Source organism: Thunnus thynnus, chromosome 21, assembly GCF_963924715.1.
Source record: "Thunnus thynnus chromosome 21, fThuThy2.1, whole genome shotgun sequence".
Classification (NCBI taxonomy): Eukaryota; Metazoa; Chordata; class Actinopteri; order Scombriformes; family Scombridae; genus Thunnus; species Thunnus thynnus.
Window position 1 is genome coordinate 22,529,123 of NC_089537.1, and position 107,415 is coordinate 22,636,537.

At 40.3% G+C, this 107,415-nt stretch overlaps 2 protein-coding genes across 8 annotated transcripts; both read right to left on the reverse strand.

The window, feature by feature from the left end:
- Positions 1 to 6,183: 6,183 nt before the first annotated feature.
- On the reverse strand, positions 6,184 to 38,695 carry gfod1 (glucose-fructose oxidoreductase domain containing 1). Its single transcript, XM_067577431.1, has 3 exons — positions 37,861 to 38,695; positions 10,346 to 10,539; positions 6,184 to 10,240 (listed from the first exon to the last, which is right to left on the reverse strand). Exons 1-3 carry the CDS (start codon positions 38,111 to 38,113, stop codon positions 9,500 to 9,502), a joined length of 1,188 nt encoding a protein of 395 aa, XP_067433532.1. The 5' UTR covers positions 38,114 to 38,695; the 3' UTR covers positions 6,184 to 9,499.
- Positions 38,696 to 44,658: 5,963 nt separating this feature from the next.
- Positions 44,659 to 106,993, reverse strand: slc12a7b (solute carrier family 12 member 7b). 7 transcript variants are annotated; one of them, XM_067578657.1, is made up of 26 exons: positions 106,648 to 106,993; positions 69,686 to 69,780; positions 68,645 to 68,776; positions 66,821 to 66,967; positions 62,649 to 62,703; positions 62,092 to 62,222; positions 61,710 to 61,951; positions 61,348 to 61,559; positions 59,739 to 59,906; positions 59,473 to 59,571; positions 59,076 to 59,133; positions 58,584 to 58,758; positions 58,376 to 58,494; positions 58,100 to 58,198; positions 57,531 to 57,650; positions 56,918 to 57,022; positions 55,853 to 56,021; positions 55,024 to 55,219; positions 54,586 to 54,755; positions 54,086 to 54,217; positions 53,745 to 53,852; positions 53,266 to 53,382; positions 50,298 to 50,473; positions 49,467 to 49,481; positions 47,940 to 48,073; positions 44,659 to 47,796 (listed from the first exon to the last, which is right to left on the reverse strand). In XM_067578657.1, the coding sequence occupies exons 1-26, from the start codon at positions 106,862 to 106,864 to the stop codon at positions 47,705 to 47,707; spliced, it is 3,483 nt and encodes a 1,160-aa protein (XP_067434758.1). In that variant the 5' UTR covers positions 106,865 to 106,993; the 3' UTR covers positions 44,659 to 47,704. The 7 variants fall into 7 exon arrangements, with proteins under 7 accessions (XP_067434758.1, XP_067434765.1, XP_067434760.1 ...); XM_067578664.1 differs by lacking the exon at positions 106,648 to 106,993 and adding an exon at positions 102,171 to 102,194; XM_067578659.1 differs by lacking the exon at positions 106,648 to 106,993 and adding an exon at positions 90,701 to 91,101.
- Between the last annotated feature and the right edge of the window lie 422 nt (positions 106,994 to 107,415).

Here is a 107,415-nt window from a genome sequence, read left to right on the forward strand (position 1 = left end):
TTTGTGTGTGTGTGTGTGTGTGTGTGTGTGTGTGTGTGTGTCACTCCTGTCCTGGCTCCACCAATTATAAGCATCATAAACCAATTACTGTCGCCACAGCCCTAAAGGTCACCAGATTATCAATCAGTTTAAAATATTTATGTTCTACCCTAAACTGTGCATGCTCAGGACATGTGTCCACCCTTGCCCCTCATCTTTTTTTGAGGTTTCCAATCAGCCAGTTAAGCAGCTCCTGATAGAAAATTCACAGAAAACTTAAACCAATCTCTTCCTGACTGTATTTCAGGATAAATATGCAACAGAGAAGACTCTCCCTGCCAGAGAGCATAGCTGTTTGACATTTTAATGCAGCTTTACAGCTGTTGGTTCCAGTAAAGCTGAACTACCCAAGTTCTAGTACTGCAGGAAAGCACTATCTCCTCGTCCTCCTGCTACTCTCTAGTAGTAGGACTGACCACATAATCCTGTGTTTAATTTACACAGTATCTGCATCTACAAGGCTGAACATGATCACTGCTTCCAGATCACCTTCACACTAACACACCAAACCCATCCCTGAAATCTAATTCTGAATCTAACTCGTTATCTGTTGACAGCCGAGACTGACCACCGTTAAATCTCTGTTGTGCTCCCTCCTGGTTTCTGTGATCATATAAAGTCTATTCTGTTTTAATGAGGCTGAACTCACAATAGTTGTTATCATTTGCATTTGCAGTTTATATTTGTTCATACTACATCTGACAATATCCTCATTCGACCAATCATGACTGCTAACACTGTTACCGCTCCCTGAATCTGTATGACAGTTATTATGTAGAATCGCTGTCTGAGCCAGTCTAACTAAGGTTCAGAGAGCATCCAGACACAAGCTCTCACCCATGGAAATGCTTTCAGAATACATAAACTCTGTAGTCATCCTGCTTGTCTCCATTTCTGGAGTTTTACATAATGAATGCTGTATTAATGCTGTATTTATAGTAAGTGCACTACATAAAAAGTCCCTCATCAGGCAGCACTGACAGCACTGTATTTTCTTTTTGGTTTTGACTTTTTGTTGCATTTTATTCTAACAGGTCTGAGTGGATTCATTCTGTCTGTGCCACATTAAGAGTGTCTTTTTTTGAGTCCAGTCTGACTAACTGTTTCTAAAACAATGGGATGCAAAGATTCAAAGATAGATAGATAGATAGATAGATAGATGGATTTCAAAGATTTGAAAGATTTCACAGAATTCAGATGCCTCTGCCACATAAATTATGATTTTTTTTGAAAAATATTTCACACTATCCTTTTGGAAGGTCAAGGTTTTCCGATAATGTATCAGTCAAAACATTGAGACTCAACTTTAGACCCTTAAATATCCCCGTGTCTAAATCATCAGCCAGGATCGTCATTTTACATCATAATACAACTCCATCATTGAGCATAGTATTTCTCAATTATGTTTCAATGCAACGTTGTGCAGCCTAACTGCCTAACTTTTTCCCAAAAAGTTATCTTAATTTAAAGGTGTTGGTCAAATAACGTTATCCTTTTCTGGCACTGTGGCACAAGGCGGTGGTGCTTCCTGAAAAGGTGTCCCCACCACAAAATGCAACTTTATACCCACGTCAGCTCCTCATTTGATTTATCAGAAATATGTCGTCAGATATTACAATTTGTTAAACTTAAAATATTCATAAATGTGTGGGTGTGCAGGTGAAAAAGACTTTCTGTTGCCTTAGGGCTACAGTATGCTGCAGAGGGATGTTATGTGCAGCATCTAATGCAGCCAGCAGGGGTCAGCACAAACTTTCAAATGCTGTGTGCAGTCATGGAGGAGATTAAGCACTCCTGCCCTTTTGTATCAAAAAATATTATGATCATAACATAACACTGAGCAATAGGTGTATTTTGTATTGGTTACATTTGTTTCACCTTACATACTTGGAATACAGGCAAAACCAGATCAACGCAGAGAAGATTAGACGTTTAAATTGTTTCCCTCGTGATGTGAATTCTGTAGCCTTTCACCAACAGATAACTAATTATTTAAAAAAATGAAATTAGAGTCATCATGGATGTACACAGTTTTTTATTCCATAGAAACTGCAGCATTAGACAAGTGCTGAAGCCGTAAACCATGTTGCAGACACACACACACACACACACGCACGCACACACACACACACACACACACGCTCACACACACAAAATCACACTTTCACTCACACCCTCACCCACACACATTCAATCAGTGCTGGGCACTGATGCAGGGGAGATGCGATTGTAAAACACTGACACAGGCTTCACACAGTCAATCAAATAAGAAAACGGGGAGGGGAGAAGGAGTAATTCAACAGAAGTGCACCATCACGCTTTACGGCACGGAGAGAACTCAGAGGAGCTTTTATTTCTGTGACACCAACTGACCTCCTAAAAATGGCATATTGTCCTTAACGGATAGAAAATATAAATTATTCCTACAGTAAGTACATTCTCTAGATTAAGACCCATAAATATGCGTTTGAGAGCTCAAATTACAGTATGCACAGAGGTCCATGCATCAACGATATACATACATAATAAATATTGGATATAGTCACAATACAGCATCAAGATGGATATTTGTTTTTCTTTGAGCAGGTGAAGGGCACAGCAAGACACAGCAGAGTCAGCATTCACAAAGCAGCTCAGGAGAGGCATTCGGGACCTGTATCTGTCTCCTATTAAAGTTTTTAATAAAGGGGTTGCCTTGGTAACTTAAGTCCTGGATCCAAAAACATGTAAGATGACCTCAAAAAGGAGAGGACAGGAGAGGAAAGGAGAGATGAGGAGAAGAGAGGAGAGGAGAGAAAAGAAAAGAGGAGAAGAGAAGAGAAGAGAAGAGAAGAGAAGAGAAGAGAAGAGAAGAGAAGAGAAGAGAAGAGAAGAGAAGAGAAGAGAAGAGGAAATAGTAATAGGGGGAAGATCTGCAGAAGCACCAGTGAGCTTGTCCTCCAGGCCTCAACCTGACTCACAATAGATAGATAGAGAGAGAGAGAGAGAGAGAGAGAGAGAGGGGAAAAAAGAGGACAGAGATTCACTCTGTGAAAAATGTGAAACGACAGATCAATGAAAAGCAGATCAAAAACCATTACCTTTCTGAAAACTGTAAAACCCCTGTTGGGAGTTCAGTCAGTTAGAGAAAGAGGGGGAGAGATGGAAGAAAAATGTGTGAATGTGAAAAAGAAGGGTGGGTAGACAAACAAGAAGTGAGGGTGGTGTGTTACCCTGTGAGTGAAAATAAAAGAGAGAGAGAGAAAAAAAAAATCCAAGACAGGACCTAGTTTTGGCAACGTGGCATCCGGTTGCTAAGTAACGGTCTCAGAGGGCTGAAGAAGCACCTCTTTGAGGTTGTTCATCTCCAAAATGAACAATTTTCACCCCATCCCACCTCCTCCACCTCAACCTTTCTCTGAACAACCTCTCCTCTGAACAGTTTGCGAATGCTGGCAAAGCAGGAACAAGCAATTCATAGTCACGACTGTCAGCAAACAAAGCAGTCAAAGTGCAGACGCAAAGTTGGAATTCCTCTCTCATTTTTCTGCAATGTCTTTTTCTGCTTATTCTGTCCTTAATGGGACACAAGCAGCGAGCTATATGACAAAAAAACAACAACAATAAAAAAACAAAACAAAACAAAAAACATTTCTTGGCAACAAAAATTCAAACCAGCAAGTATCTAAAGAACATTTGCATTATGGGAAACATGAGTCCTCTTTTGCAGTACTGTATTTCAATGGTCATCATTTCAACATCAACTTGATGTGTTTTGAACACCAGCAAAGGTTGTAACATAGCCGCCATGTTACAACCTTTCAATAAGCATAAAAAAATAAAATATTCAGTGATTCAACATAAAAAAAACATTGAAAAATCAGTCAAGAAATATTAAAACCAAAAAGTGAACATCTTTCAAATGCATGACATCCTCGCACTGTATCAGCTCATTAAAATTCCACTCATTAAATATTCAAGCAGCCAACCCAGATATTGCCTCATCTGTTTCAAACCGCTGCCCATTGCAACCCCATGCAGAGAGGAGTGTGTCTGTGCATAGCTGGGTCACTAAAAACTCTTTGCAGATGCTTCACTCATGAGCAGTAAAAGGTTATAAGTATGATGTGAGATGTGATGTGAGAATACTTTCCCCCCTGCATCACCATCACCAGCAGCATCATAATGACACCACAGAAAAAGCAGGGTAAATGCATCTCCTGCTCTATTGTCTGTTTTAGCATTTTTGAAGCATCTGCGCTGAGTGAAATGAAAGGCCTTGATGACATGTGATGCTCTAAATTTGTAGCCGATGTTAACAACACTTTTGCCACAGAGCATGGCAGCTGGGAATAAATATATTTTTCAAACACTTAAGAAGGTCTGATTAAGCTAATGTTAGGAATCACTGTGGGCTCTTAAACACCTTTTCACTCCAGGGACACTAAATATAGTTGATTTAATCTCAGCATGAGACCTGAGCTGATTTGAACATACTGGGTCTATTGTGTGTGGATCCTGAAAGACAGACAAGTCCTGGGTAACCTAACAATGTCAGCCAAGATACTATGGTCCAAAAACAGATGATAAAGGGACAAAGAGAAAGAAATAGAAGCAGGTAATGTATGAATGCAAACTGTTTCTTTGTGGGATGAGTTTCTGCAGTTTAGTGAGCAGTAATAGTTCTATCACTGGAAAACCATTTGAGACCATAAATTTTGAATTTACCCTGCAGAATTTTCCAAATAATTCCTTGAGGAACATGATAGCAGCATTGATGTGAGTGTGCAGAATAGGGACTTGTGTCATTGCTGCATCTCTCAAAAATTTCTAATAGTTTCCAACTGTCTAAGAAGTTTCCTGGAAATGCAACTGGAAGAAAGATGAGCCTGAACATGCAAAAATGTCAAATTTGTCCGCAGACAAACTTACATACGTAAATTTCAACATATATGAAGAATACAAATCTTCCAATTGAATGATATATATAACTAAATAATATATTTACTTGAACAGACGTAATTTGTTTTAAGGACATTTTTCTGAAAACCCATAATAAACTCAACACAGCTTATTATGAATAACCAAAATACCAATCTCAGAATTTATTGTCTGTATTTTAACTGTATTTTGTACCAAATCACATGCTTCCTTCCAGGAAACTTTCAGGAAATTATTAGGACATAACAGACCTGCAAATTAAATGTTACCAATAACTACAGCATGAAATAGATCCTGGTGGTGAAGCTGCAGAAAACAAATGATTAAATTTCAATTTGTGTAACCTTGTAAATCACAATGGTATGACCTTTCTTTTGTGGAAAGCAAGGTACGAGACAACTGGACCAAACTATTTGAAGGATTTGAGGGGGGTACAGAACACAGGCTTTATCTCCCTATCTAGGATTCCTGCCATCACTGGTATCTATTCACTTTCATCTCAGAACATACAGCAATATACTCACTAATGATGTCAGCAAGTTAATTCATTTAAAATTTTTGAAGCAAGCCCACTTTCACATTAGATTGCATTAAAAGTGAGCAGAAGTCATCACCTGTATTTGCCTGTCTGACTTTTGATACAGGTCTAGACTCACCTCAAATTCCCTGTACACATTTATCAGTTCACCAACGAGAAAGGGAAATCATTCATATTCAAATCAGACTCAATAGGGCTTAACAAGGCCAAGGCTACTATAGTGCACAGCCATAAATCAGAAAGTAATAAATCACGTTTACAGGATTGATGGGACAATTACAAATGACAATAAAAACACAGGAGATTAGGAATGTGGACCTTTTCTTTGTCTTTCATTTTTTCTATAAATACCTGCCTATCCAGTGTCTTCTATAACTGAGCAAAAATTCAAGTTTATGTCGCAAAATCTAGGCCTCCTGATTATGCATCTTATCAAGAAATAAGAAAAGTAATGAACTAAACATTGTACTTCAAAACACAAATTCAACCCTGAACAGAGAATTCCACATCATGTCCACATTTTTATATTTTGAGAACTCTTATCTGACAAAAGGGGAAAGTCTATATGCATATTTGATAAGGCGCTTGTGACACAAGGGGCAATATATATGACATGAGTAATCTGAAAGAGTGATAGCTTATCAGTGTTGGACTCAGAGCTTTTTATGGCAGACTGGTTAGCAGGCTTGTTTTTTTTTTTCCTAAAATTTGTAACTACACTTCTGGTTAGCTGATCACACTGCAGCATGGGTTTTGTGTCCTGACCTCTCAGAAAAGCATGGTGACACATTAAATCAAAACACTAGACAATAAAAGGGGCCAGACATTACACTATAAACAGTATTTATGAGCTGTTAAAACAGGTGACTTTCCTGTCAGAGTTTGTACTGGATGATGTGTTTAATAACGCCAGATTATGATTGAGGTCTTAAGAGAAATAATAACAGTTCATAATATGTGTGTGATTTATGATGCATCCATAAGAGCAAACATAAAGCTTTCCACAACAGCATGTTTAAAAGAAGACTATTTTGGTCAATATTTCATAGATGGGAACTATAAGAATGCTCCGAGGCCTCAGCCTGCTGTTAATCTCTCAAATACACTGCAGGTGAGTCCACAAAGCTTCAACAACAAAAACAAATAATAAATACCTTAACACTCATCGAAACATGTTCCAGTTCCTTGGTTTTTACAAATAAAATACATACAGTACTTGTTTATTTCTTTAGACAAACACATACTGTTGTTTTATAATATTTCCATATGTACATTTTCAGTAGTCGTTACATAGATAGTATTTCAGCACAGTTTCAGAACTTGAAACCACACAGGGGGAACAGAGATGCATAAAAAATCAATCTTTTGGCTTGTGGGTCAGTGTTGTTCTTTCACCTGTCAGAACAAACCTGGGTCAAATCGTATTTGCAAACACTTTCTGATGGTTTGTTTTAGCTTCCTTAGTGCTGGACAGGTGGTAAAATACAATGAGTGGTTAATGTTTCTGCAACTTCAAAAACAACTTCACTTTTCTCACTTGTCACACTCAATGTCACAATGAGGCAGAAAGGATATCAAAAAACTGTGAGACTCAGGCGGGATTTTGCATCACAGATGAGCTTCTCCTCAGTATATTTATGCTACACATCCCTTCGATCACAGTTTGGTTTAAAACCTCACTCTCTCTCTTGTTCTTCAATGGCTCTCTTTATTAATATACTCTTTTGCACTGAAGTTCTTAATAACAGCTGCACTCATGATGCGTGTAGTCGATGCCTTAAAGGATAAGTCTGGTGCCATTCTATATTTTTCTTATTCTAGTCAAATCAAATGAAAATACTAAAATCAACAATGAACTGAACTATTGTCTGATATATCTTACTCTGTGCCATAGAGCTCCAATGTTTTAGTCAACCATTAATCACTCACCATCTGGAAATAATGCACAATAAATGTGCAATTTATTCTTATTTGGGTAATGTTTGCTAAAAACTACAGTGCCCAGCTGTTCTAAGATAATACTAACATTTTTTTTTTTTTTAAAAGAAAAGAAATTATACATTTGTGAGCTAAACCAGTAATAACTGATTTTTTGGGGCCATTTGGTGGCAGTAAAACAAGCTGTAAACAAAACATCGACATAAAACAGTTAAAAAAACAGGTGTCTATTTACACATCAAGCAGATATGGAGCAAAATTTGCATTTGTTTGGAGTTGTGTTTTTGCCCATTTGATGAATAAAAAATAATTCCTATATTCACTCTCCTTCTAGCTCTGTTTTAATGTCCATCAACTCCTACTGGGCATGTAGTGAATTCATCAGACCTTTTTCAATGAAAACCGCTGCCTACTGCAGCTGAAATCAAGGTTGATGAGACTGAACCAAAACATTAAAAATGCAGGCTGTAAAACCAAAACAACAAGCTGAAAGATGCTAAAATACACTGTTGAGCTGAGAACTGCTGAGTAAAGTGATAATTCTCTGTGTTTATCACTATGGGTGTCCCTTTCACATTTCACATAATCTGACCCATTGTTCATAAAAAATGGATTGGTGCAGCTTTAAGATTTAAGTTTTTAAGGAACCAGTGGGCTTGGAGCTAAGTGCCACAGACAGGCTAGGTAAGTTGTAAAGTACTGAGAGACAGACAAATTCATTGTTGATTTTTTGTTTTCATGGATTTGTTGACAAGTAAAATATAGATTAACACCACACTTGTCATGTAACACCTCTGACAGAAGCTGAAAGAAATGCTAATACTCCACAATCTACCCTACTATGCTCCACAGTTACTTGAGTGCAACTGTGTGCCATTGGTTTCAAGTCTTACTGTAGGTCAAACTGAATTCTCATGCAATGCTTACTGACAAGCCTCCATTTCATTGTGCATGTTAAAGGGGCTTTATAAAACATGCTAAATGCTAAATAACTTGCAGCAGGGATGGCCCACTGCATTACAAAATGAGGATAAAACCCCCATATAGCTTAGCATTCATTTGCAACTTAGCGCAAGACTATATTAATATCCACTCTTAAGGCTCAGTACAGATGTGCACTAACACACCACAAGGAATTCAGTGTATTTCATGCCTCTGTTTCATGTTGACAGAAAAAGCATGAGATAAATAAGAACATCAAAGTATGGCTAGATTGCCCAGTCATACAGTCTACAGAATATGACTTGCAGGACTCACAAACTGATGCACAGGCTACTGTAACTGATACGGCGTATCTTAACCCTTCACTCCAGACTAGAATAAGAGACAGCCTGGATATATTGCATACATAAAGCAGAAGGTAAACCCCTCTGAAAAACCCACCAGCCAAACTATTGAGTTTTTTCTCTTGTTTCAAACATACAGATGAAGCATACAGAGCCGACAGAGACTGAAACTATCAAGCACACTGATTTTTGAAACATTCACTTGGTAAAACTAGCAAGTACTTCAGATTATAGCAACAATACAGCGGCACAGTTTTAACTGAGAGGACTATCGTTCTTCCTTGGCTGTCCTCATTCGGACCCACAGTGTAAGGTGTTATCTTCCAGACCCAGTCATATGGAAGAGGAGCAGAGATGAGAGGTGCAATACCCTTACGGTCAAGCAGAAAACAGTAGCATTTGTTTTACTCCCTGATCTCCCTCCACTGTAGGACTGCATCTTGTCTTTCTGTTGCATGAATCAGTTTGATTTAGAAGTGCATCTCCCTGGAAGGGCTCAAGTCCTCTCTCAAATGGGAAAAAACAGGAAATGATTCCTTATAAATAAATGTTTAATTATTAATCACATTGCTTTTCCTTTACTGCTGAGGCAGGGTGTCAGGAAACCATATCTTTATCATAGTGGTATAACCTGTCTGTAACAGCAACAATGCAGATTTTTAAAACAAACCAGTGACAAATTTAAGAACTGAAACTGGTAGTTGTATCAAAACTATGTTCCAACAATACCAAGGCCAATCCGCTGCTACCCCCAGTCTTTATGGTAACCGGTAGGAGGCTAACAGTAGAGTGACATCCGACTCCGTCGCATGGCCTCACTGATCAGGTAGGCTGGGCTGATCTCCGGTTCTTCTGTCATAACCACAATGTTCTGCCACTCTCCACACTGGTTGGATTTCTTGATAGTATCCACCACACAAAGCGCATAAAGACAATCCTCAAAGGTGGCAGCCATCGTCAGAGGCCTCCCGTCCCACGTCCGCCGGTCGTCCTGGTCCTGAAAGGCCTGCCGAACGGCCTGGATCATGCGGATCGTCCCGGTAAGATATGGGGACGGAATGTCACTAAAGGCCTTCTCCGGTAACGAAGCCTTCTCAAGAGGCGTGGTGTCTTTGAGCAGGAGTTCAGGGCCGCCACCGCTTCCTCCACCGCCACTGTTCTTTTGTCCGTACAGGTCTGTTCCTGTGACTGTTAACCTCCCAACGGTCCCCACGACGATCACCTCCTGCCGAAACTCTCCGGGCACGTTGAAGTTGAGCGTGACGGTGCAGCAGGCGCCTCCCTCCAGTACCATCTGGAACGTGCAGAAGTCGTCGCTGGTGATCTGACGGATGCCCCGGATGTGGTCTGTCTGTTTGACGAAGGTCTTGAGAAAGCCATGGACTTTTGCTGCACGCTGGCCCGTCAGAAAAGTAAGAAGGTCAATGATGTAACTGCCTACAGAGTGCAGGCCCCCTCCTCCCATCAGATCATCACAACTCCAGTTGTACTTCTTCCCCAGTAGACTGCCACTGTGGACCTTTAGGGCAAAAAGGAGACAATGTGACAAGATCTTTTTGATTAACACTAACATCATTGTCATTCTCATCAATGGTCAGAAAGCAAATGAAAGACTTTGTCATACCTGAGCCTCACAGACCAGAAGCTCCCCTATGTATCCTTCCTCTAACAGCTCCTTCATTCGAACAAAAGCCGGCAAGAACCGTAGCACATTTCCCATGATGCTCAGCAACTTGGGGTAGTACTGGGCTGCTGACATCATTCGGAAGGCATCCAGAGGTGTGGCTGTCCGATCACAGATCACGTTCTTGCCAATACCTTAAAAAGGAGGAAAGACAGTTGGGAATGAGCATTTTTTGTTTTGCTGAGGAATCCTGAATCTACTGTTTTCCTCTACAGTTGCAACGTCAAGATGAAGAGAGGAGGTAGGGAACAAGCAAAGAAGAGAGTGATGTAATGTGGTCAACACTAACAACACTCGCAAACATAATATCCTCTTGAGCATAAAAACATCCCCCAAAGAAACAATGCATTGCTGCAAAATGTGGCAACTCCCAGAATAGCTGACTCAAGAATTCCTAAACTTTCGGGGCTTTCTGCTCTGAGTCATGGGAACTTTATAGTATAACAGGATTCTCTCAAAAAGACTTGCCATTGACATTGTTGCCTCTGCTACTGCTACTATAAGGAGATTAATGTTGACATTCAAATCCATTTCCACAATTAAAATAAAATGGTAAAAAATAACCAGGATGCTAAATCTTGCTAAATCTGAATCTTAAATGCAATTTAGAAGGGTTTAGTGTTGGCAGGCATGCAAGTTGTTGCAAGTCATAACTGTCTGGCTGTGAGTTAAGACTGCACAGCTCAGAGATTTTCAGACAGGCTTCGCTGGTATTACTGGAGGCCTGATGGAAGGTTGATAAAAACAACAGTGTAGAAGTGAAGCAGAGGGGAGGAAAGAATGAGCCTACAGGCAATGCATGAAGACTAATTAAAATCACTTTCAGCACATCAAAATGCCCACTGGTGCCAACAACACCCAAACACAGCACAGAGAAAAGGTTGGGTAGCTATGTGAAGAGAGACAGACAGAAACCTTTCTGTTATGGCGTCTCCTTTTTTACTGGACAGTCAACTGGAGAGAGACAGACTGGAGCCAACGAATGAATGACATGCAGAATAGATCGTTAACTGGATATGAAGCTGACCTTCCAATGTCATGTCACAGGTACACAGTCTGTTCCTTAGGATTAGGTCTGCAACTCATGATCATTGTCATTATCTGTTGATCATGTTTTTAACCCTTCATTAACCGCTCAGTCTCTACATTGCCAGAAAATACAGAAAAATGCCCTTTATAATTTCCCAGAGTCCAATTTGACTCCTTCAGATGCTTGTTTTGCCTGTCAAACATCCATATAAATTCAAATTTACAATGATATGAAACTGAGAAGCAAATTCTTGCATTTTAGCTGGAACCAATTAATCTTTGCCATTTCTACATGATAATTGGCTTAAAGTTCAGCATTTAGAATCCTCACAGGGAAGGAATATAATATGCAAATACATGTTGGTTGGTTGGTTCACATGGATGTAAAAACTGGATTTTAATCTGAAAAGAAAAAAACTGGTTGGATAAACCTTACAGCTTTGACGGGCTATTACTACATCTAGGATTTATTTTGACCAATGTGACATCTAGATGTTCTTGTGGCTTGTTTTGCTGTTGTGCAGAAAGCCGACAACGTCCTCTCAATGCCACAGTCACACATGGTCAGCAGGTACTATAGTACAAGGTGTAGTGGCACTACTTTACACACACATTTGTGGAGCCCCTGCAGTGTGAACAGTAACATGCCGCTGCGCTTCCAGTCCTGGTTGAGGGTTGTGGGTGGAGGGCTGTTATGGAAGTGAAACTTCCCATGCTAATCTGCCATTAGCTCCAGTAGGCCAGGCAAGGAAATTAATCCCTCTGACCCAGTTCTAAAGGAGCGCTGTGGGAGCCCCCACCCACTACCCAACCTCTGTAGACACACAAAGCCAAGCAACAACAGTGCACCCCCGTCTCCTTCTTTTTGGCATCAATACACACAAACAGATACTGGAACGATGCATTGCCCTGGGTGAGGGCCTTCTGGGTAAATGCTAAATGCCCTTGACTGATTTTTTTGGCACTGATATTGAGCTCAGCATTTACAGAACAATAGCTTGGCCTGCTACTAAAATGCCTAAAGGCAGATTTCCCTCTTCCACAACTATTCTCTTCACAATTTGGCCAAATTACATCTAAAGCTTTTCAGCAAGGTCAAAATTATTAAAGCTACATAAACATTTAAGCCAAAGATAATTAAACTCGATGCTTTTTATGCAGTGTCATTCCAACTCATGACTATAATTAGGTGTCATCTCAGGCTTTGAGTGTGACCTTTACAGAGATAAAAACAGCTTCACTTCAGATCAACAATGACCTTTCACTCCCCTCCCAACGCTCTGAAAGGTCAAGGCTGGCTTAGACAGGTCAGCTTGTTGAGTCATCAAAGCTACTCAGCCACAGCCTCCTTCAGTTTTGAGTGAGAGGTTGTGTTGTGCGTCCAATAGAAGATGGATGGGCACGATGGAAAATCACAGTAGCTACTGCAGTAAACCAACAGCTGAGAGATGAAATAACATTGGACCAAAGTGACATTTGGTAGAGCACAGCAGAGAACAGAGGTACAGAACAAGAAGAGGTGAGCACTGCAGAGGAGCATGAACAGAGAGAAAAGAGAAAAAGAGTGGAGATCATGAAAGGAAAAGAAAAACATGAAAAAATGAGGATGTGAAAGGTAGCAGGAGCATATGCCAATCTAAAAATGGCGTGGCATCAGCAGCAATATGGCTGTAGTACTGGACTGTTCGGTGAAAAAGGACCAGTCAGTCTACAGTATGTTCCAACCTTCACCTGTCATCATGAGTTTTGGTGACATGAGAATGAGACTGTTGATATGAACGGCTGAAATGAGTTTCCTTTGCAGGGTGGCTGAGCTCACACTAAAGGCATTAGTATCCTTCAAGTGCTTGTTGGTTGGTTAAACAGTTCATAAAATCCCCTCCCCCAACACTGTTCTGATGTCAGAATTGGGGGCTACATCTGACATCTTTCAACTAACTTTCCGAAACCAACATTTACACCTACTTCATGCCGTGATCGGCAAGGCAACTATTTCATTTTCCATGTGTACAACCATGTGCAACACTGTCTGAAAATGTGTGCCGTTATCTCTGTATTTAAATGATATCATGTCTCTATGATGGACGGCTTTTCACTCCCCCTTCAAGTGTGCAGAGCAGCTATAAACGGTTTCATTGAGAGATCAGACAACTCGTTGTAAAAACTACTTCTTTGTCCTAACTCTGTGATAGCCGGGGTGAAGTGGAGCTCAACTCACAGGTAAAGCTTGTGGCCCAGTGGGAGAGCAGTAATGGAGCAGAAAAAACCTCCAGCACTGTAGCTCAGTCCCTCAACATCAATAATTCATGTACAGGACAAATCTAACCAAGAGAGTTGAAAGACGGAGAGAGAGAGCTTGAGAGACCTTGCAGAAAAAGTAAAAAGAACATCTGCAATCCTATAGATATTATGCTTTTATTACAGAAAAACTATGATGGTCACACAATTATGAACTAAAAAATAAATCAGGTCACTCTAAGCTTAGCATAGTCTGGTATGTAGTAGTTACAAAAAGGTCACAATAAACTCATTATTGAAGCAGGGATATTGTGGAAATATTGTCCTATGTTATTAGAAAAGGGTTGTTTTTTTAGGGGAAATTCAAGAAAAAAGGCAGCATAAGCCTCTAAAAGTAGAAGTAGTGTTTCCCTCAGCAGCGGTGAATGGTGACAGTCTGCTCGCCATGCCTTAAGGTGCCTTCAGGTGCCCTTGACGTGTCGAGCACCGACATCCCATCAGAGAGAATCAGCTAACCTCACAGACAGAAATCACATCCTGTCGTCTCACAGACCTGAGGACCGAAACTCCTCAAACAAATCCAGGTCCAAGTGGTTAACACAGAAAAGTGTTGTCACCATCAGTAAAGCCGTTTCCTTACTCTAGATGAAGTGTGGAAGAGGGATAGAGAAGCAGATACACACACATTCAACAGCAGGAGAACAATTGTTTTCTCATTAAACATGACTACTGTTTGATCACTTGCCAACACATATTCTGCTCATGATCACCTACTGAGAAACAAAAATTAATTCTTTAATCTCATTAAAGGGAGAGGAAAACGAGAGGCAGAGAGGCATTATAATTAATTGGATGGAACAGATGATGACTCACTGACTCTTCATTGAATTTGCCATGTGCAGAATCTGAACATGATTGCAGCCATTGTATAATAACTTTAAACAAATGAGGCCGCTGCCAACATTAGCAGATTGTACTGGTACAACAAGGTTGGGAATCTGCAGGATGGTTTACAGCACAAAGAAACCATTTCATATCTACTCAGTGGCCCGGTGGTAACTATCAATATAGATAGTTAAAATGACAAGGATCCTGTCTAGAAATACAAATAGCTATTTAATTTTTAATGTAATCATTCAATTTTGAAAGCATCGTAAATGAAATCCGAACACTTATGCGTAGATCTGATGAAAAGAATGGACATGCACATTTCAGTCTATGTGCAGAGTTTTAGTCGTGAACATAATGCCTCCAGAGCGTCGGAGACTGTCAGCAAAGTGCCCCAAAACAACATGTGTTTCCGTTTAAATGACAAAGCCCTCTGGTGGTAATAGGAATTTTGACGAGAGCAAAGGAAGAAATCAGCTGACAAAACATCAAACTTTAACACGGGAGACAGCTGTTTGTTTCAATGAGTCCACATTGGTTTTTTAAAAAAAACCATGACCACGATCATCCCCTAACCTTAACCACATGATTATTAATATAATCATGACCTTCAGGAAATACAGATTTTAACCAAAACCACATTGTTTCCCTAAACTGGACCAAGTGGTTTTTGTGCCTAAACTTAACAAAACCTAAACCATAGTGTTGTCACATCATAAAACATATTATTTTTTCAATAATTTTGGAAGGCACAGACAAATGTTGAAAATGAAAATGCTAGTATGTGTCGTTCTGGAGTGCATGAATATTTTGTTGTTTGATTTGGAGGACTTGGAGATCCAGAACTGATGATAGCGTGACATAGACACTAGTATGTGTCTTCACCATCCTTTAGCTACAGTGTATTTTTACTGATATATATATATATATATATATATATATATATATATATATATATATATATATTGTGAACTGAACTTAAATGAACAACCAATACGTTACCTATAATAGACACGTGCGAAAAAAAAATTACCTTCTTCCTTAGTCAACAGCAGGAAGAACTGGTTACACTTCTTTTTGGGCAACCAGAGACAGTTACAGAGAAAAGAACAGAGACAGGGAGAGCCAGAGACACGCAGAGACAAAGAAAGGCCAAGAGAGAGAGCAGCTGCATCATTACGAGTGAAGGCCAGCTCTCTCCAGTCCAACGCTCCTCTCGGCTCGCTGCCACACGCATCATCTGGGCCTCGCTGCACGGCTCCAGTATATTCTTCTGAACACCATTATTCACTGCACCAAACACACAGGGCACAACCTTGAAAGGAGCGAGTTAAGGCTCTAAGCGCCGATGTATTGAAATGTTGATGACTAACACATAAACGCCGTCATTGCACGAGATCTGGCGCACTCACACCTCCAGTGATTGTGCAAAGGAGCGGTAATGCTGAGGAAGGAAAGGCTGGACGTGGTAGCTGTGCAGGAAGGTCAGGTTGGGTGTAAGTGAGGGAGCAGCTAAGTTATGTAGCATGTCATTACTAATTGTTTGCTGTTGTATGTTTTTATTTTGGCAGGATGGTGGCAACAGTGATGCAATTCACCTATGATTCATAGATTGAGGAAACAATGTTTCTGATGACCTTAAAACAAAGAATCTTCAATTGTTCACAGGAAATTACACTCAAACGCCTCTCCGGTTCTTTTTTCTTTGGGAAATAAAAATCAAATGTTTACAGCTGCTTAGAAAAATGAAGTGAAATCCATATTTAATGCAGCCCAGTGGCAACAGCTGGAAATCACCACAGAGGAAAAACCAGGTGGATTAAGAAGGATGCTGAATGCTTTACCATGACAGCCTACACAATAGGCCCTCTGCATGAGGATGCCAGAAATAGAAAAGCCAGGGGAACCGGTCGGGAGTGATAGCCATCTGCCACGCTGTGCCGTGCACGTGCTCCTGCAGGGCAAGGGTCAGGAGGAGGAGACACGTCAGGGAGGAGCTTTTTAGATTCCTACATACTGATGACAATGATTCATATTACATCATGTTGTCGCTGTCAACACATCATACATGGTTTACATGCCGTATGTTAATTCAACAGTATCATGTTGCGTTTAAGTACACGTGTCAATATCAGGGTGTCTACAGATTTAGTTTTTTATGCTCACGGCATTATTAAATTTTATGCTATCAGAAAGTACCATTGTGGAATCTAGAGCTAAAAATATAGTTAATTAATTAATTGATTAACATATAATTATTCAGACAGCTTTGATACGCCAAGTTTAATATGTGTGGGGAGCAGGGGCTGCAGCGTTCAAGAGATTTACTTTAAAGCTGAACTAATTAAATATGTTTATATTAACAATGGATCGAATGAGTAATGTGAAAGGTGTCGCATACAGTCTGCAGCTCCTCTCTGCTCTGCAGCTTGTTTTACTGTCTCTCAGCTCACTGTTGGTTTTCTGGCCGGCAGCTTTTGGTTGCTGTGAAACGGAACCATTTTGGTTCTCGTTGTTTAGAAAGACACAACACTTTATACATTTGTATAGGGTGTCAATGTGTATATATACAGTAAAGTATACAAGTAAATGTGTATACATGTATGTGTATTTTCAGATAAGCCATCATTTTGTTGTCATTATGACTCTTGGCTACTATATGTATACAATAAATCTGGACACAAAGGTTTAAAGTATGATGGTCAGTGAATAGACAGGAAGAGCAAAACAGTGCATTCAGTAGCTTGACAGTCTGCTTTGGAAAATATTCTGCTGCTCTCTTGTGAGTATGTTTGTATGCTGAGATGTGTGAATGATTACTCAAGTGTGTGTGTGTGTGTGTGTGTGGCAGTGTTGTAACCAGACAAAGGGAAGCGAGTGGGCCTGAAAGATCACAAAGCACCCTCCACCACTGAAGCACTGGAAAAGCAATTAGTTTTGTCTATTAAGCCTGTAGTGTTGGAAAAGCTCTGAAAATCACACAGACACACACGCAGTAATCAAGTGAGGCATTCACAAACGTTCAAAGAAAGACTACTGACTCATCCCTGCTTCGTGTGGTCTGCCTGATAACAAAAACTATAACTGAAGATAAAATATTCTAAAGGCTTGACCAACTGAAAAACCCTTTAAGCAACAAACAGAATTTAAAATTGGGATGGATTATATGTTCTATTTTTCAAGTGGTTTTAACATAGTTTATCATGAATGAAGTCTTACAGTAGCAAACATGGTTTATAATAATGTAAAAAAAAAAAAAAAAAAGCGGTGCTTGCATTGGCTTCAATACAGACTAGACTGTCAGAGACAGACCAGGCTCATCTTTCTGCTGATTACCCCAAATTAAATTTAGCTTAAAGCAATTACAAAGAGAGGTGGGGGTGGAACAGAAAGACAGACATGGAGAACTATATGTGCTTGTCAGGGTATAGCTCCCTTGCTAGATGTAAATCAAGAGAAAACAAGCTTCCTGCTGACTAATTTGCCCTTATTGTGTGACTGCCGTGCGTTCCCAGTCTGAAATTAGCATTTCAAAAGAAACCTTAATAGCACTGATCGATGACCACAGTGATTTTTGTGTTTTTCCTGCAGCTGAAGAAAAAGCCAAACCCTCTGCTGTTATGCAGGAACACACACTCAGTGTACAAGACTGGAGTTTGTCATCTAAGATTTATCAGGATTTAATGGGGCTTTTATTTGAGATTTAATGGATGGGTGGACAGTCGGTCTGGTCAGTCTGTCATACAGATACAAGTTGGTGACAGTAGTGTGGAAAGGCCAAGAGCAGGATATCAATAATTCATTAAGACAGATAAATTAAGCCATTGACCCGCCTGTTTTTACTAGACTGTAGTGAATGATAGAAGGAGCCATTTGACTCAAACACACTACAATACAAACAAACAGCAGGACTGACTGATTAATCGTTTTTATACAAAGATCATGATTTGAAAGAGTTCAATTTTCTATTCGCAAGATCCACAATCCACTTACATAATTAACAGTGTTTTAAGCTGTAGCAAGTAAAGATTAGCTGGTTGATATGCTCTCTGGATGCCAATGTACTATTTTCACTCAGCAAAAGATGTATTTTGTCAAAGAGGAAACACAACTCTGTATAATGTTGATGTTTGAAAGTGGTGTTCTTGCTGTTCAAAAAAGTTTGATCTAGGTGATCGCCTCATGTCAAGTAGCAGTTAGCATGTTGAGTGTAAATGACAGCTGGTGAACAGAATTGTTGGAATCTCCCAATTAAACTTTTAGGCATCATTATCATAGTTTATACTTATCACTGTGAAAGCTCTCAGTGTGGACCATCCAGGATTGGGGTGTAGTCAAGCAGTCAGCTAATATCTTGAGAAATGTGGGACAAACTGGTCAGTTAGGTTTACATAGAAGCTAACTTCTCTTTGACTAGTTTAACAAAATCCTGGTGGACCCAAAGAGATTCTATTCATGTGGAAACAATTGCAATGTTGGTCAAAACTAGCAGTTACATATTTTCCTCAAGTCATTTGACCCCACTAAGCTTGAGAGTTTCCTTCAGTTGAACTATAGCATTAATCATACATTAATCAGACTGAGTAAAAGAGCAGTGGATGAACTACATCTATTGATACGTATGATAAAAACAACAGCAGGTTGCATTTAGGGTCTATATTGTCTGTTTAGCAGCTCCAGGTCCATTAGTGCACAGTAGAACTAGCATGTATGAATGATGAAGGGCATTAGTCTTACTCAGCCGGCTTTCCCCTGCTGCTAATGTCCTGTCCAGCGAGTTGCGAGGAGTTTAACATTCCTGAAAGTGCTGCCATTAACCCCTGCACCAGAGCTGCTCACTGGCTACTATGGAGATGAATAGTAACCAAATGAGTAGCTTCTGGCCGCATGGTTCCTAATGCATGCACTAAAAGCACATGTTAATGATGTCCGTGCACTCAGCAGGCTGCTACGTCAGCACTTTCACGATGCAATTACAGCATTACATTACATTCAGACTGTCAGAATATTCATCTATGATTTCTCACAGATCCCCTCTCACCACAAACTGGTGTTAGATTTTAGTAAATGATTATTTACTACAATGAGTATTTTAAAGGATCAGTTCACCAAAATTACAAAGAATTGTGTAGCCCAGGTAGTAAACCATCCAGATCCTGAATGTTCATGTCTGAATATTACAGCCACACAGATATAATGGCTTCTGATATGTGGAAATGTGCTTCTACTCTTTTCTGTTATGCTTATGTTTAGATTATGTTTCATAAAAATGTCCTTCTGTGAGAGCAGAAGTGTTTTAGACGAGGCATCCCACTTCTGCTCTGTTTTGAGATATCTGTCTGCATCAAGCACCCTAAATTGTAAAAGAAAAAAAAAACAGAGACTACGATAGCTTTTTGTGTTTGAGCAAGAATTGACCTGCTGCTGCTCAGTAAACACACCTCATGCAAAGGCAAATGTGTGTGTGTAATCCAGGCTTCCACCTGCACCCTCTGTGGTCCTCCAGGGTCTAATTAACTGCTGAGTTGAACTGCTACCCCTCCTTTCTAATCACTCTGACACACACACACACACACATACGCACACAGCATTCTAATCAGCACACTTCCCCTCACAGCCCTTATGGTAACACACACAACTGAGACAAATAAAACATGGCAGCTAAAGAATGAGCTGTCTGCCTCCTCACAAAGAATCATCTCAGACCCTCCCTGTGCCATTTGCATTTTACTATCAGGACAGCCTCTGCGTGCCTTTGTCAGGTATAGGTCGAGCTGAAAAGACTGTCCATAAAAGCTTCTCATTTTTGTTTCTGTAATTGGCAAATTAAGGCGAATCAATGAGCAATTCGGCTCGTTTACATACTAACGAATGGTTAGAATGGGCACATATTGCTTTGCAAATGTGTCCCAATTCATTAATTAGGACGGCAGACTAAATGTCAGACTATTATAGGCTAGAAAGCAATGTGTGAGCAATTCACCACAATACTGCTGGCATGTCTGAGGAAACTACAGTGAACAACACTAAGTGAGACTGCCAGCTGTCATCAATAATACATGTGTAAGTGATTCTTTGTCCCATAGAAGCAGTGCCGAGACTGCTCCTAATGTTCTGGTGACAGAGTTTGGCCACAGTGCACTGTACTGTATATCATTAGGGACGGGAATGATAGATGAAAGAATACTGTACTGATAATGAATATGAGAGTTGGTTTGATGACTATACATTTAGAGGAAAGCAGCATTTTTGGGCAGTTTTGCAGATTTAAAGCTCCAAAACTGACCTGGCAGGTGTGTAAAGGACTCACTAAGTGCTGTTCAGGAGACAGTTTTGATTTTTTATTGCGATCCTTATTAATTGACCACACATGGTCCTATATGTAATTTATACAGGGAATATATGTTGTTATTTTGTCACTTGAAGTGTGACTGTTCCTTAACAGCTGCCACTGGGGCCTCAAGTAGCAGTTACAGGATATTAGCGCATTGAATTGCCCTTCATTTCGAAAGATTCTTTTGAGTCAGTTGTTTTGTCGTTATCATCATAACGCAACCTGACTGAGTGAGAGGAGTAAATAGGTAATGTCTTCTGGTGAGATGCACTGTGTTTGCTTGTGTTACTGTTCTGCTGTACTAAAAAATGATGTAACAGTAGCCGCAGTAGAGACAGTCATAAAGTCATATAGTCATACAGTCATACAACAAGATGACTCAGTCATGTCAGTTAACTTGTGGGATCTAGAGTTTGCTTACACTTGCCACCATAAGCTACTGATCACACAACACCAAGTTATGTTGTAGCAGCAAAACTTTTGAGTGGATTGGACTGAGCTGAACTTTTCATTTGTAAGTGGAAGAATACAATATGTCTTTTTCAAAAGTTACATGTTAAGCTGAACAGTGTGTCTGTCTGAAATAAGGAAAGATGACTGTCCAATCCAAAATTTATTCTGTTTTATTTTCAGTTGTCATTCTTACTGGGAACGCTGCAATATTTTGTTCAGTGAGATAAAAATAGAAACATAGACAATGCATAAAGAATATTCATAACATTTAAGTTAACCACCTTCATTTTCCATCATCTTCCCCATAATCCTTTGTGGATCAGAACAAACTAAACAAGAATGCAGAGGCAATAAAGGAAAACAGGCCCCTGTTTAGCCGTAGTAGATCTTAGTAAGAGGGGAGGTTTTTAGAGAGGCCAGTTGGGAAAAGTCAGTTTGAGGAACATGAGGTGAGCTCGACCCCTCTTTTCTGGCGGCTTCTGTCAGGGCCATAAAGGGCATCTTTGTGTCAGACGAGGCTGCTGAGGGGTGAAAGAAGGAGGTGACGGGAGGAAGCTCAGAATGCTAATGAGCAGCAGAGAGCAAATAGTTACTGATCACTTAAAGCTACTTCAGTTATTCCATACACACAGCCACGAGCACTTTACATCTATACACACAAACAGGTCTTGTAAGGAGCACATGACTCACCGCACGTGGCAGTTATTCAGTTGACTCTTAAGCTTATTACCTCTGTTCTCTGACAGAAAGCACAAGGAAAAGAATAAAGAGGGATTCCGCCTTTTGAATTTTAATTTAACAATGTCAAGGGCAACATTTAAAAACCTGCAGCCAGAAGATTTAGCATGCTGAGAGGATACATAACACTGACATGATACAAGGGAGGAAAAAACACTTGTACCATGAGCTGACGCTGTATTAAAAGACAGCAAGAGCACATTAATAACCATTAATGTCCTGAGGCGCACGGGCGGCCGAGTGACTTGAGGCACAAACTAATGGATGGAGACATCTTCACTGAGTCGCAATCACCACGGGGAGAAGACGCTCCTCCTGAACAGCTGTGTGCCAGTGAGGCTCCACTATTATCTGCCTCACTGTCAGGGCCGCTGTGGATCTAAACAGCGACAGATGAACTTCCCTCTTTAATTCAGTGAAAAGACAAGAGGAGGAGGGGAGGAGAGAAAACACACTGATGCTTGGTTGAATCTGGATTGTTGTCATGGTGATGACGCCCCCTGACACCCCCCCCCGCCCCCCCCTCTCTCTCTCTCTCTCTCTCTCTCTCTCTGTCTGCCACTGGGGTCAAGAGAGGAAAAGAGGAGCAAACGGAAAGGAGAACAGGGAAATGGAGAACAGATTGAATTTGGGGACAGAGTAGTTTGCAATATTATCAGGATGGAGGAGGAAAGCACACATACTGAAGACTTCTGGATAAGGTTGCGCCAGTTATTTGTAACTATATTCAAACCGGTGAACGGGTTGCACCATTACAATGTCTTGGAATGTCTTAGCAAGAAAAATAGTAGCATATAAGTATAAAGCAGTAACGCATAAATTGGTTGCTATGAAACATCTGTAATACCGTTCTATCAAAAGCAAGCTGTAACATAACACGGGGGGAAAACAATATTTTAAACTTAACAACCAATACTTTTGCTATTCTCATGAAATGTAATAAAAAATCTTCCAGTTTTACATCATAAAACATTTTGATCAAATGTCAGGTCAGATATGTTGAGCATATAATGGTCTAAACAGGCCATATACAGTATTAGCAGGCTAAGTTTTGTTAGTTGGTTCAGTCAGCTATGTACAGTTACACCTGGCAGCTACTGGGGTTCACTAAATATTTAGTAACGGTTAATTTCTACATAAGAAGTAGTTTGTGTGGTTCACTTCCAGTCATAACTAAGCGTAACTAGGTAAGTTGTGCTAAGCTAAGTGAACTTATGAAGATGTAGTGCAATCAGCTCCAGGTTATTTTACAGAAATACACACATGATTCTAACAAGAATATCATATAACATGTCAAATGTACTCTCTGGGGTCAGTTATATCATAGCTAAGGGGAAGCAGTGTTTCCTGTGATCATAAACAATCTTTGCTGGACACGCCGCACAATTACAATGTGACTACTGAGACATGACACATAATAGTCTGAAAGTCTGCAGTCCGAGGCTCTGAATCACTAACATGAGCCTGAGATCAACAATGATGTTACATAAATCAACTGAGATGACCTCTTAACTACTGACACATTCCTACCCTTTGAGATGACGTGACGAGTTGAAATACTGCCTTTCATACCTTTTTTTTTGGCCATTTGTTTCTGCCACAATTGGATTTGGCCGGCTGTCTCCTAACTGCTTTGGAGGATATAACTCACTTTGGCTGGGTAACAGCAGACAGGGCAGCGATACAATGATTCATTTATGTGAGGCTCCTCTGGGGTGTGAGATAAACACAGTGAAAAATGCAAAGCACTTCTGCAAAGACTGTGCAGAGAACAAACAAACAAATGTACCAGAAAAATATATCTACACTCCCGGTAGACAGCAGAGTGTCAGTGTCATGGTTTCCTCTGCAGAACTCAAACAAATGAACATTTGGTAGAACAATATTGGTGGAGTACCACCACTAATACTCCCCAGAGATCCAGGTATGTAGTCATTACTGCCGCATACAGTCATGACACATCTGTCATTCTAAGAAATCCACTCAGGTTTATAGCGGCACGTGTGGATTTGAATAGCAGATAAACCTCTACTGTATGCAAAGTCACAAGTTTGCATGTTTCCATGATAGCCTGATCTGGATGCTCATTATCATACTGTGACAGTGGACAGCAGATCCCTGCCATATGGACTAATATCAGCTTTATAACTAGGCTTCTGACTGTAACTTATGCACTGCTTATTTATGGGGAGTCATTTTAGATTCACATTTTAGGCTCACATTGTCGTCCTGAGGTTGTATATTGTGTTTCCTTGAAGCACATGTTCTCATGCTCCCTGCAGGATTGTAATGAGACTGAAGAGGCTGAGCAGGCCAGATACATGTAGACTTACACACTAGTTGGCTGGCTTAATGACTTAAAGGAATAGTTTAATATTTTGGGAAATAATACTTTTTCTCTGAGAGTGAAATGAGAAGATGGATACCACTCTCATGTCTAAAGCTGTAGTCAGGATGGTAGTTACCATAAATTAGCATTAAACACAGCTAGCCTGGCCCTCCCCAAAGCTAAAGATCAGCATGTTGTGTCTTGTTTCTTGAATCAAACAGAAATGTAACAACAGTTTGTGGCTTTAGGTTGCGTTACTTTGTTGGAACTATTTCTTAACAAATAACTGTTTATTATTTGCACAGTCACTGCAACCAGCTGTTGTTTGTCAAGATATATAGCAGCCCACTAAATCCATAAATTGACATTTTTACATTTCTTTCTGTGTATGGATTAAACAAACGAGATACATGTTACTTAGTGAGCTTAGTGAGAGGTGTTGCTAGGCGTTTTCCCCTACCTCCTGTCTTTATGCTCAACTAGGTTAACCACTCCAGCTCTGTACTTAAAGCTGCATTAATCAATATCTTTATTATAACAATTGATCAGATAGCTGTGTAAAATGTGAGAGAGGTCAATGGTGGTGTTGAATCCAGAGAGAACTCTGCAGTTCCACTCAACTCTATGGAGTGTTTTAGTGTATTTCAGCTCCTGATTTTACAGTTCAAACCTGTATTGTTTTTGGTTCGGGTACATCTCTCTCTCTCTGCAGACTCATCTCATTCTTGTAAAGAAAGTGAGTAAGCGTATATCCCAAAATGTTGAAATATGCACCTAAAGAAATGTCTCTTCTTTTCCAGGATATCAGTTCTATTTAAAACAAGCATCGGTTATTTCTACTGGGAGATACGCCCGTGTTCCTGATAATATCTCTGTGGCTGACTAACTGACCGGCTAGTTGAGTCAGTGGAGGAATATACTTAGCCCTATGCTTCAGTATGACTGAGTCATGCATGAAGACAAGCTGGCAGCTCTTTGTGTCAAAAATAAGGAGGATGGAAAGAGATATGAACCGTTCAGTAACATGAACCTGAAACCAAGCGGACATTTTAGAAATGGAGCGATAGCGAGAAGGGTGGGTTTATTTTTCTTTAGAGACAAAACCTGCTCAGCATTTCATTCATCTTTCTCTTGGAGAGCAGATTATATTCCATGTCTCTCTTGCACATGAGAAGAAGTAATGGTAGAGGGTTACATTTCTGCATGTCTTTAGCAGGAAGTGATTGAGAAGACTCCTCAATTGCACACAAAAACATACTGTTTTCCTCTGCACACACAACAGGAAGCCAGACACACTTCACTGCGGTTTACCAAAATATCACTTCCTGTTGCAGCTGCAGCTTCGACTGTAAAGCTGTATTACCCTTTACCCTGCAGTTTAAAACTTAAATTCACTCAGTTGATGTCAGATCATTGACATCTAACCTGAAAAAGCCCCAACACATAGAAACTGTGCTCCAAACACATTGGAGTAACAGTGTCAGTCCCAGAGGAAGAACAGGGGCACACGCCTCTCGATCAGAAGCCCTGACCGACAGTACCGCCGCCTCCCTGCTCTCATATCTGCTGCTGCCTCTTGTCCTCAGTCCCTGATGGCCAATTAAGAAACACAGACAGGCCTATTCCTGAACACTGGCACATAAAGGACATCTGAGCAACCCTATTATGGAACAGTTTCACCTTGGGAATACACAATATAAGCTGGGGACAGAAAATAAAGAGCCAGTTAAAGTTCGTGACACAATGCACCAGTCAGCAACACATTATAGAAAATGATTCGAGGTGTGCGACAGCAGTGGAAAATACATGACATGTTGGTAGACGCACGCTACTTGATGTGTTTGTGCAGGATGAAAATATTGCACAAGTGATTTCCCAATACCCTAGCTGATCACACAGGTACTATATCTCTGTTTTGCTTTCATGTTAGCTCAGCTGTGGGCGTGTTTCAATAGTCTCATCAGTGAAATATTTCAGGGTGGAAAACCATCAAGTGAATGCTCTGCACGTCATAACATGATACTCTATAATAACTACACTGATGAAGAGCAGTACAAGCAGTAATTCATCCATAAAATATGAGAGTAAGTTGCTGGTACTGGTAGGGCTGGCAGCGGGCATTCACTGAATATTTCATTTATAATTTACCTTGGAAATAGCTGTTTGACAAAAAAAAAGCCCAAGGTCACTTACTGGAAATTTTCCTTAGCGTTCAGCCACAGGTTACCATGGTGATGCTTCAGTTGTTATCATGTGACCTAAGTATGAAATTTTAGTGATATGTGATAACAAGTGGTCATCTATCACCAAGTTTTTACGGCCAGACTTAGGTCACATGATAACTGAATCACCGCCATGACAACTTGGCAAACTCCATCTGCTGATGTAGGACACATGATGTGGCTGAAAGCAGTGGAAAATTTCCTTGTGCTAAGAATTTATCTTTTTTTGAACAAATTTTGAGCTTTAATGATTTTCAGCTGAATCATATCATTATAGTGTGATTTTATGTTATTGTCACACACATTTCTATTCTACATATACAGCATGAAGAGTTGGTCTCATGTAAAACACAAGAGTGGAGCACAGTCCATCGCTTTAAACATCAAACTTTTTATGTGTTTTGCATACATTGAACATGTCATGATGTATAGATGGGTGACAAATTAGGGGAGTGAACTGAATAAGTGATTGGATTGATTGGAGAAACATAATAATACAGACACTTGTTGACTGGTTTGATGAATTTGAGAACAATGCCAGTCGTATTCTATGGCCGTCACAGTAAGATCTCAACCCAACTGAACACCTGCAGTATGGGAGATTTTACAGCGACTTGTTATAACTGGATCAAACTGTGTGATATTTCTGCTTTTGACATGTCCCAGACAGTAGAAAGAGTGTGAGTGTGCAGGTGAACAGCAGGTGAACTCACTTAATTTGGTTAAATGCTCCTGACTGAGGGTGATAGTCAAATGATTACAGGTTCACTGAAATTAAAACATAATTCCTCTTTCTCTTCACCATATGTACACTTTGGGTTCAGAGCAGCACTCTACTGGTATTTTTGTCAGGACACATCCCAAATACTGTGTTGGTTGTCCTCTTTTATGAAAAAAACTAATTTTCTGACGCCCCACGTCTGTTGGGTTGGGCCATTATTGGGCTAATATTGTGTTGCTTGAATTCACAATTAGCTCTATACACAACCATCCAAACAGCAGATGAATGTTTTGAAGGCTCTGAGACATATGTTGGTTTTTCCCTTCATTTGTCACCTATCTGTATATCGACATTGGAAAATATCCACATTGATATGATGATTCTGATCTCAACCATATCAGTCAGCTCTAGTAGCTGGCCATAACTGCAGTCTCAGTTGGTTAAAATGTCACACTCATCATTACAAACCATTTTTTGTCATGAGGTTCAGAAGTTGTGGAAATTTTCTAAATAAATTCTTGTCAGCTTAAAGCCCTTCACAAAAAGCAGATAATTGCTGAAAGCCTTTCCTTCATTCCACTGCTAAAATTTAATAATAGATAAAAAATCTTCATGAAGACTCCAGTTTTAATAATGCAGAATTATTCAATATTCAAAGCTCGCCTCAAATCCATCCTTTGAATTTAATGGAAATAATTCCATATCAAAAGCTTGCCCTCTCTCTCACCCTTGGATTTATTAACACAATGTGATTCCTCAACCAAAGCCTGCACCCAAAGTACACCACACAACAGTTCCTTATGGATCCATGCAGAAGAAAAGCAGGACTTGGAGGGGGCGGGGATGGAGAAATCTTCTACTTTCCCATTTTCTTCAGGAATGTTCACTTGTCGGCGCAGCGTGGCGACGGCCTGAAAGAGCTTCCCCCATTCCACCATTCATCTGACACACAAAGGCAATTTCACAGGAAGACAAGCTTTCTCTGCCCTATTCTTCCTCAGCGCTCCTCGTCGTCTCTTCCTCTCTCTCGCACGCTCATTCACACACACGCTCTCAGGCCGTCATTAGCATGTTAATGGACATCCAGGAGAACATGAACGTGAACCAGTGGGAAACTCATGGTGAAAAGAAAAACAAGCGCTGACATTGAGGCAGAAAGCCTGGGAATGGCAGCGTACCTCTCTATCTGTGACATTCTACTGGTTGACTCTGTCTAAGGGGGTTGTTAATTCATCTGGACCAAAACTGCTTGGAAACACAGCTCGACCCAAAGGCCCCAATTCCTTCACACTACTGAATGCAAGCGGAGTCACACTGAAGAAAATGGAGGTGATGCAGCCTTTGTGGCTTCCTGAAAAGTCAAGCTTGGTTACATTAAGTTGGGTGAGTCATAGTTAACTTGTGGTTAGTGTTTAGGGCTTGAAGAAAATGTCTGATAATGAGAGCTGACTGAACACAGTTGCTTTTAGCAATAGTGTGTGCTTGATAAGTGGACAAAGACGTTGCTTTTCTAAAAGTTTAAAGTAGTTTCTTGCTTCATCTCGCTAATCTAATGTCATAGGAAAATGCTGCCATGTGTGTATTCCTTATTAAATTCATTTTTGCCAAGAAAACAGTATCCTTGGTGTTTTGAATTGTGTACTAATTTAGTCAAAATTGTAATTACAAAAAAGAACAAATTTAAAGGTGCAGTGTGTAGAATTTAGTGGCATCTAATGGAACAGACTTGGCAGAAATGGAATATGATATTCATAAATAAGAATCGTTGTGGTTTTGTTACCTTAGAATGAACCCTTTATGTCTACATAGGGAGTGGCGCCTCTTCCACGGAGCCCACCATGTTGAACCGCCATGTTTCTACAGTAGCCCAGAATGGACAAACCACACACTGGTTCAAGAGAGGGCCTTTTGTGTTTTTTGTGGCCTCTATAGGTTCTCCTACATTCTTGGAGGGGGATGGGGAGGGGATGGGTATTCAGTTGATGCCACTAAATCCTACACACTGCACCTTTAAGTTTCATTTGTGTAATATCTGTGTGGGCTGGCACTTAACAGCTGATGATATTAGCCATTGCTTAGTCAAATCAGTGATTTGGTCAGTCGCTACGTTACTCTGTTGTGATTTGAATCACAGAGTAATGTACACATTGCTCAGGTTACAGAGATACCTGGTGCTGTGAGTTAGACAGTCAACATCCCCACAACTGGACCCATGAAAGAGAGACAACCAACACTAGCCCTCTTTTCCATAATGCAGGACAAACACAGCACTGAGCATGCACAAGCTGCCAATGAGTCAATAGGTGTTGAAAGAAAATGAAGCAAAAAGAAAGAATCAGTGCAAATGTTAGCAAGCGATTCTTAAATCACTTGCTAATGCTGTTTCCACTAATATGTCCAAAAACATTTTTATCCTATTTGGAAAAATATTTCCTTGCACAAAAAGTAAGGAGAATTCAAATTTCAGTTCAACTTGAATTTCACTTAAATGTCATGTCCACTGTATTACATTTCAATCTTCTGAAAAACATACTGTAAATGATGACTGTCCTATGTCAGAATACAGATGGCTACAGTATCACTTTCTAATCCTTCTAGGGATACTGTCAAACAGTTTGCACGTTTTGGGATCACTAGCCCTTTAAAAAAGTTCAGTGGGCTGCCAAAGAGCTCATCACCCGTCGGAAGTGCAGTTGCATAACAGCATCAGTGGTGGGAACATGCATTTATGATGACGCCTGCTTGCCCTTTTCAGTCAGGTTATAAATAGCCCTTTGCCTTTGGGTAGCCCTTCAGAGCAGGTGTCTGAGAACTCATCAGAGTGCTCATGTACATTTACCACAATTCAATACACGTCAACAAAAAAGAACTCATGCAGATGTCATGCCGTTTCCTCTATCCCAGATAAGCTCTCATCTTGATTATGAGACACCTAAATAAATCGAAATACTTGGTATATATACTTACTAATCAGGTTACTAAATCATTCAAAACACCTTATTCTGCTCACTGCTGGGTTTTAAAGTCTGCATGGTGTCAGTTTTCTCTCAGTTTATTCACGTATGCATGGTTGCTGGTGAATGACATGTAAAAGACTTATAAATAACACCTAAACTAAGGTAGAATCCGCTGTGAACCTTCTGCACTTTTAAAAAAATATTCATCTAATGACTGCCAACAGGTCTTGAATCAGTGTGCCAGGGCTGTCGCCCTATGTGGACATGTGACTGTTCATTACAGGAGGTTTCCATTAGGATAGTGATAAAATACTGAGTTTCATAACCTAATTTAAAGTTTCCATGACGGCCGGGCTGTCAAGATAAACTCATCCTGAGGAAGCCAGCTTCATATTCCAACCAAGCCGAGCTAATTAAAACTGCCATTTAATTTCATTCTCCGATATCATCTTTAACATGAAATAACCAAGTTAATAACAATGTAGGCCAGGCAACATCATAGTCATCGTCCTGAGGCAACTTAAAGACACCCTTTCTGATTTTGTTACAGCTCCCAACAGTATTCAAGCTGAGTTTCAAAACACCAACAGTGAGCTGGTGAGGAATTTTGGGGCACTACACTGTAACAAAATTAGGTAGTATATTTTTACCTTGTGAGGCAGCTGGATTCGTGAGATCACGAGATCACGCAAGAATCCATCTTGTCAGGCTTCAAGTTACACGCTCGTGTCCAAACTAACAGTGGTTCAGACCAACCAACATCCCATGAGGAACTACTGGCAGCTACAGGTGTGATGATAGCGAGAATAGATGGTGGTAGACAGATGGTTCATCCAATCACCCGCCAAGTATTTTTTGAAAGTGCCTGTCCTTTTCCAAACAGTTTCCAAGGGCGACTTCTCAGATGGTTCTCTGTAACAAACCATCTGGCGCATCAGGTTAAGTGTCTGTAAACCTTCATTAAATGATTCTTTTGGCCACTTAGGGGAAGCACAACAAGCTGAAAACAACATACTATCACCTTATGAAGTTGTTATAGTGAGGGTCTTGCTTATTTACACATACAGCAGACATGGAGCAACATTCATTTGAAGTCATGTTTCTGGCCACCTGGTGAATGTGGCCAGAAGTCCAATATTCACTCTCCTTTTTTGGTTTCCACCAAATATCTGGCTCCTAAACTGCTAAATGCTCCACTATGTTCACCAGCTAACCACTAACTTTGATTGCTGTTTGGTGCTAGACAGGTAATGTCAGTTTATCAGAACTTTTCGATGAAAACAGCTGCGTGGTACGTCTAGAAATTAGGTTGATTAGCGATGAGAGCAGTGAGACTGAATCAAAACAGTAAACAGTTGCTGGCTGTGATGCCAAACCAAAAAATGCTAAAAACACTGAAAAGAACAGCAGAGTTGGTGATAATTCTCTGAGGGTTTCTCACATCTTGCCAACTCCTTTGGCATTACACATAGTCATTTGACTCTTTGTTCTTATAAATATATCCCTTAGTGAAGCTTTGAGGTTACAAAAGTCTATGAAGCAAGGGGGGTTGGGTAATGACCCAAACGCCTACTGTGCTTCAAAATATTATTGGAGTATGATGAGCATTAGATGCTATTCTTAGATTGCACAGTCTGGTCCAATCAGCGGGGATGAGCAAGCGTCTGGCTGTGCGGCTCTGTTCACACTGACCTGATACCTGATAGCCTCTATCACCAACATGAGAGATCAGATTCATTCTGGATATACTTTAAAAAGGTTTGAGGAAGCCTTTCAATGTCTCTTTGATTTCTGTGTGACACACACACACAGAAATGTGTCTGGTTTAAATAGCATGAACTGACCCTGACACACTAATAGACTCATTATGAGTAATCAGATTGATATCATTTTTTGCTGAAAAACACTCGATTGTAGTCAGTTTCCTCAGTAGTCATGTGGGCTCAGTCATTATTGCAGTATGCAGTGCTACTTGACCTTTTTAACTCCCTTATGGTTTTGGTGTATGTTCCAGCATTACATTACAGCATTTGTTTAATTTCACAATTGTATATATTTTGTAACAAAAAAGGGGATTTTACACAAACGTCATAAAGAACAATTCACTGCTACATTCACTGCTACCACTTCTATTGTAGGTCATACAGGGCTGAGCTGAAGGGCTTCTCTCTCACTACTTCCTCACCACACCGTCAGAACAAAACTACATAAAGGGACAGTAAGTGCACCTGAAACTCTTGCTGGTATTACATTTCAGTTCAGCTCTCAGTTCAGCCCTCCCAGCATCTACCCACATACACCCAACACAGCAGGAAGAATATAGTGAAAGTTTATCAAGAGATTTTAAAACCTTATGTAACATATGTAACAAAAATAGAGTTGAAATGTTTAGTTTGGCTGCTCAGCACAAAAATAACCTGCAAATATTTTGATCATATATTATATTATACATGTTATGGATTCTCAGTTGTGAGAATTTACTACCTTTCTTTTTCTTATGTGATACTAAACTGAAACTTTTGGTTTGGGAGTGTTGTTTGACGTCATAATCTAGTGTTTTGAGGAAATTGCAGTGAGAATCTTGTATTATTTAGGAAATTTTATATATCAAAAGTTTAAGTGATTACTTGAGAAACTTATCAGCAGATTAATCGATTTAAACTGTACATCCAGCAAGAGCATCCAGCATCATTTATAAACATCCAAATTACACTTTATGTTAATTTTCTAACATATTCTTTACCAATATTCACTTCATAGGTTTTTCTGGAGCTTTCAACCACATCTCAAAGTCTTCTTCAGCTCAGTTGTCATGGAGATAGCTCATGACAACTGAGTTAGTAACTTCCATAGTTAATCTCCATGACAACTAAGCAAACTCTATCTGCTAAGGATGACTGTGAGAAGTATTTGGAAGTTCCGGAAAAAGCTAGTAAGTGGATCTTGAGGTAATATTTTTTCTTTTGTCAAGTTACTGTTTCCAAGACCAGGAACAAACTGTTAAGCTATTGTTAAACCTGCATTAATTGACTTTGTGGTCACCTGAAGGCAAGACAATGAGCTGTTAACAAGCTAATATGATGAATGTGTTAGCAAACAGCCTATTTACACACACACAGCAGACAAAGAGCAACATTAGCATTCATTTAGAGTTTCTGGCCACATGGTGAATATAAGTCCAACTGTTACTCTGCTTTTAGCTCTGTTTTGGTTCCCACCAACTATTAAAACAGTAAATTTGCAAGCTGTAAAACTAAAACAATGAGTTAAAAGATGCTGAAAAGCTCCAGAGAGCTGAGGGAAACTGCAGAATTAGGTGATAATTTGCTGTGGGTTCATCACCATGAGCGACCCTTATCACATTACACACAGTCATTTGATCCATCGTTACTATAAAAATATTGATTAGAGCAGCTTTAATTATATTTTCTGGATAGGGAGAGATGTCATTGACTGTCAACCACATTGGAGCTGGATACAGTTTTTAATTTTTATAAGGTGACGCTTGAGAAGTTGAAGCATTTCACATACACTTGAATGTCCATCTTCTATATTTTTTGCGTGAGCCTGCAGCTCTGAAAACATTAAAGAGACACTGCTTTAAGTCACAGTAAAAAAAAAACAGATCATAACTAATTCTACAGCAACACTTAATTACTGAGAAACTTACAATCTACCACACTAAAATGTATCTTATAAGGTTCTGACATACACAGCAGCCAGTCTGAATGCTGGAAATGCTAATGTATTCAAATGGATCTGAAAAAAATAGACCATACAGATTTAGCCTCCTCTGCTGCTTAAGAAATCGCACTTTCACAAGCTGATGGCTAAGAAATGCTTCAGGCTCAAGCATGTGTGTCTTTGAAGACTGGTGTGTGTGTGTGTGTGATTGTGGAAACAGAAAGTGCAAGATTCCCTCTGCTGCCACCAGCTTCCCAACACACCGAAAAAGCCTGAGTGACATCAGACGCCTCAGGAATGCCATAGTAGCGAGACAGAGAAAGGAGAGGAAAAAAAACTGTGAATGAAATCCCTGTGGAAGGAGAGACGCCGCTCAACAAGACTGACTGGTTTGCTGTAATGACAGAGACTTAACTGGATTGAAGGGACAAACCTACTCGGGTAAAACCTGAATCACACGTGGAGCGTGCTGCTGGCTTGCACCAGTGTTTTTCCATTTTCCTCCTCGCTCTATGTCCCTATGGTTAACATTGAATTCTGCTCGTCCAACAACATTTTTTCTTAGTGGTGCTTAGCAGGAAAAAAAAAACAATACAAACGACTACTCATTGTCTCCACAAAGGCAAAGTTCACATTCCTGTATTGAAGGAGTCTGATCACACTTATCAGCTTCACCTCATGAGTTAAGCAATAAGCCAGAATACTATCAGTTCACACACACCCTGGCACAAGAGGAAGTTAGTTTGGCTTTCTCATACCCAGTGGGCCACCATGACTGCATAAGACTTTCCTGGAGGCGTTGTGTGCTGTAGTGATGCAAGATACTGAAATTATCTGCTGATGTCTAACTTCATTTCAGCAGATGATCACACAAGATTTTTTCAAAATTACAGCAATAACACTCAGTGTCTACTTTCTACATGTGGAGTTTACTCTTTATTACACTGTAACAGAGGTTTGTAACAGATGCTGACATCTAAAAACCTTTTCTCTGGTCTCACTGTAAATATCTTTGGGTTTCGGAATGTTAGTTGGACAAAATAAGCAATTTGAAGATGTCACTTTTAGCTCTTGAGTGGGCATTTTTCACTATTTTCTGAGATTTTATGGAGTAAATTATGAATTGATTAATGGCGTATGTAATCAACAAATTAATCAATGAAAAAAATAGCTGTTAGTTGCAGCCTTACATCAGAACAACATAGTATACATGATATTGAGTCATGGATACATTAACGTATAGATTTTCATCCATTAAAATGACCCCAGCGATACTGTATATCCTACCTCACTACTCTAGCTGCGGGTCTTGTAAGCACATACTGTATTCTGACACGGTTTCATCATCGAGTCTGGGTTCTGCGCCATTTGCAAACACTGTTTTATGTTTGTTATCCAACAAAACGCTAATAGGATTGGACCCAGACTTGGCTGGGTGACGGCGGCTGAGGAAGAGAGGTGGGTGGGAAGGAACAGGCTGTGAGGAAACCAGCCCAGAGGAAAGAGAAAAAGAATGGCTGTTGACAAGTTGCTTTTGTAGCAGGTTGAGTCAAGTTCACTGGGACACAATTAGCGATTACGGCTCCTGATCAGCAGTCTTGTGCAAACTTCACACAGTTCCATCACAAACACTGTAAGATGTGGAAAGGGAATAAAGAGAAGTCCCATGAATTAGATCTTATTCACTAACCAACAGGGAAGAGATTTAATGCGTGTTAGCATGTGCACATGTTAGTCTTGCCTATGATTTAGCGTGTGCACATAGTGTATACATTGACATTAGTGTGGTCATGCTATAAACAAACACTGTCTACTGTACATCGGGCATGTCCCTCTTGTTAGCACACGCTGCCACTCCACAGAATTTACTGAAGCCAACGAGCAAACAAGGCAGCAGTGTGAGAATGAATGGAGCCACAGTGGCCTTATCTTCATGCTGGGATGCCGAGGCAGAAGTTACATGTTTACACTGGGAGTCACGTTGCTTTACGGACACTCTCAAAAACAGCAGTGTGAGGAGGCCCTTTAGAAACACACCCAATTCAACCAGGTTATAGTCTGTAGCATTATCCGACGCTTCTAATTCAAACTTAACTCGCTTATTATGTAGCATTGATGTCAATAAAAGAGCCTCGACTGTAAGTGCTGAAACACGAGGTGACGCCTGAGATCAAAAAAACACACCATGACATTCAGCTGAAGTCAAAAGCAGCTCAGTAATAACACCTATGACATTCACATCAGTCGAGTCCAGTCACAAGACATATTCCATCCATAATCCCCCACCCCACACACACACACACTGCTCTTCCCTCTATCTCTGTACCTCACACACACTCAGACTGCTAATGCAGTCGCTCCTGTTGCTGTCAGGTCGCGCTGCTCTCCAGGAGTGTGACGAGTGACGTGAAGGTGATTGACAGTCACAACAACCCCCCTCATTAGAGAAACAGCCATTCAACCCCCTCACTTGTTTGGCTGATGACCGCTGTGGTACAGAACCAGTTCATATATGATGAGAGAAAAATCACCATAAGGTTCTTTTAGTACTTTGGAGCTTTCTTTCATATGATCTTTCTCAGCAGATTTTGCCCAGATGTTTAAATTTTCATATGGACTTTTCATCCATGAATTGATGATGATCTTCTTTGGCACTGATGAAGATCATGTGATACAACTGAAAGCTTTGGAATAGCTATTGCATGGACCGTATGGTGAGTTTCTATTGTCAACAGTTTTTTCAGCAACACTCTGCATTAAGTGCCCAGAAAAACATGGACACAATTCCATGACAACTGGGCAAACTCCACCTGCTACTGAAGATCATGTGATATGATAAAAAGCTCCAGGACAACTACTGAATGGATCCTGCGGTTAGATCAGTGAATCTAATAGATCTGTTGCCAGCTGTTCTGGCAGTAAATTAAACACACAATTTGAAGACATCACCTTGGCCTCTGGGAAATTATGTTTTAAGGAACACCAAAAGATTAATAAAAAATAATGAGAATTATAATTGCAGCTTTACTGTATTCTCACTGCCAAATGTCCTGAAGCTAAGGTGCAATATAAGTTGCTCCCTGGATGTTAAGCATCTTTGGACCCATTAGTTTCTCAGTCACAAACCTGACCTATTAGAGCTTCCTGCCAGCTGAGCTCTGCTGCCAAACGCTGGGGTAAATAAAGCCTGTGTGGAGTACAGCTCAGTACCCTTGCCACTGTTCTTTCACAGCCACTCCGCAGCTCCTGAATGTGATCTCTAAAATAAGCTGCATTGCTCCAGATTTAAACTAGAACAACCTCCCTTTGTGTTGCCTCTCTGCTCCTGAGTTCAGACTTCTCTTCCTGAGTCCTGAGTCTGTCAGTTTCTCTAAGGCAGGTTAAGTTTAGTGTTTGACCAGCTGCTTTGTTAGAGAGGGAGTCCCCGTGCTCAGTATTAACACACGCCCAGCCAGAGTGAGCTTCACAACTACTGCACAGAGAAGAAAGAGAAGTCTAGTGCACAGCAGCAGCCTCGCATAGGTCAGACAAGAGGGCAGATTCATAAAGGAGGGCTGCTGTCATGAGAGATGTATGGAGTTGCTCATGGTATGAATAAGCCCTTCTCCCCAACCACACCTATAAACTCAACTCCTGCTTCACTGGACTCTATGTCTGCTCCACTGCAGCGCAACAAACCCACAAAGTTGACAAGTAAAGGTATCAGTGGCCTGTCTGTCAGCTCGCCACCCAGCAGCAGCCCCCATACCCCCATACCCCCACCCCGCCAGGGCCGCAGCATCCATCCCGCCCAGCGGCAGCAGCAGCAGCAGCAGCAGCGGCGGCGGCGGCGGCAGCAGCAGCGGCAGCGGCAGGGACTCACCCAGTGTTTTGACTGCGATCTGCCGCGTCAAAGGCGGAGGCAGGTTGATGCAGACCAGATCCACGTCCTGATGCAGCAGCACGTCGTCGATCCGGTTGGTGTAAAACGGTACGTTCATCTCCTTGGCGAGCTCCTCCGCCTCCTCCTGCGTCCGGCCCCACAGGGCTTTGACAGCGAAGCCCTCATTCTTCAACAGCGGGATGATCACCCTGGCGGTCAGGCTGGTGCCGAACACGCCGACCCCGGGAAGCATGGCTCGGTTTTATATGTCTGATTTGGTCTTTTTGTTGTTGCTGTTGTTGCTGTTGTTGTTGTTGTTGTTGTTGGTTTTCAGTTTGTTTTCAAAGCTCCGGACGAAGCCAGTGCTGCAGCTGCAGCGAAGCGGCGGCTGGGACCGTCAGGTTGGCCATCCACCTGCAGTCAAACACCCGCTGTGCTGCATTTCCCCGTCGCTCCGGTTCTGCGATCGGGCATGTAATGTCGTTATTTCCCCCCAGCAAATAATCCGAAAACAGATGTAAAACCGAGTCAGCTCCTCTGCGTTAGAAAGAGAGATTTAAATGCACCATTCCGGTCTTTACCTCGTCCACGTCTGACAGCGATCAGCGCACTCACTGCGCCAAGCAGTGAAGGGCATGTCACCTCCTTCAGGGTTTGTTTTTTCCTCGTTAAAACAGGCCCTTCCGTTCAGATAAAGCGAGGAGGAATAAATGAGAGCCAGAAATGTGCTTCATGTGACGGCAGGCTGACAGAGACACAGCCGTCACCCTCTGTCCGCTCCCCGGAGGATCCCGCAGCGGCAGCAGCGCTATTATGCTGAAGGCTGCTATTGATGTTGCAGCTCAAACCTGCGATGCCAAGTTAGACATACTGACAGGAAGCGCTACATGTTTTTCAAAATAAAGCTTTATTAACAGCTGCCATCATTATCGCGCCATTGAAAGACATTATTATATTAATCCTACCTAATAGATAGAACTATTCATTGAGTTCATGTTTGCCATGGGTCTGGCTAATTTAAAATATCACACACTATCAGGGGGGTAGGGGCACTCTGTCAGTCATTTTGAAGGCTTTGTGAAAATATTGTACTTGGGATAAAAGCAGCAATTTGTATTAAAGAAAAGTATATATTTCCATTTTACACAATATGCAAATTAACCGTAACTTTCTTAAAATAATAATAATCTGGTTTTTTCACATGACATTAATTACATAACTAATCATGTTTCGAGAGGAAATCAGTTAACATTTTGCTATGATGGTTGTTTCTTACAGTAGTTTATTCAGTCTGTAGTTCTTGTATGTTAAATACGTTGGTAGAATGAAGGTTAAAGTGTTTTTAAAAATCTCACAAAACTCAAAGATAGACAGCAGACAAGACATTGCACAAAAGTTTTTAGACTATGTTGAGACAACAGCATGTGAGGATGATGGGATAAGGTTAGTTTCATTATGTATTTCAGTATTTTTATGTTGATGATTAAGTAATTCTATATCCTTTGTACTAATCAGTGATGCCCTTGGCTTGGTGAGTCTTCACTTATGAAATGTATCGTGGTGTTTGAATCTTGTTATACTTGCTTGCAAGTCTCGTTCATTTTTATTATTATCATGATTATTATTAGTGGGGGGAGGAGAAGAAAAAAAACCCGCACGCTTTTATTTTGATGGAAATCTTGGACAACTTCCGGTCTTTTCTGTCACTTGACACAGCGCTCACGTCTCTCTCCTCCCCAGTTTAACCCTTCAGGTCCTGGACAGAATGGGGCAGGCTAGCCCAGTGAAGGGATGATAGTGTAGCAGTGGGGAGCTGTACTGCAAGTTATTCTAAAAAAAACAACAACAAAAACAAATCTCAGCTAATGTCTGGGTGTAAATGTGTTAACAGTCATATTGGAATATTCCAGGTCAACGAAGGGAGTTACAACACTAATACAAATCCATATAATATTCCTACTGGGGACTCTGGTGTGCTTGAAGTACTCACTAAAGAATTAAAAGTGATCCTCCTATATCATCATTATTTTATACAGCTACTAGTCTAAAGTTTGGACACACCTTCCCATTCCCTCGAATGAGAAAGTGTGTCCAGACTTTTGACTGCTACTGTATGTTATGTGCTGTAATGATCCAAACTGTAGAGGAAATCTGTGTTTTTGTATCCTCTTAAAAATTCTGTAATGGAACTTCTACATGAGCTGTTTTTGAGAGGTGCTACCTCAGATGGAAAAAAGGATTTTCTGCATACTTGTGAATGAAAACACCGTGTTATTTTTCTACTTATCGTGCACCATTATATCAGCAGCTGTAATACGTGCTGTGTTCTCTTTCTCATCTGGTTGTTGAATGTTGCCTGTATTTCTGCCAGAAACGGCTCATTAAGAATCCACTTTCACTTCAGCCTGCAAACATTCCACCAGCTCTACTGTGCAGCTTCACTCACTCTGCTGTACTGGGAATTGAACCTCAACCTTATACTACACCATGTATGCTTCACGGACCCATGTAACACAGTCTGACAGGACGCAACAAAACAGACACTGTCAACGGGAAAGGCTTCATTTGTCAGGTTTAAGATGTGATAGAGTTCAGCTACTTTGGATTCTGCGGCAGGGATAAAGAGTCTTTGAAGTGAAGAGAGGATTTGAATTTCATCATCGCTGAGTCTGCTGTGCTGCCGCGCTCCTCCACACATCATCTCATCCTGCACGGTTTAATAGAGCAAACACATCACACACTGTGGTCTCACTCAGGATTTTCCAAGGCAGTTGATTTTGTAAGTACTGACCTGAAACCATTGTACAGAATAATCATTTGCAAGCTATGACGGCCACCTCAAAAGCCACACTGACAAACTAAAAACTAGTAATATCACGTCCACCCACCCTCACATTGTTCTTTAATTTTACCTTTTGTCTGTTTTAGTCATTAAATTATTCATTAACGATCAGTTAAAGGCAACTTTCCTATAATTTAACAGCCAACAAATGTGAGTGATTACATGATTGGTGTTAAATGGCTACACCTGGACTGTACCAAACACCTGCCACAGCACAGGTGGGTTTGGGGAGGGAACATTTTTGTATATTGAAGTAATTCTAGTTGTTTCACTGTAATACATCATACATGAATTTAGTGAGATGAATTCATCTTTTGTCATTAACTTAATGCTGACTTCCAAGATTGCAGAGGTAGAACTCTCCAAAGGCCCTACTTTTTTGTAGTTTGAACATCCGTGATGAAAACTACAATGGTATCCATGATGAAGGTTAGTATTGAATTCATTCCCTACCCCCCTTACAACTTTAACAAAGTGACTGAAATTAGCCTTCAGTGTTGTCTTCACTAATACAGGAACCAAGTAGCTTCATCAGGGGAAGCCACAAGACAAATAATAAACTCAGTTCCTATAGCAACGATATATGTTACAGAGATAACAGCTTTTAGCAGCTGTAGGAATAATTAGTCTGTTAAAAAACATCCTAACAAGTCAACGTGTCTTTTTACTATGACCACCATTGCTCCCTACTCTTAACTACATAATTGTTATTGTAACCATGACAACAAAGGTCCCCTAACTGTAGCCAAGCAGTCATTTTAACCCAAACTATGATGTTTCATCATAAAACGTTTTCATATTTCAACAGTGATTTGTAATGGTGGAGGAAGACAAATGATGTCATCCTGTTCAGAATACACTTGTGTGTCCTGTGAAACTGTCTTACAAACACATAACAGTTATATTCAGTTTCAGTGTTTTTCACAGTGCATGGTGTGAATCTTTGAGTCCCAACAAATGTGTTGAATGATTTCCTTCCTCACAAAACATTTTTTTTACATATTTTAAATCACACATTCTTTATAACCATGTTTACTTGCTAGCAGACTTCTTCCCAGCGTAGCGCTACTCATGGGCAAAAACTCCATATTGTACCTTTAATATTGTTATTGAACTTATTTTCTCAAGTTCAGAGAACTTAACTCAGTTAGTTTTGCATTACAATAACTTAGCTGAGTTTGACACATATTCTGAAGGCAGCAGAGTGACTTACAGTGTTGTAGATATTGTTTTGTGCTCCCTTCAGGTGTCATAATGGTTCAGTATATCTATTCCCCTCTTGTGTCATTTAGTCCAGTCAGTTTGTTGAAGTCAGTTGTTCAATTTTGTCTCGGTTCAGTTTGTTTGTTTCTGTATTTTATGTTCACTTCTGTTTGTTGACTTCTTTTAGGTCCCAATTTAGTTACTTTTGCTTCCTTTTTTGCTTTGTAAGTTTTCATAAAAGCCACTTTTTTGAAAGCTAAAACCTTTTGTTCACCTGCTCATTGCCTAACACATGACATCTACAACTGACAGTGTTTTTTTTTCTCAGCAGGACCTTTGCTGACCTGCAACTGATGGGATTCATCAACAAGATTTCAATGGATGGAAAAAGCTGAACGTCATAGTTCAAATCAATACGGGCCAAGCTTACTGTAATACACTGGAGTGCACTATTCACGTAACAATTATCTATGTCCAAAGTGGTTGTGCTACTGGTGATGAGAGGTCAATGAGAAGATTTCTTTCTTTCTTACACACACACACACACATTTGTACAGTGTCAACACAAACATCAGGTCATGTTGTCAACATCCAGTCTCTCCTATCGATGTGGTCAACAATGCACAGAGCGAACAGAAGAGAGAGAGGCAGTACTTTGGACTGGAAGTGTGTGTTTGAGAAAGTGGTGAAAGGCAAACACTGGCAGTAAGAGGTCAAAGGTCAGTCAAGGCCACAGCTCAGGGGTGTTCTTGTCAGGGAGTCTTTTTGACAGGACATGAAAGATGAATTTAAACTACATGAAAAGTGCAGTTCCTCACTGAAATCAAAGAACAGTGGACTGTTGGGTAACAGGATTCAGGTTCAGGCCTTTGTTGCAACCAGCTGTACATAACTTCCTCTTTAAATTACAGTAATGCCTCTTAGAAGGAGGAAGAAGTTAATATATATTGAGTTTATATTCAAGAATATAACTAGTAAAGCAAAAGAATGTCTAACAGCTGCTCTGATTTATAAAGGAACAACTGTAAACACTGTAAACATGCAAACGATCATGTTGTACCACAGTCTCTGGTATGCTCTCCCTCTCTGTCTCTCTGTCATGGTCACGCTCTAATTGAATCAGATGTTGGTGTGGTTTGTTTGTGTGAGACAGGGATCATGTGACCAGTCCGGTCAGGCTTGTCAGTGCTGGATAGCTGATTGTCCAGTTGGAAAGGGAGGTGTAGATCTGGCAAGAGGAGGATGACACCACATCCTCTGACTGTAGTGGGAGAAATGTGGGCAGACTAGCAAAGGTCAGTGAACACATAACTTTGTTAATAGTAATGATGCATTTGGAGCTATATCTTTGGAGGTCATCTGATACAAAAATGTGCACATGCCTGATTTGGCTCAGAGATTATTTTTTCATTTCAAGGTGAGGCTGCCCTCTAGTGGAGGAATGGTGTCTCTGCAACATGTCTGCACATTCTCCACTGTCCAAAACATCTGTTACATTCTCTGTCTCTGAAAGATTTGGTGTCCGTTTTCTTTCACATGAGTTTCAGCCTGCAAATCAACAGAATTTTACATTATATGATAATCCAGCATAACTTTAAGAAACCAACTTTAAAAAAACGGTTAAAACCATAAAGTACAACTTAGCAAATTTTCGACATATTAGAAACTGTCTCTCTTTGGATGCAGCCAAGATATTTATGCAGCTGTGATTCTTTCCCATATGTCTTATTGCATCACATGTTGGGGGCAGGCTGGAGAAACAGCCATAAAACCTCTTGAGTTCTTGGTTGGTTTGGCCCCTCTTCCACTATGTGACTTTGTGTACACACGCTAAGTAAGTTCTGTTAGATCCTCCAGAATATCTTCTATACAAGATTGTACTATATCATTTTGTCGCACTGTGTTTGGACAGTCAGCTTTCTCTGTGAAAGCCACAACTCAGTGGAATGTCCTACCTGATGATATGAAGAGCTGCAGTTCAGTCAGTGCATTCAGAACCAGGTTGAAGAATCTGCTGAAGGCTGCTCAGCTCTGTGGCCACTGAGTCTGGATTTGATCTCATGGTCTTCTCAAAGAATCTTGCTTTTGGTTTGACATGCTTGCATTGTTGATTTCTGGTTGACATTGTGGGTGTATGTGATGTGCTGTTGTGTGTGGCTTTGTATTTTTCTATAATGTGTCCTGTGTGTTTTTTGCTTTGTACTGTTTGTTATTGTGCTGTTATAATCTGGTATAATCTAAATAGAGGAACTTGAAATAAACCACCTTCTTAAGTACTGTAGTTATGTAAAAGTTTGAGGTATTTATACTTTAATCATTTCCATTTTATCCTTGAAACTTCTACTCCAGTACATTTCAGAGGGAAAACCATGAATTTCTATTTATTTGTCAGATTTTACATGTTGACACAAGCATCAGTTTATAAAATATAATACACTGTAATTACAGCTAACAGTACAAAGACCCAAACTGTGGTAGTGGTTTAAATTAAATCCACCATGACATTAAAATGCTACTTACATGTTAATGTGTCACTAACAATATTCCAGTATTACATATATGATAAAAACAACTTTGCAATGTGACAGTTTGCACAATGGGTACTTTTAATACTTTTTAGTACATGTTGCTGATAATACTTCTGTACTTTTACTTGTAACACAATATTCTTTGACTATTTTGATGCTTTTACTCAAGTAAAAGATCTCAGTACTTCTTTCATCACAGCTGACCGGAATCATGACGCAGACAACTTTTTGTTTATTGTTTCAGCACTTTTAATAATTACTCAGAGAGGCACAAATACAATTTACAGGGCTACCTTCCTCTAAATGTGCTCCCACAAGTGACTTCCTGTTACAGCCTGTGAGGCCTGCCAGCTGAGCCGGACAACCGCAGAAACACAAACAGCTTCACCTCTCAATGGTACGCACAATGACATACCATGAAAACACACATACACACACTCACACACACACTATTCTGCTGGTCCTCTCGCATAGCAGAGGCTTTTTTTTTCCTTCCAGTTTTCCACATGTAACATCAGTTCTGAAAAAGAGATGTGATTGAACGAGTTTTTATTTCTTCAGCCAAGCCTCAGTGACACCTTGAGGTAGATAACATTCTCCAGTCACCTCAAACAACACAGCTGTGAAACACACATTGCTTATATCCTATTTATCTCCAGAAACATTTTTATTTAGCATCTTTTGTTCAAGGTCTTTTCTTTTATGCACTGCTACTGCTATTCAGCTCAGTAACCAAATTAAAAACAAACAGAAATTTCTTTAATAATTTACAACTTTCAATGTTTTAAACTTCTTAAAACTAGACAATTACCTTTATTTATTCTGTGCCATGTTTTTATCTGTGGTGGCTAAAAATATAACACTGAACAAGAAAAACTGAAATAGTTTGAACTTCATTTATCAAGTGACAATTATTTAAAACTATTCATTTGTACCCTGGTTGCTTCACTAAGGTTTCATAATACTCAGTCCAGGGTGTATCATGAGGGCTCTTCAGTCCTGTGTGTTGTGCATGTTGCCTTTCTGGTGGGTTGGAACAAAACAGAAACTAAAAAAAAAAAAAAAAAAAAAAAATCGGACAACTGCTGCCGTCTTCACACATACTGCCTCTCTCTGCCTCCTTCCTTCAAAATCAGACTGAAAATTAACACTTAAAGTAACAGAAGATCAATAATAATGTAACAAACACTACAGAGACCATGACTATATCATTACACAAGCATACATCAACAACTGAACGAAACACAACAAAACACAGATGTTGCATAACTGACAATCAGACTCACAAAGTTCACATTTCCCTGCAGAGAGCTGCAGGAAAACACAACTTACTGCTTTACAAAATACTGCACAGCTAATTTTTAAAAAGAAACTGTGGAGGTACACGTGAGGAATGGTTGAATGTTTTTTCCTTCTTTGCTCTGACTCGAAAGTCATTCTTTACTTGCGGCATTTAGCCTGTGTTAAATGGTCTGAAATGCCCTGGAAATTGCACTAATAGCTGCATTTCCTCTATTTACTTATATTCAGAGTTTAAAAAAAACAAAAAGGATTCTGGCAGGGATGAGGAGTTTTAGCATTTAAAAATCCTTGTGCCTTTTGTTTTTAGGGTTTCCAAAGATTAAAGATTGTCAGTGTAACAATAATGTGCTATATTTTGCATTAATAATACTTCCACAGTTTCTTTTGTAGTCATTTTGGCACTTTTTCTCCTACACATGTTCATAACAATTCACCTACTCAGTCTGGGACTCAAAGCTAAATCATTTTGTTTGGTAAAATATTATAAAAACAACATTGAAACATATTAAATATAGTATGGGATTTTGCTGTCTTGTATTCATGATCTCATGGGCTTCTAAACGGAGCACACTCTTTACGCAAAACGTATTGACCCGCACAAAGTGTCACTGTGCTACGATAGAACCGAGAGCGAGTACACAGTGACTGAAGTGCTGAGAGATCTGTAGTGCAAAGTCAACAGTGCTGTAACCACAACGATATGGGATGAAACCACATCAAAAGAAATTCCAAATTCACGAGTCAATTTTTTGCTTTTGTTTTAAAAGTACACCTTTTCAAATGCCAACAGTTCTGAAGGCAAATTATAGATTCAATATGCAAACCAGCTAGCCAATCTACAGATGAATGAACCTAGTGTGCGCTGTCAAACAGCCCATTGATTTTAAAAAAAAAATCTACAGTCAACTGAGCACTACTTCAGACACCATAAATATGTTTACATGTGCATTTCATATAAAGCTCACAAAGGGTCCTAGAATATGAACTATGGCTATTTTCCCTAATAAACAACAGCATTCATTGAACGTGGGAAATATTGACTGATTATCAAGTATCAGATTCCAGTATCTGAAAGGCTCCCACACCGCCTAACAGAAGGTGATCCAACATCTGGTGCACGTTCAACAACCTCCCAGCCAGTCCTCCACTAAATCATTGACAAGGCAAACAACCACAGAGCAACAACAACAACACTACAACCACACACGCTGCTTGAGGGGAGATCTCAGCGACCTCACTGGGATGTTGTAGCAGCTTCTAAAACACACTGTACGCCCCTTGTGCAGTTCAGACTGAAAACAAGTTACTTAAAATGAAAACATTTAAGCTAAACCGGTGATGCCGACCATACAGATCACTAAACTGTATTTGTAATAAAAAGATATGTTGTTATGAGTGACTTTCTGCAGTAGAGTTTTAAAAAAGGTGATTTTCTACTGTCAGTTCAAATCCGTTCAGTAACTCTGTGCGTGTTGTTCTCAGGTCCAGCAAACGTCTTTGCGCCTCCCAGAGTAGAGTACCACACCAGACAACATGAAAGACTACGAGGTTCATATCAACACACATTCACTTCTCTGCTTATCTTTACACAGTGAGTGTCGACAACTTGACAACATCAACACAAGAGGAAAAGAATATGAAAATGTAACATAACAACGTTTTCAGAGTTAAATGAAAAATATAAAGTGTCTCTATGCTCTATCTTCTGTTTGCAGGGGTACTGTGGCCCAGCATGGACGCACACTGTGCTCGCTCTCTCTCTCTCTCTCGCTCACTGAGCCAGATTTAACTGTCTCCCTCTTCCTGAGGTCCTCCACACCATCTGTCAATCACAAGTGGCCCCGCCTTCCAACAGTCCCCGCCCTCCATAAAAAAGACAATTAGGCTTCTTCCCCCGAAAATGCCCGGTGACTGGTATCCATGGCAATAGCCCGTGTGTGCAGGGTGGGGCGTGAGAGTTTGTTTTTTTTTAAGAGTAGATGGTGATGACTTCACGGCCACCGCCTCGGACCAGCAGCACCCGGTTCAGACCCTCGAGGAGAACCTCCAGAAACTCCATATCTGAGAAAAGGGCAGTCAAGGTACAAAACATTCACGGACAGAAAGAGAGAGCATCACAGTAACACATGACACCCCTCCCACCAATCACAGCGAGGATTCATTACACTGCACATGAGAGTTGGAATGGTGCACACTGAGGATACAGTTTTCATCTCCTCCTCTGTTCCTCGGTGGTCCGGGCATGTTGAGCAGCACCAGGTGAGCGCCCTGCGACTTGTTGACAACCACCTCGTTCAGCTTGATAGCTGTGTGCATCCGACGAACGTTAGACTGGTTCCTAGTTTGACAAGAAGCTCACAGTGAGAGAGAACCACACTAAAAACATATGAAGTACACACTAAACTAAACTAAACCTAACAGTGCAGTAGTGATAAGAGGGGGAAGAGTCATGATATTACAGTAGGTGGTTCTTTCACCTACGTTGTGTGAAAACTCAACTGTTGCTTTTATAACTGTAAAAAGTTAAATGTAAAACTAGATTTGCACTGTGCAATTTAGACATTTTCTCTCAGTGTACTGAGGGTCTATAGAGATTGTGATTATGATAATCTCTTAGCTTTATGCCTTTTCTCAAACAACAAACCTTTTTTCACAGCAGACCATTTGACTTGTCATAGCAGGAAAAGCACAGGTGTTACTAGTCACATTAACAATAACACAATAACACGCTGTTCTATTCAAGTGTCCCAGTAAGACATGCCAGTGTGATAGTGAGCCAGCATGCACAATACCAGGACCCTGAAACTCAAGCAGCTGAATGGAATTCTTCATTTATTATTTACACCTGTGCTACTGTGACATTTCAAAATGTCTTCTATGAAAAAGTATTATTCAGTATTATTATACAGTACACTGAAAAAAACTAATGTAACAGAAAGCAACAGGAAGTTTTTCTAACTTGTTTATGAATTATAAAATCACTACTACACCATCAGTACAACACATATATCAGTGACATTTTATCAACAAGTTAGCATACTGTATGTTAGCCTCAAACACAAATGAGAAAACAAAGCAGGGTTAGGGGTCTGAAGCCTTTCCAAATAAAGAGGCAGCATTTAAAGACAAAAAGAGACATGCAGTATCACACCTCAAACATGACATCATTGTATTATTGTTTAGTTTCTTGTAGCCAATTATACATGCTGTAGTCTATCAAACTGATCCTGTTAATTAATGGTCATCACTGTGTGGCATTTTCTATGTGCTGTTTCTTAAAATGTTGCCTCTTTTTTAATCACTTTTCTAACGTTAAATCACAAGGCGATGAAGCAGAAACTGCCAAAAGCAAAATTACATTAAGGCAAGTAAAACAACAATTGTGCTTTCCATTCTACTTAATAAGATAAACATATTTGATGTTATGGCCAAATTTTAGTGTCAAATCCATTTTTGAATGTATTAATCACTTTGTTGAAGGATGAATGGAAAGCACAAATTTGCTCAGGGATACAAACAATGTCATACATATTCCATGCAAATTAAATCAGTGGAGGTTAATCCACCGACATACTGTATGATGCTAGAACAGGACATCCATGCACATTAATATGAGCAAACAAACACACAAACATACATGCGCGAGCACATGAGCTGGAGGACACTGAACGAAGCTACAGTCACCACAGCAGTACACACATACAGCCTAAGGCAAAGAGAATGCAACTTACAGACTCTCCCACTCTCTAGAAGGAGGAAAATGGGACAGAACAACAGAAACAGGCTTAGATGCTTCTACACCAGCTACTCCAGCTCTCTCCACCACACAAAATATTTCCAACTGTCCCAAACGGCTCATCACGACACCTTAAAGTGACACAAATAAAACCCCCCGGAGAGCGACGGCCATGTGACACGGAGCTGTTTGATGTGTATGGTGAAGCTTTTCTTCCTGTCCTGTGAGACTCTGAGTATCTGATTTCAATCACAAACTCAATACTCCGATATACCTGCACTACATCATCATGGGACACACCTGTTAAAACTTTACACACTGATAGTATAGACAGTATGGGATGAGGAGGTGTTAGTCTAAACAGCAAAAAAAAAAGGGTGTGCATGTGGTCTGCGTGGTCTAGCCATGCATTAATACTGAAATGGCTGAAAGTGTACACACATGCGCGCACACACACCAAATGCAGCCTGAATGCACACACCATGCAGACTGTTGTCCCATTTAACCCTGTCAGACTCACTACTACTGCTGCTACAACTACACATGTCCTCCTGCGCTGAGGCTTTGGCACCATCCTGAAGTTTGGTCTCTATTAACAAATAACTCTTCTCATTCTGCTGATGTTTGAATAAAAGCTATTCAAAATGGTGCAAACGTCTCTCACAGGGTACAAGCAGTTACATCATGTTTTCACTAACTTATCCACTGTATATAGACACAATCACTGACATTTCTATAACTCAACATACTATATCTAACCCTTCCTACGTTAGCTATAAATGTACAGGTGTTGATTTGGTGGTTTTTCAGAGTTGAGTGAACTTACGGTTTCATGTTAAACAGGTCTCGTACAGCCACGTTGGCGTTGCCCTCACGGTTGCGGTTACGCTCCGTGAAAAGCTTGTCCTTGGTCCAGGTCATGTGAACCCGCTCAGGTCCAGTGTCTGCCTTGTCGTTTATTGTGGCGTGAGACGCTGTGTTTCTGTCGTGGATCAGCTGGGCCTGGAGACGAGGGGGAGAGAGACCAGTGAGAAAATCCGTACGGGGTCGGTGCAGGGTAAGAGGACCAACTAGGAGATGTTTTAAGGGATAAAATAGATTAAATAAAACTCAGGGTTGAACAGAGGGAAGAAAGAAATGAGGAAGAGATGTTCAGGAATGAGGATGACAAGATGAGATATCAGTCTAAGATAATTCAAGAGAGACAAAGGAGAGTGATACATGAGGAGAAACAGAAAGACATAATGGAAAAAGTAGAAAGTGTGTATGGAATTGAAGACAGAGATGAAATGGCCGTTGGCTGGTGAGAGAGCAAACATGACAATTCCAACTGATAACAAATAACAGGGACAATTAAAAGACAGGACAGAGGAAGGAGGGAAAACAACTTTCCTGCTACAAGTTTTCAGGTGAAACAATGCTACAGTATAATAAGAGTGATACAAACCTGTTCAACAACCACAACAATCATAACATCACACATGGACTATGATACAATATGGAGCATCACAAGATAATGTTTGTCTGAGCAGGCTGGAGGTTTGAAACACAAAATACAACACAATGGCAAAGGTGAAATGAACCAGACTGTCAGGGTAGGATCTCAACTGAGAGTTCAAAATGGAACACGTGCTGTTTGAAGCAAACAAAATATGTTACTGAAACCAATGAGAAGCAGGTCTACCAGTCTATAAAGCAGGGAAAGTGCAGGAATAACACGGCACAGCACAGCAGAGTAGGAATAATATAATATTATCAGAACAAAATATTATTTGACTTCATCACATTTGAAAACAGTTGATTTCACTTCTGTCTCTGTGTTTGTGCTACAGAGTTCAACACAAAGGATAAGTTATGTGTTTATTATCATTTGTCATCATAAAGATAAGGACAATGGGCTCTGTGTTCATTGGTACCAGTTCAAATTTGATTAATGTATGAAGTATTTTCATAATGAAGGAAGAAAAACAGCTTTGCTCATAAGTCAACAGGCTAACAATGTAGCATATTTATGGCTTCCTGATAAAAAATATTGAATTATCTAAGTAACAGGGTAGATGTTAACTGGTTTTATTGTAGAACATCTGCTACTGTTCTTACATACACATAGTGTATATAGGTGACTACAGGCTGAATGACATGCACATTATTTATTATGCTTGTTTCATGCTAGCACAGTTTCTGAAAGATATTCCTCTACCTGTTGTGCTTGTTGACTACTAGCTGTGACTATTTGTATGCACAATAATTATAAGTGCATGTAAGTGGGGGATATGGTGACTATGGTTAAGATGAAATGAAATAAAGAAGAGGACAGTATTGTCAGAATGAGGATGATAAACTAATCCTGGGTTAAAAAAAGTACACTTGAAAATCATTTCTAATGTTTATAGCCAGAATAGTGGCCCTGTAAGGCTGTCATGTGCATTACATAGCAGGAAAAAAATCCTTGGATGGACTGAAAACAGAGAGAGAACTTCACCTTTATTTTCTATACAGCAGTCATTCTTTCAGCAGCGCACAAACATGCCGGAACATTTGAAAAGTTGTGAGGACGCTAATTCTGTGCAAGAGTTACTCATAGTTTTCAGTTTGAGACAATACTGTCCACTCTTTCACCTCAGATGTTTTTGGGGGAGTGTGGATGAGGTGGGATGTAAGTAATGGGAGGTCAGGCTGCAGTATCAGGGTATGACAGGCTGGTATTCACAAAGCAGCTCTCCATGACTATACAGTAAGTAGCAGTACTGTTGGACCAGTCTGGACTTGGTTTTAATGTCAGATGTACAAGATGGATGTGATCTATAATCTTGAACCAGCTAGTCTTGCTGGCCTGTTTGGCAATGATTTTACTCTGAGCTTTACTCTGGTGCATTCTACAGTAGACCAACTGGATTTGGCTAGCAGGAGCTGCTCCCGAGCAGTGTAAGCTCTGACATAACATGGTCAACCCCTGACTGACCACTGTGTTGTACAGTACAAACATGGTAAGTCAGCCTTGTGCTAATGCTAAAGAAAAGCACACAGTGAGCTGGTATAATGGATTATCCTCTATTTACCTTGTGGTTCCACACTGACTTTAGCTGAACACTGTCACAGAACACTAAAGGCATGTTTTGGACATTTGTTTGAAGAGTATTCATGTCAAAGAGTACCTAACTTCAACAGAAAGGACTTGTTAAGAAAAGGTGGTGCCAACACACCAATAAAGCTTGGTCATAATTCAAATGAATGATTATGTTTTCATTATTCAGAGAAATACTTGAGGGACGTTGGTGAGAACCACTGATAAAAATCATTTTAAGTAAACAAGAGCATAAGAACAACAACATGATCTTTTCCTACATGATCATAAAAACAAAACTGATTGTTGATGAGCATTCTAGTCTCTGGATATATAACACTTCTTACTCATACTTTCTCTTTGTTTGATCTAATAACAGTGTCCATATTCAGATTGACAATGCATCTGCTATGACACCACTTAGTTTAATCCATACCAGTGTTACTCCTACATCCTTCCTTCCCATCTAATGTATTGATTTTTCTGTGTATGCATCATAGACTGATGCCCACACTAAAGAATAAAGGGATCTGTACAACAGACAACTTGCACATCTATTTTTAACATCTAGTACGACTAGGAGTGAAATCAGAATTTCTGAGTCCAGATCTTAAATTAAGTCATCAAAATAATTCAATAACAAGCGAGAACTGTAGCCAAAGATCCAGCTTTGTGAAGACGGGCCTGTGCGTCTAACAATGAGGGACAGTGGGTTGACAAAATCGACTACCTCATCCTCCTGAGTGTCCTCCGTCTGAGAGGATTGCCGGCTGAGGTTCGAGGTCTGGGCAGCGCCCTGGTTCTTCCTCCGGATTGAGCTACGTGATTCGTCAGTGATACTCTGAATCTGAGTGGTGTGGTCGTGGCCCAGAAAGGCGGTGGCAGATGAACAGGGAAAGGGGCCAGTTGTCATTTAGCTTAACGGTTGGCCAGTTGCTACATGACTATTATTTATGGAAACAACCTCAAAAGTTTGTTTTATACACTGTATGATCTGATCTGTATGATATTAAAGCTACTTTTAATGCAAACAACAGCATTTATTGTTACAACACCTGTAACAATAAACAGTCTTTCCAAAGATGTTTATGAGCTAATCAAAGACAGAATCATAAAAGTACAGCGTTAACTTGTGTTGAATTGAAATACTAATACAACAAAGGGGCTGTGAGTGCGGGATTGTGTTCAGGTGGATCAAGTGTACTTTACCTCTCTCTCCCTCTCGGTCCTGGAGAGTTGCATCTGTTTCAGCATCTGAGACCTCTGCTCCATCATCAGCGTCTTCTCATAGGTGAAGGCTGAGATGTCGTTATCATGCTGCACAGGAGAGGACGAAAACATCTGAATCAGTACAGTTCTAAGCTACAAGGAACTTCATAGAACCTTTAATCTGATTTATGACACGTTTTGACAGGTTTCATTTGATGGTTAGAACATATTTAAAGTGAGAAGGTTCCTCAGCTTTAATGCGACTCTCTAATTATGTTGCTGAATCATGACAAACCATTGCTTTAGAGGGCTGTCAGCCTGATTCTAATGTAGAGTCTCACCATCTCCACTACTTCTACTTCTGCATCCAGTCGCAGGTGGTAAAGGAACATCTGGAGATCTTTCTTCATTTGGATGCTGTTGTCATCCATCTGGGCCACGGTGAAGATGCGCATCTTACATTTCCTCCACACCTGGAGGAGGGAAAGACAGTTATTATGTAACTGCTAAAACTGTTAAATGGGTAGATGGATGGATCTGTGAGTAGGAGCAGGACCAAAAGGAGGGGGAGAGATAAAAAAAAGGACATCTATGGGAAAGAGGACAGCAGGATAGACGTGAGCATGAGAGGGATAAGGATATAATGAAATGCGAGTTTTTTTTAAATGTTACATCACCTCACTAAGAAACAGATGGAGACTTAACATACTGCCATACATATGATTACTAGTTAATCATCCTTAAGTTTGTTCCATCAGTCCTGTGGCTCCACATGTGTGTATTAGATAAACACGCCCCACCACATACACACATACACACACAAACCAACCAACCAACCAACCTTGTGTTGTCGCAGCAGGAAGGGCAGCAGCATGAGCATGCCACCGTCGTGAACCACCCACCACACGTCGATAGTGCCCTCCCCGAGGCGGTCCTGGTTTGTAGGGAAACTGTCCACATTCTTGGCCACAAGCAAAGCCTGATGGGCAGCCGTGGTCTCCCGTATCGTCTCTGGATCGACAGAGGGAGAGAGAGGGTCTGTTAGAGACATGGCCTGTTGTGTGTTCTCTAGGAGATACTACGTTATTGCCACCTCAATGGAAGGGTTTTATAAGCAGATATGCAAATATGCAAAATAAGATGTATTATCATGACTTCCTTTGCATTTTTAAATCAATTCTGATGTAGCTTCTTTTAACTCTGCAATTTTCTTCTGATTTTGTATTTCTGTACCACCATATGCACTGCCATTTATTTTGACTTGTCTCTTGCTCTGTACCTATGAAATTCTTCCATGACTGTGGGTCATTGGACTGCTTCCAGTTTCCAGGCCAGGCCATTAGGACGCTGTTGTGCTTCATGCCTCCCAGCCCCGCAGACTGGATGAGATGGGAGAAGCCATCTCTGAGGTTGGAAGACACTACGACATGGCAGAAACCCTTGGTACGCTCTGCTGACATGGCAGCCTTGATGTTCTGGAGAGAAATAGGATATTTAAAATGAGCAATGAAGGAAGCAGTGAAGAAAAGTGACACATTATTGGCCTTTCAGAACTGTTCTGATTAAGAAAAAAAGAGAGAAACCGACTACTCAGTGACCCACTGTATAATTATGTTCATCCGTCAACATACAGTACTCTCATTAGTATCCATCCAGGACAGTTCATAATGATGGGTCTAAACAATGCCCATGAAATCAGCAGTCTGTGTAATCTGGAATTCAGCTCAACACATGATTGCTTTTGTAGAAAAACTATTCCACTGATTAAAATGCTTTTGAGGACACAGTCAAATCAGGCTGCACAGAAGTATCAAATGCTTTACTCTAATTTGCCAATAGATGGCAGAGTTCATCTGCAGTGTGGGCGTAGAATGCTTGTCTGAGCTCTATGTATCCTGGTTGACAGATCAGACTTGCTTTAAGCAATGCTCAAAAAGAAACAAATGATTTAGTTTATTTTGGAGCTAAGAATAGACAGAAAATAAACCACAGTTTTGGTAGAACAGAATCTCATATGAGGAGAGCAAAGAGTTGTGGGCAAAATCATCATACATGACATTTTATATGTGGATGTGCTTGTGTTTGCTTCCAGTGTGTGTCCACTATACCTGCTCAGCACTCTTTGCCTCTGTCTCTTTGGTGAGATAGGTTCCCTCTAAAACATTCCCCACTATAGTCAGGCCTTTCCCCGCCTTCAGTTGAGTGGTGAACGACAGCAGACGAGGGTGTTTGACCACTTGATCTGAGTCCAGGTTCAGAAGCACCAACAACTGAGGCCTGTATACATCAAGAGAAAATAGAGAGGGAAGTCATATTTCATTGCTTTGCAGGGTGGGGAGGAACATGAGAGGTTTGTGGATCCTTACATCTCACCAGATTCAAGGACAATGTGACAAGGTTATTATGTTTTCAAATCAAAACAAATGTACTGTCACACATCATTTCTGAAAATTATATGTGGTGTCATTATTTCAGTATTATTGTTTCTCACTCAACTATGCAGTGAAACCTAAAGTGGAGTTTAATGTCTGTAAAATTAGAAACAGCAGAAAAGAGTTTCATGACTGGGCATGCCAAGGAAGTGACTGAAGCTGGACTGGTGGTTTGGTTTTTGGACAGGCAGTTTGCAAGGTCAGCCAGAGCAGGCCTCTGTGCTGTATGAAGGCTTATCAACCCTTTCCGTCAGATTAGGTAGAGGACAATGAGATTAATCAAATTCACTCGCTGTGTCTATTCTTGTCTCTCTTGTGTCCACCCCGACAGTGACAGGTGGCGCTGTGTCAACTCTAACCACATCCATATGACACACACAAATTTGCACAGCTATCCTTGTTAGGACATTGCATTGACTCTATTCATTTTGTGCAGCCTAACCCTAACCATGACCATAACCATAACCCTAACCATAACCAATTCATGCCTACCCCTAACCTTAACCTAACCTCAATTAACACCTTACCCCTAGCCTTAACCAGGACCTCAGAAATGATGTTTTGCCGCATTAGGACCAAGCTTTGGTCCCAATGAGGACTATTGGTCCCAATAAGGTCAGTGTTTATACCAGAAATGGTCCCAATAAGGATAGAAAAATGTGTACACACACACACACACACACACACACACACACACACACACACACACACACACAGACACACACACACACCATACTGTACCTCCAGTTCTTGGTGTGTGGTGGAGCCTCCTCAAGGCGAATGAGAGCATAGCGGGCTGCATTAAGAGACAAGCCACGGATGCCATCACCCCACTCCTTCTCTGCCCTGGTGACACATATGTGTGAATGAAAATAAATTGAACAGCAAAAGGGGAAAATAAAAGAGAAGACACAGAATGATAAAAGCAACGGTAGTGGATGGATTTTAAATGCTTTGCTCTGTTTTCACACCCCAACTGTTTGGTGTGGTTTAAAACTGTTTTTCTTGGTTTTCATGAGTTTACATTTTTCAGGTATTGTATTCAATGTCAAGATGCCAGATCAAATGCAAGTATCTTAGTTATTGATACATTTCCATTTATTCCCCTTTCATTCAATTTTCCTTTCCAATCCATTTTTTTCTCACTTTCTGCATATTTGGATTTTTCCTCGTTGAAGATTTACTGTATACATGAACTCATTCCTTTTTTTTCAACATTAATTTTATTGGTTTGTTTTTATTGGTTTTTGAACTTAACAAACCTTGAGCTGAATAATGCAACAATGTACAAAAATATAATAACATATCAGCCCGTCCATCCCTCCCCCCCATTCCCATACAAAGTCATTCCTACCCTCGGTATTCAATGTATTTGTAGATGCAGCCAGCGATGGCTATGGCCACAATAGCATAATACCAGGACGAGATGAACATGAGGGCGAGACACAAGCTCATCCCCAGGAAGGACAGAGCCCTGTAGGAGAAAACACACTTTACAACTCCAGTTCATTGACTATATACATTTACAGAGCAGGTGTTTCAGGTTTTCTGCACATTCATGGAAATGCTTTAATGAAATGAAACAAGTTCAGAATGGACAGCAGAGAGGCTTAGAACTGAAGTCAAATTATGAAATCCACTGCTAACAATAGTGCTGTCCTGTATTGTCCTCAGCCTTTGTTGTGGAATTAATCTCAGTAAAAGGTCATTATCACATAAACCAGACTAAACAGATGTGCCTGTGGTTTTGAAGGTGTTTTGTCTATGTATGATGTATATATGATTCTTGGCATGTGTCCTAAAATCTTATTAGGAAAGCATCAGTCATCTCAACAGAATGATCTCTGATAGGTTAAATAAGCCTGCAAACTGCATTGTTTCAAGACCCTCAGGTGAACTTTGGACTAATCATCCATCACCCACCAGTGGTAGTATTTGAAGCGTGGTCTCCAGTTGGGCGTTCGCAGCAAGGTCTGAACTGCACAGGCCAGGTTGACAAACAGGTAGCACATGAGGAAAAACCTGAGGGAGGAAGACAATAAGGCATAAAAATACTTATCATCTTACCTAAATCCCCACTTTATGACCCACTGTATGTGGTTTTAAGAAGTCAAATACTTGAGGGATCAAAGGCTTTATCTGCTCATCTCTTTTTATGGAGAGAAAGCATGTAATATTACTATGCAAACAGATACGGACATGGAGAGGATAGGAGCCACAGCGTCCAGGGAAGCGATGAGGATGCCGATCTCACAGATCCCAGCAGTCAGCAGTAGAGCCCAGGTAGGTTCTCCATTAGCTTTCCCATGACCAAACACCTAACACACACAGTCAAGTGTGAAATTGAAGATCAGCACATGAGGATGAAGACTGCTTTGACTGTATTTGTGGTGAGTGTGTGTCTAACCTGTAAGAACGGTACGATGCCATCTCGTGCGATGGCTTGCAGCAGCCGTGGGGCCCCGGTCAAACTTTGTAGCCCAGCTCCGCAGCAGGAAAAGAAAGAACCAATCACAATAACCCAAGGTGAGGGCCAAGACAGTGTGCCAATGACAAGGTTCCCTTTCACAGAGTCACCAAACCTGGAAAGCAAAAACAATCATATAATTGGACTATAAATAATAACTGGTTCATTCACATCACATGAACACAGGACCAAATCTGAAAAAAAACACTGAATCTGAGCTTCTTGTGATGAGGGCAGTGAAGAGTTTTATCCATCTACCCTCAAGGGATGATACTAAAAGAGAAAAGAGGGAACATGAGGGCCAAAACCTAAATCATACAAAAGCTGCACTGTTTTTCTTGCAGTTCCTCTTATAAAAACATTTCCATTCAGCATATTTTGTGCTACATGTGAACAATATATTAGAGTACATGCTCTGTGTAAAACTCTTACTTGTCTCGAAGCAAAATGCCCTCGATGCAGCCACCAAATAGCACCACACAGGTGACGTCTGGGAAGAACTGTTCAGGAGAATAAAATGAATCTGTAGACAAAGTCTTTTTTCATGTTGCTGTAAAGCTTTAGACACAACAAACCAGCTTTGTTGTACTGGGCCTTTCCCATGCTCTAATTCTTCTTCCAAGGCTCCAAAACCAAGAACTCTTGCCAATGACCTATAAACCTGACAACTCTGGCAACACAAAGATGACCTTGCAGTGATATCTGGCAACATTAGTTGTTCTAAACTCAGCACTAGAAGGCCTAGTTGATCAACCTGTAGGAACATTTTTAGATCAACAGTTCTAGTCACGTGACTAAATCATAATCACAGAGAAAGGTTTAAGGATACAGATGATGGAGGTGGTAGCAATAGCCAGGATGGTCCCAATGGGGATGGACTTCTGGGCATCTCGCAAGTCACCTGACCGGTTTGAACCAGCCATGATACCTGATGAGATGTCACAACAGAAAATCAAACATGAAATCTTTAGAAATGAAACAAAGCTCTATGCTGGGTAATTTTTAACCATAATGGCGGTTAAAAACTACTCACAAGAACACAAAAGAAGACCTTATAGTGTGCATGTGAGTGTGTTGCTTGTATCATAATCTCACCAGTGACAGAGGGAAAGTAGATGCCGACCAGTAGTGTGAAGAAGCTGGTGATATCGTTCATTACATAGGGCAGGTAGATATCTCGGGCGGGGTCACCTCCAGCAACAGATGGCAACTTCTTGTTTTCCACCAGCATACCCAGAGGGCCATATTCTGACCACATATTTTCTACAAGAAGATCAGAGAGACAGAAGCAGAGTAATTCTTAACTCAAAGCAACAAAGGCCATGCACTGTACAAAGCAGCTTGTTAAGCAGTATGTAATTCAATCAATCACATGCTGTCTTTAGAAAGACTGATAGATGAAGGGATCAAAGCTACATATACTGTATTGAAGATGCTGTCAGACAAACCCACAGAAAGAGATAAATAAGTGGTTTGCTGCCTCTCGGTATGTTCACAGGAGCATTGCAACAACCTCCCTTAATGCGTAGTCACTGGCTGTTAAGGCTTGAAGGGGTCCATTCATTTTCATGGAACTGGGTTAATGAAGAATACATTACCATTTAGACATGAGACAGGACTTAACAAATTTGCTGCAGAGGAGAATTTGACTATGGATTTGGAAATACTAACTGTTGGCAGTCAATGACATGTTTGTGCCTGTTTTTTTCCTTGATGCAGTGAAACAGAATGGTAAAAACTAACTGCTACACCCACTCACTGGGTGTAAAATAGAGAGAAATGGAGAGAAGAAAAAGCTAACACAGCACTAATCCTGTAGCAAAGGATACCTGTATTGTATAATATTTCTATAAACCTATAAATGATTTGAGATCAAAACCAACATGAGTTAAACACTATATAAAATCAAAGTAAATCACTTTTGTAAGTCAAACATTTTGTAACTGCAGTAGATTACTCTCAAGTCACCATCATAATCCTTGTGTCCATAGCATTGGAGCAAAGTGATCCTGCAGATGAATGGCTGGTGCTAAGTAAACACTGGTATATAAATGTAGGAGAGATGGAACAGAGAGGAAAATGGATTACAGCTGATGTTTTCACTACTAAGAGCAGAGTTCCAGAGACTTAAAAAAGAGGGGGAAAATATTTCAAAGAAAGAAGATAATGATATGGTCAAGGTGAAGTTATTTGAGGCGGACTGGCGAGGAAGGAAAGAAGAGAAAGAAAAAAGAAAAAAAAGGAGTATAAAACATATGAAATCCCTCAGCACCTGCACACTCTTGCCCCAGTTGCTTAACAAGAAATATGCACTGGCACTGAAGTTCTAGTTTGTCATGGCCAGCAGTTGCATAACACGAGGAATGTTCTGAGTTTGTACAGTATTCAATAAAACACTGCAGTTCATGACTGTGTAAATTCCCTTTGAGAAGTTGGTATTTAACAAACTTTGCCTCTGCATTTATGTTTTGTGGCAATTTCAAAGTGCATTTTGGCAGGTTCAGTATGCTGAGTGGGTGAGGTTAAGTCAAACAAAAACATATTCTGGATCATTTTGACAAGTATACAAGTGTGCTGTGCATTAGGGACGGGAAAGGTCGCAAAACTGTATATGAAACAGGAAATAAGTTGGGGGAGGCTTTTTTGATTCCACCAGATTTGCACACTGCTACTAAAACGTCCAGAGGAAACACTGTGTTCCAACCTGAAATAACTCCGCTGGTCAGTCCAGGGATGCCCTGCACCTCAGTCACATTGTTGTTGACAAAATATTCGTTGCAGGTGGCATTTAGGTCGGGTCCATCACAGAACAGCTGCCACAGCTTGGTAGTGACAGTCAAGTTGCCTATCACCTCAAACTTAGAACACTTGTCAAAGTTGTGGTTCTGCAGAGTGCGATTCCCCAGCAAACAAACACTATGCAGAACAGGAGAGGAGAGAGAGAGAGTTAGGCATCTTAAAATGACACACTAATTACTTTATATTGAGTTGCAACTGCTATTCCACTTAACTAAAATGTGAGTTTTATGGTTTCAGAAACTGGAGGTTATTGTGTACTGGACTCACGGAAAGTCAGGTGGCTCAAAGATGGTCTTGATGACTCCAGCATAGATGGCGAGGATGGAAAGAATGACACAGGCCAGGAAAACTAGAGCTAGCTTATTGACGTATTTGACCCCTACAAAGACGACCAAGGACATCAGTGCAAGGCAGCCTGTCCCATAAACACGCATGTTATTCAGCAAGGCATCCACCTCATCCTCTTTTCTCTCTGCCACAAAGATGGCTATCTTAGGCACTATGTAGGTCTGAATGGGGAAAAGGAAAGACAACACATATTATTTAAAGTTGATCTCTTTAAAAATTTCAAGTTTTATTGCTTCACCTTGATAAAGTATACACATAATTACAGGAAAACAACCATTATATAGGAATAGTGTTCCCTCACCAGTAGAATCTCTATAGTACCCAGGATGTACATGGAACCAGCGAAGGTTGTGCCCAGGTAGAAACAAAGACCGACCGCTCCACCAAACTCTGGACCGAGAGATCTGGAAATCATGTAGTAGGAGCCTCCAGCTGGGGAGCAAAACACAGCGTGACTGAGCTTTATTACAAAAAGGAAACTAACTTGTAACTAATGGATTTTGGAATACATTCATGAATATACTCAACAAGAAAAAAACTCTTGTTGTTTTGGTCAATCCATGGAGCCTACAATATTATACATGCCTGAAATTCTCAGACAAATAATATGGAGGAAGGAAGGAAAAGGTGTTTCTATGTAATATAAAGATGTATAGCTGGGAAATTTATTTCATTCATCAACCAAACAAATAGTAACTTCAGCCAATGAAGTTGGATTATTTCATGTTATCATCATAAGAGAAATGTAAAACTAAAGAAAAACAACATCTCGTCTCTTCATAATTTCTTTTCCATTACTGGTAATAGTACATCCCTTGTTAAAGTTTATATCTATGTCTGAGCACCGAAGCGTCTTACCTGGCACAACTCCATTAGTAGCGATTGCACTCATGGATATGGCTGTCAGCATGGTCTGTGGAGAGAGGACAGTAAGGAACAAAACCATCACAGCTAAACAACTTAAGCAGACAGCATAACTCATATCTCTGTCATGGATAGCTATCAAACACAGATAGAAGGGTTCCTCACTTTCTGTGAAATGTGAGTTATTTATATATTTGCCAAAACACCCATATTTACTAGAAGTTCATTTTAATGTTGTATTTTTTGGATGACACCAATTATCACATTGTGGATTTCTGTACTGTAATAATGGAATTTGTGATGTAGTTATAACCATTAAAAACCAAGTAAAGTACAACAATGGAAACCTCCTTGACACTGACAATACTTTTTTTCATGCCTACATAACCATTCTATAACTGTGTAAAATTTCCCAATGATAGGATCCTTGGAGGGATTAATCTAGCATTTAGCCTTTTAAAATACTTCTTATGGGCTTATGCTCTAAATCTTTTGGATTGGTAATGGATAGGAGCTTATCCGTGAAATCAGTCATTGTGGCTGAGGATATTTACATCAGCCAGTTACCTAACAGCTTTTAGATGAAAGGAAGGACAGAGCAGGGTGAAGGGCAGAGGACACAAGATAAGAAGCACAAAGAAAACAACAGAGACAGACATGAAAGTTAAAACTTGAAGGGCAACAGAAAAAAGGGAGAGGTGAAAGCATGAAGGTGAGGGGATAGAGGACAAATGAAAGAAGAGGAGGAAGAGAGGGAGGAGCAGAGTAGGAATAGGAAGGGAGAGTCCTTGACTCTCTAGGCCCTGTTCATACCTGGCATTAAAATGCTTCTTGGATGATCCAATCACAAGTGGACAGCTCTAAGTACAGGTGTGAATGCAACCAAGACGCACTGAGGATGCATTGAGATCCGATCGCTCAGACCACATTCTGAGGTGGTCTGGGCCACATGTGGCCACATTCTTTTAGCTGTGTGAAAGACACCGAAGGACCGCCTACTCAACTGACATCTGCATAAGTGGAAGTACATACTCATTCGGGAGGGTGTGGGGGGGGGCTGAGCAAAATGCAGTAGAGACTCAGCAGCCAACGTTTCTCTGTCTGAGGCAGAGGTTGTCACTAAACGAGAATAGCTGGTCCACCTTAAGGTCTCACCATCACTCAACCGCTGACTCCCACCTTAAGGTGGACTGACCTTTAAGGTGGACCATCTATTCTCATTCAGTGACAATCTCAGCCGTCCCTAAACAGATAATGGAGAAGCGTTGGCTTCTGAGTCTCTCCCGAGTAAGCCCCAAATGATTTCAATTTGGGCTGAAGAGTCAGTACAAAAACAAACAAACAAACAAACAAACAAATGAAAAACCAACACATTTGGTCTTTGCAAACAGAAATGATGTATGTGTTTTTGCATATAGAGCGGGGAACTGAGATCCAATCACAAGTGGTCACTCGAGACGCCTGTGGAGACACATTCTAATGCCAGGTATGAACTGACGCACTTAGAGCTGTCTACTTGTGATTGGATCACTCAAGACGCATGTTAATGCCAGGTTTGAACAGGGCCAAGTTGACCAAGATAAACCTTCTGCTCTCTGCTTGGCGTCCGGTTTAAAGTGACAAGCTGGAGTAAAGCCAATTAGCTGACAATTTTACCCCTCACTTCCAATGAAACGCTAAACAGCTACGCACTAGCTTGGTCTTCACCACTAATGAATTTACGGCAAAGGAAAGTAGTAGAGGCATGTCCTCACATATGAACCTCACAATTCCAAAAAGTCATGAGGACCTATTTGTTACAATATAGCCACCTGCCCAACCAGAGCCAGAGGTCCAGTCAGGAACAACAAGATTTAACATTTGCTGCAGATCTGCATTAACTGTATTGGGCTGATACATCACTAACCAATACATCACTGACAGTATAACATCATCAAAAACACAACATTTATTTTAATACGACTGGTGTGGCTAGCTACTCCCTCAAAGTCACATTTGATTGGATGAACTTTTGTAAATGCTCCTGAGTGCAGGATGAGACAAATGAAACATTTAAAACAGCTTTACAGGAAGAGAAAAGACTTTGATTGGATTTTGATGTAAAAATACTCTGATACTGATTTTTTTGACGTATATTTGGCACATGATAAGAGATAAATGAACAATTAACACAGTATTTTCATTTCACTGGTTCAAATTCAGATTGCTTGACATTTCTAACAAAATATCAATATCAATTACATGAATATATTAAATATTCACACTCTATTGTGGGGGTGATATAGAAAAGTGTTTTTTTTTAAAATAAAATTGTATCACTAAAAATAATGCAGCTTTTAAAACTGAAATCCTATTTAATCAATTTTAAATTAAATCATGACCTCAAGAATCAAAAACAAATAATCTGATCCCTACCCCTAGTAATTTAAAGCATGTCTTATGTGTGTGTTACACAGTGAATATAGCACTGATGTGGATGCATTGTAGAAAACCAGGTGCTGCAGTGACCTATAAACACAATGCACAGAGCAAACACACAGCCCAAAGAACAGACAAATCATGACATGATGGAAAATATTCTGCATGCTGTGCTGTGTATGGGGCTAATGAAAGAGTGAGTGACTCACCGAATGCATGTGTTTATAAGTGTGTGTACGTGTGTGTGTGTGTGTGTGTATATGAGTGTTTCAAAGTCTTTGCATGTTGTTTGCTTGTGTACTTGTATTCTCAATAAGTTCGCGTGAGACCTAGTTTCATTTGGGTCATTCTGACTGACTGAGCCTCTTTGTTTTCATCTTAAAAAACAAATCTGTGTCTTTCCATCTGTAGTTCTGCAGGATGCAATAAAACAGAAAAAACTTTTTGCAACAGCTTTCAATTTTATAAAGAGCGAAAGAAGGAAAATAATTGAATCATGAGTAATAAATCATAAAAGAAAAGAAAACTATTATCATAAACTGTTTTAACCGTTTTCATGAACAGAGTAAATCCCAGCTGTTCTAAACTGAAGTTAAATGAATTCCCTTTAGGTTATTTTTAGATATTTGCAGGGGTAGGTTTGACTAGCACACACAAAATGTGACCTATGGGCAGGTGGCTGATGTGGAACCATCAGTGCAAAGTCAGATGTAGTCTAACCAGTGAAAATGAACATTAATCTGTTTGACTAAGCTGGTCTCTCTTATTACGTAACAGCAGTGATGCAGTGGCGGGTAAACCCTCCAAACGCACTTAAGCTAGATTGTAATATATGAAATGGAGTTCTCACCTTTCTAGGCAAACATAGTATAACTATTAAAATCTGACATTAATTCATAGCATTACAGACATAATTTTTTGTCCTCTGATCATTCTCAGTACCTATATAAAATTGAGAAATTCCAAGAATTTAAAATATAAATAGATGTTCATGGCTTTGCTTGCTTCTTTCGGTTACAAGGGAATAACAATGAATTTGTAGTTTGTTTCTTGACTTTGCATGACATGTGGTCACTTTACCACTCTTGGCCATTGTAAGTACAACTGATCATGTTAGGCCATTAGAGCGTTCCATTATGAGGCAAAAAGCATTCTGCTGAGATTGTACATGAGGTTTTTGTTTGTACTTTCCCTGATTAAGCTGAAGTAATCCATTGTCTGCTGTGGGATTGGCAAATATAGCCACTGTGTGGGTGTGCATGTCGCTATGTTTCTGACACTTTGCAGATGGAGGGATTACACGTCAAGCTGCCAGGTACCATTAGATGCTGGTTCTGTATGGGAAATGGAGAGTCACTGTGGCTAAATATAGGAGGGATCAGTGGCCACCGAGTCAACTTGTTGGTCATTCAGTACTGCTGTTAAGCCAACATTAAAAGTTGTAGCAGCATCAGCCCCCAGTGTCATCAAACCACTCAAGCATACACACACACACACCACATGTATTCACTCTCATGTGCTAATGTATTCATAACACATTAAGGGGCTGGATATGTACATTATGTTCAATCTTACATAATCTTGCACATCATTGCTTTAATGACTTCAACTCTAAGTCCCTTGATAAAAGGACAAATAATATCCAAGTCAGCAGCTCCTTTCAGTTTGTACTTTTCTGTAATTTAACAAGCATAAACATGCTTTTCATTTGAAATAGTTAGTGGGGTAGTGTAGGGTTGAGTACTCACACAAGAGCAGCACAAGCCGACAATAGCCAGGGACTCCAAGATGCCGGCGGTACCGACGATCCAGGTAAGGCGAAGAAACAGGATGACCCCCAGAATATTCTGGAGGCAGGGGAGGTAGACACCCATGAAGGTCCCCATCTGAGGGCTCTATATATAGGGATAGGGTGAATAGATGGAAGGGGAGAGAAAAGACAAAGCACATGAGAGGTTAAAATGTGTGTGTGTGTGTGTGTGTTTGCTTGAGGGGTGATTATGGACAGAAAGGGGAACACATGGTAAGAATTAGCGTACAGCGATGAACTATGAGCAACAAAAAATAAAGGGCAGATTTAAACTATAGGAGAAGGCAAAGGGAGGGGACATAAAGGTATGGTAGGAGTCAATTCAGTCAAAACTATTCCTATAAAATCATGAAACCAAAAGCTTTTTTCAGAGGTCAAAACGTGCTTATACAGTTACATTAATAAATTACAAGTGCTACAGTAGGATTTAAGGTCAAAACATCACTAAACACAACTCAGTTAATAACTTGCATCAACACTGCATCTGATCTTAACATATAGTATCTTCATCTTTGATTCAGTGATGCAGCAGATCATTTTCCTCCACTTAATAATGACTTACTAGTAGTGGTTTCACCCACAAAAATCTTTTTCAGACCATTTCTCCAATAGAGTAGCATTTGCCAAGCAAGAGCTGCCACTGTTAGCAATGTGAGGACTACACAAAATCTTTTTCAAAGCATGGATGGTTGATAAAAAATTAGCTGACTTTTGAAAGGAATTCAAGGCTTACATCTCAGTGACACAGGCATCATTTATATACACACATACATACACACCACTATATACCACGCAGTAACAACTTGAAAACGTTGAAGAAAATGCTTCCACCCCAACAGACAGAATTCGCTGCAAGACGCTATAGTTTCGCAACAGTGTGTAAAAAAGCAACAAGAAAAAACTATTCTGACAAAAAAAAAAAAAACCTAAATATTGCGTCCATCACCTCGAACTGACAAGCAGCTACCTTTTTAGCCATTTATCTTCCAATGTGCGTTACTAGTCCGAGTGATCCGAACAAAGAGGGGCGACAAGGGTGTCAGCTTCCTCCACTCAATTCTTTACCAAGATGTTCCTGCAAGCCAATGGGAGGTGCCCGGGGCCTATTTCCATGCAGGGGACAGGATGGGGCAACTGGCATGGGACTGGAGCTGTGGTTACAAAAGCATTTATGTGCCGCATGGCTGTACTGTGGCTACTTCTAATTTTTATTCTCTAAGAGAACCCAAACATGAGCATTGAAGGATCCTAAGGAAGAAACAGCTCAAATGGACGGAGGGATGACGGCAACAAAAAGGCTTGTGCTGACTCATAAGTAGGAGAGGGTAGCTGCTGGAGTGCCAGCATTATATTTGAGTTCTTATTTCATCCATGTAAGACTTTAACCTCTGTCCTATGACACGGCAACAGGGTCACAGGTCATACAGGTCTGTAAAAAAGGTCAGGTCTAAAAAAATACTGTGGTCTATACACAAGACAGCCTTTAAATTAAGATCGATGCCTTGAAGCTTACAAACATTATTATCCCAGACACTGCTGAGTCCCTGGATGAGGTGAGGTAGGATATGTGCAGACCCTCAGAGAGATTTGAGGACAAAACAAACAGCAGGGCTACATCAGTCCTGTTATGTAACGATAGTTCAACAGGTTTGAAAGAACAACTGTTAATATGCAACTGTACAGTACCTAACTGTACTGTATGTAGACAACACCACCTTAAGGCTCTCATACAGACACTGCATGGAACAAGTCTCTGCTGTACCTTGACAGCTTTCTTCTTGGGCCCCTCATCATCATCAGCCTCCTCATGCTCCTGGGCCCCCTGGGTGAGATTGGTGTAGTTTGCCAGTTTATTGAGGAGAGATGACACCATGGGGTTGCTGTCCATCTCCTCCTGCAATGCAAAAATATGATACAAGACAAATACAGATGTTTTAACAAGATGGACAAGAGTAGCATCTCACACGTTTCTTTTCCTGTTATGATTTGGTTTAATCTTCTTGTTTCTCACTCAGGATCCATTTATTCCTAAATTACAATCATGTAATGCAAATGTCTGCAAATGTCTGCAAATATTTAAAATAAATTATTAGATTTGGTTGAATATCTCTTTGAATCAAATAAACCTCCTTGTTTAAATATTGGTTTTACAATTTTAATATGGCCTTTGTGTGGTCAGCCACCGTATGTTTAGACGGACAAACTTTTCCAGGATCAAAATGAACAGTGCAAAATTTAGTTTTTAACTGTTCAAAACATCTTAGAATAGCACGGCTGGATCAGCTTCATGCAAAGTGGTGAAAGCAGAGGCCACGCTGCCTAATTGATTCTATATAAGGGCCAGTGACCACAGGGCGGCAAGATTTGCCAACTGGCAGAGTAAAGCACCTGGCAAAGGTTCAATCTGAATAGACTTGAAGGAATGCACCAGCTTTTATGACAAATAAGCTCTTTGATTGACACATTGTTGAACTAAGAGGAGATTGGTACTTTCACCTCCTTGTGTGCTATTTATTTAACTCACCACAGCTTATGCTGATGCCTTAGCATTCGGTGCATTAATGAATGGTTTGAGCTGGGCTGGGTTTGAGCTTCACGGGCTAGTTCAAATTTAAGTTGCAGACATAGTTCTGGCAGTTCATGTTTAATTAAAGAGGATATTGATGTTATGTGCTGTTCTAGGAAGGTTTAAGGTTTCCTCTTTCATGCTCTATGACATGTTTCCTTGCGCAAAAAAAAACATCACTACCCACTGTGAATTGGGCTGTTAAGTGGCTGATGATGAAAACTGTTGGACTGTTACCTCAAAAAGTGCCATATTGGTGCCATCGTAGCTGTTTCCTTTGTCATTGTCTGTGTTGTTGATGAAGGGACTGTTTTCCTTCGGGACACCATCACCTGTGGAAACACAAAACAAAAGTGTTTCTTCAGAAGAAATCACTTTAACATGTCATGCGTCCAAAGCAAAATATGGGTGGTGACTGGCAAAGAAATAGAGTGTAACTGAACTCTTACAACAAGCACAGACAGTTACTTTGTATTAGAAATGTCACAATCATATTTTTTGCATTGCATCCACATACTTTAATGCTGAGTACCATTTAATACCACATCTTATCCAATCATTTTTAAGTTATATTTTCTATTTATCATTTCCTCATTAAAGCTGCACAGTGCACATATAGCCTGAAGCATGTATTGTAGGTATGAAGTAATGAAAATACTGTCAGTGTCCTACAGTATAGTATTTTATATATCTGTGGAGACTGAGTGTCAGTGTGGATTTGCTCAGGCTAAGGTTTGTCCTCTCTTCAACCACAGCACAAACAAACAACAGGTGATCTAAACTGGATCACACTTTATAGCCAATACGTATTTGTTACCCACAAGGTTTTGCATAGAAAACAAGAAAAGCAAGAAATTCCTGCTAACAATCATAAACTGTATTAATGTGAAAGTATCTTTTGTGAAGACAGTGAAGACCGGCTGTGGAGTATCGGTCTTGCCCTCATGTGCATTGGAGTGTTTTCTTTTTAATCTTATATTCATTTTTAATGATCCAGTACTACTCCTAAAATACATTAATAATTTATACCTAAACTAAAACCAAAAAGGTACATGACCTCTCATTCTCTGTAGCTAAGATGCTTAAAACCCCCACACATTTAAAAACTTTCTGGCAAATGAATACACTTTAGAGACAATTGTTGTTTCAAGATTATCAATTCAGATAATATTAAACATACAAAACCAATTAAAACAACATAGTGCATGGAAAAAGGCTATTAATCTCAATATGTTTCAGCCTCCATCAACATTATGAGGAAGAACTTTTACAAGACACATTTACATAGAAATACAAAAACTACCAACTGTACAATTAAACTATCACCCACATTATTTGAACAACACCAACAGTATGAGCTAAGGAACAACAAATACTGTAATATAAGCTTTCTTATGTCCTGTTAATAGTAATTTAGAGAATTAAACACACTGCCTTCACGAAGTCCATCCGTGTCACACGCAGCAATCAAGTCGTCTTCAGAGAGAACATTCTAGCACCAAACTGTGAACCACGTTGTGTCTTTGCTGCTCGGGCCGGCATCCTGCACAGCAACAAACTGAGCAAATGTTTTGAATGAATAGACAGCTTAGAGTGTTGGTGCTAAGATACCCAACACGCTGCAGTCAAGTCCCAAGTGTAACCAGCAAGGGATCTTATTCCCAGACAAATATCTGTTTGAGCATGTGAGCTTCATCTTCCTCCATCATATGAAAAATACAAACGCTTCTCTTGGTTTAATTCATATCTAATCATGTCGTATTACATCAAAGGCACAACTATGGTCACACGCGCTAACCATGATGCAATTGTTGCGCATACACTATGAAATGAATTAGGTTTGTTTGAGGGAAGAAAGAAATAGCGTATGAAGCATGAGAGAGGAGGGAGGAGAGTGAGGTAAAGTGTCAGCAGTTGATGTAGATCCCAGATCTGCCATGCAACAAGGGTAATAATAAAACTCTGCTGGCGCAAGCCTTTACAAAACAAAGTCATAGAGAAAAATGTTAAATTGTGCTTTATAGACAATAAAACCCTTTAAATAAAAGCCAATAAGACAAACAATAGAACAATAAACATGGAGTGCAAAAGGAATGAAAGCGGAAAAATACATCAGGAAACAAATCAAAGGTATTGACTATAAACCTCTTGGAGGAAGAATTCACTGCTGTGAATGATGATTTCTTAAAACCAGGTTGCCTTTGTAGTAGAAATGTGCAATAATTTTGGAAATTGGTGCCCTTAGACTAAAGAAAACTGAGAGAAAGGCTGTATATTCCCTATACAGCTCTTAAAGAGGAATCCTACAACCAGAATGCTCTGTCCAATGAGTTTCCAGTGAGCTACTTGGTATGTTTGTGAGCAGCTGGTTTACAAAACGTGTTCCCTCAGAGTCTGGATATATTGTACCAGTGTTTCTAACCCTAACTGCTGTTTCTTTAACCTATTTTGGATGACAATGAGCCGGACTGGATTGTGCTCAAAGCTGGATGTGGCTGCAAGTTACAGGTAACAGTTGCTGATGTGCTGTTCTATATTCAGATTTGGCAATGTCCGATATAATATTCTGTCAGAAAACAGTCAGGTTTACCAAAGCACTTTGAAGCTTGTTGCTGTGCAGAGTTTTCAGTTTTTCTCCATTCTCCCTGATGATCATCACCAGGTGGGCACCAGTCATGCTGCAGCAGCCTCCCTAGATGTTATAGCTCCTATGGTCGCTTCCCCCTCCATACAGTATTGTCAGATTCAACAGCACAATATTCAGCCTTACAAGTTGTAATAGTGGCGCCACATCTGCTCCAACATTATATTGTAAAGCTAGTTGGGTTTTTTGTGTAAAATTCAGCTCTTCTGGATGAATCACAGAGAAACTTAGCAATTTAGGAGCTTAGCTTAGCTGTGGCTGCAATGTCGCTCCAGCTATAATATATATATATTAGCTAAATAAGGGCTACTTGCAGGGGTTTGCAAGTCTTAGCTGCATGGCAATACAATACAGTAGACTTCTCAACTCTGGCTGGCTACCTCCTGTAAGTCAGGTTTGATGGGTGTGAGTTGATCAAATTTGATTGACAGCGGTCTGGCAACATAAGCAAGCAACCCCACAGCTGTCATCACATTCTCATTCAAATATTGTTAAATCCTGATTGGTGTAATGAAGTATGTGAAGTACCACCCACTTCAAACCAGTGACGAGAGCACAGACAAAATAGCACAGACAATCTCTCTATATAAAGCAAGGAATCTCTGTCTGCATGTATGTAAGTTTTTCCTTTACATATCTCGAGAACCGTTCATCTTATCTACTTTCTACTTGGCAGGTGGATTGCTGGGGAAACGGAGAAGTGCAATGTCGATGATATAATGTCGAAAATACGTCATAAACAACATTGCTTCTACAACGTTGATTTGCTTCTTCGAGTGGAAATATGAACAGCGCCACTCTGCCATTGCAACCCACATTGTGGTCAGAGATGGGATTACATCCATAGTGATGAGAACTACCATAGAGAATGAACTGAAAAAGAGTTCTTATCTATTCCCCTTCCTCACATGTGGGAACTTTGTATGTTTGTTCAAGTCATTGTGCAGGATGTCTCAGGCACGTTTTGAACGGGTACTACAGTTCATCCGCTCAACTCAAAATTGTAGTCTCCAGATATTCTGCGTATGAGGCGTTTAGGAAACATGGGTAAATTATAGCGTCTACCAATGGCCTGCATGTGAGGTATTTAGGGAACATCAGTACATTGTAGTGTCTACCAATACCCTGCATCTCAGGTGTTTAGGGAACATCGGTAAATTGTAGCATCTACCAATGGTCTGCATGAGAGGTGTTTAGGGGACGGGCACCATTCTTTCTAGGTATTGAGAAACTGGCCTGTTCTGAACAGGCATGTTTTGAACAGGCACTGCAATACTAATCTCTAAAGTGAAATAACTAAAACAGTCTTAACTTTGGCAAAAATTGTGTGTTCATGTCGGACCCTTTTTCTCATTGTAACAAGCCTTCAGTTTTCAGGGCCGTTAGCTACTGTTTTTCTGCTATGCAGTAAAATAAATACTTACAAGTATATAACTTGTTCATTTTACATTTCTGTTTAATAAATTATTGTGATGGTGAAGCCATTCCCAACCACAGCTCTCTGCCGGGTCTTCATTCATCAGTGGAGCTGCCTACAATGAACTCTGGCTGCAGTGGGGATTTCATGGGTAACTTTTACTGCTTGATCCAGCTGCAGGGGGAATAAGAGGCTTCCAGCATGGCTTAGCCCGGTGGTAATCACAGAGAAAGTCACTATGTCCTTGTACTATGCAGCTCTTTAAAACACAGTCTGAGTGGGACAGTGTTACATATTAGGTGAAGGCACATTGTTTCAATAAGCTGAGATAACAAGGAATAAATTTAAGATAATGACCTTCTGCATTGTATTGCAAAGATGCAGCCAAGGGTGAACCAACCTGTCAGTCATCGCTTACACTGGGAGATGCTACACACCATGGGTAATCATTGTCTTAAATGACACCAGCAAATCCTCTTTGAGGCCTGGTAGCAGGCTAAAACTGGCAGTACTGTTTCCAAATCAGGTGAGGTTTCTGCTTATAGAATGAGCCCACGTGTAAGGTGGTTTAGACGTCAATCGGGGGGATGTGAATAGGGCTTTTATTTGCCCCCCAAAATATGAGGGCCTGGTAACACAGTACATACATAACTAGCACATTAAAAAATTTGAGAAAATAGTACAAACTCACGGTCCACTAACTAGCCTTTCCTGGAGCTTTCAACCACATCTCACAGTCTAACTGGACCTTGACTTGAACTATTTCCAAAGGTCAAGAATGAACTTCGAACTATGATCAACTGTGATAATGCTAATGCTAATTTTGGCTAGCGAAAAACAGGCTTAAACCAAATGCACTTACAGTTAAAATGAAATAGTCGACTCCTTAGAGGGTCTTTTAGCACAACCAAACACTGAACAAGACTTTTTTTAGGAAACCATATTGTAACAATTAACTTTCATGAACTGAAAACACACTAAAATAGCAACAGCTGTGCCTACAATCCTATTCTAATCTGGGGTTACATTACACAATGTACGCAACCAAAGCTGTGGTTGTAGTAGGGACTTGTCAATCACAAGGTAGCCACACCCTTAAGCATATCCTGCATTATAGTCTATTTTATTCTAAATGGGACCATAATTTACAAAGTGAACATGATGCTGTATCGAAGAAGACCTGAAACTTCTCTGCTTCACTATTAGGATCTCTGTGTTAATTGTTTACTTAATATGGGACAAAAATATTCACATGTCCTATGGTAATGCTCCTATAGTCTATGAAAGCTGTGATCTCATGTCCCTTTAAGATGGAAATACCCCAAATGACTGACATGTAGCAACAGATTTGTTCCACCTCCATTTCCTGAAATCTTCCAGTGACCTCAAGTTGCACTTGCACATCACTAACTAGGCAAATGTGCCACAGATCCTCCCAGTATTTGCCAATTACTGCAATTACTACAGTAATTAGGGTAGTAGTATTGTAGATTATGAACTAAGGCAAAATCGCAAAAGCAATCAACACAAGGGACTGCTGTGGAAGATGAAAAGATTACTGTATCTCTGCATGTGTCTGTCTACATATAATCATGATTGTTGGTGTGTAAATGTCAACATGTGTGTGTATGTGCCAGTGTGCTTCGGTGTGCTGTAGTGAATAGTCCTGGGGGACATGGTCCAGATTCATACACAGTGGCAGTGACAAGGTGCTGGCCTAGTTAAAAGATGTTAGCCTCTGTGCACATTACACATGTTGCCATTTACCTTGGAATAATGCACTCAGCTTCTTAGAATGTTTCATGTTTATGTGCAAACATGATCAGCTCCAGCTGGACTGCAGTTTCTCACTAAATGGACCTCAAATAATGCAGTGTATCCTAACAAACAGGGATGCACCAATCTGACTGTTTCAGTCCAGTTACAGATACCCGGGCTCTAGGTATCGACCAATACCCAGTACCGAACCAATACCAGTGTTTAATAAGCTGTATGCCTCACTGTGTGGAAGAGACTGGGATCATTCTTTCATGTGTGGATTACCAAGGAGAATGAGAGAGGAGGAGAGTATGACTGAAGATAAAAGCTGCAAAGAGTGTGTACATTAGTGAGTGTACTGATGAAACTGATTATGGATGTAAACAAATGCCAAATCTATCGCCATTATGCAGTTAATAAAACCATTAAAAACCAACAATGTGTCCAGCTAAAGGGGTCTCCATCTCATCAGACCTATGCACCATAGTGACATTTGCACTATAGTGTACATATCCTGATACAGAATCTATTTATGACACAGGCATATGGACACTTGGACATAAATAACTGAAGCTGCATTGTAAACGAGCTTCTATCCCCATCAAAGCGCTGCAAATATTGCATTTCATCAAACCAGAAACTACACAGACGCAGTGAACCTGATTGTTGAGAGTGCAGAATCACTTTACTTAAAACCAGAATCTTCTTTGAAAAACTGAATCCTTTCTTCCAGCTGGAGTGCATGCAGGATTACACTGCATCTTGTTTAATGTGTTTGGCCTCTCCTTGACCCTTCCCCTTCTTAATTCACATGTGTGTAAACATAATGGTGTCTGAATACCAAACACGCTGCCACACTTGACATCACTGTGGTCAGTAAAGTCAAGGGCAAAATTTACATTTTGGTATCAAGCACTGAAGTTGTACATTTTGCTTCACAGATGTCCCCATTTTCCTGCACCAACTTTCAACCAGTCACTGACATCCTGTGGTTTAGGCAGGACATCCCTGCACTTATCTGTGACACATTCAAGCCAATACACAAACCAGTATAGCCTAAAACACTAAACAGGAAATAAACCAAGAGTATAAGCTCTCTTCTTTACTAGGAATACATCACATTTTGACAGTAGTTCCTACAAATAGAGTAAAAATAATAACAATAATAATAATAATAATAATAATAATAATAGTAATATATTAAAATAAGGACCACACAAGACTCTGATCCCTCCACTGTAAAAGATAAAGTGGACAGTGTAACTGACTCTTGTCAGCCAAGAGAAGTTGACTGCAGCTGAATATTTGGTAGTCACTGAATTCCTGTACCTGTTATTTTTTCTATTGGTGTGTCTGCAGCTCTACAGAGCTTTTAAGGCTTTTAATGGCCTGCTAATTTACTGCAGTGTTTACCCTCACCGCTCTCATCAAACCTGTTTCCAGCTGCAGCAGGCAGCTGTTTCTAACAAACAAGCTCTGATAAACCAAACGTACACTACCTGCCCAGCACCAAACAGCAAACAAAGATAGCAACCAGCTGCTAAGGAAAGCCAAAAACCTAACCACTAATGAGCTTGCTTGAAGATTGTTTGCGCAACTTTGTCATAAATCGTTTGCCATACTGAATACAGAATCCAAGTACCATACCGGTCGGCATATAATAAGAAAGGGAGAAGGGTGATACCTCTTGTGTAATTGTTGATGAATGAATGCAGGTGTGTTTGATGATGTGTGTGTGTGTGCACATGTTCCACTTCTGCAGGTGGTGAGGAGAGTCTCCCTGCGCTATAGCGCATTAGATGACCCCTAAAAATGTGACATTGCTAGAGGGTATATGTGAGAGGCAATGAGATGACCATCATGCAAACTGACACCAATAGAATCAAGCCCTCTCTGGTAAAAACATGAACACCCTCTTCTTCATAATTCCCAGAGCTAGTGTCATAGAACACCTGCCATGAAAAATAAAACAAATATGCAAACTGCTGAGCAGATCAAATCAGTCTTATAACTTGAAAATAAGATCATTTAACTACAGAAAATTCAACAGATGTATTCATTTGATTAAACATAACTTCCACATCATTTTAATAAACAGCAAAGCATAATTCTGAGACAGAAACATGAGAAGAGATGAGCAGTTTGACAGTTTGACAGTGTGACGGGAACAAAGTATGATGTGGCCTTTCATTCAACTCATTATGTACTTTATCTGAGGACTCAACCTATAATTAACTGCACACTTAATAAGAGTTACTTAATAAAAGGGCCTGCTGCCAAAGACAGCTTCAGCTTCTGGCAGAGACAGAGTTATGCTCTGAGCATTGTCAGGAAATGAATCAAAACGGTGCACATGGCTATTCTGTTAAGTCAATGCAGGTGGAGAAATATTAGATACTTGTATTGCAATAAAGCTGTGCAGCACTATCTTAAAGTATGATTGCTTAAATGTACCAAGACATAGTTTATTACACTTGTGTTGAACCATTTTTTGAATTGTGTTACTAAAAAAAAATCACATAAGCCAGGCCTCAAATTTAAGGACCCTACTGGTGGTTTTGTGATGGCTAAAATATGACAAATCACCTATATTTTACAATACTGTTAATTATTTTACAAAGCATAAGGTACTAGGATACTACAGTAAAAACATCCACTACCATAACAGTTTGTTTTTCGGTCAAAGTCATGGTGTTGACACAGGGTAAAGCAGTTACAAGCGTGGATGGTTTTGAAAATCCTCTGTGTTGGTTCACGCTAGACCGCCCCAACATCTGAGATTTAAAGAGCATTCTTTTACATCACAGTCAGTGATGTTACATAAGGGAGTGGGATTCCCTGACCTTGCCACAGCACTGCACACTAAAATGTGGTTATTAGTCCAGACAGCTGTAGTCAGTAGTATGTCACTAGTAGGAGAGTGAATGACTATTACATAGTGTCAGCTGTGTTTTCCATCTAACCTCTTGTGCCAACAGTGCATCCCCACTCTCAGTTTTTAATCAGTGTTTTGTGTTTGTGATCACGTCCCTGGCTGAAGTAGCTGTGGAGAAGCTTGAGCTAAAGTCAGAGTAGATCAGCGCTTGTTGTTTACTGGTAAAGGTTCACCATCAGGTACAGGTATATTAAAGATGTGCTAATTGTTAGGCTCAGCCTCTCTGCTCACAGTGGTAATAAATGACCATGCAGGCTATTTATAACCACTAAGCTGCACACTGTGATGACGCTGTAAGCTGCCTAACACTGCCGGAGATAGCCCGTGGCTCATTGTACCAGGAAAAAAAAAAGGAAAGAGGGAGGGAAAAGACTGTAGAGACAGAGGAAACATTATGATTTCTAGCAGCGTGAGTCAGAAAATCAATTTCTTACACTCAAGTTTCACGTAAAAAGAAAAATACAATTACTAGCTTCAAGTTTCAGAAACAGTAGAAACAAAAACTGATTTCTTTTATATGCACTGCTGGACAGCACCATCGGTGCTCACATTTTTGCTGGGTTGAGTGAGTGAGAGTTGATTACATATGCACAGTATAAAACTGGGTTGTGATTGGCCAGTGAGCTTAGTCCTGAAACACATACGCAGCACGCTCTCACCCTGAATGACAGGCACACGGAGAGGGCCGGGAAACACACAGACGCAGCCGCTAAAAACTTTATGGATTTTTTGACGGTTCACCGGCCCACTGATGTGCAAGCTCCCTGGGATTTGTCCTGGTATTCCTGACGGCCAGTGCACCACTGAACATCCAGTGCCCTACAGAAGCACGATTCATTCAAATACCATGACTTCTGACTCCATGTGTCCTTAACAACAGAGGTAAAGCTCTTTGCTGATTAATACTCCTCCGTCACTTACACAAATCATACTAAATCTAGTACAGAAACACAACACATCTACTTTAAAGATAGATTTATCTTTGGTGGAACAATTTATCTAAAGGAGACAAACAAATTGCTCTAATCCAGGTGCACTATAAAACCCCAACTCAGTAAAACAACCGTCCTTACAAACAAATTGTAAAAAAAAAAATAGAAAGCTATAGAGGAAAGCATACACTGTACATAACTTGTTAGCTTGAATATAATGGTGCCAGTGAAGGGCACCTCTAGGAGTATTTTAGTTAAGAGAAACTTACCCTTCCGTCGAGAGCCTCCCCTGTGCTCCATTCTGAGGAGCGGGGCTGAAAAGGGGGGTGGAAGGGAGGGGAGTCCTAGCAGTGGTCCCTCGGGAACTCCAGTAATAGGGGTCCAAAGTATAGAGGTATTGCTAGTGAGGTGCAGAAGTCATGAATGCTGCCTGTGCTGTGTGGATAATGTGAGGATCAGCTATTTCTGTGACAGTGTGTGAGGGTGTGTGTGTGTGTGTGTGTGTGTGTGTGTGTGTGTGAAAAGTGGCCTGTGACGACGATGTCAGCGACATCAGCCATGCATCACAAAGCACTCTCACCCTCCCACTGACAGACCAGCATGCGCACACACACACGCACACACAAACAAACACACTTCCCTCAACCTCCCTGATCTTCTGATCCCTGCTACACACACATATACACTTGAGTGTGCATGTGTGAACGCACGAAGTGGGTGGAGCAAAGAAAGCGAGGGAAGCAGAGAGCAGTAGTAAAACAAAGACAGACAGCTTAGGGGAGAGTGGCAGGAGAGAGAGAGAGATGGATGGCTGTACACACACATGTATGACAAACAGCAGAGATGAGACAGCAGGAAGAAGCTGAAAAAACAGTGAGAAGTTAATGCAACGATGTGACTTCTTTTGCACGGGGAGCGCTTTTGTGAGCTTGTGGTGCTGTGACAGCAGAGAAAACGCTTGCCGTCCAAATTAAAAACTGTGCAGTATATCATTTAGAATCGATAATCTTTTACTATTTTAAACCGCAGGTGATGCCTGAGTGAGCAGTTTCATTTACTCTCTGACCTCTTGACTGACCTCCAGGGTGTCATACAGTAGGTAGAGATGGTCAATCGATCAGCAAAGCACAGTGAGGACGCAGGACAATACAGCAGAGAGCTACAACAACATACTGTAGCCATCTAAACACATACATGTATACAACAAAAATGTAACTTCCTGAGGCACATCATTATCCATTCATTTGTTGATTACTTTTCTGATGAATCAATTATTAGTTTAGTCTATAAAATGTAAGCAAATGGCCCAGAAGTCAAGGGTAAGTCTTCAAATTGTTTGTTCCCAAACCCAAAACAGTGAAAACTAGCAAGCACTCACATTAGTGAAGCTGGAACCTGATGATGGACATTTTTGCTTCATAAATGACTTCAAAGTTTAACTGATTATCAAAAATGTAGACGATGACTTTTTTGTCCAACAACAAAATGATGAACTTATCATTTGAGCGCTACTTACAGCCAAAATGGCGACCCCCTACCCAGAATGCAACACTTGAAGTAACAGATAACACAACAACACAGGTATTGCTTTATTCTGAATCAAATTAATGACTCAATATGTAACAGCTACCATGTTTCTCTAACATATGTGTACATGGCTGATGGCTATTTGAGAAAACATTTTTATTTGATTTTAATTCCTGCTATTATTATTCATATTATTACATTACTTATTTCAGAATTGATTATCACGGTGACAACTAAAGCATCAAAGCATTCCTGTACACCGTAATTTCTGTTGCAAAACAACATTTGTTTGATATCATCAGAAAATCAAAAAAGATGACTTATTGTCATCTTGTAAAAATGGTCCAAGTACAAAAACTCCTGTGTGAGTATCAGCTTCAGGATATCAGTGCCTTCTGTCTGCCTCATGCGCCCCTGATCTGAACTCATGTGAGACAGATGATGGCAAACCAAGCTCTTCCCCAGCCGTTACCGCAACACTTTAGTGAGCCCACTACTCCGCTGTCCAGGCCTACCTTTGTCTTGGCTGCCCATTAATCTGTCTGTCTAAGAGCATATGAAGTGAGCACTAATCACTTAACCAGATTAGGCTAATCCTGAACTTTTTATAAAACACAGAAGCCACGTCGAGGCTCCAGGGTTGAGGGAGATACGGCTTTAAAGCCAGCGACACATTGCGGCTCGATTTCTCCTGCGGTCTTCTGGCTACCTATCAGTCAGGTGGCTGTCCTTTCACCGGGCTCAGACATATCAGCTGTTGTTATTCGGGAGAGAGATGCCAAGCTGCACACCCCAGGGTCACCTATGTGGAGAAGGGCTACGACTATCAAAGCTCCCTGTGACTTACAATACAAACAGCATAACAATAATGCAGGATAATGACTTAATATTAACCAAAGAAAAAACTTGTTGATGACTTGAATTCACAAACTGCAACGTCCACCGAGGCTTCACCAGCCAACCCGAAGATAAACTGAACATCCGCTGCAGGCATCATTAAATTGACAGATGTGCCAAGGCAGAGCTTAAAGAGGGGCTATCAAATCACACAGTAAGAAGGATTTAGTAGTATCAAGCTCCACTTGGTTTGATGTCAGATGGCTGCTGTTAGTTATTTTGTGTGTGTGTGTGTGTGTCTGTGTGTGTGTGTAAGTGTCTGTGTGTTGCACTTAATGATGTCCTAAGCCTTTAAACCCTTCAGGTAAACAACACTATCTGTTATGCAACACACCGGGATGGGCGGGAGAGAAAGGACAGAGGGATGAGGGATACTGACAGTGTGTACTAGTGTCTAAGGTTTAGGCTTTATTGGACGTTAAAACGTGCATACTATGACGAAAAATAAACTGATCTGACTGACACAAGGTGAGGAACAGCTAAATGAGAAGAATGATGCATCAATTTGCTTCAGAAACAACTATTTTGATAATGCTGCCACTTTAAATTATAATTACATAACAATTGAATTGCAGATACGTATGTACAGTATATAAATAAAACAGAAAATGTACCAGGAATGGGTTAAGAAAGTGTGGGAGTGTGTCAGCCAGAAAAATAGAGAGAAAAAGAGAGTGGATAGGGGTCAGCCAAGGCAAGTGAGATCAATGTTACTTAGTGCTGCTTACACCTGAATCCTTACTGCCACGTGTAAACATTTAGCATGAAATGGGTTAGAAAAATATAACGCATTAGTGATTGCTGGCACAGATTAGGTGCTTTTAACAACTGCTACTTTTTTGTCCTGGGCTGAGTACTGAGCCTTAATACTTTGCACAAGAGGGATCGTCTTCTGCATTTCTAAAATAAATTAATCGTTTTATTCAGGACTAAAAAGGGGACATGTGAATGAATGAATGAAATGAACGTTTGTTTATCAATCAGACTTTGTTCGACTAAGACTTGATAGTTGTCTGACTGGTGCATGATACTGTCATATTACATTAGTCTGTGTCATGTGCTCTTATCATCATCCAGCAGATTCTCAGATGTTCTGTTAAATGAATGAATCTGATTAAAAAAAAGCATCCTAACAGGTCAATTTTATGCAGACAAAAAGCACTACTGTGTTGATAAAAATGCCTTAAAAGATTAACTCTTACACTCTTATTTTTCCTTTTCTGACACATTTTGATCCATAACATTAGTGTGATAAAGAGAACAGTGTGTTCTGCTCCACATATTTCAAACTTTCTTTTGACTTTTACTTAATTTTACCTTAAAATCTAAAGTGTGTGTTAATTTCTACTTTTATCTCTGCTTTTGTCTTGCATTTCTACAGCTAGTTAATAACATAGAATAGACATTTCACACTCAAAAATCAGATGCCATCACAAACACATACAGTGACACACCATTGAGTTATTTCACTCAGTCCTTGTTCTGACCGCAAGTGCGAATGAATCATGGTCATGTGAGAACAACAATGAAATCACATGACTCCCCGTATGCAGTGCAGCTGTGACTGAAGCTTTTCCCTAAAACTAAGTAGTTTCCACCCAAAGCGAGCAAAGCAATGTCATTTTTTATGATCTCTGACAGAAATCAAACAAACACACAGAAAAGTCAGTCCGCCTTTCTCCATGTGGTGTCACTATTTCACAATGTGACGGAAACAGTCTGCACATGCATGTACACCCCTGTCATCACACTTTAACTATGATTTGTAGCTGTTGTTGTAGCTAATTCTTGGATTTCATCCTGAAATACAGCAAGTGCTGTAGCCCTCTATAATAACACCCAGTCCACTTTCAATGCAGCCCAGCCAGTTTAGAAGAATATATCTGATGGGCTCCAGAAAATAGTTACACTACCAGACTCCAAATGTTTGCATTTAATGTAAGTGATGGTAGAAGAGAAGGAATATTCAGTCACTTTTTGATACTCCCAAAAAGTGCACTTATTGCAGTTATAAATGTAGCATGTCCAAATGATTATCTTTAGGCAGCCAAACCATTCAGAGGACTAGAATAACCAGCACAGTCCTCTGAGGTCAGAGGTCAGCTCTACAGAATAGTAAGTAAGTTAGTAAGTTAGGTTGTTTTAAAATAAAATATATTCTCCATCTCAGAGCTTGCATCTGGTTACCACGTGACTTTCTGGCTCTACTATGATTTGAGTAATGGTGAGATAATCAGAATGTGCATTTCCCATTAGATACTGGATTTCTTGGCTCCTCACCAGCAGTGGAGCTGGACATTAAACAGCTGTTTAATGTCCAAAACCACTATTGTGTACATATGTGTGCGTGTTATGCCGCAACAAGTGGCATCTCACGTTTCATAATGGAAATGTAGGCACATCAATAGCATTGACAAAGCAATTAGCGGTGGAGAGTTCGACTGCTAATAGCTATTGGTGGTGACCACATCCAAGGTTAGGGACGTTTCATAGCTACAAAAACCAGACTTTTACCCAAGAGGTACTTTAATCATGTTTATTGGTTTGCTTATGATTGCGACAGAAAAGGCACACAATGTCTGACATCAATCAACAATGTCACACCCACAATGAGCAGAATTTAAACTGCTAAAATGTGGTTTAACAGTCAACACGCCCAAAGCAAGTTAGTAGACAAATAAGGCAAAAACATCAGTAAATACTGGACTGGATTAGACTGAACTGGACTGAATCACACGATTCTGATTTATTTTTTTGCTGAATATCTCTGTAGGAGATTGTTTGAATTGTTAGGTTTGTAAACATGGTCAGAAGACAAGGAAGTGGAGCAGTTCACTATGTTTGTACTATCTGTGAACCTATTTAAAAAAGGAAAGACATGTGACCCCTGAAGGCCTCAAACTACAGCTGATATGAGAAAGTAAAAGATAGAGAAAGAAATGAGAAAACCACAGAAGTGTGTGTGAGTGTATTGGTTAAGGGCTTATCAGAAACGCCACATTGAGAGCAGTGAACCGGTGGGGAGGAGGACATCACTTAACAGGAAATAGGAAGTAGCAGTCAGAGAAGGTAGGACTGTCTGACTAAACCATCCAATCAGCAGGAATGAAGATGTCCATTCGGCTGAGGTGCTCAAAATTGTCAACTACTTTTCAGCTCTACTCTACACTGTTCTTCTCTCATTTATAAAATGATCCAGTTGAAGGTCTGAAAAAGTAGGGTAGGCTAAATGAGGAGTCTCACCTTGATTATTATATTTGCATCTTTTTATGTCCTTTTAATGCAAGCCTAAAAGCTCTTTTAGCATGTGTAAATAGGACTCTTATGGCTGCAAATGTCTGTTTTTATACATGCCTCAGTGCTGGCCTTGATAAACTAAAGATTATTTGATATTATTAGTCATATCATGTCATGTCCCATTTAATTCAATCACTCCCTACATTCCTGAAGTTATTTTTCTCCTCCCTGCTCCCTTTTCTATTGCCTACATCCATTCTTCACACACACCCACACACACATACACCCATCAGCATATCACAATATCATTGACAATATATATATATATAACAACACTCACAAGGCATCGAGCAACCGTGGGCATGGCAAGCGTTTAGAATACCGTTTTATATGGGGGGGGGGGATTTATTTTTATGTTTTTACGGCCCACGTATATGGTGCAAGCACTGACATTGACTAACAGATGGATCAAGCAGAACAAGTAGAACTAAGTAATGTGGCCAACACAAACACACTGCTAAGAGTTAAGCAACATTGCAGGGTCAGGCTGGACACAGACTGAAGTATAAATAACCTAAACTAGAGTTTCCAAACCGCTTCTTTGTCAAGGCCCTGTATGGTAGAGGTCTGCAAGGCATGAAACTGAGAACGGAAGCCAAGACGCAGGTATGGATCGGGCGGATTCATACCAACAAATTATGAGATCCAACCTGACTGAAGCCGATGTCGTATTTTATATATTTTATATATTATAATAACCAGTATGCCTTCCTCTTCCATCTCATAATAAACCACCTTAGAGTGGAAAGTGTTATGGCACATCTCAAGCTTGAAAGACATTAAGTACCCCATAAAAGGAGATTTTTTTTTAAGTCTGGAGGCATTTTCTCTCCTACTTTAACCAACAAATATAAATATTTCCCTGAACCTCATTTCTCAACCCACCCTCAGTGGATTTGCCAGCTTTATGTCTTGTATTTATGCATTCAATCTCCAGTATATTCTTTTTATGGAAGCTATGGTGTTTCAGTTTGTGTTATGTTGTGATGTGAGTAAATTTATATGTAGGAAAAGTTCAATGAAAAAGATTTAAAGATAAATTAAACTGACTTAGCTGTTGGTTGAGATCACTCTCAACAGGTTGAGCTATTTTCCAACATTTGTCAGATGAAGACGTCTGGTAAACTCAGAACTTATTTTCCAGTTGAAGGTTCGAGTTCAAAACAGTCACAATCCACAACAGAATTATGCAGAGCCATGATCACAGGTCGTCATGTTCCCACACTGAATGAGCCCTTCCTGAATAACTGGGGCTTTTCAAAAGCTCCCCTTTGGCAGACGTTGACTTCATTTCATCCATTACTGAAGGTGGCTTGGTAGGCTAATGCTGTGTATATGAACAGTATCTGTACAAGGATTTAGTGAAAGTTTTAAGAGTGAATTCTGACTCATGCAATGTTCAGGAGAAGTTGACGGAGTTGCTCAAGCTGACTGGCTGCAGATAGAAAAAAAAAAAAAGTGCTTGTTTTGATTAGTGCAAGTTTGAGAAGCTAATTGAGTGGAGTGAGAAAAGAATTCTACACTACAAAGTCAGTGCTAACATGGATTTAGGTTGCCACATCCAGTCACAGCTGAACATGTGTTATTCGGCTACATGGTGGGAAAACTGCTATCAAAAATCTTTCTTATTGTCCGTTATGTTTGTGTGACAGCTTGCTGGGAGTATTATGCTGCTTGTAAAATAAAGCAAAATAAAGACAATAAGAAAAAGCATAAGAGCTCAGAGAGTTAACAACATAAGAGAGAGAGAAAGAGAAACAGACAGACAAGACACATACAGCTTTAAACAGAACCAGACCTGCCTGGGAAATAAACAGGAAACACATGCCCAGGACAGATGGGCCAACACACAGACGGACACAGGCACTCGGTATGATCACCTGCGTAGTTTTACCTTACGCAACACTGAAATAAGGTTGTTCTTTGCTATGGCAGGTAGAAAATATTGAGAAATGTTGACTGAATTAGCTTTAGCTGGGCATGTGATTTATGAGTGGGTCAAACTCTACTATGCAAACATCTTTGCTATTACTGAAGCCATAGTCTGAGCTTTGTGTTTTTCAGTAGGTATAGAAAGGTTCCATCCAGAGCTCTGAGTGAGATTCTCTGTGCAGCACAAAGTGCAAAGATTCAGATCACCTCCTTCAGCAACACAGTTCTGTGTTAAAACTGTGTCTGCCCTATCTGGCAGGGAAAATAAGTCACATCTGGCCCCTTTCATTTCATCTTACCAAATGCTAATACTCATGAACTGAAATATGTCTTATTAAATGACTTACAGTAGGTTATGTCATTTCCCGCTGCAACAGATGCTGGAACGTCAGACTTCAGAGAAGCAGGGATACTGTTACACATCAGATTAGATTAGGGATGGCCATTTCCAATGTCGGGGGGGCACAAAGGCTCATTAGTTAGCACTTTGAGTGTGGTGAGAGAGGGAGAGAGAGAGAGAGAGAGAGAGAGACAGAGAGAGAGAGAGAGACAGAGAGAGAGAGAGAGAGACAGAGAGACAGAGAGAGAGAGAGAGAGAGAGAGAGAGAGAGAGAGAGAGAGAGAGGTAAAGCACACTGAAAGTTATCTGTATTTTGATACACACTGTTTGCATGAGGGGAATGTATTTACATATTTATATGGCTAACCCCAAAGACAACAACCTCTCATATTTTTATATCTGAAATTGATGATGCTGCGGACTGCCTACTCAACAGTAAACCATATTTCAAATTCAATTTTATTTATATAGCGCCAAATCACAACAAAAGTCATCTCAGGGCACTTTTCACATGGAGCAGGTCTAGACTGTACCCTTTAATTTACAGAGACCCAACAATTCCCCCTTGAGCAGCACTTGGCGACAGCAGTAAGGACAAACTCCCCTTTAATGTGTTTTAGTGTGAAAATGCATGTTACATTACATTTTCACACTTTTCTCATCAGCTTTAACAGTTTGCTTGAGCCAGTGGGAGTTCGTGTTGTCGAAATGACCATCACCGGTGGAAAATCAGGGGTATGATAAGGTGATAAAGGGATTTTTAAGAGAAGAAATTCTTGAGATGTGATACATTTAAAAAAGGTCACAGTAATGTGTGCATGCTCAAACAAATTACATAGATTAGTTACAATACTCAGCAGTAAATGGTCATACAGAGAGTTTCAGTCTGGTTACACACAGTGATACCTACAGTGTACTGGTGACTACTACTGGTGACTGCTCCCACAACACTGAACTGGGTTTCAAATGTTTTAGTGCAGCAGGGGTCAAAACCACTGCTTGATAGAAGAGTGGTACATTCTGAAAAGGCAAGTTCTCATGTATTTAAATGTGTTTCAGTGTCAATACACATAGACAATGTTCAGTATTGCTTTGTTGTTGAACACTTGTTACTTCCCCTCCATACCACAGCTACATTAACCATTTTTTTTGTACTAACTTTGTGCTGTTTGAAAAATCTTGTGTCTTGTCTTTAGAGGAGGTAAGGAAAGGGAAAGTGTTGGTGACAGCTAATAAAAACAGCCAGGGTTCCGGCCAGGAAGCCTGAGCTGGTGACATTTGGTTAGGTTTGCATTTGTTATCTAAAATAGCTACCTGTGTCAAATAGAAGGTAATGACTCAAAGAAAACACACAAAAGAGAATAGATGTTATCTGCTCTATGCTATCACTCACTTAGTGCTGTACCACCAGGTTGTCATATCATTATGTCAGACTGGACCCCGAACTTGTGGGTTCATGAGATACTGAGTTAGCTGACACACCAACACCGCTTTCTGAAGGAAACAAGCGATGGGAAAAGAGACAGGACCTAGAACCAGAGCGGGAGAGCAGGACAAAGAGGCAACTCAAAGCAAATGTGAAGAACTGGAGGCCAATATATTACAGCATGGGGGTGGGGTCTTACCTCCCCCCACTCAGCCAACGGGAAGCGAGCCAGCAGGATAATCAATAACAGTGACTGCTGTTTGACTCAGTCCTCCCTACACAACATGTTCATGAGCCAACAGCATTTATACTATCACAGATCCTCCCTCATGAATCACACAAAGCAGATCTCCTCAAACACTGGCTCCCACTGCTCTCACCAAATCAAAAATTTACAAAAATGACACTGCTTGAGTCCTCTTTGAGTCCTCTGCTGCAGACGGCCTGAAGTCCGGGAATTATCTGGATTCATGGAGACAATAGGACTGTCATCTTTAAAGCGGAATCAGTGCAAACAAAATAAAGTGTGTGGTCCTGATGCTTCTACAAGCCAAGTTACAGCACATCATTTTGTGGCTTCTGATCCAGTGCATGCCCTTTGTGACACGTCACCCCCTGCTCCCCGCACTATTGTTGTCACTACAGTCTTTGTCAGAGACCAATGGTTGCATGTGCGCGAACACGCACGGCGGAAACCGAAGCGCGCCGCAGTATGATATCCTTCATGACCATCATAATAAAATGCCATTCTCTCTCCCACAGTCTGTAAAATCTTACCCAGCATGCAGCCGTAATTGCAGCTCCGCAGCAGAAATTAAACCCTGGGATTTGATTCGCCCAGCGCCATGTGAAGTGCTGTAAAAGCAGCAACTTCACTAACAACAGTCTGGAAAAACATGGAGTGTGAGAGAGGAGTTTGTTAAATACGCACTCCGTGACCCCTCCGTGCTGAATATTCTAACAAAAACAGAGGTTTCAAAATGTTGCCGTGACTGTATGCCTTCAGACGGGCTGATACCAGATTGATACTGATAGCAGGAAGAACGTTTTGTTCCAACACAAGATCTATCATCGGATGTTTAAGTCCATTTAGAATCAATGTTGCAAGATGGACAGCCCAGTAAAATTTCATGGGTGTCAACAATAAAGTATTCGGATTAGTAGGGAAAAGTTAAAAGGCTCTGTTATCAAGTTCACACAGTTGGCCTGCTATCAATTGTCAGCTCAATAAATACAAGCTTCACAAAGCCTGGTTTTCTCATTTGTACACCTTGAAGCGCTATTTGTATTTATGTACTGTATGTATTTTGTCTTGATCCAGCAGGGTGACATGGGAATATTTGTCATGTCTTCCAAGACTCTGTGTAGATTTTCTGATATCCTGTTGTTTGTTACAGCCTGAGCTTCTTCTCTTGGGAGGTTGAGTCATTTTGGAGGTTGCATGTCAATGGTAATCAACACAGAGAGATGTTAGGAGATGTGAAAGTCATTGGTGTCCTAATTAGAGCATATGTGTTAATTCAAGTGTTTGTTACTATATCACTAGGAAACCTGGCACTATATGGAGACAATAAAAAATAGAAAACAACAGGGAGGGGAAAAAAAAAAAAAAAAAAATCAGGTAACTAGTGGCGTGTGTGTGTGTGTGGAGGCGATAAAATAAAGTGAAATAGGAAAGAGATTGAAGCCAAAGGGGAAACTCTGGCATGGAACAAAATTCATGTCAGACTCCCTCGAGTAGCATGTGAGGGAAACGCTCATCTCACGCAAGTTATGCTGAAAAAGGAGTAAACCTTCCCTGAAATTCACCGTCTTCCCTACACATTATCCACCCACACGCAGCCCGTAAACAGTTTTTTTTCTTAAAAATATAGGCAACAGTAACCCATGAAATACAGCCAAATCATCAGCTTGCACTAGATACTGTAAGCTAAGTCTGGAACTTTCCAGGGCTGCTTCTACTGTCTACTGTCTCAACAGAAAAGTAAATATGTGTTTCAAACTTTAAAAAAAAAAAAAGGTGTAAAGACCGCTCTGGTGTCACAGAGGAAAAGAATAAAGTAAAGAAAAGTATAACTTGAAAGCAGCCTGGTATATCTCACTTCACCCACCTGACGGAGCTAAATAAAAACAACGTCTGAGCTCACCTGTGGTGTCCCCCTCCTCCTCTTTCAGCACGTTGTTGTCATCCACATCATCCTCCTCGTCCCCCTCTTTTGCCTTCCTTGTGTTGTCCTTTACCGGGACCACAGTGAAGTTAGTGGGCATTTTTACACCATGTGCTTCCCTCTCAATGTCTCCTGTTTGTCAAACTCTTATCTCGTTCTCCTCTCTCCTCCCTCTTCTCTCTCTCTCTCTCTCTCTCTCTCTCTCTCTCTCTCTCTCCCCCTGTGTTCTGCTGCTCTTTTCTCTCTTCCTCCGTTCCAGCGGCTGACACTCTTATCTTCTCTCTTGCTCTCGTCTTCAGTTGTTTGTTTTTTCTTTCAGACTCATTGCCCTAGTATGCTTTTCTTCCCTGGGCAGACGTCGGGTCTTACTTCTGAGTTTTTGTTCCTATCGCTAGGAGACTGCTGTACACCCATGTGACCTTCAACCCCACCCCACTCCCCCCCTCCATCTATCCAAATAAGGAAGAGCAGGACTGCCCCGCCCAATGGGGGCAGTACCCCCCTAACACACACACATACACACACACACACTTGCAGAAAACATGACATGCATGTGTGCTCATGATTGTGTGAGAGCATGCACACGGATCTTTCTGTGCCCGAGGGCAGATTCTCTGGCCAGAAATGTCGCTCTGTCTCACAAACAACAAAAGCCGGCAATGTCAGCCTTTGTTCAAAGAGAAGAGGAAGTCCAGAGCTGCTCTGCTGAGGAAAGTTTTCACACACGCACACACACAAATACACACATATACATTTCCTCACTTCCTATGCGGTGTTATTTGACTCCATGTGCATAGTCAGAAGAAGGCAGGGCTGATTTAAAGACACATACTGGCCCTCCAGACACACACCCCTATAGAGGGGAAGTGCACGTTCAAGCTCTGCATTGCATGTACATCTCATTACCAACGTACTGTGAAAATACTTAGAGAGGGGGATGGGGAGCTGAGACTGAATCAATACAGTGTCAACATCATGCTTTTATCTCTAAAGAGCAACTTAGGAAATACGAGGAGCTGTGTTGACAACAGAGACAAACACTGTTGCGTCTGAGGATGATGGGATTGTAAAAATTTCAGAGGCTAGGAAAATGTGTTCAGAGGCTAAAAAATGTAAGCTATTTGTTTCAACATGGTGAAGCATCATGACTTATGTAAGGTTGTGTGTTCAGGAGACAGAAAAAGCATGTGTCCATTCATTCAAATATCATCATTTGCATAGGAAGCAATAAATGATCCAACTGTGCTGTGTTTGTAGCCTGTGTATCAACATCATTCAGCAGCAGAGCATTTCTCATGTTCACATTCATGAGCTGACCTTATGGCTAGCCTAAAAACAATGAGTCATTTCCTCAGGTTAAAGAGAACATTGAAAGTGATACGAGGTATTAGGTCTCACACCAAGTAACCAACACCCCCCGTGTGATGGGAAATGCTAAAGGAAACCCTGCTTGAGGAAAAAAAAAAAAAGCCACATGGCAGATTCTTTCGTAATACTGCAAGCCCTGGAGTCTCGTTTGGCTGCTAAACATCTGGAGTCCCACCCAGAACCAGTTATCCAGAACCGCACTCCCCTTTTTAGTCCCTCAGCGTGACAACATACTAGATCAATACAGTGGACGGAAGGGTGGGGGATGCAGGAAATAGAAAAGGGAGGAGGTGGTGCAGAAGGCGAGAGTATCAAAGGAGACAGAGACGGGCAGACGGACTGACCAACTTACAGGAAAGCTTACATTCTATCGTTTTTAGCGTTGCAGCTTATGCAAGATTCAGCCTGGCTCAGTCTTAGGAAATGAACTCTGCAAATAATTCCATCTGGTTGTACTGCGTGAATGGTTTGAGTTTAATCTACTACAGAAGTATCCAGACCTTGTCAACAGAAACATCTTGGTGGAAACAACAACTGAGCACTACAGCTGGTGAAATTAGTACTTCACTTTCCTTCACTGAATCATGGGGACAATCCATTTATCAGAGCGTTGTCTTGTAACATACTGCGGTTAGTTATCTCGGACTTACATTGCTCAAACTTCTTTCTGTAAAGATGATTCAGTTCTCATAATACCAGTAAATGGGCGTGGATGAAATTCATGGGACAGGATGCAAGCTACACTCTAAATAAACTATCAGTGAATAAGACTCATATATATTATGCTGTCTAAAGCGACAACGATTCCAAGAATCCTAAGGAATGTCTATGTGCGTGGTGAAAGGAAAGCTTTAATCAATAGTGTGATCTAACAACTCAGTGTTCACAAAGTAGTATGGTGGTGCTAAGGTAACAAAGACAGCACTCATCTAGTTCCTGCTGAGTGGATGAGCAGTGATGTAACTGTCTGGCCTCTTAATCAGCAGATGCCAGTCAGACTGCTTCTCATGGACAGCCGGTGCATCCAGGCCAGGAGGACAATATCCCTTTTATGAGAGAGAGTTCGCAACAATTCACAGTGGAGACTGAAAACTGAAATGTGACATAAGCGGTTCCCAGACAGTTTGATGCAATATCTAACAGCCAAAGCACAATTTGCAAACAAAAGAACACAAGGGTATTTATTACGTAACTTCATTCTAGACTCATCTGTTGATCCAAAAGAAAAGAGTCAAATTATAAAATAGGACAGGACAGTATCACCTAAAAATCAATATCACTATTAATTGTCACATTTACCTTAGTATTGATTATGAAACATCTTATCAAATACACCTGCTGGAGCTGTCATTGATTATTTATACTGAAAAATAAACAGAAAATCCTCGATGATGACTAAGATCCGCTAGTTAATTCTTTTAGGCATTTGTTTGCTAAAAACAGGAAAACCAAAGTAAATTAGGCTTTGTTGAGCGTGTATTCTGACTATTAAAATAATTTATATTATAAATAGATCTAAACAAACACGTCATGGCTTTTGTTATCTCCTTATTTCATCAGTGGGATGTTTATGGAGTGACATTAACAAACACTTGTATAACAGACTGCTGCGTCTGAAGCAGTCTGCTTCCTCCTCCAGACTGTGGTGTGGGAGCACAGGGGAGACTCCTCCACAGCTCCAGGGTGAGGTTGTTGTTAACCTCAGAGTTCACCCTGTCACTGCACGCAGCTGCTGGGACACGAAACTCTGCTGGGACACGAAACTCTAGAACTTCGCTTTGATGTCGAGGAGCTGTAGCATTTTTTTTCTGATAAACTGTAGCTCATACAAAGCATTCACTGTTATATTCACAGTTCACTACTAACTTCACTCTGTTCTGACGACCAGCTCACCTTCCTGCCCTGAGCAAAGCCACTCTCTCTCTCTCTCTCTCTCCCACACACTCACAAAACATCCTCCACTGAGTGCTGTATCTTGTTGAATGAAGCCAAAATCATGAATCATTTTGTTTCTGAGTTGTTTTGTTTCTGTTACTGAAAACGCATGGCTAATTAAATTTCTTCAAATTTCTTATGACATGAACCCACACTGTTGACTTAACTGGTGGTGTTCTCCGGCTCATAGAGCTTCGCTGTTATACCTTCAGCATTACAGGGGTAGACTGCAGACTGTATGAAAGAATGAATTCATCAAACATAATCAGAACTTTTTGATTCATTGCCCAGCCTTATTATAAAATACTAACACTAACATAAAAACAGTCTTTACAGAGGCACTACTTTGTGCAACTTTTATGTAAAATAGACAGCAATTAATGACACAATATGATACCACCCATTTTCACAATCGAGAAAATTTATCTCGGAGTTTCTTCATCACTGCCTAACAAGTGAGGTTCTACAGTATGGCAGTGCATCCTGTGTCTGAATGAATGAATCAAGGACATATCTATGGTGATCTAGCCAACCAGTATAAGATCATGTATAAACAGCACAGTAGAGAAATGAGTAAAACAGCTACAGGAAGCTCGTACATATTGGATGTTACTAATGTTCTAGCTTATTTTAAATACCAGACAGTGACACTAAATGTGAAGTCTGTCCAGCCGTTTGCTGGCCAGCATTTATTTGGCTCATGCTCACTGCAATCATATAAATACTGGGAATTTCTCTGTGCTTCCTGTGTGGGGATATAACTCACTTATTACTCACTCCTGCCTTGCCTTATTCCTCGTTTTAAAAAAGTAAGGGTATGTGTATTCACAGCTTTGATCTTAATGGAACCTGGTCTTCACAAATGTAACGCTGTCACTGTCGATCCAAAACTACATGAATTTCACCTCCATAATAGGAAAAACTGACTGAATTTTCTGTTCATGATGGAAGTGTGTTTAAAATGCATCCTGGTATTCAAGCACACATGCACACACTTACATGTACATGCCCGCCCACGTATTCTTTGAAGAGGTAAAATGACTCTCTGGGGTCTCCTTGGTAATCTAGTCCAGATTTGGCAGGTCTAAGTATAGTGGTTTTTCATCTAAACCTGGTCTAATGCGGTCTGGATGGAGAAACATCAGTGAAATTGCCCTTTTATCTGTTTTCATGAGCAAAATAAAAAGGTTTCACAAATCTTAAAGTGGGTACAAACAGTGTTAAGGCTTTTTACTATGGTGTCTAACACTTTTTCACAAGTATAAGTGGTAAAAAAACAGAATCAACTGCTAAATATCATTATTTATGTTTCCCTTTGTTCTCTCAGGCAACTGCCTGTGCTCGACTGTGTCAGTGATCAAACCAAACAGCCAATCAAAGGTCATGGTCAGTATTCTAAGTCTCAAAAGTCAACCTGATGAGCGAGTGAGTGTTGAGCGGTTGCAAGCGTGTAGGGAGGGTTGAGCTCGCACGCTCGTAGGAGACTATTGCAGACTGTCTTCTAGTAACTCAATTGATCACAAGAGATTAGATGTCATCTCAATTTATCCAACTCGGTTCAGTAGGCAAGTAATGAACTGATCAGGCTTATTTCCTGTTTGTGTGCCTGCTCAGTCTGTCACAATCTGCTAAAGACGTGTGAGGAATCATTCTTGGCAGGCATGTGGGAGTACAGGCAGATTATGTTCGCACTGGATTTAAGTTTAAATTTAGATAATTGCCAGCTGTAAACATTTCTTACTCTGTGTTATTGCACCTGGATTACTTTCACTGAACACTTGTATTGATGTAATTCAATGTTCTGCTGGATGTTTGAGTGGTTGGGTGATGCAGATTTTTTTTGATGTTTCAAGTGACTGTACAAATTAGCAGTGATACTTTTTCTAGCAAAGTAACACAGGTACTTTTGACTTTCATCATCGTCTTTGAATAAGTTCTATACAGCAGACTGCACAACTGTTTACAGTGCAAGCACAGCCTGTTTTTCAGAACCGGGGTTGGAAAAATACCTTTGTTCTTCCTCACCATCATTGGATTTCTGCCACTCTGACACATTTGCTGTTCCTATGAAGCTTTTCCTGTCACCACATTTCACTCCTTACATTTACATCAATATCCTGCCCCCCTTCTTCCTGTGAACGGTTTGTCACGTAGAGTGGCACACAAACATTTGTCATTTGTTAACACAGTTCAGAGAGAAATTAGGTGTTTTTTATGCAACAAAAAACACAGCAGAATCGTAGTGACATAAAAAGTAGATCATATAGAGGCCTTATTTCCATGCAGCTCTAACACAGATAGTGATTAATTAATCTCCCCCGACAAATAGTTCAGCTCAACTGAACTTTTTCTCCATGGGCTCAGTTTTCAAATCCCAAAATAGATGTATTGATTGAGTCTACAAGGAGATGGGAGAAGACTGGATTAGCAACAGATACCCAGAGTACAACCCAAGGACACCAGTCAGCATGTGAAAGGAGCCAACTTCTCTCTTCACATGGACACTTCCTTTCTTTCAAAGCAAAAACAAGATAATTGCTCAGCGTTGCCACATAGCTGATTTTTATCCTGTCTATTCCCCTCTAACCTGTGCTCTATCATGGTTTTGATGCTGTGTGATAAATTAAACTGTAAGGAAAATAACTTAAGAGACACGAAAGAGAGAAATTCATTGAATACAGTTGGTTGTCTGCATTCAATTGAGATTAAGACAATAAATGATCAAAATGGAAAGAAAAAGGTAACCACTTCCAAACTGATAGACAGGTCTACAACAAATAATCAAAGATGAAAACTAATCTAATCTATGCCAGTCATGTATTTTGTTGTTTCTAAAAGTTTGTTTAGTTGAACACACAGGAGTAAAATGAGTCTATATTTGCAATTTCTATACTTCAATGCTTTTGTCCATAATCAACATATAAAAGATTGAGCATTTTAAAATAAGCACACACCCATTTTCTGCAGGACTGGTCCAAAACAAAAATAAAAAAGGTTCTGTACATCTGACAGCTCAACCGACTCAACGGCCTTTAAATAATGCACTATATTCAGTAACTGAGAGCGCCCTCTGGAGGGAGGAAGGAGGAAGGACAAGCCTTTCTTGTGAGGATCTGAATGTATGTCATAATAATAATGTTAAATCTAAAGGAAATCATGTCATGTGAGTTTGATTCATGACCTCTGTCACATGGAATCTTCCTTCTCTTACTTCCTCCTACTCTTAAAACTGCACTGTATGATTTTTAACTTTGACAGAGGTCAAGATATAGAACGATACTTATTCCTGTTGAGTGCCAGACTAATATTCTGCAGTATTTTACCTCAGGTTTGGTCCACTAATTCCACTCAATCCTGAGTTTAATATCTGGGTCTGTTTGGCTTGAAAGACATCTGACTGTCTCTAGAGGCTACTTTACTTCAGCTCAATGCCATTTGTTGCTGGGCAGAGTACAGTTGGCTTGTGTGAATGTGTGTGCTTACACAAGCCATCTAAATGTAACTTACAGTACCTGTGAATTACCTTACACAGTTATTTGAGGGCTGAAACTATCACATACCATGACTAAGGAGGATTATAATTCAACATGTGTTACAGATTGAGAATACAAAATAAAAACACGTGGAAATACACCGGTGATGCCACACAATCATGATGTATGAAATCATATGCACATAGCCTACTATTTGTTGTAGAATTTGTACACATGTAGCCCGGCAGGCTAAAATAAAAATCAGCCAAGTGGAGATCTTGCAGTTCTAACAGTAAACCGTGTAACCAGGCATAAACTGGCAGATGGAAAGGTCATTTTTTTTACAAGCACTACCAGCCATTCCCAGTCAGACTTTCCGAATGTCCAACTGTGACTGAGCCTTTCAGAAACATTTCCATGACTTTTGTTTATTGGTCTGTAAACAAGATCTTTACAAAATAGCTGGGTGTTGAAAGTGAACTAAGATATACAGCAAGAGATACATTCTATGAAAAATCTATCTAAATCAAGACATGATGATAATAATGAAAACAAAACAACTAGTCACAGCTAGTCAAGGTAGAGGTAGACCACAATATATTAGCTGAGGACAGGTAAATGCCACTCTCTGCATGAGTTGAGGCAGCATGAAGTCTGTAATGACTTTACTGCTCACACTGACAGCTGCAGCTCAACCATCTCAGGTAACCACACACTCGCCTGCCAGTCATCCATGAAACACTGTATTTGACACAACAGGCTCAGATGGCACTTTCTTCTCTCGAAGGTGATCCCCTTCATATATGTTTTATTTTTTACTTTTTTTCTGTAAATGCTGTATCTGTAATCAGGGCTAATTGTGTATCATGTTAAAACTTACACTGCCATTTAATTTCTAGTTTTTGAGCTGTGACATGCTTCGTGCTTCCATGAAGATGAAAGATGAGGTGAGGATCTTCGGTGACTGTTCAGTAGCCTGCAAGTATGCTACTATAAAGAGTGTAAAACACATGAGAATGGAATGCACTTTGACACTTTGTCCTCATCTCCAGATGTTTCGTTTACGCTCTGAATCGCAGCTGTAAACTGCTTTTGTGGAATTTCACTTTTCAGTTTTCACTAAATGGCCCGGACGACTGACAATGTCCTTTGTACCTTTGTTTCATAGTAAGTCAATGAAAGGAAACGATGTGAATGATAAAAATGCTTTGGAAAGCTGGATATCTGCATACGCATACTTCAGTGATTACACTTAGAGGAATACTTAACTGAACTTAATTCTCGTGTAAGAACAGTTAAGTCCGTTAACTCTGTTGATATTCCAGGTAGCTGGACATTAATATCAGCCAGTGAGGAAGTTTAACAAAAAGAGAAGCTGACTCAAGCGTTTTGTCAGCTTGGTTCCCTTTTGGGAAGACAGCTCAGTACAAGTCATGAGAGACTCTGGAAGTGACTGAGGCTATCACTGTATCGGTTTCATGTCTGGCGTTTGACTGTACAGCAGTCTTTTGGCCAGGGGTGGGGTTAAGAGGGTTATCCTTAGGCTCTTCATTCAGAGACAGGCAGAACATGATACTCACGCAATTTGTCTCCCTACACATTTGTGACATCTGATATCCGACGACGCCATCGCCAAGGAACTCCTACTGTACCTAGTTGCATTTTCTCCCACACATGGGGATAAACACAATAACAAACACCTGCACGATATAATGTTATCCAACACAAGAACTGCGATAAATACTGCCTTCATGAAGCTTCTAATGTCTAATTGTTACTGAGACAGTGACAGACATGTGTTCATTCAACTCCATCTATGGTGGTTTGAGGTTATAGTCTGTTATGTAATATTGCAACAACACAGTTTATGTCCTTACCTTTACATAAGTAGGTGGAGAGGGGAAATTGCACATGTTCTGTATATTTCAACACAACATCATAACTACAAAACACAGTTGAATCAACACCTCTGGCACAAACAAAACCTGAGCGTTATAAGATTAACTGAGATAGCCTTTATTGCAGGGCAGTGGTACTGGGAGTATAATATCATACAGGTGTTGGTGTTGATGTGTCCACTCCCTGTATGTGCTTCTTCACTTGATTCCAACTCCTGATGTAATTTAAAAAAAAAAGGTAGATTTTGCTCTCTATGAGCCTTATTTGGTTTCATTTGTCCAACAATCGTATTTATTGCAATAGCAAATGGAATAAGGCCAACATGACTCAGAGTAAGTGCCTTACTTAGCCTAACGCATACTGCTGACCAGGAGCTGGAAAACCCCATGACTACCAACACCAAATGTAGAGAACCTCCAGGGGGAAAAACACGTTATGTACTTTTTCCTCACAATGTCTCTTCATTCAGTAGCAGTGATTTTCAGCTGCTGGAAAATTGTTACCGTTATCAGTGTGAGTGCATGCATTGTGAGTCTGACATTAACAGTAGCTGCAGTTTTACATGCAGAGCATTAGAAAAGATAAGAGCAGGATTTTAGGTTGATTTTAGGATGAGGTTTATCTTTCCATATCCAGTAAATCCTTATTGATCAGCCTGACAATGTGAGCAATAAAATTTTTTTAGCATCATATGCTTGGATACATTTATTGCTGACACTAAAAGCAAAAGCAACAGCCTGATTGAGTCTTCTAAAGGTTAATCTGGATCAGACCATCAAACCCTTATATACAGAAGGCTAGGCTACATGTGCAATGTAGACTTCCATTTGTGATAAAACATACATTCTGTTAAAATAATGACAGAACAGTAGTAAATCATAGTAACTCTAGAGGCAGTTGTCTTGAACCAGCCAATACTCAAAAAAACAAAGTTAGCCAATATATAACTGCTTCAAGCTTGCAAGTGACCGTTAACACGTGGCTCTCACTAGAAAACTCTGGAGCGTACAGACATGCCGACCATATCTTGATGACAACTGCGGCATTGTGTCAAACCCTTCAGTCAACGTCTGTCAGGAGTCACGAATAAAACAATGTGGCAGCAGCAGAGAAAAGCTCAGTGAAAAACAGAACAAGAAATCCCCTGATTTTCAGATGATAACTGACAAATGTACAGTGTGGCACCTCGACATGAGAGATGGACAACGCATGGTTATTTTTAAAGATACTGATAGCTACAGAAAGCGGTCTCTGAGGAGCTATAGCAGGAGTTAGCAATACAGACACAGTACCTCTCTCCACTAGTTTATGAAGTCTGTAATTGATATAAGGCACTTAATGTAATGTTTATGTGATTAAAACAATAATTGTAGCAAAATGGGACACATGAGCCCTAAATGTTACTATAGTGAATTAACAGAGATGCAGAGATTGAAGGATTCAAATCTGTTAACAGCTAATCAGTGATGTCAGAGCAGGAGTTTATGATGACAAATGGGATGATGCAGGATATTTATGTAGTGACTCATTCAATAATTGTAAGACAAGAAAGATGAATGGATTGAATAAAAGAGATGAAATTGATACTGACAAACGTGCATGACAGGGAGGTTAAACCTGCATTATAATTATGATGGTGTGTTTACTTTAAAACTGGTATAATATCCCTAAATGTGGTCCTTTGAAAACAAATGACCGATTAAAAAAAAAAAAAAAAACTTGATGAAAAGCCCGTTTTAAGGATTTAGCTAAACAGTGGGTGTGTGCTTCTAAAAATAGGAGGCACCTTCTCTGAAAAGCCTTATGTCTGACCAGTGAGGGACACACCCCTCCTCATGAGTGTTGCGTGTAAACAAGGAACAACTGGCACAAACATCCCACGCAGGACTGGCAGGGAAAGGCAGCGGACTAAGGAGGCAACGCGGGAGAGAGAGAGAGAGCAGATATAGTGGACGCCGGGGCCCAGTTGGTGTCCATGTGCTGACTGCTGGGCTCCAAATAAAGCAGAGGTCAGCACATGATACCCAGTGTGCATGCCTTTTCAAATATCAATGCTCACGCACGCATGCATGCGAACATAGTGCTGTGTAGTAAGACATTCCAAAGACTCACCTTCATTTATTAACACTGACCAATTCATATTGTACCTGCCTCACATAACTCAACATCTATACTGTATTTACAGTGTAACCTCAGGATACTCACACTCCTTGAACTATTCTTCACTTTTTTTCCAGGTTTTCTTTTTTTCTGAAGGTAAATAAGGTAGTAAAACACACATCAGACAACCACAGACACTCAGAAAATCAAAAAATTATGTTTCTGAGAGTGAACGTCTGGAATGACATTGGACGGAGGAAGCATGTATTATTGCTTAAGTGCCTCAGCTGCAACAGGTAGTACATGTGTGCTATTGCTCAGCACACAGATGTGTCAGTGCATGGACTGTCAGAGATGAGAAACAGACCGACAGTCTCTGCGTACTGTCACATCAAGTTTAAATCCGACACCTTTTAGAGACCCTTATCCCTGCAGAACCTCATTTATCTTCCACTGCCTGTCTAATCTCTCATTAATCCAAAAGTAATCTCAGTGTCATCCTCAGTATCTGAAGCCAGCAGCAGTACTCCGTATCTTCTGACCATGCAGGTATATTGATTATACATATGATACAGTTTTTAGAGAACATTAACTTCATACATGGTAAAATATTTATAAAATACTTAATACGTTGTTAGCTGACAGTATCCATGTTCATATTTCACTTTACTTACATTCTTCACATCTTGGCCTTTCCTTCACACGCTGTGACGAGACTAAACAAGGAAAAAAAAGGACATTTATGGACTGAAAGGCTTTGAGAGGAGAGTGAGCCAGTGAAACATGCAGCCACTATCATTCAGCCAACAGAATGTTCTTCTCTATCATTTCCACTTCTTCATAACCACTGCTTCCTCTTTATAATACCTGTTACTCAATCTCCCCCTACACATTGTTTTGCAACCTTGATGACAAGGGCAAAACAATTTTCCACTTGAAATAATTTAAAGGGTACACGTTCTGCAAATTTCCAGATCTATATTTTAATCTGGGGCTCTACTGGAATATCTTTGCATGATTTACTCCTTATTTAGCCTATCTTGTACCGGGGCACGCCCGCCCACTGTGTCACAACCGACTTCTGGCCACTAAGGAGGCAACGTCAACAAACCATGAAACAAACTATAGTGGTAGGATTTTCTCGCTCTTTAGCCAAAATGTCAACTTCCATCTGTACATGTCCGAGCTAGAATCTGATCTGAAATATGAGAGTAGACAACACAAAACAACGCATGGAAAAACCTTAGTAACAACCTTAGCAACCAAGGCTACGGAACAGACGGCTGCTTATGGGCATGTGCAACGAGCCATTAGCAAGGTAGAAAAAACCGAAGCAGGTTGAAGCCCTGGCTCTTGACTTGCAGGGAGCATTTCTACATACATTAACCTCACGTTTTGCAACTTTGACCATATTTAACAGAGATATCTGAAATGATAACAGTATATAAATAACAGAAAACCACGAAAAAGCTTAATATGTCCCCTTTAACGTTGGATAATCAAGTAAACACTGTTTTCTATATGCCCAATAAACTGTCAGTGACATCAAAATGTAAAGGTAAACCTTCTTCCAGCCGTCATGTCTTGGATGTTTCACTTTTTTGACATAAAAAAAAAGATTTTTTTCTTACTTTTCTACTTCGCTGAGGAATCACATACAGGTTGCTCTTTGTTACTAAAAAACACTAAAAGATGTAATGGAAAATGCCTGACCATCCATTATCTAAACTCATTACCTGCTACAGTTACCAACTTCATCATTCAGGAATTTAATTTAGCAGAAACATCCAGGAGCCTATCAGTAAATAGATTACAACAAATCAAGTAGGTTTCCCTGCCATCAGTCATCTATTGATCACAATACTGACACTGCAGTAGAGGAAGGGACTGAGGGAACTGTAATCCAGGACAAATCAGTCACATAACAAAGGCTCAATATCTAATAAGATACTTAAGTGACATATGAGTACTGACGTCCCGTTTTCATTAGCCAGTGATAATACAGTGCTGGGGGGTTTTCAATACTGGCACTTCCCATTACGACAAGAGCAGTGGACACAGTCTTAAAGCAATACTCCACCCAAACGAACAGTAAACAGACAATATTAGTTCCACTATAGATTGGTTTATTTTATTTTTTCTCTATTGATTAACTACTTAAACGTCCAAAAAAAGAGAAAAATTCCATTTACAATGACATAAAACAGAAAAATGGAAACTCAGCGTCTTCCGCTCCTCAACAGTTGAACAAATGAAGAGGATAAATTTCATCACAGAAAATAACTGAATTTCTTAACTTAACAAAACAGTGTGAGGTAATTCTCATATCATTTATTCCTCATTCTGTCATTGTGCCACAGCCCAGTAATGTATGTGACCACAAACAGGGAAAAAATCATCTTCAGTCATACAACAAATTCTCAGGAGATTAAAATGTGTGTAGTTAAAAGCTCTCACACAATTTACTCGATCATTGTCTGAGAGAAACGAACAGCAAAGGCCACGACAAGCCCAAGCACTGCACACTCACGCTACCACAACTACATGTGTGCACGTGCATGCCCGTCTTCTTCTTAGCAGCTTAATCTGATTTACAATGAAATTCAATCTATGCATTAAAACTGAACAGACAGGTGCCAACCTGTTCTTGTATCAGAGAAGAGGAAATCATGTGGAAGACATTTTCATGGCTCTCTAACTCTGTGTTGGGTAGACTGCCAGTTAACACACTTACTGCTTTTCTGAGGTGGAGCTTTATTCTGCTCAATTAGGGCCTGACTGATACTGGATTTATGGGGCCGATGCCAATACCAATGTTAGGGAGTAAAAAAATGAGCTGATAATCTTATATATACAGAATATATTCATAAACACACATTTTTTGCAATGATCCCTCAATTGTGGTAAACACTTGTGACAAAGATATGTAATGGAGGCATGATATTTTACAGTTTAACAATAAACTTCACTGCATAAAATGACATCAGCGCACTGAAACAGTAAACGTCACCAGCAGTGTTTCCCCTATAATAGTATACGCCTGGCGGGCTGCCAGGTCAACGACAACCCCCACCAGGCCAAAAAAATATTGTATAATGCCAATAATAACGCAAAATATCCATTCATTGGGAAATCAATAGCGTTTGGGAGCCTCTGAGCAGCGCTATTCCGAGACATGGGTTAACCTCTGTGTCGTTGCCTTGGAAACTCTTGGTAGCGTAGCTCCTTTTAAGGAATAGGGCTGTGTATCTATATTAAACTTGAATTTTAAAAAAAAGGATCAAATATGCATAAAACTCTCTAAATCAAACTGTATATCAGAGCACTCATGGTACACTGCTGTTGATACTCATGCACCATACGAGTACTGTCTAAAATACACAATCAAAACCCACGTCAGAAATTAAAACATCTTTTTACACAAGCAGGATTTTAAAGGTCAGATAAAGAGAATAATTACATGTTAACCTTTCTTTTATCTAATATCATGAACTATTGTTCTTCTCACTCTACACAAAAGTGATGGAACAGGTTGGAACTTGATATCAGCTTATATATTTGAGTATTCAAATCACCATCAGTAGCTTCAGCAGGGCCAGAAAAAGACTTGTGACTGGCCCAGCATCTTGTACTGGCCCTGGGCCAGTGGGACATTTATTGTTGGACTTAACATTACTGACTGACACACACGCTATGTCAATAGCAACACTCCTTCTGTCACCATGATGCATCACCAATACAGCAATAACCCTCAGTGTGATCTGTCTTTTTTCATTCATATTTACCTGTTTTACAGCACCCAAAACCTCCTTTTGTTTGTTAATAATTGTACCTTTTTTTCATACTTTTTTTCAGTGACGTATGAAATGGCCTGTGTAAATCACAATATAAACTCAGTCAGTGATATAAGTGGAAGGTAGCATCAGTCTAAAGATAAAAGACTTGACTCGCTGTGGGATACAGATTCATTAAAGCGTCTCATAATCACAAGAAACCACAACTAGTGACCCATTTTAGCAGCTCAACCCCAGTTTAACAAAACAGTTTATGCTCTAACGATCACCAATCAATACACACACAGATTGTCTATGCTAACATGAAACCATCAGCACACTGTAATTTAGCACGCTTGCTTGGCCAGTGTGCCAAGCAATTATTCCAGCACCTTCCAGCCCTCCGCCTGTTGCTATAGAAGCACCTTGTTTGTGAGCAACTGGTAGAACAAGACCTGAGAATAAAGACAGCAGCCAAATTATGGCTCAGAAAGAGAGACTGCTTGCCGTGAATTGGCATATTTAATATGATAAAATAGCAACAGTGACCCTAGAGCAGATTTTAAGAGGATGTAATGGAATGATCATATCATATGTCACGTTCAAAATTTCCTTTAGAGATGGTAGCCCATAGTAAGCTAATGATATAATTTTGAATGATTAAGTATCACAGAGACACTTAGTTTGCCGCAGGATCTTGAACATAATGAGTTTACACAGCATATTAAGCAGCAAGGCTTGTTAGGTCTGACCTACCTCAAGTTTCTTGTGTGTTTTCCATAGTTCAAGACTCAAATTGAGTTTTTCGCCATTGTTTTGTGAGTGTCAAAAACTAGTCTACTGTTCTTCCCTGTTAGGTAGTCGAGTGACGACCTTTTGTACTCTCATAATGAAAGAAGAAACTGTGGTTCTTTAAGGAGGGGAAATGTAAAGGCAGTTCAACACAGAATGCTCATTACGTCCTGTTCAATTATGTGAGGAGACATTTGATATAAAGCTAATTCTACGTTTCTGTTTTATCGAAAGGAAGAGTTTAATCTGGCGCAATCTTTGAGAGCATTGTTTGTAATTCTTCAGACGAACTGTCAGTGTTTTCGATGGGTTATTTGATGATTAATGGCTGTTAAGTCATCATATAAACCAAAATAATATATGTTTTGCGATGTTAAAAAGTTTTTGTGACAAATAATGCTAATGTTAGGTGTGTGTAGGTTGCTACAGCCTCGGTTTTGGGGTAACTTACAGACGCCCCGGCTTCATTACATAATTATGCAAGCACAAACAGAGCCCAAGTGAAATGCGACAGATAATCCACCGGTAGATAGATGAGATGAGATAAGAAGTGGGACACGGAGTTTGTAACGGGCAGCTGTCTTACCGTACTTGTTGGGCTCTCTGTTGTACTCCAGGATAGGCACCACAGCGTTGGGGTCCTGCTGTTCGAACACTGAGTCCTCCCCCGCCTCTTTTTCCTCCTCTCTGCCGCCGCTACCGGTGTCCGGCGCCGGGTCAGAGACAACCGCGTCCGAGTGCTCGTCCTCCCCGGCGACCCCTCCTCCGCCGTCAACCGGGACCACCACAAATCTTTCGCCCATGTCCCTTTTTCTTCTCCTCTCTTCTCGGACTTTTAGCGGAGAAGAAAACGCACCGGCCGGCTAACCTCTGCGGTTCACACTCAGTAAGAGCGAACACACCGGACAGCGCACAACTGGACACACACGCTCACCCGCTCATCAGGGGATTGATTACAGTACACACGTGCCCGCCCTAGGCATTCGCTCATTGGTTGAGAGGGTCAAGGAGCGCTGTCAATCACACCCAGGAGCAAATCAGAGTGGTTCAAGTATGTTAATTGTGGAATGAGCGAGTTCTAAAATTTGCCTCAATTAAATCATATCCTTCCCACAATTCATCTGGTAAACAAACAAACAAAAAACATGTTTCTGTTAATACCAAAAAATAATTCTCTAAAAATATAAATTATTCTTAATGCCTTTAAAAACAGCTCAAGGAAGTTCAGCAGCCTTATATATTTTATCCAGTCACAAAATATTTTGACTTAACGTCATACTTTCACAAATACATTTGAATTTGAATTTTGTATGAGCTTATTTATCTATTGACCTTTTGCTTCTTGCCTTAAGTA

Bases quoted from the DNA above. Each gene is read 5' to 3' on its own strand.
- gfod1 (XM_067577431.1), bottom strand. From the start codon at position 38,113: ATGCTTCCCGGGGTCGGCGTGTTCGGCACCAGCCTGACCGCCAGGGTG. The intron at 10,540-37,860 runs GTGAGTCCCTGC...CTCCTTTTTAAG, and splicing joins GATCGCAGTCAAAACACTGG to GTATTGGCAAGAACGTGATC. The intron at 10,241-10,345 runs GTATGACAAAGT...TTTGCCCTAAAG, and splicing joins TTCTGGTCTGTGAGGCTCAG to GTCCACAGTGGCAGTCTACT.
- slc12a7b (XM_067578657.1), bottom strand. From the start codon at position 106,864: ATGGGCGAAAGATTTGTGGTGGTCCCGGTTGACGGCGGAGGAGGGGTC. The intron at 55,220-55,852 runs GTATAGTGGACA...ATTTCTCTCCAG, and splicing joins AGGCAAAGAGTGCTGAGCAG to AACATCAAGGCTGCCATGTC. The intron at 53,853-54,085 runs GTGAGACTCTAC...TCTCCTGTGCAG, and splicing joins AAGTAGAAGTAGTGGAGATG to CATGATAACGACATCTCAGC.